Consider the following 144,179-nt stretch of genomic DNA (forward strand, 5'->3'; position numbering starts at 1 on the left):
ACCTTTTTTTATTATTTATTTATTTATTAATTTATTTAGTGAACTCTGCTTGCAAAGTGACATTGGAAATGACCCCAAAGCTCAGAATCACATAACAGTTTGGGTTGGAAGGGACCTTAAAGACCACCCAGTTCCACCCCCTGCCATGGGCAGGGACATCTCCCACCACACCAGGTTGCCCAAAGCCCCATCCAGCCTGGCCTTGAGCACCTCCAGGGATGGGGCATCCACAGCTTCTCTGGGCAGCCTGTGCCAGGGCCTCGCCACCCTCACAGTAAAGAATTTCTTCCTAATATCTAATCTAAATGTATCCTCTTTTAGTTTAAAGCCCTTACTCACTCCTTGTCCTATCCCTACACCCTCTGACAAGGAGTCCCTCTCCAGCTTTCCTGTAGGCCCCCTTTAGGCACTGGAAGGCCACTCTAAGGTCTCCCTGTGCCTTCTCTTCTCCAAGCTGAACAATCCCGACTCCCTCAGCCTGTCTTTGTAGGGGAGGTGCTCCAGCCCTCTGAACATCCTCATGACCCTCCTCTGGGCTCATTCTAATATGTCCACATCCTTTTTGTGCTGGGGTCCCCAGAGCTGAACTCCAGCAGTACTGCAGGTGTGGCCTCACCAGAGCAGAGTACAGGGGGACGATCACCTCCCCACTCCTGCTACCCACACTATTCTTGATACAAGCCAGGATACCATTGCCCTTCTTGGCCACCTGAGCACACACTGCCGGCTCATATTCACCCAAAAGTCCACCAATACCCCCAGTTCCCGTTTCAACTGGCAGCTTTCTAGCCAACCCCTCCTTTAAGCTGTGCTTAAACATTCATAAGTTACACACATAACCTCATGCTTGTTTTTTTAGGCTCTTTGTTGGCAACAGTTATTCCCCACCTGTGAGGGAAAGGCTGCCACAAAAAGCCCAGCTGTGACAGCCACAGTCCCATCACACAACAGAGCCCAAAGCTGGGACTGGGTTTGTTCAGCCTGGAGAAAAGGAGGCTCAGGGGCGACCTTATCCCTCTTTATAAGTACCTTAAAGGAGGCTGTGGAGAGGTGGGAGTTGGTCTATTCTCCCACGTGCCTGGTGACAGGACGAGGGGGAATGGGCTAAAGTTGCACCAGGGGAGTTTTAGGTTGGATATTAAGAAGAACTTCTTTACTGAGAGGGTTGTTAGGCATTGGAATGGGCTACCCAGGGAAGTGGTGGAGTCACCATTCCTGGAGGTCTTTAAAAGACGTTTAGATGTAGAGCTTAGGGATATGGTTTAGTGGAGGACTGGTTAGTGTTAGGTCAGAGGTTGGACTCGATGATCTTGAGATCTCTTCCAACCTAGACAATTCCGTGATTCTGTGCTAACAGCGACTTGTTTGCCAGAAAGAGAGGCGAATACAATTCAGGAAGCAGCCCCTCACACCCCACACAGACACAGCCCTGCCTTCCCTCACCCTTCACTCCCCAGCCCCATCTCTGCTCCTTCCCGCCCTTTCCCCCTCTGCCAGTCCCGCGCTGAGGGCAGCCAGCCTCACTCCGCTACTGCGCATGCGCCGGCGGCGCTGTGCGCATGGGCGGCAGGCGACGGCGGGAGCTGGCGGCCGGGGGGGCGGGCTGAGGAGGGGGGGGCTGTGGCCGGGCTGTGAGGAAGCGGCGTGAGGTGAGGGGCTCCTGAGCCCCCCTGAGCCCGGCGGTGTCCCCTCAGGGGGAGCGCGGAGCCTGAGGGGAAGCCGGGCGCTGTGAGTCTCCTCACGGCTTTCTCCTTTTTTCCGCGATAAAGCGCCGGGAGCCGTGCCGGGTGTCGGTGGTCCAGCGGCGGGGAGCTGAGGGGCGTCCTCCTGAGGCGGCGGATCCAGCCGCGGCGCCTGGCTTGTGCCCGAGGTGCGCTGCCGGGGGAGTAAGTAGGGGCTGCTCCGAGTCCGGCCTCCACACAGCCCCGTAATTACCTCCTAACTGCCTCCCAGCCCTGCTCAGGAGCACCCTGATTCCACCCTGGGCTGCTGCTAGGCCGTTTATTAACCAAAAGTAATTGTTTCTTGAAAATATCGCCCTTAACACCCTTTTTCTAGGACGGTATCTTGCTGGAGAACAAGACACCCGCATGCAGTCAGTGGTGATCTGAGTTTGTCATTCAGCAGCTTAAATGCGTTTGGTGGAGGTTAGCCTGGCTGCGAAACATCTTCACGGGGCAGGCAGGTACAGTGCGGTTAGCAGGAGATCCCTGCTTCTCTGGACTACAGTTAGGCAGCAGGATAGAGGGGCTGAGACACCTAACGTGGCTTTACGTGTGCTCAGGGAACTGTGCCAAGCCCTAGAGAGCGCAGCCAGGGGAGAAGAGAGCTGTCCTGAAATCCACGTGAGCCTTTCAACTGTTCCTGAAACTTTCTGACTTTGCTTGTCCCGTTTTGGAGGCTGTCTGGCTGTTTTCCTTCCTTCCTTGATAATTATTTGTAGTTAATTTACAGAGAGAAGCTGTAAGGTATCCATTTCTTAAAAATTTTCATTATGTTTTTAAAGATAACTTGAATAGATACTGTTTGCCACAATGTCTCTAATCTCATTCTGCTAGCCTAATAATTTATCATGTGGCATTGTATTTATGCCCAGCAAAGCATATTTGTAAATACTGTGGAGTGCTTTATTTACTGTCTTGATAACTTACAGATACACTTGTCTGCTGATGAGGTATCTATTGCACTACCAAAACTTACAAATTTACTTTTTGGCTGTGTTAGGTTTGACAAGTCAGATTCCAGCTTTTGAGGTTATTTTGGTTCTCTCACTACAATAAATGTACCATCTTTACCTCAATTTTAGAAAGTTGACACAAAGTTTTATCTTTAACTGAGGTGTTTCTCTGTGTTTTGTAACTAAAATCCAGCCTTTCCAGTGAGTGGGCAATCAAACCAGGGTGAGGCCCTGGCACAGGCTGCCCAGAGAAGCTGTGGCTGCCCCATCCCTGGAGGTGACCAAGGCCAGGCTGGATGGGGCTTTGGGCAGCCTGGGCTGATGGGAGGTGTCCCTGCCCATGGCAGGGGGTGGAACTAGATGATCCTTAATGTCCCTTCCAACCCAAACCAGTCTATGATGAACCTTTAGTCTTTTGTGAATAGTCCTAGTCTAAAATTTTACTGTAATTTAATGTTGCAGTTTTACCTGACTGGTCTGGTAATTGGGCTCCTACTATTTTTTTCAGCAGTATTTCTGGACTTTATCATCAGCTGGATTTTCTTCGTATGACTCTGCTGCTTTAAGCTTGGGTTTTTATGCCGTTGTATTAACATCCAGAGAACTATTATTTTGTCTTCCTCATCTTTCCTTATGCCCCACCTGTTTGCTGCTACATGTAAATCCTAATTTATTGGTTGTCCAGGGAGGTGAGGATCTGTGACTAATCTGCTTTCCCCATGTTATTCCCTTGCTACTTCTAAATGTATATGAAAGTAGACCAAAATACATGTTTCTCCAGTCGACTGAACTGTGACTATTCTTTGGCATATTCATTTGCAGATACACTATATACCTTTCTCTGTTTATTTTGGTTTTTGAATTCTGCCTGGTGTGAAAACATCTGTGTAATGCCTTAATGTAGTAAAAACCTATTTTGCTGTGGTCTTTAGCTTAATAATGCCATTATCCCAAGCTAGAAAGTCTCTTTAGATTTTACATCAATTCTTGCTGCTGCTTCTTTATGTATACAACAAAAGATGATAATTAAAATCTTTGTTTTCCAGATTGCTTGATTTCTGGTCTCCACACCTCAAGAGGGACGTGCATGTTTAGGTGGCTAACTGCAGGAACATCAAAATGCCTAATCTTGAACATTCGGCGTATCCGGCAGCTACACTGCTTCACTTGGAAAGTTTGGTGCCTTGTCGAGAATCCCAAGTGTCCATGTTGCTGTCCATATTTGGAGAGGTAGTGCTTTCTATACTGTATGTTTGAGTAGAACAAATATGTTTTACTATCTCAGAGGGAGCAGTAGAAGTTGTGGAAGCTTTTGTGATGTCATTTTTTTTATTTATTTTTTTGTTACCCATCTTTAACATCAGTGTTTGGAAGATAGATTCTAATAAGTTCTGGGTACTTTTTTTTTTTTTTTTCAGTGTCACTGTAGAATTTCTGTTTGTTTTTTACCTGTAAGTCTATTACCTGTGCGTCTAAGCTCTAGGTACCTGAAATTGATGTAGTTGGTAGTTCTGTTGCAGGCTGTAAGGTTTTGAAATCACTGGGTTGTTCACTGATTCTGCTGCTGGTTGGCAAAGCTGTGGTAGAAAAGTAACAGAGGTTTTTATCTGCAAACTTAAAAGCAGTTGATTTAATTTACATTCCTTTAACAAAATGGAAATTAGTATCTGCTTCTACCTTTAATTATAGATAATAAGTATGTAAAACTTAAATGCTGTATTTATTACAAGTGTAGTGGCAACAAGCCTTCTAAAAAAAATTCTTAAATTCTTCTTAAATATGCAGGTCAGGTTATCCTCATATCTTGCACAAGAATGCATTCATCTTGGGATAATTGATTATCATTGTTACTCATAAATAATGTTTGTCAAATTTATTTTTGTTTTCCGTTTTTAAGTTGGTATACAAGATTCTTAAAAACGACAGCACAAGAATAAATGCTTGTTCAGAACGAAATAAAAAAAATAATAGGTTAATGTCCTTGTATTGTAGAAAAAAATATGGAATGCACTGCATCGGTACCATTAATTAAATAGTGATATTATATCAAATATTTCTTCATGAGGGAAAAGCAAACTTCTTTACCATCTCCTCAGCCCATTTAATTCTTTTCTGTGTAGTACTGATGAAAAGAAAAGCATCTTTGTAGCATTTGTAGAAGTTAGAACATTGAAAAATTTACCAATTTGCCCTTGCCAGGATTTGGACTGTTAGATAACTAATTTGAATTAAGAGCCAACTGTTTTTGTTATTTATTGAGACTTTAATTTTTTTTTTTATTATTTTTTTTAATGAAAAACTCTCCTCACGTTGTAGCAGTTTCACTGGTAGCTTCATGTGTTTCATTGAAACTTCATTGAGCTTCACTCAATTCTTTGGTCTTATTTTCCCAACATTTCAATGGTCACAGTATTGATGTGATCAAATTTTGTGTTTCATCTTATTTGGCGTGTTTTATATTTAATGTCTCGACTTTAAAGGTATTTTTCTTTTGGAGGAAAAATTCATTGATAAATCCTCTATCTGTTGAACAAAATAGAAGAAGTATTGAAACAGCAATAACTTTACTGATTTTTTTGTTGTTGTTCCCTTCCTCCTTCCTCCCACCTAGCGTCAGCAGTTGAGTTTTCCATCCATCTTTATCTACGGACATACATCCAGTGGAAAGACCTACGTGATGCAAACTCTTCTAAACACATTACAGGTAAGTTTGTTTGCAATCAATACTGAATTTAGAACTGTTTAATGGAGGGGTGATAAAAATATATTCCCTCAGGCTAGTTTCTGCTTTGCCAGGACAGTTTCTTTCCTCAGCCATTTCTGCCTTTTTGATCCTTTTCCTCTAATTAGTGTGTAGTGAACACATCATACTTTTTGCTCACTGGTACGCTTAGGATAATATGAAATAGTACGTGATAAGATATAATATATACCATCATAACTTTTCTCAGGAAAAAAATGAAAATGAAAAAAGCAGCCCAACTTTGTTCAGCTCACTGAAAGGGACTTAGCCTCCAATGATAAGCGAGTACTTTTACGATTGTTTCAGTTCGATCTGAAAGTCACCCGTAGTGTACCTTTTTCTCCTGTAATTCTCCTTTAAAATAATTTTATTTGGATGTGGGGAAAAAAAAAGACTATGAAAGTTTCACAAACGGAATTTTGGTGATACAAATGTCCCAGTGATCTTTAACATGTGTTGCAAAGATCTATACAGAGTAAAGGGAATCTTAACACACTTAGCTTGTTCCTAGCTTAAAATGATAGGGGCCAAATTCAGGAGCAGTTGTGAGAGAAGATGAGTGACAGCGAGGAGAGTTTACCAAAGTGGAATTTTATTTATGTATTTATTTTATTAACAAACTAATTTCAATTATATTCAGTTGGGTGTATATAATCTCCTTACATATAATCCTAAAAGCTTGAATTTAGTGAAGTCATTGAAAGCATTCTAAGCAAACGTGCAGGCAATGTGTTTGCTGAAAAATTAAAAACAAACAAAACCACCCACAAATAAGTGAGTCAGTGAAATGATGAAAATCACTGTCTGGATACAAGGCTACTGCCACTTGTTCTGATACTTCTGCAGATTCAAGGAGAACGTTGTATTCATTGTAACATGTTCAGTTGGTTCCAGTCAGTGCACTTGTAGACACAGGAAAATCTTTTTCTTATTTTGAAGAAGGTTTAACACTCAAGATCTAAGATCTTGAAGCGGTGTTGCATAGGATGAGTTGTTTTGGTTCAAACAATAATTCGTTATTCTTTTGCATAATGAATCAGTTCTAAATGGAAAAAATGTACTGAAAACCATTTTTATTATATTTTCAGAGCCTGTTTGAAAACATGAAATTTTCATTTTTTTTCTAGATCATCCAAACACAGCTTGATGCGCACCATATGTTAAAAATCCCATTTAAACAGTATGCCACTTGCTGTTTGTAATGTAATAAAATCAGTTATTTAGATTTTTTTCAAAAATTTTGAGCTATTGAATGCCTTGAACAAATATTTGTAGATAGCGTTGTGGCTAGATGGTTAGCAACAAGTGAATTATATCAATTAATTGGAATCAAGGATTTTTTTGGGATAAGGAGAATATAAATGTGAAACAAAATAAACATCAAAGATTCCTGCTTTCAGTAAAAGTAAAATCATCTTGATTGTAAGTCAGTTCATGTCATACAGATGATCACAGAAAATAAATATATGCACAGTTTTCAAACTAAGAAATTTAAAAAGAACATCTAAATTTTTGTATTAAATCTATGAACTTTGAATTTAACTTTTTAACATTAATTTTTTGTCTATCCTATAGACTTATTTTTCTCCTTTTTTGTGTGGATGTACCCATTTCATAGTTATGTTTTTTTACTGTATTAGTAGTGTGCTTAAATGGTCTGGGACTTAAGACCTTTGGCTTAAGTGTGTCCAAAATCCAAACAGTATATTTGTTATGATGTATAAAATACATTTTCCCTCCTTCTCTTGTGACTAGAGGGCCTGTGACTTCTGTTTTTACTGATTTCGTACTGCACGTCCTGTTTTTCTTAGCTCTCCTCCTTATTTTGGGACAGTGGGACCTTCCCCTTATCTTCTTACTGTACTCCCCACTGCTAGGCCACTGTCATGCCTGCACAATCAGTTTTGAATATGCAAGGCTAGTGGGATTTTACACTGCAAAAACACCTTCTATTGCAAAAACATAACTTTCTCATACAGTTCCTGTGTGTTACTAACCAGAATAACTTTGTCAGGAATGGACTTATTTCAGTTCCAAGGTCCGTAGGCAGATAAACCTGTTCTTTAAGCATTGTATGCACTGTTAGCTCTGAGGATCTGAACTAGGTAGCAGTAGGTCATTGTGGCTGAATGTGTGCTTCTCACAAAAATACTTGTCTTGAATCATGTAGAGAGGTATGGCCTTAAGTCCACTTCAGTCCCTATCTGGTCAGTGCTGTCAGAATTAGAAGTACTCGGTCCTTGCCACTTCTGTGACCTTTCTTTTTCTTTTAGCATGTGTGTATATGTAGCTTTACTCGTTCTTCTAATCTTTCCTAAAACAAGTTTCAAAGTCCTCCCATGTTGAAGGGTGTTATCACAGAAATTTCCTAATCCTGTTAGCACCTATGCTTTTATCAGTCAAGTTCTTCAGGGATTTAAATCCAGTGACCTCATGTCCAAACCGTATCTGAGTTCATAAATTTCTTATCTGTTCTCATAGTCATGAGAACAGATAGGCTTGTTTGGAGTATATACACATCACAGACCTGCAGGGCTGTTTTTATTTTTGTTTTTGTCTGCAAAACACAGTGATCTCACCTCTGTCATCAAAAACTCTGTAGAGAATTTTTCTACACAGAAAAGTGGGAGACAATGGCCATGATCTTCTTTTGTGTAGTTTCTAATGCTGTGTCAGCCAGTTGCAACGTAACCAGAGGCAGCTAGGTACTGGAAGGAGTAGGATTTAAGCAGCAACTCATTCTACAGAACTTGTTGCCAAGTATAAGTATCTGGTGAAGGCTTTTCTGGTGCTGAAGGCTTTCCTTCTGCTATGGAGGTGCAGCATTTTGAGTAAGTGATTGTAGTGACATAGCCCCTTTCTTTTAATAGTGATAGAAATTGTAAGAATGCTATTTATATGTCGTTTGAGTGGCTTGCCAGAACATACTCTTACTTTCCCACATCTGTTGAATCATATACCATATATTGTACTTTAAGCAGAAAGTCTGGAACAAAGTGCTTATATATATATACATACATATATATATATATACACATATATATATATATACACATATATATATATATATGTAATATAAAAATAGTCTTCATACACACCCGTGCTAGGAGTTTAATTTTGCAAATAACGCGTATATATATCAGTGACTAATGCTTCCCAGAGGTTTTAATGTTCAGTGTAAAAACAGCATATGCTTTACTGAAGAGTATGAAACTGTAAAATTATCTATTTTCTAAACATTTGTTGCTAGAACATTGCCAGTTTTCCTTATATAGGCTTGAATGCTACTACTGTTAGAATCACAGAATATTGGACTTGGAAGGGGCCCGCAAGGATCATGGCTCCACGCAGAACCACCCCAAAATCAAACCCTGTGTCTGAGAGCGCTGTCCAAACACTGCTTGAACTCCAGCAGCTCGGTGCTGTGCCCACTGCCCTGGGGAGCCTGTCCCAGTGCCCGACCACCCTCTGGGTGCAGAACCTTTCCCTCACCCCCAGCCTGACCCTCCCCTGACCCAGCTCCATGCCGTTCCCTCGGGTCCTGTCGCTGTCCCCAGAGAGCAGAGCTCAGCGCCTGCCCCTCCGCTCCCCTCGTGAGGGAGCTGCAGGCCGCCATGAGGCCTCCCCTCAGCCTGCTCTGCTCTGGGCTGAGCAAACCCAGGGACCTCAGCCATCCTCATGTCATCTCCTCTAGACCCTTCACCATCTTTGTAGCTCTTCTTTGGACACTCTCTAATAGTTTTATGTCTTATACTCTGGCACTCAAACCTGCACATAGTACTTAAGGTGAGGCTGTACCAGTGTGGCACAGAGTGGGACAATCCCTTCCCTTGACCACCTAGCAACAGTGTGCCTGATACACTCCAGGGTACTGTCGGCCCTCCTGGCTCCCAGGGCACACTGCTGGCTTATGTTCAGCTTGCCATTGACCAAACCCCCCAAATCATTTTCTGTAGGGCTGTGCTGTTTTGCAGTCCTTAGCATCTTCTGTTTCTAGACGAATGACTGTAAGTTTTCAATATTACTGAATTGGTGCTTACAAGTACATTTTGTGAAATGTATGTCATACTCTGTATTTTCACGTGCTCTTTGCTCTGAAAAGATATGGTTTTCTGAAAATGTTCTGCACTAGCAGGCTGATCACGTGCCTGATATAGATGCTTACACTTCATCTTGGGGTCATTTATATGGAATGAATGCCAAAAACTTACAGAGCGATTTTGAACTGCGTGCTCCTAGATCATTTTCTTTGTAATATGTTTGAGAAATTCATGTTATCCAGACACTGTAATTTGTAATTGATTATTTTATGAGATTGTAATGTGTTATGGTAGTTCAGCTTTTCTTTGATCAAAATGCTATTTGGCTTTCTTTCCGTGTATTGCTCTCAAAAGAGAATTTTTTAAACACAATTAGAAGATAAACTACATGTTTCATAAGAGGACTTGTCAGTTCTCTTCACTTTGTGATATGTAATATTTTGACTAGATATATAAGTAATCATTCTTGTTTGGCAGGGTTTTGGTTTATGCTCTCTATTCTGTTGGCAGGGTCTGGTTCCTTTCAGTGTCTCATCTGGAAGGAAAAGTTGATTTTCTAGTATTTATAGTGCTTTTTCAGTATAAATACAGTATAGCAGTAAAATTGTGTATCTTCTGTTCTCTTCAGCTTCCTCATGTGTTTGTGAACTGTGTGGAACACTTTACTTCACGGCTTCTCTTAGAAGAAATTCTCATCCAGTTGCAAAACCGTTCTTCTGAAACAAAAGAGGCTGCTCATGTGCCTTGTGATACTTTCAATGACTTCGTCCGTCTGTTTAAGCAAGCCATCGTGAGTCAAGATCTTCAAGATGAAACGTTCTACATTGTAAGTAATTTAATTTTAGTGTGCAGGTTTCATTTCAGTTGTGAGGGTGTGACTAACTGTCAATCATTTGTATGTATTAGATCAGTTTTCACAGAATTCCTTTGTGGTTTTTGCTGAGAATCTGTTGATACTGTAGATTTTTTTTCAGTTGGTTTGCTGGCTCTAGATGAGCCAGATGAGGGTCTGTATTCTTCCTGGATTTAGTTTTTTTATACGCAAACCGTGTATAACTAGTAATGACCATAAATTATACTATATAGTTAATTTCAGTTTGTAATAAGCATATTTAAACAGACCTTATATTTAAATAAACATTTAATAAGGCCTGTCTATATATGTTTATATTTCCATTAAAAATACCTAGTATGAGGTTCTTTAACTTAGTAGCTATATTTAGGGAAAACAGTACTATCTCATAGTTGCCTACAGCTCGTGAAGTTAGTAAAATTTACTCTTTGAAAAGTGGAAAAAAAAAATGAACTGATACTTTCAAAATATAATAAGCTATTCACAGATAATTCAATTTAATATACAGCCACAAAAGTGGTATTAGCATCCTTCAACAATTCCATGAGAACAAAATTTAGCACTAAAATGAGTAGAAGGAAATTTGAGTAGAAGGAAATTTCACAAAATACGTTATATAATAACATTTATTTTTTAAACTTTTTAAGTGAATATTTGAATTAAGAAAACTGTTCTCCATCAGTAAAGAATGCTTCAAGTGTTGTATTAAAATGAGCGTCACTTAGAAAGTTCTTGAGAGATGGTTGTAGAAAGCAAAGCATTCAATATCTTGAAAGGTTCAATTGTATCAGGTAGATAGTTGCTGAATCAGAATAATTAAGTATTAAATTAGTATTTCAGTTCTGTTCTGCATGGGAACAGACAGGAATGGAAGAAATCGATTCATGTATATTAACCTGTGTCATCTGGATTTATGTTAAAGTGCTTTAAATTGAGACTGATGGAAGACCAGCATGCTGGTAACATAAACTGGCAAAACTAATTCTGTTTCATTTTGTTACTAAATAATGTAATATCTCGGCCAAATTAATTCAGAGTAAATGAAGATAAATGTTTACTCTCAAGCGAAGGATTCTAAATGTTTCTCCTAACCCGAGCATGGGTGCTGAATGCTTGTGATTAGTTGCAAAAAATGAATTTATTCATTCTACCTACCCGAAAAATTGGAGCAGATAAAACTTTTATTCATTTGTACATCTACAATATTTAGCACTTCACAGAAGTAAGAAGCTGCTATTTTTAATGTTACTTAGCAGTCAGTTGTACAAGGTACTTTTAAAACAAAAATAGGTTAAGCATCATATTAAGGTAAAACGAAATAATAAGGTGGGTGCAGATTTATAGGTCTGTGTGTAGGCTGTTCCTTTGAACCACTTGACACATTGCACAATCCAGTGTCATGTATATTTTATATGCTGTAAATACAAACTCAACTTTCTTTCCCACTTAAAAGTAAAATCTACTTAAGTTAAGACCCTAAAGCCTGGTGTACAGCAAGTGCATGTTACCAGATCTTTATAATCAGTATTTTGTTAATAAAAATATGTAGACACAATTTTCAAACAATTCAGGGTAAACCTGGTCAGTAGCATAAAACAGAAGATGATAAAGGGACTGGAGCACCTCTCCTGTGAGGGAAGCTGAGGGGGCTGGGGCTGCTCAGCCTGCAGCAGAGGAGGCTGCGGGGTCTCCTCAGTGTCCATAAACACCTGCAGGGAAGGTGCGGAGCGGAGGGAGCCAGGCTCAGGGTGGTAGCGTGGCCGAGCGGTCTAAGGCGCTGGATTAAGGCTCCAGTCTCTTCGGGGGCGTGGGTTCGAATCCCACCGCTGCCAGCAGACATTTTAGGGAACAGTCATCTTGAATGCAGTCCTGCAGCATCTATGGAACCACCTGGGGAAATTAGGCTCCGTCAAGTCATCATGGGCTCAGAGCTGTGCAGAGGAAAAGGCTCTGGGGGTGCTGAGTAATGCTTGCCTGAATATGAGCAGGCAGTGTGGGCAAGATCAGGAATAGTGTGGTTGGCATGAACAAGGAGGTGACTGCTCTGGTGAGGCTGCACCTGGAGTGCTGTGTTCAGCTTTGGGCCCCTTGCTACAAGAAGGGCATCAAGGCCCTGGAACGTGTCCCCAGAGAAGGGCTGCAAAGCTGGTGAAGGGCCTGGAGCACAAGTCCTGTGAGGAGCGGCTGAGGGCACTGGGTCTGGAGAACTGTGTCTAGAGAACTGGAGGCTCAGGGCAGACCTCACTGCTCTCTACAGCTACCTGAAAGGAAGGTGTGGGGAGCTGGGGGTCGGCCTCTTCTCACAGGGAACTGGTGACAGGACCAGAGGGAATGGCCTCGAGTTGTGCCAGGGGAGGTTCAGGCTGGCAATGAGGAGCCATTTCTGCTCAGAAGGAGCAGTCAGGCACTGGGACGGGTTGCCCAGGGAGGTGGTGGAGTCACCGTCCCTGGGGGTGTTCAAGGAGAGGTTGGACGTGGTGCTTGGGGACATGGGTTAGTGGTGGCATTGGTGGCAGGGGGTGGTTGGACCAGGTGATCTGGGAGGGCTTTCCAAACCTGAATAATTCTGTGATTCTATCTGAAGGTGACTGTTACATGAACCAAACACAAATGTCAATATAAAACTACATGTTTTATGCAGTTTTAAGTAAATACCAAGACACTTGAACTGTTATCTCAGAGATAATACTTTCTTTTTTTCTGTTTAGTATGCTTTTGAAATATCCTTTTCATAATATTTTCCTTGGTTGTCCACAAAGTTATTTTTCTTACTGTGAAGAACAGAAATGATAGATGTCTTAATATTTTGGTGTGGTAAGAGGATAGGCATATAATTTTCTAGGGACCTATACTTTGTCTTTCAACAGCAGTAATTCAAAAAAAGTGATGAAGTTCAAAATTTAGATTTATATTGTAAGCAGTAAATAAAATACAATGAAATACAAAGAAATGTTTCTCTTACTTTTTTCATTCCTGTCAAGATTCTAAGTGTACTGGGAATAATGATTTTTTTTTTGGTTTGCTTGTTTGTTTTTGTTTGGTCAAAGGTTTGACATTTATGTTTCTGTGCTCCAGATTTTTTCCTGTAGGCTTAAATGTTCAGTTTGGTATTCCTTGTGTAAGCTAGATGTATGTAACAGATCCGTTAATACTACACAAAGCTTGCATAAAATACAATAAATTCTGTAAACTTCGGGGCTGCAAACTATGGCAAGAAATATTTCTCTCAAAATTCAGTTGTGTGAATTCCAGGTGGTAGCTAATTGTTTGAAGATATTAAGTTGTGCCTTGTATTTCTGAGACATAATTTCATAGAGGGGAAAAGACAGCTTTCCTACTGTAGGCAAGTTGATTTAGTGTTACAGTAATAACTTTTAATAGAATAATAATTTTGGACCAAATTTAGGTTTCAGTGGTTGTAAATGATATTACAGTTTTCTCATTAAGATTCTTGACTGATGTATTTACTTTTAATCCTTACTGCCATAGGACATAAGAATTTAGCTTTTCTGAGGATTGTATTCTTTTGGTTTTGGATATCAGAGCTGCTTCGACTTTTAGGAAGTACCTCAGAAGCAATAATCTCTCTGAAGTTGCTTATTTAAGTTATCTTGCTGCAAAGATAGTTTCCTATTCTGAGAGCTATCTGTGAGATGTGTCTACAGCAGCTACGAATTTGTTTCAGGTCCACATAAGAATGCTAGTTAACATTATCTATATCATTATTTTGTTAAAAGGTACTGGATCGAGCAGAGCAGCTGAGGGAAATGGAAGCAAATGTCTTGCCAGCATTTCTTAGGCTTCAAGAATTGGTAAGTATCTGAGGAAAAAAAATAGCGTGTGTTTCCTGCACACTGAAGGTAACTGAATATGAGATATCTGTCCAGGCTCACTTACCATGAAAGGTAATTCTTTAGATGAGAAGTTGCTTTTTTTAATTATTATTTTTCTGGAAAGTAAGCAACTGGCAGCGGTCAAAACCAGAAAAAACAAAAACAGACAAACACAGAAATTAAATGTTGATGTGTTTTTCTTACATTCCTCCTTTTCTTTAAAATACTTCTTTAGTTCTTTTTACTAATATCTTCTTTTAGCACATCTGATCATTTATAGATTTTTTTTTTTTTTGAGGCTGATGGTCAGATACGCATCTGTCTTTTCTAGAATATTTTCAAGAAGAATGTGAAATTTTTCTACACTTCTGCTGTAGTTCCACCACAGTATGTTCCTGCTTTGGAGTTAAACACTGTCTTGTCCTCTCTCACTTCTGAAGTGTGTAGGCTTATGCCTTGGAAGAATTAAAAATGGTTTGTTCTCTGAAAATACACGGAAAACAAAACCAGAAGATGGTGGCACTTTGAAATGTCTGAACAACTAAATAGAGGAAATTACTTTTTGTACCTCAGGACTTGTGTGTGGTAGTCAGTAATTTCATGGTGACACTGATATCACTATTTAGTGAATGAAGACTGATTCACAGCTGTGCTCTTAATCCTGGCAGCAGACGCATTTTCCTGTCTCTTTTTGTCTGTTGTGTCCGTGTTGTGGAGTTTGCTGCCCTTGAAGCAGTAACGTCTGTCTGAGACTTAAATATGCTAAAGCAGTCCCCTCAAGTTCAGAAATAGTATACAAATAAGTTTGTCAGCTTTCGTCTATGCTGAGGTTCCAGTGGTTTAAATTCTGGATTCTGAGGTGCTGTAACACTGTGTGCAGCTGATGTTGCAGAGGAATGAACGTCGTAGGGGGAAATCTACTGCATTGCTTAGTTTCATGTTTGGGAGACGAGAAATTTCACTGGTGATTTTTTTGAGGAGGAGCCCAGTAGTCATTTTTCTCACTGGTGTTATAACATCTGATGTTTCCTTCTGCTCATCTGTTATACTTTTTATTTTCCTCCTTGTAGACTGCCAGAAATGTGACAGTTGTCTTGCTCAGTGAAATAGTATGGGAACTGTTCCGTCCCAATACTGGATGCTTCGAGCCATTCACCTTGTATTTTCCTGATTACAGCATAGGTAATCTAATTCTTTAATTTGCTTTCTGGAGATTGAGTAATACATTATTTAAAAAAGAAAACATGCAAATGTGTTTTTTGCCATGTTTACCATGATGCCTTTTACAGAATCTGAAATAAGTAATAGGTGCTGGGATGTAGAAATCTGTATTCACACAAAGTCTAAAACACTCATCTTTCTTCTCTTGCCAAAACATCTAAAAATAACATTTTGGTTCCATTTATACTTTCTAGTTCTTTGCATCAGTGTGATTTTTTTTTTGTAATTGTTTTCTTAATGAAAATTATTTTTCCGCTTGTCAAATGTGTTCAGTTTATTAAGTTAGTTTTAGATAAGCAAAACTTACTTATGTTTAAACAGGACACCTGCAGAAGATCTTGTGTCAGAATCATCCCCCTGAATATTCTGCGGATTTCTATGCTGCATATATCAATATTCTGCTTGGTGTCTTCTACATGGTCTGTAGGGACCTGAAAGAACTTCAGCATCTGGTGAGATGAGATCCTTTTAATTTTTTTTTGTTGGTTTTCCAGATAAGCTATGAAAAGTCTAGATTTATTGTTGAATATGGACAAAGAGAAAATGTGTTAGCTCAAAATTCAGTTTTTCTGAAGATCCATGACAAAGGTTGCAATTGTTCTGGTGGCTGTAAAGGGTTTCCTGAGCTACATAGTGTTCCAGTCAGGGAGGCAACAAAAGCTGCACTAAGGGGATATCAGTCTGTATATGATTCACTCAGCTTGGAAATTCTCTTGGTGTGTGGGTTTTTTTGTTGTCGTTTTGTGTTTTTTTTTTTTCTTTTTTTCCTTTTTTTTTCCTTTTTTTACTCAAGCCATTCCACAATATCAGAGACTGAGAGGACTAGAATAAATATTTTCACCTATTGGGATAAGAGGATAAATCTGATAAAACTCTTTATGGCTACTGTAAGTGTAGCAGAAGCAATTGTTGCGACCTCAGCAGTTTTTGAAGAGCAGCTCCATTACAGACTCTGTTAGTAGTTAGACTCTGTTTAGTAATAGTTACGATTTTACTCTTTCAAGCAACAGTAGCCCTCGCTGTACTTTTTCTTTTTTTTTTTTACTCTTCAGATTCCTTTTATACATCATTATGTGGATTTGTACTTTGCACACTGCCATCTGCTTGCTTTTATGGACTTCTGTAACACCTAATAGACGCTTGCATTTGTTTCCTGGACTATTCAGTGTATTCAGTAGAACAGCAGACAGCTGCTTTCAATATGTGAAGGAATAACTTCAAGTAAATGGTTTTAGATACCCATTACATGTCCAACCACAAGCTTTATGGTTTCTTATGTTTATTAAACATAACATCTCACCCAACATTCTTTATACTTCAACATTATGGGAAATTTAACTTGAAATTTGAAACAATTTATTATTTAGTAGCATAAAATTTCCCCTTGATTTGCTTCCTACAGAGGATTTCAAGGTACCCAAGCTGCTGAGTCAGAGCAGCAACAAGCCAGAGCTGTTACACAATTTTAGAGAAATTTAGCATATTAATTTGAATAAAGGTCTAGAGAAGTTAGGATTAGCAGGAATATTTTGATGACTGTTCTCTTGGAATTAAAAATTGGTAAGTCAAATGTTTTTGCAAAACAATGACTGAGGGAACAAAATTGCATTGAAGATACTTGGTGAAAGGAGTTTTAGGCAGATATCAATTGAAGAAAGTGACAGCAAACAGTTAAAAAAATTAAACACACACTTTGCTGACGTTTGCATAGGAAAAGTTGAATAGCAATGCCAGGTATTAGCTCAGGTGATTGTTTAAATAAATATAAATACAACATACTTATATAATTATATAAAACAAAGTACTTATATAATTATGCACTTATAATGTAATTATATAAGTCCAATGAGATTTTTCTTGTGGGGAGAATGTGATGAAATTTTTAACCACTGCCAACCGTACGGTTTTATGACCAATGAATGAGTTGTGCCAATGAGATGATCCGAACGTTCTGCCTGCATTTCCAACAGGAAACGTGTCTAAACTTCAGCTGAACTTATGTATCAAGTACAAAGGCTTTATAATTAGGTGAGATTAGCTTCTGTTTGTGTTTCTTTGAGCACAGACACGGCTCTGGCAGGGCCAGCAGCAGCGCCGCTGGTGTAGTGGTATCATGCAAGACTCCCATTCTTGCGACCCGGGTTCAATTCCCGGGCGGCGCAGGAAGCTTTTTCTCCTCAGGAGTAGCAGCATGGATTCACCAAGGGGAAGTCCAATTGTCATACTGTTTTCCCAGGCTTCAGTAAGGCCTTTCATACTGTCCCCCATGAGACCCTCATTGACAAGCTGTGGGATGTATTGCCTGGATGAGCAGACAGTGAGGTGGATCAAAAACCGGCAGAGTGACTCGGGCTTAAAGAGTGGGAATAGGTGGTGCAAAATCTAGAGGCACCCAGGAGTCAGTACAGGGTCCAGCCCTGTCTTACATCTTCATTAATGGTCAAGATGATGGGGCAGAGGTTACCATCAGCAAGTTTGCAGATGACACAGAATTGGGAGGACTGGCTGATTTCACCAGAGGGTTGTGCTGCAGAGGGACCTGGGTAGGCTGGAGAAATGGACTGCCAGGAACCTCACAAAGTTCAGCAAGGAGAAGCGCAGAGTCTCGCACCTGAGAAGGAACAACCCCATGTTCCTGCTCAGTATTGGCAGTGGATCGAGAAGGGTGATCGTTTCCCTCTAGTCAGTGTTGGTGAGGTCTCATCCGGAATGCTACATACAGCTCAGGGCTCCCCAGTACAAGAGAGACATAAAACTGCTGGAGAGAAGTCCAACCAAGGGCCATGAAAATGATGAAGGGACTGGAGCTCCTCTTCCTGTGAGGGAAGCTGAGGGGGCTGGGGCTGCTCAGCCTGCAGCAGAGGAGGCTGCGGGGTCTCCTCAGTGTCCATAAACACCTGCAGGGAAGGTGCGGAGCGGAGGGAGCCAGGCTCAGGGCGGTAGCGTGGCCGAGCGGTCTAAGGCGCTGGATTAAGGCTCCAGTCTCTTCGGGGGCGTGGGTTCGAATCCCACCGCTGCCAGCAGACATTTTAGGGAATAGGCATCTTGAATGCAATCCCACAGCATCTATGAAACCAACTGGGGGAATCAGGCTCCGTCAAGTCTGCATGGGCTCAAAGCTGTGCAGAGGAAAAGGCTCTGGGGGTGCTGAGTGATGCTTGAATATGAGCTTGCAGTGTGCCCAGGTGGCCAAGAAGCCCAGATGGCATCCTGGCTTGTATCAGGAGTAGTGTAGTAGTGTAGCCAGCAGGACCAGGGAAATGATTGTCCCCTTGTACTGTGCTCTGGTGAGGCCATACCTCAAGTACTGCGTTCAGTTTTGGGCCCCTCACTACAGGAAGGGCATCGAGGCCCTGGAACGCATCCAGAGAATGGCTATAAAGCTGGTGAGGGGCCTGGAGCACAAGTCCTGTGAGGAGTGGCTGAGGGGAACTGGGGTTGTTGTGTCTGGAGAATTGGAGGCTCAGGGCAGACCTTACTGCTCTCTGCAGCTACCTGAAGGGAAGGTGTGGGGAGCTGGGGGTCGCCCTCTTCTCACAGGGAACTGGTGACAGGACCAGAGGGAATGGCCTCGAGTTGTGCCAGGGGAGGTTCAGGCTGGCAATGAGGAGCCATTTCTGCTCAGAAAGAGCAGTCAGGCACTGGGACGGGTTGCCCAGGGAGGTGGTGGAGTCCCCGTCCCTGGGGGTGTTCAAGGAGAGGTTGGACGTGGTGCTTGGGGACACGGGTTAGTGGGTGATGATTATTTTCAGTGCCAGGACAAGAGGCAGTTGGCACAAATGGGAGCACAGGAGGTGCTGCCTGAACACCAGGAGCACTTCTGTGCTCTGCGGGTGACTGAGCACTGGCACAGGCTGCCCACAGAGGCTGTGGGGTCTCCTTGGAGCCCTTCAGAAACTGCCTGGATGTGGTCCTGAGCAGCCTGCTCTGGGTGGCCCTGCTTGGGCAGGGTTTGGAGCAGCTGGCCTCCAGAGGGCTGTGCCAGCCTCAGCTGCTCTGGTATTCTGTAGACATACACTTGAGTAGCCCTGCTTATCAGAATAATTCTTTGCTTGAGGTGCACTGTGTATAATACTAAAGTTATGAAAAGATTTGTGTAATTGGACCCTAAATTCTTTTTGTGCATGACAAGTGTTTTCTGCAGAGCACAATGGCAGGCAAATGCAAGTATCTTAGGAATGACTCCGTAGTGCCTAATATAAACCCTAAGTGTGTATGTTGTTATGCGTGATTAATAATACATTAAGAAATTAGATTAAATTTATATGTGGAAGTTACTGCCTTGAGTTTTCTCTATGATGCCGCAGAGATTTAATAAGATGTGGTAGGACAAAAGGGGAATGAATCATGAGGATTGCTATTGTACAGCATTCTGTGTGTTATTTACTTAACTGTTAAAGAAAAGATCTAGATTAAATCATTGTCAAAGATCCCACAATCTTTTTTTAGTCAAAAAGAGTTGGTTTGAATATGGAATGTGTTAGGGATTTTATCTATCATTTCTTCTTGTTTCTTTTAAGTACATGTTGCTTACTTCTGAACATGCTGAACTGCATCTGAACTACTGTAATCTGAAAATGGGTGGTTGAAGGTAGTTTAAAAAAACAAAACAAAACAAAACACAACCTTTTTTATTCCATTTATGTTTAGTAGTTTTAAAAAAAAAATTATAGCCCTTGAGTACAGTAAACAGATTTTGCTGTCATCCAAGCTGAGTAAACTAGGACAGATTACTTCTGTTTATATTTAACCTACAGGAATGTTGTGACATTTTAGAGTAGAATGTTTGGAATTAAAACAGTGTAATTATTGACTGAAAAATAATTCATCAGTTTTGTAAACCAGTGAATTATACTGTGTGCTTATTCTTGTAGCTAGATCAAATGTATAGTACCTTCTTAATAGGTTGTACTTCTTATTTTCTGTAGGCGGCACTCAATTTTTCAAAATACTGTGAACCAGTGGTCAGAGGAGAAGGTAAGCTTCTGTCCTTAATTTGAGCAATTGTGTTTTTGGTGGTGGTGTTTTAAGGAAATGAGAAGGAAGTACCGTGAAAACTTCGTTCTCCCTGTAAAATTTATCCTCACTCAAGCACCAGTGAGTTACCACATTTCTCTGTCAAGGCTAAGAGGAGAAAATGAGAGCAGAAGTCCTGTCAAGCAGTCCCAGGGTATCTCAGAATAACCACAGAGAACCAGCAGTTTGTGCACGCAAATGCGTGATGCTGGTGCATAATTGTAACACAGCATTCTAGAGTAGGGGTGTTAGACATTTAACAGAGCTGATTTTTGCTTGGTGCAGCAAATGAACGTGACACCCGCAAACTCTGGAAAAATATCGAACCTCATTTGAAGAAGGCAATGCAGACAGTTTACCTCCGGGAAATATCCAGGTAACTTTCTGTGGTTTCTCTTGTTTTTGATTTTAGCAAGATCCCTTCCTAAATATTTACTTTGTCTCAATTATGTTTCATGGGTAGTGTTTCTTTTGCTCTTTAACATTCATTTCTTTTTTGGCACATGGTGTTACAAATAAGATCTCTCAGGAGGAAGCTTTTAAGTAAAACAGTATTTGTAGGAGATAAAATACATAGTAAATAAATAAACAAGTAGAAAAGGGGTTGTGGGTTGTATCTTCACTGATGGTAATGGAAACAGATCAGTTTTGTCGTGGATGGAGAGCTGTCAAGCATCGGAATCCATCACCAGAATGTACAGTCGCAGTTACTGGTATATATCTTGAACACTGGTAAGAACTTCGTGTACTAAACAGGTTTGTATGATTGCTGTACTTTTCAACCCTTGTTTTCTTGTCCAAGGGCAAAATTATCCTTCTTAGAAGAATTACCACTTTTGACAGCATTAAAAGTCGGAGTACTGCTGGGCTGAGTAATGGGCTGAACTTCTGTTGGCTCTGGATTCCTTTGTTTACTTTTTAATTTGCCAAAGTGCTAGGAAAGGGATGGCACTGTTCATTTTTAAATGGCAGCTGTTAGCTCAGACTTAACGTCTTCTTTGTGCTTCAGGCTTGTGATTCTGATGTTATACCATGGAAGTAGAGAGATTTAGTAGTTCTTGACTTCTTTATACTGATACAAACACAATTTCTTCGTGTCACTGAGGCAATGGAGTATTCTGATACCTGAACCTGGATGAGTAGTAGAAGGCTTTGCTAAACGTCTTGGAAAAGTGATCATTTCTTCAAAAAGAAAATTGATTTTCCTCTATATGAGCTAGACTTAGCTGCACAATGAGGCATTATTCTGTTTGCTTCAGATGTGTATTTGTACTCAATATTGGTGTTTGTTACACAGTCAGCTCAGGATCTTCCCAACTTTTTATATTCTATGATTGTCTATTCTAATGATAATGTAATATAACACTGTGATATAGCTTATGAATTTCTTCCAAATAACTAGTTTTCCCTCTTTACCATGTTCTTTGATTATTTTTGAGCTTTACTGTTTTTTTTTATTATAACTTTCATCTTTTTTGCACAATAGTTCTAGGATTTACTTCTGTGTGTCTGTAAATGCTTGAGGAATTAAAATAACCATATTAGTTTGTCTGGCCACAGAACTGTAATTACTCTGGGGGGTTCTTTTAGTTTTAAGTTATGGAAGTATAACTGTTATAAGCTTCTTCTCTACCTGAATCAAGATGAAAATGAAACTTTTTTCTGCCTATGAAGTAGACAGTGGATGAAATACTGGGTTGATAATTTGATTGAACATTCATTATAATTTGGGTATTACATCAGCTCTCAATAAACTGTTTTATGGCTTATGGATGATAAACCTGAATATGTGATAGATAAATCAGAGACAGGATTTCAGCTGAGGGACTGTTTGTGAAGATCTTTAAAAATAATTGTTCGTTCGTAGTAAACTAAGTGGTAATCTAAAATCATGACATTTCTAATGATGTTGTTCTCTAAGGGAAGTATTAAAGTGAAATTTTTTGCTATTTAGCAAAATACCAAACTACCCATAGTTCCTTTTCTCTGACAAAATGTTCATTTTGATTTCACCAAAGCTATTCAGTGAAGAATAAATATTGCTTTCTTTTTAAAGCAGATTTCAGAATTGTATTATGAAGTAATAACAGTATTGTTCTCATTAGGATAAACAAAGCTAATAAATAAATAAATAAATAAAACTAAAAAACTATCAGCATTTTTACTTTTATTCTATTTTGCTTTGTTTTGAAACTTAAAATGTTATTGGTAGTTGCTTACTGGTAGTAGTTAGATAGGAATGAATTGATAATCAGCTTGAACTCAGTTTTAATTTTAATATAACATTATTGTATGTATTTTTAATTACTGAAATATATGCAATATGGTGAGATTTGATATTTTTAATTATTCTCTTACTATATCCCAGTTAGAGTCATGAAGTTAAAATACCTGTTTGGTATATGTTTATTTTTCACCAAAAGAAGATTTTATATGGGAGTAACAAATACTTCTTTATGTACTTCTACTATCTGTCTTTTAGCTCACAGTGGGAGCGCTTACAGCATGATGAAGGAGAAGCCGGGCAGTTGAAAGGTAACTTACAACTCACCACATACGCTCAGAGGCTTGTAAGGTAAAATGCATACTGCTACCACTGATTTGGTAACTGTTCCCTGATAATATGAGAAAGGAATTAATATGGACAAGGATACCTAGTATTCAGTTACAGTTCAGGGATATTATATTTTTTTTTTGAGAAGGCCTTCTAGAAAAGACTGTTACTATTTTTCTCCTGTGGCAAATATCCTAGGAGTAATATTTCCTAAGGTCCTTTGGGGGTAAAAACAAGTTTAATTTCTCCATGTAACAATGGATGAGGAAAGGGCTGACCCGACTCAAACCTCAGAGTTCCAACTGGCAGAATTGTCTGTGGGAGCAAGTCAACATTAATAATAAAACAAAACAAAACACCACAGGTATAAAGTGGTTTATCCCATTCCTAAACAAAACAGGTGTCTATGCCCTTATTTCTTGAATAAACAGAAATATCAGGATTACAATTTTAGTCTAATCTTAGTATTTTTGTTAGTGTTCATTTACAGTTTGAGAAGAATTACTAAAGCATTTTCCTGATGATATCAGTTGGTCATGGTCTTCTGATCAGTTCTTAGTCTGGGGACGCTTTTCCATATTACCCATCATGACAAATTTCTTCTTTAGGTAGAGATAAAATAGCTACTTTTTAAAAGTTAGCTGTAATGTAATTGCAATAATCAGACTGTTTCCTATATTTGCTTTATAATCGGTATTTTTTCTACATTGTTGACCAAAGGAGTTTGATTCAGAGTGTTCTTATTAAATTTCTCTTTCCATGCCCAGATGGCCATGAAATACTTTAGCACTTGACAAACCCAGAAAAAGGGACTTCATTCAAAATACATTTGTGGTGAACTTTAGGCATAGGTAGTAGAAGAGTATTCTGTTGGTAAATAGCATTTGCGTATAACATGCTTAAAACATAAATTGAGTTTCACTGTGGATGTAATTAAGCAAATAGATCAGTGCATGTTGCAGGGTTGGCAGATCAGAAGTAGAAACATCCTTCTGTATTAAGCTGAATTGTCTGTAAGTACTTTTTTTTTTTTATTTGGTGTTCCATTATATAATTAACATGCAATACAAAACAATCTCACGAGTGTGAATTCAAGCTAACACTGCTTTCCTTTTGTGACTACCTGAAAGGAAATTATCACTAGCTATTACCTAGGGTGCTTCTCATCACACTGAGGGCTCTGAATCTTAACTTTTAAACGTCTTTAATTCCTTGATCTTTATGTGCTGATGTTTGTGGATTAAAACCTACAGGTACTAGCACTTTACAGAACAAGAAACAATTGAAGCGAAAACTTGTAAGAGAAGAGGGCATGAGAGAGATCCTTTAGTTGTTTCCATAGTCAGATAACTCATGAAGTAAGGTGGTTTGATCATCCTGCATGAGCTAGGTGAAAGAAGCAGCTACAGTGATAAGGGTGAGGGTTTGTAAAGGAAAAATTATGAAGTAAATAAAACAAGGTAAGGGGAAATACTCAGTAGACTGTGTAGTACTGTGCTTGTAATACATGAGATTTTTATATTAGTGAATTATTGATGTAGCACACCAGTTCAGCTGGATCAAGTTTGAAATTGTAAGAACATTTTACTTTTTGAAGGAAATGAAACAGTGGCTAGAAACTGTAGGATGCTGAACTGTTGCTTAGAAATGCAGCACTGTTTTGTTCTCCATCATGAAAGCTGGGGTCTTTTTCTTTCTCTTGCTGAGCTGTGTCTGGCTGAGTCTGGAACAGTCTTGGAGAAAGGCTTTGCAATTGTATTTAAATGTCTATTCATCTGGCCCATTTGCTGTTAAAGTTACTTTAAATTAAAGTATCCCAGTATTTTTTTATTTTTTTTTTTTAGGGAGATGGCACTTCAGTGGTTTTTGAATTGCTGATAGCTTCTGGGAAAAGTCCATGAAGAGTTAGGAATGTGCATCATGTTTAGCTTCATGCCACCACTCCTTGCCCTCCACTGATTTTTATCTCTGATAACAAGTTTGTCCGAAGAAGCCATACTCATGAGTATGAGTACTCATACAGGAGTAGAGCTGGAGGGAAGGAAGAGAACATAGAGTCTACATTATTGAAACATGTCTATAGAGGTGTATGCATGGCTAAAACTTGCTCTCAATTGTTTATTTTGTAGGACTTTCTGCACATGCCCATGTGGAACTTCCTTATTACTCCAAATTTCTTCTAATTGCTGCATACCTTGCCTCCTACAATCCTGTTAGGACAGATAAGAGGTTCTTTCTTAAGGTAATGGATTTTTTTTCAGTGCTGTATATTGGGTTCCTTTGTAGTGGTTCTCCTGGTTTAAAATTCTTTAACTGTTCCTTTTCAGCTATCTTTCTGTGTGTAGTTCATCCAAAGTTTTTTGGTGGATCACATCATTGTTGATAACAATCACTTAATAATACTTAAAGGACAAGTGTCCTCTTTATCTTGGAACATGTAACACTGATATAGTACAAGTGTTGTGCTTTGTATTTGTAAGTTGATACAGCTCATGGGCCAAACCTCATTTTCTGTTAATAAGTAAATTAAAAAATTGTCATTTGACAAAATACAGGCTTGAAGATGTATCTCAGAAAGGTGAGCAGTTATTTTTTTAAGCATTTTTACCAACTGCAAGGTTTTAGGCATTATTACAGTACATATCAATACGTGTCTATATATAAATATATGGTATTCATGGCAGATGGGGTGAGTGAATAAAATAAAAAGAGATTTTTTTTTTAAGGATATGCTTTTTTTTTTTTTTTCCTTGAAGAAAACTTGTAAATGCATGTTTTGCTTATTAGTATAAATAAATTTCATGCTTCTGGTCTGATCCTACAGTGAAAGCTGTAGATGTTTCGCCTTTCTGTCTGGTCCTTTCTTTAGAAGGGTGGAGGATTACTTGTAATAAGTGCTGATTGACAAATTTTCCTTATGGGCAACTTTTGTTCTTTCCAAGCAATTTCTTGGTAAGAGATGTGTTTGCTAAACAAACGTTTTTGGCCAGATTTTTTCACATCAGCCTTGGAACTTAGACAGGAAAGCCTACAAGTTAAGTGAAGCGTGTTATCAAAAGTGCTGCATCTTGCTTGCTTGTGTTCACTGAAAAACATTCTCAATTTAATTTTTCCCATCTCCTTTTTTAGCATCTCTGAAGTTGATTTCCACTCTTGCAAATGAACTCTCCTGAACTTATGTACGTTTGTGTACAGCAAATGCGACGTGAACTTCTAAAGTTTTTGAAGTGGGGACTGTGTAGGCATTTCAAGCACTGATATTAAATATTTTTCCCAAGAATTGGTAAAACAGGAGAAGCGACCGTTCCTGCCACATGTATCATCTGATAGCAATTAGCACTTCATCAGGTGCTGAGGCAAAGTTCAGAAATAGCTGCATCTCAAAGTGCAACAAATAACACTTCAGGGGAAGTCTTCAAGTTGAGTGTTCTTGAGTCATGCAGGCTGTGAAAATAGAATAGGGTTTTGTGTCAGGGTTGTAATGAGATTGCAAGTAGATTACAGAAACATATCTTCTGGAGTAGTTAATTAAGGACTGCCAGAAAGCAAAAGGGATGCAAACAAAAGGATGGTCATTGAGCTGCTAACCTGCTCTGCTTGTATAGGTGCTAGGATATATGACGGCTAAAGACAGAGTTATGATTTGTTGCAGTCTGGAATAATAACAGCATGATAAAGCAGGGAAGTAGTAATTGGCAAGGATGGCATTAGTATTGTGAAGATTCAAAAGCTGTGTGCAGATTAAATGAAAAGTAAGTTGTTTTTAAAATATCCTGTAAAAAAAAAAAAAAGCAATATAAACAGATTATTTTATCGATTTAATAGAAAACAGGACTAAAAATTAACTGAAAATCAGCTTTGAGTTTCATGTTTTGTTGTCCTTGCACAGGGTACCTGCTCAGTTGGTTTGAAACACCTGTGCTATAACTTAAGTGTACCATATGGAGATCCCAGCATAACCTTTAAAATGAATGAATTGTATGATGTGATCCTTCACTAGCATGTCATGTAACCTCAGGCTTGATCGCTTTTCTCTGACATCTCTCTGTTATCACAGCAGCCCTTTTCAAAGGCGTGGTAATTTCTTTTTTTATAAGCAAAATGTAATATGTATTATTTGGATGAGCCAGTATTTTTTTCTTGACATGAACAAGTGCTGAGGTCTATAAATAGGAAGTATGAGATTTTAAACACTAAAATTGAAAAAAAAAAAAAAAAAAGGAGACGTCTTTTTCCTGATTGATTGGGTATTCTAATAAGGTATACTTACTCATACTTATCGAGGTAATAGGTAAGACTAGTACATAAACTTCTCAGGTGATCTTTGGGAAGTAGTGCTTAAATATGTTATAGAACTGTAACTGCAAGTCTCCACTAACTTTACAACATTTATCCATGTCATCCTTTATTGCCCTGTTTCTCTCTCTCTTTTTTTTTTTTTTTACCCATCCATTTTATAACATCTTGTTTACTACTTGTTTACTGTCCTTGTTTTGCTCTCACATTTCATCCAAGAACACTTTGTATTATCTTTGGGCAGTCTTTCCTTTAAGGATGCTCCTTTTAAATTGTTTTCTGATTCTTTTTTTCCCCTCTGTTATATTTTCTGTTTGTCCTTTTGCTTCTCTGCCTTGAACTCTTTGTATTGTATCAATTTACTTCCTGGTTTTCATTCTGCTAGCTTGCATGCCAACGATATTCTAAAATGGAGGAAATAAAAGATGGAAATTAAAATGAATGTATTTTAGAAATGAAGTGGGCAATGAAAAGGCCATCATTTTTCATTTTTCTCTTTCCAGGAAAGTTTAAATCTGCCTTTTCATGAGATGATTGAGGGATGGAGGGGGGAGGTAGCATATAAAGTAACATTAAAAATAAATTTTCATTTACCCTTCTCACCAGTCCTAGGTTAGATCAGAAAAAAAAAAAAAAAAGCATTTCACCCACAAATATTAGTGTGTTGTTTTTGTACCACCTGGGGACATGATGAAGCAAATGGTAAGGCAAGTGTGATTTTTTTTTAGGGCTTCTGGTAAGAAGGATTACTGAGTAACACAGGAGAGGTGTAATACAGAAGCTGAACCAGACTAGCAGGCTACCATATGTAGTGCACAACTTTTTGTTTACTCTTTTGATTCTGTCATTGCTGTAGAAGAAATAGAAAATCTGCATATCATGTTTTCTCTTTTTTTTTTTTTTACAGCATCATGGGAAAATCAAGAAGACCAACTTTATGAAGAAACATGAAAAGGTATGTATCTTATCTTTCTATGCTGAGTTTGGGAACAAAGATTTTCTTTCTGCTGTACTGCTGCTTTTATATTTTGTTTCACCTCATATCCTTTGCTGTAGGAACAACTGTTGCCTAACATAACTTAGAGGTGTAATTGTTTTATATGATATAAATTATGATGCACAAGTTTTTATTTCATTGGAATCTACTGGAGCAAAAATTTGTCCTCCGTAGTTTTATGTGTAACTAAATGTCCTCAATAAAGGTATTTAAAGTGCATTATACATGGAGGAGCCAGATAGCAGAATTGTTCTAAAGGATATTAGAGTAATTGATGATTAGCAGTTTTGAAAATCAAGTCACTTCAATTCCTAGTGATGCAGTAAGATAGAAGGGCTTAAATCTATGTGTTGAGGCTTGGGGACTTTGCACTCCTCTCTGTTGTTTAGATAGAAAGAATCAAAAAAGTCATTATTCCTTCAGACTATTAACTAAACTTTCCTTGTAGGTAATTACTGTACTTAAATCAATGATGTTTAGTTATTTAGTTAAGCTGCACCAGTCTTTACTGAGAGAGATATGATGTACTAAGAAAGCAAGTACCTGTATTTGTATTTATAAATGTAATATAAAAAAGAAAAGTCAAAATTGAGCACTTGTAAAGTGTTCTTTTTAGACAAATCCCCAAATCAAGAGCAGTGCAGACAGCACTAAATCCATGCAGAAGCTATTGTTACATCCTTTTCTTCTCTATGCTATGTGGAGTTTGGGTGAAAAATTTCAAACTTTCTTAGCTTAATAATCACATGTTTCTGAAGCTGCCTATAGCCTCTTTCTGCCCCTGTGGGAGACCAGAGTCCTTGGCTATCCAAAGACTTTTTTTTTTAATTAAGTTTTCCTGTTTCTGTAGGGGTGCAATTTATACATGTGAAAGCATGAGTTGAAGTAAAGTTAAATCATATGTCGTAGATATTTATGTATATTTAAGAATTCTTAAGTCTTTGAATACCCATCTTGCACGTGTACACCTTGTGTGTCTTTTCTCTGGCACGTTGACTTCAGAGGACTTTTAGAGCATTTAATTAATTTAAGGATTATTATCTTCTTGAAATACAACCACATCTTAATTAGTTGATAAATCACTTTCAGGAGAGGGGTAGGAGGAATAATTACTATATCTTAGACCAAGATGTTCTTCCTGCAGCCTCTGCAGGAAAAGTGTTTTGTTTTATTCTCTCTCAGCAACAGGATTTCCAACTTGGATGCTGAGATGGTAACAACTAAGGAGATGGGGACATCTAGGAATTTAAAGAAAGGGGAAAATAGAGTTTTACTGAAGGAATACTGAGGTCATGATCACCTTAACTGTACCGTAGAGCTTGTTCTCTTGTGTAGTTGTACATTAAATGCACCTGAACTATACTGTAGAGCTTGTTCTCTTGTATAATTGTTTAAATGCACTTGTATCTGAATTTACTTCTTAGCGCTCAGAAGCTCTTGCATTAATGATGAATTAATTTTCATTTTATTAATGTTCCTGTGGCATCAGAATATGCAGACACAGTCTGTGCCCTGTAGTCTGTTTACATTCTCATGTAAACCTGAGGAAAGAAAGGTAAATGAGGGTAACTGACAGGATCGTATAGTTATATAAACAAGATTAAGTCAAAAGGATCAGATTTCAAAGACAGCAGATGATCTAATTCTTGCACCCCTTGTATTAAAAATTATTATTACTTTGAAGAGAATTATGACTTTGTAATCCCAGTAAATCAAATGTATTTAACAGAAAGTAGCTGTTGAGTTGACTCTGTTATTTTAAACTTAATTAAACTGCATTAATGTGCAAGAAACAGGAATGCGTCATAGGGATTAACCAACAGGACAGAACTTGGTAGCATTTCAGGAGGACTTGGAAGAGCACTGGTTCTGTTTGTGTCTCTTTGTAGTTGACAGGTAAGGACCCTTTCACCATAACAGTTGATGGCAGAAAATGTGATTAGGTCAGAGGACAGTCTGGTTTTGAAAAATGTTGAGACATCGTACCTGTGATGATAGAGAACAGGATTGCAGGTCCCACAGGGATCTTCTAGACCTATGTTCCTTTTACTGTCCTCAAACTTTTATAAATGTTGCACAGAGACACGTTCACACAGATGTATAATCTTGTATATTTTGGTACTATGACTTTACAGTGAAGAGAATTGAAATACACGAATAAAGAACTACATATGCAGTGCTACAAGTACATGCTCATTTGCTTGTATCTGTCACACCAGCTGTGCGGGTGCTAACAAACTTTTGCACAGAGAAACTTGTCTAAAGTCAGATTTACAGATCAAATTCACCTAACTCCAAGTGGGTGCTGCACCTAAGCTATCCCTCCATAGACAGTGCAGAACTAGTTGATGTGGGCAGTGGTGGAAGTGTGATTCACCTCATGCTAAAGTAGGTTCTATGTTCAGTCAGATGAATGGCATCATAAACAATATCGATTAGATTTCTACTGATTATAGTAGGAGCTTAGGAAACCAGTTTGGCTATACATATATGCTTGGCAGGAAGTTAATATTAGGTGAGATAAATCCTTCATTAAAAGTTTAGGTACAGCCAGACTGAAAACCTTTCTTGATTCTTAACTCTGTTCAGTCTAGAGACTGTACTTTCTGATTAGAAAAAGTAAATCTTCTGAATTCCCCAGGAGGGGAAAAAATACCTTTTCCTTGTTGCAGACAACGGCATATTTTTATTTTATTTTTTTTGCATGGATGGTATGTAACAATGTTTTTCCAGTTTAGTGACAGGTGAGAAATCTTCCTGTTGAAGCTGCTTTTACAGGTGTCAGTGTGGCAGAAGATCAGATGTATTGGTGTTTTTTTTCTGTTGGTGAAGAATTTGTCTATTGTTTTTCTACCTTAACTTTAAACTGGAATTTGCTTTTTTGTCAGAATTCCTATTTTACAGCCTAAGATACTTGTGTAACACTTGTATAGTACTTTTACATGTATAATATGTAAAATCATGTGTAATTCAGAAATACTTCTTGCTCAGGAAAGTGAGAAGTGTAGTTCCATTTTTAAGTATATGATAAAAAGGTTGACCACTCAGCCAACTGAGGTTAAGGACTTTCACCTTTCTGTGCAGGAAATTTAGTTTGGGTTAAGCTTCTGCTTTTTAGGGAATACTTTTGATTCATTTTTGTTCGTGATATTTTGGTGTACGAATATGTGGCTTGGAGTTATAGATCTGTGAAAGGCTTAGTTCAGTTAAACAGTGGGAGCGCGAAACTGCACAAGTAACACATGGTGGAATCTATAGGAAAGCCTTTTTAAAAATTAGGCAACTGTATTGCCAAAGATGAAAAGAAGAGAGGGCAGACGGAACTGATTAGATTTCATTGCTGTAATACTTCTTGAAGAGCTTTTCTGAATGTGGAAAGTATCTTTGTTGTGAAGTGATACAAGGGTTCCCTGGGATTTTTGTAAGTACTATTTTATGCAGTGATTTACCTTAGCATCTTGCAGAAGATTTTTACAAATCTAATTCTTCACTGTGTTCTGTTTGGAGGAATTTCTGAACCATTCCTACAGGAATTTATTGCTGCCAAAGAATTCTAATAAAGTGTAGCTTCTAGAAGAAACATTTAATTTTTATCTAACTCTGACTTTCAGAAGCAGGTTTTTTAAATCTGAAAATACAGAAGGTAATTGTGTCAAAGCAGAGAGCTGATAATACTAAGAGCAAAAAATCTGGTGAAGCAACTGCATACTAAGTGCAGCTTCAGGAATTACTACATGCTGGTTGTGCCTGCTAGATGGTTGGAGAAGTGTACGCATTTTAATTATTGTATGTTTGACATTTTCTTGTTGATATTGCAGAATATGCTTTGTAGAACTGCGATGTTTAGGAGCATAAGGGGGAGGGGATTGTGCAGTTTGTAACTTCAGCCCTGCCCGCATCCTGACTCAGGGTGCTTTGTTCAAGTGAATCGGTCTTATCTGTCTACATGGTTTCAAGTAAAGTTTTGGTGGTTTGTCTTACTGCTTTCTTTGTTAGCCCAGATAGCTTTGGGGACACCTCCTGGATTTTAAAAGCTAAAACATGCATTGGAAATGCTTTTTTGTTTTGTTTTTGAGTGGCTGTGTTTTCCTGATAGCTAATGCCCTGGAAGTGCTGGTGGTATATTTGAGGTGTCCTATTCTAGAAGAAGTTTTAAGCAAGCTATCACTTGAAATAAATCTTTAATCTTGGCTGCTTTGCCAGTAAGAATAAATCACCGCACACAACAAGAATGGAAGCTGAATGGCAAAGTGGAAAGAGTGAAAATAGCAGAGTGGAGAACGGTGGATATACTCTGGGCACTCAGCACTCTGTGGGCCGTATCTAAAATCCTTTGTCTGGTTTTGCCCACTCCAGTACAAGACAAACTGGAGCAAGTTCAGGGGCTGGAGCACTCGCTCTGTGAGGAGAGGCTGAGGAAAGTGTGGTCCTTCGAGCTGGAGAAGGGGACTTGAAAGCAACCTGCAAGGAGAACATCCAGAAAATACAACACAGCAGTGAATGGCAAGGGAAACGAGAAATATTTGGCATAACCTGAAACAAGATATTTGTGCTAGGTATAAGGAAAACATTTTTCCCTATGAGGACAGTCAAATGAGACTGGTTTTCTGGAGAGGTTGTGCAGTCTGTGTCCTTTAAGGCTTTCAAAACGGGACTAGTGAAGTCCTGATTACCATAGCCATACCCCAAAGCTACCCCTGCTCTGAGCAGGAGGGGTTTGAATCAAGACCTCCCAAGGCCCCATCCAACTGGAATTATCTTATGGGTAAGTGTCTTGAGAACATAGTGTACACTAAGAAATTAGAGAAATTAGTGTACACTAAGAAATTTCCTAGGTAAAACAGTTCAACTTACTGTTTCTAATTTCCTGAACAAAAAAATGTTTTCTTTGGTTTTGGTAACAAAATGGTAATACTTTCATTGTGGTATAAAGAAAAATAAATACTAAAATGTTGAAATTAGACAAACATAGATATTTTAAAAGTAGCATTTAAAAAAAAAAGAAAGAATAGTTAATGCACCACAGGTGCCTTGCATCCTCAACCATTCTGTGATTCTGTAGGTTAGTATGAATGGGGTGGAACTCAAGAAGAAATTATTTATTCTGTATTTTCATAGCACTACTGCATGGTCTGTTGGTATAGATTAAAAGAAGTACTCCATGTGGAGCAGAGAAAAGGGAAAACCAAGTTTTAAAACTTTGCTATTTTTTTCATATGGTTTACTTGGTCACTGACTCTTTCAAAGCAGATTTTAAAATGAGTAAATATTCATCCTAAACTCTACTTTCTGGCAGCAGAATGCCCTCCTCTGTTCCTTTAGTTATCAGTAAGCATCACAGAATCTCTTGCTCTAGCCGTATTTTTCATATGTGAACTTATTACGTTGTTAGCCTTAACTCTTTTATGTTAATAGCAATGAGGTTTCTTTTCCTTACATCCCTGCACATACTTGCTATCACCACTGTTACTGTACTGACAGTGATTCTGAATCCATTAGGTTAAAAATCTGTGACTATTATTGATTTTTAGATAGGTTCTTACTTTTAGGAAATCTTAAATAACTTCAGTCTTCTGACACTTGTTTATGGCAAAATTGTACCAGTGATTTCAGCATAGTATTCAGAGGAACAAGTGCATTTCCTGATCCTGCAGCTAATCTCACTCCCTTTTAGAGGGAGCAAGCTTTAGGTGGAACATAGGGCAAGCAATTGTAATGCCCTTGTGACTACACATTACTTTTCTTTACTGGAAGGAACTAAAGTAGAAGCTATGATTCAAACCCATGAAAATGAGATCAGTCTTGATAGTAGGAAATCAGGTGAGCTCAGTTAAACTGGAAGAGACCTAATCTGTCAAGTACTGTATGTACCGTTATCTTCTTGATGACAAGTCTGTCTATCAAAGGAGTATAATATGGCATTCAAGACGAGGAGCTCTTGTTCTGCACCTGCTGCTTTTTCTATAAAGTCATTTAACCAATATTTTTTGTTTTGTTTTTGACAAAAATATGATTAGAATTAGTAGTAAAGCACCTCACGTACTATTATGTCTGACGTGAAATTAATGTAATGTGGCCTATTTTGTTTTATAGTATGAGGATTTCTGATTTCCAGCTAGAGTTTATAAGAACCTTGTTAACTACCATCAGAACACACAGAAACTAGTCTTTTCTCTTCCTGCCTCTTCAGCTAAAATGAGTCAAAGCAGATAAGGTGATTCTTAAGCAAAATATTTTCATTATATACTTTTTCAAAATGCAAATGCTAGTAAAACATTTGTCTTCTGTAGAGAAATCACACAAGAATATACTTAAAAGATGCTTGGTTTTATTTTTAGATCTGCTGTTAGGTGCAATTCTTTGTAGGTGATTATGGATTAGAGACACTAGACAATAGAATAAACCTAAACCTTTACGTTTTTTCACTAGCTAGAAATTGTGAGCTTTTAAGAAGTCTTAACACGTATTCCTGTTGATAAACTGAAGAAAATTTGCACCTTGAGAGTGTCATAAAATCTAGTCTTTCCTCTTTAATCCTTAGATTGGACACAGTAATTTAATAGGATGAGTAAATCTATAAATCCAATGACAAGAAATTTGGCATTAGATCCTCTGGTAAAGCTCAAGAATGTTCCCATTTATTGTGCAGTTTGAACTCTTGCCATGTTAAATAGAGCCCTATGTCTGTATATTTATATTGATTGATAAACATGTATTCAGCATTTGCCATAATACATGCAAAGGCTCCTGTGAATTATAGTGCCTCCCCAGAGAATGAAATGATATAGGAATAACATCTTGTGGTACTCCAGGAAGGATGTATTGGATTAAAAACGCTTGTTTATTTTGCAGACCAGCAATCACCTCCTTGGACCAAAGCCATTTCCCCTGGACAGATTGTTGGCGATATTGTATAGTATTGTGGACAACAGAGTTGCTCCAACTGCAAATATATTTTCCCAGGTGAGTATGTACATACTTGCTTTTATTTCCTTTATATGGTGTGGAATTCTGGAAGAGGTTTGTCATTGGTGTGTGGAGGTTTTTTTGTGTTTTTTGTGTGTGTTTTTTTTTGTCACCATTCTAATGAAATATAATGAGAAAACACATCATTATGTTGTCAAAGGCTGAGGGTAATATTTATCTGTATTAGTAGCTATGAATTTGTGGTTTTATCTGTGTAATGGTCTGAAACCTTCAAATAGCTAACATTTTTCTTGATCGTGGAATATGATCTGTGTTGATTAGTTTGGATTCTCATTGAAGTCTGTTAGCTTGCTTACATTACATTTCAATTTAAGTATATAAATGTTCATTACCCTATGTACAAAATTGGTCACCTAATGCATCTTATAGAAGTGTAGTACTCAAGAGAAAGCAGAGGGATGAATAAGGTATTTGAAGGTGAAAGGTGTTTGCTGTGATATATGTATCTTCAGGATGATGTTTTTTTATTTGGACCAAATTTAACTGTCTTGCAGAGGAGAGTCGGTATCACATTTCACTAGATGGCAGTGTAACTGTAGTGTTGAGTGAAATGAGGTAAACCTAGGGTTCTCTTTAAAGCTCTAGGTTTATCAAGTGCGAGTACCAGTTCAGCATAAATAGTTTCCTACTGTCAACTTGATTCTTAGATCTTTTGTCTGCTTTGGATCTCCCTTTCTATTGCTTTCTTGCTTTCCATTTGTGGTTAACTTTTATTTATAAAAATATTTTCTACCTCTGCTTGTTAAGGCTCAAATTTAACTAAGGATTACTTAAATCTGATGTCTGTTTTCATGTAAAGTTCTGGGAAATACATTCAAGATACCTAAATAAGTTTGCTACTATTTTAATCATCAGTGTTCACACACATTTAAGTTGGCAAAATTCATCTCCCATATTTGTAGAATCAAGAAATAAAGGACCTAGTAAAGTATAGTACTGTATTTAAATAATCAGTAGTATGTGAGTATCTGTTGTTAATAGGACTCTAGGTAATGCAGTAGGCAGCTACATTTTCATGTAATGTTTTCTCTCACTTCTTTATTTAAAGGTTATTAATGATTATAAGGCCTGCAAAATTATTAGACATCAGCCTCAAAATCTGTTAATAAAAACATTTAAGTTTAAAGGAGAGAATTTCAGTTTGGGTATGTGGTTTATGCAGGGAATATGAAAGGAAACGATATCGACTGGGAACAATAAATAGTAAAATTTACATGCAGGATATTACATGTAAGTTAACTTACTTTTGGCTATCAAAATCATCTGAATGTGTTAGTGTTATTTTATGGTATATTGTGAAAAATTAATACGTCTGTATATTTAACATGCAATCCGAATGAGAAAAGAAATGTCATTATTCTAACATACAGTTAAACGCTACAGGGGATGTGCAGTTTGTGCTTGGCATATAATTCCCTCTCCTGTCCCTGTACACATAGTTGCAGAATGAAAATTTAAAATAAATGCGTTATGCTGACTTACAGTGTACGCTAGATGGCAGTGTTATCAAAGAATAATTGTACGTCTTTATTCTTCTGGGTATATGCAGATTAAACTGTGAAGATGTAATAGAAAGGTTGTATTAAACTGTAGCCAGGTTAGGGCAAACAAATTGAAATTAAATTGTTTCTATCATAATAAAATATTGTAGATTACTTGTTTTTTTTTCTGTTCTAAAATCATTTTTTGTGCTAAATCAGTTAAAAATTCGTAATGTCTAATGTCAAATAACATAGAGTAGAATTTAAAATAGATTTCAGAAGTAGCTGAATGTAGGCATAATATTAAACAGCACTTTTTCTTGAATATTTGAAAACAATTTATATTCCACTGATTTTTGCTGCTGTTCTGTAAATAATTTCCAAATAATTTAAATATTTGAGTTGTATTATCCTTCCAGTATCAATATATTTTGCTGTTATATACAAGATTTTCTTTTCTTGTTTCTGTATCAAATATGGAAATCATTCTTGAAATTGTACAGAAGTTTAAAATGTAAATCCAATATTAGGCTTTTTAACTGATTCAGCTCTTTTTTATGCTCTTTTTAAATTTGTGCGTTTTTTTTTTTTTTTTGAGACTAAAAGGCTGTGCATAAACTAAATACTTACTAATTTTCCTCATGTACTGTTGGAAAATAGCATGTCTCAGCTTTAAAGTTGATTTGCCATCTCAGTCAAGATTCAAGAAGGACTGGCAGCTGCTTTAAGATCTGCCATGCTCCTGATTTCTTGATGTTTCTTAATCCTTCTTGTCCTTACATAATTTCTATTCATACAAAAATTCTGGTTATTAGCTTTTCAAAATGAAGCTTTCCTGCTAATAAGCAGTAAAAAAAAAAAAAAGCTACATTTTATTAAAAATGCTTCATTTTTACTAAAAAATTTCAACAGAATATTTGAATCTTAATCCAACTTTTGCCTTTTAACATAAATTAGTTGTTAAAATGGCCTCATGCTTTTTTCAAACGAAAAGTTAATGTGTGGCTTAGAATTATGATCTCTGCAGTTGATATAAATATTGCCTGCTGTAATTGGGTTAAATAAGAAAAAATTTGACTTGCTCATTTTTTCCCTCACTAATTAGTACAGGAGAAGCAGCAGCAGGATAAAAAATGCAAATTTCCACTTCTGCATGTAAAAATTATTTGTTACCACTTAAAAAATGGAAAATTCTTCAATTCTTGTGCCTTTTTTTCTTAACATTTTCACACATTTAGTGAGGAATTGTTAAGGTGAGATTTTTAGACTATTGATGTCAGTACGTATGTGAATATAGGTCTCTATATTCACTTGAAATTTTCAGTGTTCCTTCTCCTCCAGATTATTCATTGTTTCATTCGTGTTTTCATTCATGAATTTGTCGCGATTCTGTTTTTAACACATTGTGTGTTACTGTTAGATGTCACCAACTTTATTTGAATTTGCTTGGTTTCTAACCAAAAAATAAGGGAAGTTAAGTCGCTATTGATTTCCGTAGTCGTTTCAGAGAATATCTTTCAAATGATTTTTTTCAGATACACTTCTGTGTGACAATTTAATAGGTTGAAGATGATATTACCCCCACATCATGTGTGCATGGGACAGAACTTGCACAGCTGATGCTCTTGTTGGATGTATGGGTAGGTCAAGGATGTAGTTAAAATATTTTAGAAGATTAAATGTTAAAAAAAAAAAAAAAAACGAAATGTACTTTCACACAATGCTAAAAACAATGCAACTACGTGGTATGCAGTCTGCATCCTACAACAGCAGCAGCAAAGTCAGGGCTTTCTTACCAAGGTACCGCAGCTGACATTTCCTAGCAGCTTGCTTTTTCAACCCCAGGGAGCAACCAGGAGTATGATTTGTGTCTCCACACGTACCCACTGTGCAGATTATTGTGTGCTGTGTCCAAGTGCAATTGCTACAGAATGAATGGATACAGGGAAACTTTAAAATAGCTAATGCAAGTGCATATTGCAAAGGTTCTGACAGTCTGTTCTGGTCTGTAGGTGGGTAGTGTTTCATTTTAGGTGTCTCCCATTGAGACAGAAATACAATATTATTGTCTTTATAGAAATGGACCTTAGTATATAGGACAGAGGCAAATATATGCACAGAACATCATGTGGGAATTTATCAGCATTGATTTACGTTAAATGAGCTCGTTTTACTCCAAAGTAGACAAGTGCTGTTCGTTTATTATCACAACCAGTAGGTGAGCAGACATTTTTGTTCTGATGGCTTACGTTGTGGTTTGCAAGCCCAAATCCGCCGATACTTTTTCCTCTACCAAAATGATTTTTCAACTGCTTCCTCATATCTAAATTCTCCTAAATGTTTTTCATGTGTCCTGTTTTTTGGACCTTTTATTTTGTTTCTGCTCTCTTGTGAAGTGTGCTTTTCATAAAGTAGATTGCCTAGAACTAGTTATCTTTGAGCCACCTTTACCTTTATTAGGTAAAATGGAATTATCTCCTTTGTTTTGCATTCTTTTGTGTACTTCATACCTGTTAATACATCCCAGAATGTTTCAAGAGAGGTTTATGCAGGGAGGCGTGATAACTCATTTCAGAATATACTGATAGCTGGAACTTGCTGAATAGGTAACTAATAGGTAATGTCACTTCTGTCTGTATTTTTATTACAATGCATTGAAGTTAGAAGTAAGACTGTTAGCTTATTTCAAAATAGGTTGTGTTTATATATAAATAAAAACTATATATAAAAAATATAGAGGAATATATATTATTTCCTTATATATATGTAGTTAAGATTAATTTCTGATTATAGTGTACTTGGAAAATAAAATTTCCATAAAGGCTCTTTATATCTGTAGGTACACAGTGAAATATCAGTTATCTTGTACATCATAGCCTGCAGCTCATTGAGTAGGCGTTTCTGTTCCTTTTAATATGGGATCAAAGAAAATATCTGAATTTCCAAAGGAAAACCTAGTTATTCCTAAAACTAATGTAGTTATAAATGAAAATTTGGAAGAAAGGTTAAAATTTAAAACTTCCTAATCTAGCAAACTGATAAAACTCCATTCCAATTGATGTTGGCTACAAAGCAAGAGCTTTTTATCTGAAGATGGAATAAGTCTACAGCTGTAAGATTTCAAGCAGTGTGTTAAGCTCCAATATGATATAGGGCTATTAGAAATACATGAAACCCCTGATGTATGTAGCAGGCTTCCAGCTGGAGGGAGCCAGAGGAATGTAATTTCCTTTGATTAAAAAAACAACCCTTTCCTGGAACATAAAAAGCTGACAGGTTTGTTCTCCCTCCACCTGATTTCTTGTTTGCTTCACATGGACTAGGTTAAGGAATATCTAATATTATATAGGTAAACTGGAACAGTGTGTGGCAAGATTTTTCACATGCAAGATTTTTGTCCATCTTTTGTTAGAAGCGTATTTTTTCTTTTTCAGATGAAAATTTGATATTTAAACTACCTTTTCTGTTGTTTTTTGCAAATTTCCTATTATGGTAAAATTCAGATTTCGAGATTGGAAAGAAGTCTGCTTTTGTTACCTACTTTTTTGATAGGGAATTTGCTTTTATTTTGGCATAGCCTGTCTGAGACCCCTATCCTGACCGTAGTGCTACCTGTGTTAATGTACTATGTTGGATTCTCTTGATGAAGCAGCTTTGATAAAGAGTACTGTCAACTTAGTGTTTTCCACTTGAAAAAAAATGTAATTGTTTCTATGAGCTCAGATTGTGTTAATGTTTGAAAATACTCTGTTTCCCATTCTGCTCTTGACAACTCTTGGCAGAAGGAGAATTACTCTTTTCTGCTCAATCAGCTGTTCCTGTGTTGTGTTCCAGCTTTCCTTGCTCTTGTGGGGACTGTTCCTACGAAACTAATGTGAGTGACTAAAGTGTTTACCACCAATAGAAAAATTGTGTTGAAAAGGGAGCAAATAGGTGGGTTTCCAGACTAAAAGGTCTGGCTAAAAATGCACGTTGTGCGAAGATGTGCCTAAGGAGGCGTTATTATGAAGCCGAATGAGGAGGTAAGAGGAGCTGTTTGTATTTTAGAGGGTGTGAAAAATACAGAACATGCTCTTGCACTAACTATATGACCAGAAGTATATAATTTTTTTGCCGACAGTTTCTCTAAAAACAAGCAAAATATTGAAAAAATAAGGTTCCTGCTGATTCTGTTTTTCTTCTCCAAAACTACTTACTTTCACTGGCCCTTTACTTTGAAGGTCAAAACACTGTATTTGCCTTTTTTTCTGGATAACCAGGTGGAGTTGGTGCTAAAATTTTACCCGAGATAATTGAAAATTTTGTAGGAAGTGTTAGCTAAGTAAAGGCGTGGTACTTCATTCTTGGTGGAATGTATTTGTCGTCTTCTCAGATGAGCTGAGCGTCCAAAACTTCATGATTGATGTTTCTGTTGTGGAGAGATTTGTTTTCTTGTTGAATAATTTAAAAAGTTTTTAATCTCATGGTATTGCAAGCTAACTGAAGACTTAATTACAGTGTATCGTGCATCTGAATTTGGCGAGTGCCTTATCGTGCTTTCTACACCTGTTAGGCGATGCTAGATCGTAGTACCTCAAAATTAGGTAGTAATAGTAATAGTTGTCTATATCATGTGGATATATTTGAGGAATAAACTTAAATGGTGTTGAGAAGGTTAACCTCCATTGAAAATTAAGTAGTGAGCATTCAGGAGTGAGAAGATTGTGAAAGTTAAAGTGGCTCTTGGAGTTGATTAATTGTGTGTGTAGGTTGCTTTTTTTAATTTTGTTTCTGGGATGTAAACAAGCATACTGTCGTGTATTTCCCTCTTTTTATCACCTCTTAAATTACAAGAGAGGATACAATCAGCCTGTGTGCCATATTGATTTAATCTACAAATTTCACCGTTGTCCTCTTGTTTCAGAGGAAAGTAAAGAGAAGTACACAGCTTAATCCAATCTGGCCACAGGCATTGGTTTGCCCAGGATGGTCCTGCTAGGATTTCATGCAGGGTGCAGGGAGAAGCATTTATGTTTACAAAACAAAAAACAGGTGGAAAAGGTCTTAAGGTTTTTGTTTATTTAGTTTTTTGTTGTTGTTCTCTTGAGAATTACCAAGATTGATGGTACACCTCTCTGTCTAATCAGTCAGAAGACCTTTGCTTCCCAACCTCCCAAAGAAAGGGTGCTCAAACACAAACCGCAGACTCTGGAGTAATTCTCATTACTGGTGCAAATAAACTTCCCTTCCTCTTTCAGTGCTAGTGAAGGTACACAACCATTTTTACAGCTCAAAATATTGGTCCTACATAATGTCACGTACAGCATTCATGCACCATAAGTCTCATGCGGTTTGTACATCCTTCAGTTCTCCTGCCCGTATGGGGCTGTGTTGTAGCCTTTTGATCCAGTGACTCAATGGTTGCCTGTACCTAACAGACCTTTTAGACTGTTAGAACAGCTTGCCTGGTTGTTGGCAAATTTGCAGCTATTTTCTCTAACTCTATAATATTATGGTTGCACTCGGTCCTACCACATATATTCTTCTACAGGTGCATTATGCATCAGATGCTTTATTTTGCTAGATCTGCCCGTTGGTTAGAAAGTAGTAATGTATTGATCGGCGCTGTTAATTTTCAGTAGGTTTGGGAAGAAGGTGACAAGAGGTAAATAACTCAGTTTTCTTTTTTCATTTTCTGTTACTGGTCACTGAAGTAATCTGACAAATTTATGAGCTGTGATGGGAACTTAATGCGATGCACAGCATGGGAATATAGGTTAGCACTTTAGCACTGACTGTGGCAGCTCGAGAAAGCCTGCTTTTATGCACAAGAAAAGGAGAAAACTTACCAAAGAGCTGACTGTTTTTTAAGTCTCAGGATGGATTTGAATAGAAGTATTCCTAGATCTCAGTTTAGGTAGTATTTGGTAATTAAAATTGTGGAGGGAGAGAGAGAGGCAGACGAATATACTCAATTCCTTCTAGTTTTAGTTGATGCAGAAAAGACCTAGAAAGACTTACATTTGAGCTATTCTATATTGTTTGAGCTACTTAGATCATGTTTGACTTCGGGGTGATACGTTGCTAATGCAGCTTTACACTCTTGTTGGAAGCTTTCTTAACGTAAGAATATTTTCTTAACCAAATTCTGCGCTATTTGAATTCTCTTCACTAATTCAGGTATTCTTTGCTTTTCTTCATTCTAATTTTTTTCCCCAAGGAGCTTCAAGTAACAGTGCTCATCTTGGCACTTAAGTTATTTTTGAGGCACGGATTAATGTATTTAGAAAGACAAATTGTTGTGAATCATTTAAGAGTTTTATGGAAGCAACTTTGCTATTGAGGAGGGGAGAGGACTTCAGATATGGTTAAGTTTGAGAAAGATGGACGGAATTTATAAATTTATTCACCAAGGCTTTCAGCTAGGGAAAAAAAAAAAGGCTAATTTCAAAATCCTTTTTGCTATCTCCCTTCTTTTATTATTTTAGCAAATTGTTAGACGTTACCTACTCTCATAAGCCAGTAAATAGCTATATGCTAATGCTTTTTAAAAATGATTTGCAATCAATTTGTGCTTTTCAAATATAATCAAATAAAATGTGATTTTTGAAGTAGATATACAAAGTTCCTAAAACAGTGATGAAGAATTCTTCATATTCTGAAATATTCTCTGTGATTCTGTTAACAATGTTCACAAACAGTTCTTGTGGCCTTGTGATCATAGAATCGTAGAATATCCTGAGTTGGAAGGGACCCTTAAGGATCATCAAGTCCAACTCTTGACACCGCACAGGTCTACCCAAAAGTTCAGACCATGTGACTAAGTGCACAGTCCAATCTCTTCTTAAATTCAGACAGGCTCGGTGCAGTGACCACTTCCCTGGGGAGCCTGTTCCAGTGTGCAACCACTCTCTCTGTGAAGAACCCCCTCCTGATGTCAAGCCTAAACTTCCCCTGCCTCAGCTTAACCCCGTTCCCGCGGGTCCTGTCGCTGGTGTTAATGGAGAAAAGGTCTCCTGCCTCTCGACACCCCCTTACGAGGAAGTTGTAGACTGCGATGAGGTCTCCCCTCAGCCTCCTCTTCTCCAGGCTGAACAGGCCCAGTGCCCTCAGCCGTTCCTCATACGTCTTCCCCTCCAGGCCTTTCACCATCTTCGTAGCCCTCCTCTGGACACTCTCCAACAGTTTCATGTCCTTTTTATACTGTGGTGCCCAGAACTGCACACAGTACTCGAGGTGAGGCCGCACCAGCGCAGAGTAGAGCGGGACAATCACCTCCCTCGACCTACTAGCGATGCCGTGCTTGATGCACCCCAGGACACGGTTGGCCCTCCTGGCTGCCAGGGCACACTGCTGGCTCATATTCAACTTGCTGTCTATGACGACCCCCAGATCCCTCTCTTCTAGGCTGCTCTCCAGCGTCTCATCGCCCAGTCTGTACGTGCAGCCAGGGTTTCCCCGTCCCAGGTGCAGGACCCGGCACTTGCTCTTATTGAACTTCATGCGGTTGGTGATCGCCCAGCTCTCCAACCTATCCAGATCCCTCTGCAATCTTTATATACTCCTGTGTGCCCCGACATCTTATATTGTATGGTGAATCCCATAGGGGTTTATTACATCTACCAATGGTTTCTTTAAGTTCTGCTCTCTATGTTATTTGTAAATGGTATTTGGAGCTTCAAATTTTAACTTGTCTCTGAAAATGTGTTAGTGTATAAGAGAAGGAAATACGACTGCATGTAAGACAAAACAGTTCTCCTCCCAAGCTCTGTCCTTTCCATCTCTTTCTTTACATGCTTATTTAGAAATTGGTTTCATGTACTTAATGGAAGGAACATCATTTAATACTCCAGGAACAAATTCACACTGTGTTTACATCAAGCAGTTGCAGCTGAAGCTTGTTAGTGATTGCCTCCCAGATTAAAAAAAAAATCTTCACTGTGGTACATGAACTCCTATTGTTTGGAGATAAATAATCGGCTCATCCCCTCTTTAGGGAAGAACAAAGAACATAATAGTACATCTGGTTCATCTGTTAAGACAGCAAAGATTAATTAAGCAAGTACTGCACAACCTCTCTTGATAACGTATATATCTAAAAACAGCCTGTATATGATAAGTTTTTTAATCACTTTCCTTTAACTGTTTAGTGTGTGCACATAATCCCTTCCAGCATTGCCAGCTCTTCATCAAGATGAGTTAGGATACAATATTAAGATGAACTAAATTGGAGAGTTAGGGTAGAGGTTTTTTTACGACTTTTGCAAGTCCCTTTTATGATGTAAGACTAGAAGGAACCTGTTGAGCACCCAGGTGACGTCATTAACACAGTTCACAAATTTTACCATTCCCTTAAAAACAACTTAGATGGTTTTCCTGACAACTTGGATCACAAACTGCTTAGGGAAAGAAACCATCTCTTTACTGAGACTCTGTGTAGGACCTGGTTCAGTGAAATACAGTTTCAAGCCTGGAAGTGGGCTCTGGTTGGATGGTCATACTCAATGTCCCAGTTTCTCCACTGCCTCAGTGACTAGCATTAATTTCAAATTCCAGGTTTAAGATTACTCGAGGCCAATTTTACCTCTTTTACCTTGTGTTGCCGTTGTCTTTTAGCCTAAATAGCCTCATTTCCCCCTTGGCATTAGCTCAGCAGAGTTGTGAGACCCTGACAACGTCTTCATTTTTCAGGCCTTCACTTACAAATGGGGTTTGTACTTCCCTGCACATACAGTAATGAATATAATTGCCACTGTGATAATGGCATGAAAAATGATTCGCAGCCGCTAGTGGAAGAGTTGGCTATAATCATTTTGCTGACACTCCTTAGAATAGGATAAAGTCTCTGTCCTCCTCTCCCTTCCTAATGTGCTATTACATCTCCCTGTCTCGGCTATGTTCTTTTTAGGCGCCTATCCCCCATCTGTAATTTCAGTACGGATTTTGTTGTATCACATGTGAAGTCAGTCTGTAGCATTGTGTCTGTACCAGGAGACCCCTTACAGTTTTTGAAGGGCTGGGAAAGCACCAAGGCTGTGGCCGTGTACCATTGTACATGTTAGAGTACGAGTTAGCAAAATGGTGCATTAAAGAATATGTTGGATCACTTCAGTGAATACTTGTACTGTTTCTGCCCTGCCAACTGCAGTCACTTCGAGCCACTGACTTTCTACTTGACATCCCTCCTCCCCCAAAGACCCTCTGCTGCTTTCTATTCATCTGATAGGGAATAGCAGGGCTTGCCACAGCATCTTGGACAAAAGAAGCAGCTGCATTACAGTTAATTTGAAAGGCAGGATTTCAAAATATGAAGCTTGTTGACAAAAGAATGCCTCTTGATAGATGAGGAATAGTTAAGAATTGACATAATCTCTCTTCTCCATCTATGGAAATGAAAATTGGCAAATATCGGGGGGAGAGTAATGTGGAAGACTGACAGCAGGATATGTGTAAATATAAAAAAAATAAAAGTTTATATTCCCAGTAAACATAACAAATACTACTTATTTAAATCATTGAAGAGTGATAGAATAAGAAGTTAAAACCATATCATAGATCAGGGTTGGAAAAGCTTAATTTATAAAAGTTTGTTTTTTTAGAAAAAGTCATTGTGATTTGGCTAATGAACAGGTGAATCCGCTGTGAAAATTATTTATTATTATAAAAGCTGTTAATGGTGCTGAGTATCAAAAGGTACATTAGGTACTGCACAAGGTCTCTGTCCTTGCTACCTTCATTTCTCACATGAGCTGAAGGAGGGCAAAAGGCAGAAGGAAAAATGAGCTTTTTTTCGATGGGATGGGTCTTGGCTATGCTTTTACTGTGTGCACACATATCTAAGCTAGTCAGTAGTGTGTTTTTGTAGTTAATGGAGAGAAGCATATGGAGAACATCATCCCATGCCCCCTGATGCAGATATGATCATCTGAAACTATTGTTTATGACAAGTTTCTGCATCTCTATTAGGTTGCAGTGACACACGTTCTGAAAGTACCTATATTGTTTTCTTTGCTTTAACTAGAAATGGATCCAAGACATAGCCTTGAATGCAAATACTTACATTGTAGCTGTTTAAAGCTATTCCACTGGTGAGGACTAAGAAGTTTTCTGCCTATTGACTATAAAAGGTGCTTTCTCTGTAATTGTCCTGAATTGCATGTAAAACAATGACAAATCCTGCCAACAAATACACCTTCTTGGTTGCCGTGTTCCCTGTCAAAACTTGCACAGAGCAGGGCAAGCACCTGGTTTATGCAGCCTACCTCTCATTCCATCACTCCTGTGGATTAAGTTGACCAGTTATACTATACTTGGCTGGCAAGCTAGTGTCAACCTTCCCTCTGTGCAGGACTGGTTTTGGTTTATTGCAGAGAACCAGTGCTGAAACGGTCTTTTCAATAACAGGGGTTTCCTGGTAGACATTTATTCTACAGAATTTTGTGATGGTAATCTGGCATTTTACATCCTTGAAATTGTAGTGTAAACCATACATCTTTGAACCACGCTTCAGTAACAGCAGCTATGGAACAGCTTAGTGTCTTTTGTGGAAAACATTGAGGAAGATTTTTTTTTCATGTGAGTGCAAAATACAACAAGAAAGGTAAGATTTCTGCTTTCATTTTGAAATATGAAGAGGCTTGGTATAACCTCTACAAGTGGAGCTCAGAAAAATTATGAAAAACAACCAAAAAAAACCACTCATGTATTTGAGGTTCAGAAGGTGTTTTAGAGGTAACATTTCAAAGCATGACTTACCTTATTCGGAGTGGATTTTTGGGCACAGCTCAACAGCTGAAATTAAAATTGAAATATTTGAAGACATCTGTTTTGGATTATCAGAATGTAGATGCTGATCAGCAAGTGTGTGTCACTAACATGTGACTGGGCAACTGTAACTTTGGTCAGATGAACTTGCAGTAGTACCCTGCTGTTAGCCATACAGAGAAAGGAAAAAAAAATCACAGTACAAAAAATTTTGCATTTTAATCTTCCAATTATTATGTCTTATTTCATAACTAATATTTAATTCTGAATATGATTATAAGCTTGTGCTTCCATTTCTAACAGGACATGAGTCTAGTTCGTCATAACAATTCACATAGAACATTGACAGGTATATTTCAGTGTGCTGTACATATGTATCTTTCCTACCTGTTCACATTCTGTATCTGATTCTTGAATTTGAATACAAATGAAGTGTGGGAAATTCATCATACCTTAGTGAATTTATTAAAGCTACAAGGAGCAGAATACACAGATGGAACATCTGTGCTTTCTGAAAGGTTCTGAATTCAAAAACTTACTGCTAACAGAGATTTTTTGTTCTTATTTAAAGAATAGGAGGGGTGGTAGCTGGAGTATTTATTAAAAGGCATAGAGAAGATGAAGACCCAAATTGATCTAGTTTAATAATTGAGGAGGGCTGGGTATGTTGTATACCATCTGTGACCTACATAAAATAGACAAAAGGGCACTCCACATTCTAGATATCTAGGCAAGAAATATGAAAGAGAAAGGCAAAAGATGAACTGATTAATAATATACATTAAAAAAAAAAAAAAGCAATACTTGATACAGAGGATAAACAGATTGACTTAAGGAATTACCACAGAGACATGAGAAGAAAACTGAAGATTGTTGATACAAAATGATCTTTTCCAGCCTTTTTTTATTTATTACTAGCATATGGCCTAGGAAGTCTTTTTGCAACAGATATTTTCTAGCCTGGAGTGGCCTCTAATGGATGTATAACACTGATGGTGTAGAGAAAAGCTTTTTAATAATTTGTGTGACTGTAGTGCTTGTGAAAGATGCTAGACTGACAGTCGAGAAGGCTGGGAGACTGAAGTAATCTGTTCTGATTCACTGAGCAGGTATAGCTGTGGCATCAGCACTGTAATCTCTCTCTACTGCTTTTTAATTGTAACCTGTTTTTTTTTTTTTTCTTTGTTGACTTACTCTTAGTGACAGAAGGGCTGCTGTTCATCTTCATCCTGGATGAAGCGCTGAGCTCTTACAAGCTTTTGACGTAGCTGAGCTTTTTGTTTGTATCATAAAATGTATTGGGCAACCAACAGGAGTAGTAAGGAGGGAAGGATGAAAGCACAACGTGGCTGACTGGGGCTGTTGCATGGTTGGCTGCTCTGTTGGTCAACACATCCTTGACCTGATTTTTTCCTTTCCTCCTAGACAAAGCAAAAAGCACTGAGACCTCAGTGGTTTTAGCCTTTCTGTAGGCTAAACTAACTGCTATTTCACCACTTAATTTAGCATATTTACTGTGTGGCCATGACCAGGCTTAGGACACATCTTCATGACTGGGAACAATAAAGAGATACGCATGGAGAATTACATGGCAGCTTCTCCTTAGGAGCAAAAAAATCTTTTCTATCATTAGCTTAACACACATTCAAACCAATATCTTATTCTCATCACTGATACAAAAAATATCCTAAATTTTAAATTCCACTCAGTGGCTGGAACTTACTTCATCGGGGCAGACTTCAGCCAGATGAGAGCGCATCTCTCTGAGTCAGGTGAACCCTTTGTAACTTTTGTGTTGTGCTCAGGCACTGGGGATATAACTCAGTATTTGGAGTAGTTGTAAGGAAAGATAGCAAACATGATAGGAATCACAAATATCATAGGAGATGAAAGAAATAGTCCTTGAAGTCTTTAGTTAGTTTTCTTTTTAGCTAAAATGTCATGCAGATACTGAGAGGCAAATGCAAAGAAAAAACTTTAATTATCTATATTCCAAAACCCAAAGGTGTTTCAGAACAATTACCCACAGCTGGTGGTGCCTAAAACATAGGAAAGTGAAGCCTGGAAAATAAGATGCAAAGACAAACATGAGTAACGTAAACAGTTTGAATTTATAAGGCACTTATGCTTATAATATTTTTATAAGCTAAAATGCTAGCCTTTAGTGCAGGTAATTTTATTTTATTTTTCCTGTGGTTGCTTGTTGCAAACAGAGAAATTTGAGCCTGATGTTTTATTTAAAACAAAACACAACACACCTACATGCATCAGTGGAAAAAAAAATCAGGATAAACCGGTAAACTCAAGCAAGTGTACATCAGTGGAAATGACCTGATATAAAGCTGTTCAGAGAAAGGAAAATAATTGGAAAGTAGTAACACTTAAAAGAAGATGTAGGCATGAAGAGTGGTAAAAATTAAAGGCTAGAAGGGGATGACTTGTGAGGAAAGATTAAAGGAAGTGAACATGAGTAATTATTACTTATACTTATCTGTGTGCTTGGTGATGTTCAGATGAAGAGAGATGATCCCTATACTAATTTGGCTAAATAGCTACCGGGGGATGATGAAAATGTCTAAAAGTATTTATAGCTTTCAAGTACCACGAAAGGATTCATTTCGGAGTCCAAAGGAGGTCTAAGTAAGAGTAATGAAATAAGCTGAGGGAAATCTCAGCTGTGAGTACCATAAAAAGCCACCCTATATACTGGAGATTTTAAAGCGGGTAATAGTCTATCCTGAAGTTTTAATGCAATGCCCCACTGCTTGAGCTATTTGAAATGACAGTGAACAAAGCACTCGGAAATAAACTTGAGGAAAGAATTCTGTGTTGGAGGGAGGAGAGAGGAAGATGGCTTAATAGATATTCTCCATCTCTAATTTCTATGATCTCACATGTTATAAATTGACAAAATAAGCCTCCTAGTATACTGGTGGAACATAATTTATGTAAATGCTCGTTAGAATAGGCATTAACCTTCATCCTTGCTTCAATTCTGCATTAAGTCTTGCCTTTGATACAGAAATCTTAATTAAAACTGAATATTTCATGATTTAACTCCCTCCGCATCACAAGCGGAACAATGCTTTTATCTGCATTACCTGTAAAAGTGCTATCTGTATAAAGGATCTATTGCATCGGTTGGTGGATTTGCTTAAGGTCATACTCATATGAATAAAAACACCGAAACTCCAGGGTTTAATTTGTTTTAAATTAATCAACTCTTTATTTTACAGCCACATATTAAAAAGCTAGTTCTACAACTTTTCTTCAAGTTGTATTAGGAAATGACATACCAGTAAGTATTGGGGGGGGGGGAGGAGGAGGAAGCAACACCAAAAGAAAAACCCACACCATTGCATAAATGAAAAAAATAAGGTAGTTGGAGATGTGATATGTGTCAAGTGTGTCATCACGCAACTGTCAGTCCAATGCAACTGTCAGTCATCTCCGCAGTACTTTTAACTGGATTTGCTTAGGTAGTAAGAGAAAAGCTGCTCATCTTGCTGATAAATCCTAATACGTTTTAAATAGAAGGGACTAGGAATCAGAAACAATGCGCATAATAAAATTGTGCTCGTGTGCTCTTCCATCTATTTCTTTTTGTTTTTGTTGTTGTGCTTTTTATCATTTCTTTTGTAGTGAGCACTGTTCTAGAGAAATATTGGTAGTAGCCCCAGACTCCAAACACGTGCTCAAACACGTACATCCAAGACATATCCTTAGTACAGAGGCACTGTGTACCTGAAGTCACTGATAAATGTTTGGGCATCTTTAGATTGTTCACAGCTCCTAAGCAGAGACCTTTGAAAAATAACATTTTCCTGTTTTGGGGATGTGCAGTGTGCAAATGTGCAATGAATTGTCTTAATTTTGTGGTGCTTTACAACAGAAAAGATTTTTTTATCTTTAGGTTGGTTACTGAATAATCATAGTTGAGTACGTTTTATAAAATTATACAGTTATCAACCTGATCAACTTCATAAACGCCTGATGTGCCAGGAAACTTCGATCCCTGTAGGAATGTATAGTAAGGGCTCAAGGAAAAAGCATGTGATATTAAGTGACAATACTTAGAAAAAAATATACAACTTAATATTAAACTGTAGAAGGCAAATGAGTATCCATCTGGAAAATCATTTAGTTTGTTCTGAATATGCCATCATTTTCTGAAGTTATTTAATTCCTTGTTGACGTTAAGGTGACAGACTGAATGTTTCACATGAAACTACAGCAGTGATAAATCCTAACATCTGGACTATGTCTTTATGAGTAGCTGACTTTAGATTAGTGATAGTTCACATTGGTGCTGCTCAAATATTTGGATATGTCAAGGATTTGAGTGACCCAATATTGGTCGTGTTGTCGATGTAAGCATAAATCTAACCTTTTGATTAAGTGTAAGATTTGCCTGTCATTCTCATCAGTACTTGAGATTTTCTCCTTTGTTTCATTTTTCTTCTTTGTCAGATCTAAATACTCAGTTGCAGTTGCGGTAATCTGGACATCCTTAAACATATCCTATTGTTACTTTCTTCCCATTCTGAGCACAAGAAATGTAGCAGTGTGTATTTACTCAGAATAATGGTGATATAATTGCAGCAGTAAAAATATATATTTTGAGTCATGCCTACTTACATGTCAGTCTGTTACATTATTGGATTTTCCTGTTACAGAGAACCTGGGGAGTGAGTTTTGGGAGCTGAGTACATCTGTTTGGTGGAGGAAAAACCAGAACGTGAATAGTTAATAACAACATATTACAGCTCTAGTCCTGCCACTAGATCTTTACAGGAAAATGGTAACACCTGGTCTCACTGAAAGAAAAGAAACTGTTTCACAGCACCGCTTTCAAGCTGGGTGTCTCTCTCTTTTGTGGTATTTCCAAGGGCACATGGAGCAGTTAGGACCAACGGGGGAATTACGGGTGCTGTACGCAGCTCTGGCTCAGAGGATATCGTGTGGCTGGTTCCAGGGAGCCCTAAGGGTTAAATTCAGCTAAGCCTTTCCCCAGCTTTCTGGGAACCTGGCAGTGGCTTTCTTTCAGTTGCTTTCTGATGGGAGGAACAATACCTGAATTCAGCCTTGGGTTGTGGTGGAGAGGGGGAAGGCACCAGGTTATGGTGTCAGCGGCAGCAGCGCGGTGGGCAGTGCCCAGGGAGTGCTTCGCTCGCCCCGTGTCTGAAACAAGTGGAATGTTAACAAGGCAAGTCTGAGATAAGACCATATGTATGTAGGGTTTTGTTGTTCTTTAATCCAGTTCTCTCTGCTTGTGGCTTTCTTTCTGGTTAAGTTAATCGTGCTGCTTTGAATAGGCTGCATTCTGCCACTGGGAGCCTGCTCAGGCTGTGCTTGGGGATGGGCCAGCCTCCGAGCAGGGGATTCCCCTCAGGCAGTGCCACGCTCCCTTGGCTTGCCACTTAGAGCCATTAGAGACTGAATCCAAGCCCCGAAACTGGATAATGATTATAACCTAGCCTCTGAAAAAATCTTACAGTCGGGTATTATTTCATTAGCCAACTGAATGGAAGTTACACTTCTGAATGAGTAACTAACAGTTAATTTGTGGAGCAGACGATGCTGCATCCATTAGCAGCTCTTGCCTGTGTGTCATCAGTGATTCCTTCAACATGCCACTCTTGTAAAGACCACCAGGAAGGTGGGTTGGAGGAGGCTGCTTGAGAATCTCATACTTGTTTCTGTTTTCCTTTCTTTTTTTTTTCTTTTAAAGAAGGATTTGGTTTATAACTGAATTTATCTATTAAATAAAAGGTACGCGTATTTAGCTAGTGAGGTGCTATACTTTCATTTCCAACAGTTTTTGTTTTATCTGGAGCATTGAAGTACTTCCCAAGGTGTTAGATAATCTCTGACCAGGCTTCCCTTTCCACCCTCACCCCAAGTCCTTGGTATGTTTGAACACGACTATCACTAGCATGTGGCATACATGTATATTCACTGTATCTGCTTTTCAGAGGGCTGCTTCATTTCCTGACCATCTTCCAGCCTGGTTTCCCAAAGAGAGTGAGTCCATCACATGTCTGTCAGGTCTTTCACCTTACATACATCCTCAATGTGTTTTTTAGTTTATCCAGTTCTTGCTGAAATTGCTGGAAAGGCAAAAGTTCCAGAGTTTTAAAATCTTAAGGATTTAATGAGGGTTGATATCAACTTCCATCTCCTCTGTTCAGTGTTTTTCCTAACCAGTGTTTGGCCTAACCAAGACCCAGCCACAGGGTGTGGAGCACCCTTGCCTGTGTGCAGGTGGGGGAGCAGGAGGAACAGAAGGTGTGTGGTCTGCCCAGGGGTGTAACGAGAAACTGGAAGGTGTTGTGGGGGGATCAAGGTAGCTGAAGTTGTAAGAGACATGGGCAGAAGTGTGTGTGTGAATATTTTGCATTGGTGAAGATTTATGGATGTAAGTTTTTTCTTCACAAAAGTTTATTTAATTCATGCTGCTGCAGTGTTTCTGTACAGTTAGGTAGCAATGTTTTATCTTCTAATGGCAGTAGTTTATTAGGAAGTAACGGCTTCATCACCAGCTGCAAGCAAGAAGTGTGGATATTATTCCTTTCTTTGAGGATGCAGTCACCACAGCATCTGTGTGAATTATTCTTGAGCTGGAAAATGTGCCCACACAAGAAGTACCATTAAAGGCAAAAACTACGTTATTGTAAAATGTGACATTTGTACCTCTTCTCAAGTTATAACACTCCTGGGATTTAACTGTTAACAGTATCACTTTATGTGCAGAACATGCATATCTGGTGTTCTTGTTTTAATGACTCTTAAGATGGAAAGCACCTACTCGCCTTATTCATGCAGGTGAATTCCTGGTATTGGTTCTTGGAGGCTTTCGGGGAAGAGAGGAGGCATTCATCTGCAGCTGAGAGTAGCCTTTTTTAATAGAGAATTGGAAGTTCTACTGCTTGAACTACTGAAATTGCATTTTTCATTTTCTGTAGCAACTTCATAGGGAGTATTGAGCATATTTAGGTGTGTGTGTGTATTTACAAAGGTTATGTTGTACCCTTACAATATACTTTTCATTGTATCAAAGTAAATTGTATTTGGATGGTTTGGAGAGTTCTAGCCCCACAAAGACAATATACTGAATTAAGATTTTAAGCATCCTGTATTGTACGCATACATGAGTGTGCACAGACTTAAATTGTTCCTCTCAACTAAAGAAATCTACTACAGAAGAGACAAAATTAGTTGTATTCTTTGTTGTTGAAGTTGGCTGAGAGTAGTTTTTGTTTCTACTCTGTTAAGTTGGTTGGGAAGGTAAATAAACCAAAAAAAAAAAAGTGAGGAAGGTACGTGGCAAACAAGATCATCTTTTTAAACAGCACTTTCAAGTCTTCTTTATGGCGACGTTTAAAAACCTAAGTTTTATATACCCAAAACACTTTGATTTGGCTACCCTCTAATTGTGAGCACAAGATTAAATTAATTCCTGAACATTTCGTATCAGACAGGCAGATCCGTTGCAAATGAAATCAAAAGATCAAAACTGGAGGTAAAGTAAGAATAATTTATCCAACTCATGCATACGTGTGATTAATTTTATCTCACAGACTGCAGGATAATACTGTTATTTTTGGTGAAATCAAGTTTGGTGGGAATCATTGCTTGCTTTGCTAGGACTCTGGTTTTCTTGACAATCACATAAAATATTTGTTGATGTCTGTATGTATCTGCATGCTATTTTATTTCTCTTTTGAGGAAAAGTGAGTTTTGTATAATACATTCACTCCTTGTAAAACCTCCCCCACTGTTTCCAAAATGTCAAAGCCAAGCCCAGGGATTTAGCCATACAACTTCTATTGAGATTAATTGGATTTGTATGGCTAAATCCATGCAGTTCTTCTGAAAATATTAAGGTCCCTTATATATAACACAGAACAACATGTTCACAAACATACTGTCACAAAGAATTTTTGGATGGAACAGCAAAATCAGGTTTAATTTATGTTTAGAGATGAATAACTTTTGGTTTACTATAAATGTAAGGGTTCTCGTTTCAGTATACTGAGTGAATACTAAGCATGTGCTGTGCTTGCCTTAGGGCTTCATTTTTTCTTAAATGCGTGAAGCATTTACATAGGAGTCTTCTGTACTTAACTCAGGAGGGGGAAGAGCATTTCTGATTCATTAATCCCTTTTTCTTTTTGTAAGTAACTGGGTCCTTCACATTATGCACTCAAGAGGTGTAAAATATACAAAGAAGTGGGAGGGACAAGCAAAATGGTGTGTGGCTTACTATAATGTACAAATTCAAAATCTATCTCTGCAAGAGGAAAAAGAGCAAGGGGGAAAAGGGCAGCACTAAATTTACTGCGTGTGCTTGCATGACGTGCAGGTTTGGGATAATTATTTTCTCTCTTGTTCAATAAAGTGAGTTGTTACCATGGCAGCATTCATATTGCACGATTTCTCTGTTATAAAATAAATTGAGAACAGTTTCAGAGACAGAAAAGTCGTCTTTGTATGAACATTCATTCTGTTCTTTTTATTTTTTAGTGCAAAACTGTCTTAGAAATGCAGTTCCCGAGGTTGATATCTTAACATTATTCTTGAGACGAGGAAGTCTTAGTACACTTCCCAGATAAAATCTGTCAAGTCACAACGATGTGTGGTTCTTCTGCAGGACCAGATATGCAAGGACAGATGTTTTGGGGGGGGTGTCATTTTGATCACTTGTTAACCTGGAGATCTTCACTTTTCAGGGTGTTGCTTCTGGTAGTAAAATTAAATACAGCCATTAAGAGGGAGGGTGCAGGCTGCCAGACCTAGCAGGAATGGTCTGGGCATCCTGCTGCAGTAACTAACTCCTGGCAGCAATCACCTTGCCTACAGTTTGGTTTTAGTGTGTCTTCTTGGACAAGATGCGTCAAGAGCTTCTTGCAAAGCTCATCTGGGTTTTCAGTGGCAGAGAAGGAAAGGTCTCCTGGATAGGTGTTTTCAAACCCTAGACAACATTTTTGTCTCTGCTGCTTGAGTTTCTCTTACTATGGAGCAGCAGACTGATACCAATACTTCCTCATCCGTGGATTCTTTGATAACATTTTTGTTATTTATTTAATTACTGCATTTATTGAATGCAATACAAGTTCTGGTATGGATAGGTTAAAATATGCTTGAAGAATAGTTCTGATTCTGCTTACGAGAGAGATTCCGGAAGATAGTCTTGGGACCTGTTTATCCATTATGTAAAGCTTATGTAAAAGGCCTCCCAGGAGATGGAGAAGTGTAGAGGATGTAGCATAGTCAATTGGAATGACAAGTAGCATTTCATCAGGCCATAATAGTGTCTTTTCCATATCATAACTGCTTCCATTCTGCTTCTCCAGTTTCATTTTTTTCCTATTTTCTCACTACAGCAGTCACGATGGAGGGAGGGTGACTATCTTTCATCCATAAGATTGGAAAAAATTTGATTCTTTCCTGCTTTTTTTTTTTTTTTCATCTTTTCATTGATCTTTTGTATGGATTTTTACAGTTTGGTGATCTACATAGTACTTCCTGGGGGGATTAAGCCTTTTTATGGTGATTTAATAAATTTGATTTTTCTGAATGTTAAAATCATCGCTGAATATTACAGAAAAGTCTCAACACAGTTATTATTAAAAATACAGCAGGTAGCACAGCCATCAAGTGCAAAACGATGTATGTTAGTTAGGCATGGAAACCTGAGATTTGTTTCTTGATTATGTTGTATTCCTCTGAAACTAAAATAGGACATCTGCTGTTGGTTCTTTTACACTTTTAATCCATTCCTGGCCTACATACAGAAATTGCATTGTGCAGCACATCACTATTTCGGAGCCTATTGCTCCATAAATGATTTGTGATGACGTAGGAGCCATATAGTCAATGGTTACTAACCACACAAATTTTAATTCAATCTATATAGAAGGATGTTTTTAAGAGTCTATGGGGGTTGTGTCTTTGAGTGTTTCTATCAGTCTAAATAGTATTATCCTTTCGTGCCATAGGGCCAGGACATGGGCTGACAAGCTGCATACTGTTCATCCACAATACTTTCCTCTTCCAGGATTTTAAACGGAACACATGCATAGTCACTGCTCCAAAGAGTACCACAATCCCAATAGAATGCTTGATGTGTAATAGCACTTAATACAAAATTTTTCTTCCCCTACTCCAACCTGGACGTTCCCTTCCTGTGTATTACTTGTCTACAGATAAAACAGAGTGAAATTCATTGCCCTATGGAGTTGACAGGTATGATAGCACACTGGTTCACGAGTTCATTGGTTGTCTTAGATGACTGTGAACTTCTCTACCCAACACGTGCGCGTGCCAAATGCATTAGAAAATGCTTTTTTCCCCACATTAGAAAACCTAAGTGATACACGGTATAGCTAACAGAATTTAACAGTTGTGGTAAATGGTGACAGCAATTGCATACGAAAGCAGTCTTGTGTTTGAAGAACGGGGCTTTTTCCATTCAAATTAATTGCTGACAGATGATGATTTGTGCTCTTTATCAGATAAAACAAAGTATAACTGAATAAAAGATGGAAAGCTGGTAGTTATGATTTTTTCAGGATCATCTATGCAAGAGATTTAAAGATATAGCTGTATTTTGTAATTGTATCTAACATATTTAATGGGTCAATGAAGTTAAATTTTTAATATTTAATGACTTATCAATTCATGGATGGCTGAAAGCTTTACTTTCTGTAGAATGACTAATATGGATGGATATTACAAATTTATAGTCTGTATTGAAGTGTACCTAAACTTGAAGTGTAGTTATAGATACCTTTTTTAAAAGAAAAACAATATTTCTTATTGTTGGCTACAGCCATTAGTTTCTGTGCTGTTACTGTAAGGTTTCATAGTTTTTCAAGCAACTAGAGGTGTGGATTAACTTCTTGTGGATTGAGAAATGGTCTTCATCCTAGTGTATGCAACCTCATAATAAATTCCGTCTCCCGTGTGTTGATTAGTTGAATTAACTTCCCAGTTCAATAAGCTTTTTAGTGCCAGTTTTACAATGCAAGAACAAAATGAAAGGTCGTATTTCAGCAGGTCAGATCTGTATGTGTGAACATTTTAATACTTAATTGCATAAGTCACTGAAATGCAGGCTACTAGGAGCCAAGAGTGTATGCTGGAGAATTCCTCTTGCTTAAAATTTTATTGTACTATTTCCTAAGCATCCATTGCTGGCTGCTCCTTTCAAGAGACAGGAGGCATCTTTAGTTTTTACCAGGATGATGTGCTTATGTACTTTAGTGATAATAGCTGTTTCTATTTTTGTTTCTCTTACTATCTATTTCTATTACGGGACCAGTAAAATGCGTATAGTTTTATGTAGTCAATGAATGACAGACAATGAATGTAGTGATTTGAGTCTTCTGCAGTGCTTCTCTTGAGTAGCTAGGATGCTGTATGTTACTGTGGACAGTCTTTAAAGAAACTGAGCTCTAGCACAGGGTAGGTACTTGAGGGCAGGTTGCAAACCATGGACATTTATTAGTGACAAACCATATATGAGAAAGAACACGATAAACTGCAGAAACTTTTTAAAATGAAGGATACCCAGGGAGAAATGTTTTTGCCAGAAAACAGCATATTAGGTTTGATTTAGTAAGCTGAAGATACAGAATAAATATATCTTTAAATTGTTATTTTTCAGAGCAAATTCCTACCTCTACTGATATATTTCACCATTTGTCTAACCTTCTGGAGAAAATGTCTAACTTCTGTAGTTCAGAAGTATTTGGGTCAAATCTTCCTGGAGTGGTTGTTTTAATTAAAAATTCTTAATATCTTGTTTCCTTACATAAGCTTTGGATCAATATTCTTTCAACACTTAATTATCATAATCATCCAAAAATAGACTGCAGTTAACACGCTTTGAAAATCTTTTTATTTCTTGAGAAAGCAAGGTAATTTTGCTTCAGAAGATACTCCCAAACGTCTTATTGTATGAAATATCCTTTAATTTCACAATTTTTTTCACAGCTTATGCAGAGTACTGATTTTTGTCTTCAGGACAAGTTAGAAATCATAATTGCTTTAGTTATTTTTGAATACAAAATTGTATTTGCAAGCGATGACAAAAAACTCCTTTTTGTAGCAGGAGATGGCTAGTTCTTCATACAGTTCTGTATTTTACTGAGATAGTATTAAAAATTTATGGGCTTTCTACAAACGTATCTAGTTCTGTCACTACGACGCAGTGTATTTTAAAGTTACTGTTTTCTGTTCTGGATGCAACTTCTTGCAGGATCTAGAAATGCTGCCGTTGTCGGACAGAAGCATTATAAATGAAAGACATTAACTACCAGGTGAAAATTTTCTAGATTTTTGTATTTAAGTTTATATGCTTGGTCCATTGCATATCTGCCTTTTTCATTTAGAGGTTTACTTCAGGGAAGCAGTCTTCATTCCACTTTCTAAATACTCCTAAAATGCACTTGGCACATGGCACCTCTGCAGAAGTGGATCTGTGATGGTGAGGGGTGGAGGGGGGAAAGATACTTCCCTATTGAAGTACTTTTGAATACTTCGTCTACAATTTGCATCTGAAGTCCATGTGCTTAGGAGTGCTTTTCCCAGGTCATTATGGAATAATTTAGATGAATGCATTACCCAGCAGATTTCAAGTATGTTCAACTTTTCTTTGTCAATGTTTTGAAGGATCAAAATAAACTAACCCACGATTAGTTTCAGGTCTAACAAATTTCTGGGAAAAAAAATAATTCTAAATATATATTCAGGTACAGAAGCTAATTTGATCTCAAGGTATGTTAAGCAAGTTTCAGGGTGTACTCTAAGTGAGGGAACTGACTTAGAAATACAGATTTATCCATGTATCACTGTAGTTTTTTAACTTTTTTAAAATGACAAGCAGAGTGCATCAAAGGTTGATGTGAATTGCCTTTTATGGTTCTTTTTCTCACATTGAATTAATGCTAAAGTAAATGAGCTGAGAGAAGAAAGGGTCTTCCAGTTTGTAGGTTAAATAAAAATAATGGAGAGAGTAAATTCATTTATTATTTGAAACATTCATGAAATTAAACTTCCAAAATTAATAAATTATTGAACTACTTCTTCAAAGTTATGTTATTGTGACAATTAGAGAGGGCAGGGCTAATGTGTGCACTGTACAAATGCTTTTGAGATACTTAGAAGTTTTCCAGAGAAGGCTGACAGGGAGATATGAAGTGATAGGATGTAGAAGATACAGATAATATCTCTCTTTTGTTTGTTTGTTTAGCCTTTGGTAAACGCATTGTAACAGCCACGTTGCTAGACAACAAGAGGTTTTACCTGTTGTTTTATTTGTTATAAGACAGTAAAGCTGTCTGACTACTGGTGATGAATATCAGACATACAGGCAAAAAAAAAAAAAAAAAAATATATATATATATATATATATATATATATATATATAAGAATGGCAAACACAGGATGAATTTAGTCTGATATACATTATACAGAGTACTAATTGAAGAGAGCTGATTCTAAAAAAAATATGAATTCTAGGGCAAAGTGAGGACGTGTCGTCTTGAAGGAAATAAATACCTTTGCTTCACTTGAGATTGAAGCGAAAAGCCATCAAGCAAGCTGATTACAGGAAAATGTGCTAGAAATAGGCAGCTTCTGGTATGCTACAAGGTGTTGTGGGGTCTGAAAGATGATCTGCAGGAAGGGAGGAGGGGAAAAGAAAAAAGCAGAAAATTCACACTTACGCCTTGAATGAGTCTATGAAATTGGCAACGCATTTTGTCAATTATTTAGTGTAAATGGGACACAAAGACTGAATAGAATAAGAAGTGATAAACATTGTTTATACAGTGGGAAAAATGCCATGTGAGAATGACGGTTATGACCTATATAGTAGAAGCTGAAGGAATTTTGTAATGTAAAATTCAGGGTTGCATGCCGTGGGCTTAGTAAACTTTTCTGCTATGAAAACGTGCATGAAATACATTGAAGGTGGTGAGTATGATGTAAACTGAGAGGCTTTAACAGCATGAAATTCAAGGTCATATACAAAGGGTAAATAAATGTTTCTTCTGAAGCAGAAGGATCACCTCATAGAAATTCAAGGAACAGGAGCAAGTTTTTGTGCTGTGGCATAATGGTTTCACTATCTAGGAGTGATCTTGATCCAGGAAATTCTTTACTTCAGGCTGAAAGTAGAATTGTAGAGACATTGTGATAAACAAACATCTTAAAATTCTTAAGTGGGTATTAAAATAAAATAGTGGTAATAATAAACAGTAAGGCTAAGCAATACCAATTCTAAAAGGACAAATTATATGGAAGTAGTCAGTTGTTTTCTTCCTGTTGCTGCTGTAGTTTCACATTTAGTGACTATGGTGCTATAGTGTCGGGAACTTGACAACACATTTGTGTCCTGAAAGTTTGTTCAGGTTAGTGATCAGTGCTAAATTCTGCTTGACTCCAGCTGAGGAAGTCCTTAGGTAAAGTGTTATCACTGATGAAATGTGCAGAAATGACTTACAATTTGTGAGGTGTGCTGTATACAACTATGGCCGAAGAAATACAGGGTGCAAGGTCCTGGAGATTTAATACAAAATAATGAAGAGGAATGCAAAAAGTAGCTAGTACAGGGAAAAAAGTCATTAAACAGGTATTCGGTCTCTTACTGCATTTGCCCTGCACTGTCACATTTTACAGAGCCACTCAGCTAAGTGAGGAAGAGTTCTGTCTGTGGAGCAGCACCAAGCCTGTGGCTGGAATACCTCTTTCTGCTTGGGCTCTCTGAATGGCAACAACATTTGGACTTCATTCAGAAGATGGTTTAAAAAGAGTAGGAATAATTTAAGCTGAGAGAAAGATAAAATAAACAGCTGAAGCATAGAGTAACGAGCACTTTAGCTGCATACTTAGAGGCCATCAGCAGTTTGGCAGGGTGTAGGATAAGGCAAGAATGATATGATACAGTTAGAAATCTTGGAGTGCTACTGGCAGATGGAAAAGTTGACCAAGAAAAAAAATGTTTCAGAAAGGGATTTAGCATTTAAGACCTGATAAAACGTTGGGTCATATTACCTTCTACAGTCTCATCTGTTGTGATTTTTGCATGCATTAAAAACCTTGTACAGACCATAATTCAGGATCAAAAACAAGTTATTAAAATCTAAGTATTCAGAAAGATCTTGATTTAATTTCTATAAAAAATCAATTTTGATCAATTGCTGGCTTAAATATGTATAACTGTGATTTCTGTTGTTAACTTCCACTTTGTGAGCTTCTCTAAGAGGGCTGGCATACAGAGCAGACCCTGGATATAATTTTGATTGAAACAATTTTGAGCCGCTTTTTCTTCTGCTCACATAATTTGTACTTGGGTCATTGAATTTATCTCTAGGAGACTAGTTCTGTGGTCATTTTGACTGAAATGTTTTTTCTAAATGGCATCTGATTTTTAGACTGCCTTGTTGCATATCACTGGGTTTAACACATGCCCAAGTTTGACCATGGGCAGCAGTAGGCCTCAAAGCAAGTTGCCTTTGTGCTCTGAGAACTAAGTGATGAATAAATTTTAATAACTGTGAAAGAATATAGTACTATTGTCTGAGTATGTTATAACTTAAATAATGGAAGCTCTTCATGTCTTGGTAGGTTTGAGGTTCAGAATCATAACACAGGTTAAAGCTGTGGTTTTCTGCAGGTAGGCCAGGCTTGAGAGTTGCAGTTAGCATTACGTCAAGGTAAATGGAAATTGTGGACTGTAGAGATGAAAAATACCTCACGGATCATCTAGTGTGTGTCTGCTGGTTTGAGATTGTTCCTGCTAGTATCTTTCATTAGGATTTTGTGGTGTAAAGTACACCACTTGGTGATGTTTCAGTCACATCCCTGAGAAAACAGCTTCTTGCTGACAGCCTGCATCGCTTGCTCTGCCTGGCTTTTTTTTCCAGATGTCCGACACGATTAGTCCAAACTTTTTCCTGTGGTACTCTGTTGTTACTTAACCAAACCAAACACCAAACGTGTGTGTGCCTGTGTCTCTGGCGTGAGCTTACTTGTGTTCTGCACCTCTGCGAATGGTTTTGGCATGGGTGAGAAGAGCCTGGCCTTCCTCTGAGGGCAGCCCTCACTTCTGGGCTGCTTCTTGCCCCCTCACAGCAGCGTGCTGACAAAGCTCGCCTTTGTCTCTGCCACGGGAATGATGCAAGGCCTGTCTGTTAGCGCAGGCTGATAGGAAAAAAGCAGCCTTTAAGGATGGCTTGTGGGTTATTTTATTATTTTTTTTTCCAGAGGTTTAAATGCCCGTATTTGACAGGGAATCTTCAGAAGCATTTGGAGAGGTCATTAACTGACAGCAACTTTCAGCCATGCTTTTATGATTATTCTCACCTTGCATCCAAGCTTCCAGCAGCAGATTTCTCACATAAATACATTTCAAAGAAATCTCAGTCCTGGCTTATTTTAAAATGTATCAATGACACCTCTTCCTTCATGTCTTTCAGTAATTTTTCTTTAGATTTTCTTGTTATTCTTGTAGAAAATTCCATTTGCTCATTAGCTTCTGCTGGTGTTAAACCATTACCACATCTAACTTGAATTTTATGAATAGCTTCAGCATATTTCTTCCAACTGTAATTTCTTTTGTTCAGAAGATTCTCAATAAGTATTCTCTCTTTTTGTCACCCACACAGTTCTGGCTAGTTGCTCGTTGGTTCATGCCAGATGTTTTTTGCCAGCTTTTGGGACAATGAAATGCAGCCACTGTACCCATGGTATTTAAAAAAAAAAAAAAATGCACTTTGAAAACTTATTTTTGTTAAGTGTAACTAGTTTGATACTGCATTCATGTTTTTTTTTTCCAACTGTGCTGACGTACCTTCATTTAAGAATAGATTACCTCCAAAGTTATACAACACCTGAGCTTCTGAAGTGGTGACATTTTTCAGTCCTTACATTAAAAGTGACATTGGACCTTAAAAGTTAATAGAGCATGACATTTTATACTGGGGGAGCTTTTTTATTTAGCTACAAATACGCTGTGTTAAACCCAGTTCATTCTACTTTACCAGGTGAGTGCCCTAACTAGGCAGAGAGGTAGTTCATATAAAGGCAGTTTTGTGCAAAACAGCTCAGCTCCAGAAGCAGGTTCCCCATAACTTTTCCTTCTTCCCTCCACTGCCCCTGCCAGTTGCCAGATGTTTGGATAAGAGGTGCTCAAATCCCTCGTGTTAGAAGGGAATTGAACCTAGAAAATGTCCGAATTATGTGGTGAAGAAAATAATGTTTTATTATGGTCAGGTCTAGAAAAGTAGCTTCAGCACAAAATGCTCAAGGAACTTCATTCCACATCTAGCAAAACAGAACCTTTTTGATAAAACAACTTATTGCAAAAGGTAGGTGTCACCCAATTCCCTGGCTGACCTGTCAGTGGAAGTGTCCCACTGTATTCATGTAAAGCAGGAAAAATTACAAGTCATTGCTGTGGGGTGACAGAACTCTTGCTGGTTTGGGTTTTGCTTGAACCTGTTGAAGAAGGTGTGCCAACAGAGCTCCGGGCTGCTGCCTGCTCAGCATGCAGGCTCTAGGATTTGTCATCCCGAGATCCTGCCTGTCTGCAGGTATAGGACAGACATGGAGGATTTCTGAAAGAAATGAGGAAAATGTTGTTTGCTGAGTAACTCTATTGTGATCAAAGACTTCATACATAATATTGAGTCTTAAACATTAATGAAACTTCATCTCCAGTCTGACGCCATTTCCGATGTATAGTGTCAGCCTTTAGTGAGGATTTTTACAATGTTGACCTGATGTTGTATATATGGCATTTGGTGATATTGGAAAAATATCAGTTATGATTCGTTGTTAAAGTTGCTGGAGCATATATGCAGCAGCAGCAAGTTTAGTTTTGTATCCCTCAAAATTGAGATGGGTCCAGCTCCAAACTAGCGGGGTTTTGCTGTGCTCATCGGAAGCTTTTAGGAGCCTCGTGCAATTCCTTCCTTCACTGGTAATTTCTGAACATGGAGCCAGCTGCAAGTGTATATTGCAGAAGTGATTAGGCAGTAATGGTGCACTGGGGTGTAAAATAGCAACTGCAATAGCAAATTACTCCGTAATGCTTCCTTACAAGCTGAATAAAGATGATGTTGGATGAAGAACGTAGAAAAACGCTCTCAAATTCATGTCTGTTTTAGGAAAATAAACACCTTACAAATTTGAGGTTGATTACAATCCAGTGACAAGTACAAAGTGATTTAATGAACTGGATTTTTAGTCATTTACCTGTACTAAGTTCAGTTTGCTTAAATGCTGTCAACACTAACAATCGGTAAATCATTTGTATAGAGCTGACTTAAGTGAATGGTATTTGTCCTTGTGAGCAGAGGGAGGCCAGTATTCCTTAACCGAGTTTCAAATGCTTTGCAGAACTCTGACATCCAAAGGGTTGTTGCCTAATGCCATGTAAAAGGAAGTTAAGCACAGGCTGTTATGAAAATTACCTCATTCTTGGTGATCATCTTTTTTCAGTTCTGCTCAAGGAGGTGTCTTTTTTCATATATCTTGTCCGCTTGAGGAAGAAGTATTCCTACCTCCCGCAAGCACTGTCACAAACTTGAAGGCGAAGTTCACTATCAGCAAAAGAAGAGTTATTACTGAAGGTTTTTTTTTTTTTTTTTTTTAACTGAAAAGAACTTGCTGCTTTTTATAGCAGCAAGCTTCCTTGAAGGTTTGAATTGACACTCTCTTTATGTTTATTCTTCAGATATTCCTTACTGTATTCTTATCTTTGCACAGATGTAGGTCATGGCTGGATGGTTTTTTTTTTTTTTTTTTTTTTTTTTTTTTAAAGTAGGGGCTGTGGTCAGATACTGGTTCTTCATAGAATATAACCTTGTTGCACTAAATTATCAATAGTGCTTATAACAAAGGCCAGGGGGAAAAAAAGTCACGTTTTCTGCTTTTACCTATTTCCTTCTCATGTGTGGAGATAGGGCAGCAGTAGAATCACTATGTTAATCACTCCTAGCTGAGACAGGACGGCCTGGTGGCACTTGGTGCTGACATCCCATGACTGCACTTCAGTGGTACCACACACAGCCATCACTGGGAAGAAGGAAGACTGAGAAATATGCTGGTGCATTGCTATACTGGTAGAATAATCAGCAGCTCTGTCACGACACTGTTTTGTAGGCAAATTTCTGTTTTTTCAGGCACGTTTTAAGGACACCATCTTCAGGCCATTCCTTTCCAACCTTCAAATTCCTTTCTTTTAGCTGGAGTAGAGTGATACTCTGCATCTCTTCAAAATGTAGTATGAACTGACACAAGAAAATCCAACTTTGAGTGTGAAAATTCAAGAGGAGGTCCTGAGATGAAAGAGAAACAAAGTGTGTCCTGGCTGTCATGAAGAGATTCAGAAGATGTTCAGCTCATGCCTGTTATCTATCCCTCCCAACACTTTTCTCGCTCTGATCACAACTCCAGGATAACTCTTGATATGAAGGATAAAGGGGTTAGCCTGTGTGCCTCACTGACTCTGCTGGAAATGTAACAGCAAAAATGTACACGCATTCCTGGGTTTGCTAGCTGCAGGGCTATGTGAAAATCAGTGAGAAACTAGTGGTGATTTTCCAAAGAAATATGGGAGTATTGTAATTTGGGACTAAGTGTTGATGATGAATAGGAAAAAAAAATGCTCACTGCTATTCTTGTTAACAAAAATGACTGATATTGCTGATGTTTCTTGTCCATAGATCACCTCCCTTGTGACTCTCCAGCTGCTGTCCATGGTTGGCAATAACGACCAGCTTGATGGACCCCGGTACAAATGCACTGTATCACTGGACTTCATCAGAGCTATTGCCCGGTGAGTCTACTGAAAAACATTTGGTGTTACATGTACTCATTTAAATGAGGCTTCAAAACCTGTATTTTCCATCTTTATATTGGCTCTCTGCAGACCAGAATGGAAATCTGTGGATGTTTTCTAAGAATGACTAAATGAGTCTTTGCTATAAGAAAAGTTGAACTTAAGTTTAGTGCAATAGTGTTTTGAAAAAAAAAAAATCTTAAAAGTGGCGGAGGTAGGCCAAGGAACTGCTTTAGTATGTTACAGTAAAATACTGTCTGTGAACTTAATAGAAGTCAGGAATTTCATGTGAAAATACTGCTCTAAAATGGCAGTCCATGTCAGTACTGAAAGGCATGTTACGATATTGGAATCCAAACTGATATTTAGTTCTTGGTGGTGTTTGTGGTACAGGTGATGTAAAAACTGCATAGGTTATGAGAAGTTTTTCACATAGTTTGCCTTCTGTGATTTGTAGTTGATAAAAACTAATTCAAAAAACCAATGTAGGTACCTCAAAAGTATCAATTACTTATTCATCCCAAGCCTTCAGTCTGGGAGTCCAAGAGCAGTTCCAGATGCATCAGGAGAGATGGTGATAAATGACAGAAACGCATGCAGTACATAGGCAACAATCAGAACTGTCTCATTTATGCCAAATCTGAACAGCATTACTTCACGCACGCTGCTGCAGCCAGCTTATTAGCAGATCTTGGACAAAGAGCATGTGGCTAGAGCAGAGCCCAGAAATGACATGTGGCTAAAAAGAGAAACATTGTACAGGCCAGCTCTCCTCTGTAATGTGGAGCTTCAGAGGAATCTGAGTTTCAAACTCTTTTCCAATATCCTCGCTGCACAAGTTGCTCTCCTGAGCTGTTAAACGTCCCCTCGCCCAGTCACTAAGCTGCACAGACACACGCGTTTCAATTTGGACAGGCCGCAGAGTGAAACTTCATCGGGCTCAGACCTGGCTGGACAGTACCAGCAGCATCTCCAGGGCTTTGCTGTGTCAGCTTGCTATTCTCAGCAATAAAGTCACATGTGAATGATGCCTTGTAAAGTCTCCTACTGGTACCAAGTACATCAGACCATCTGTTTAGCAACGTGGATCACTGTGTACGGATATCCCCGTGCTCTTGCCTCTGCTCTAACTCTTACCGTGAGTACAGAGACCAGTTCACAAACTCCAATCTGGCTATGAGGTTCCTTGAATTAAGACACCTGAAATAATGGCCCTTCACCTACAATTTTAACATCCTTTGAAGTTTGTGGACTCTGTTAAAACTGCCAGAAGGTACAGGTGGACAGAAAACAGGACCAAACCTTGTGCTATACAGCTCATGCTTAGCAGAGAAAGTAGTTTTTAGAGCTGTCCCTTCAAACCTCAGTGCACAGTGTAGTGCTTTGGCTTGCCTGCCTTTAGGTCAGATGTGCGTACATATATCCTGTCTGACTTTTCCTATGCAGTATGAAAAAGGTAACTTTTTCTCCCCACGTAGTTCAAAAGTGTTTATAGGCTGCACAGATTGGGCTATTTTATCTGATATCTTAAAGTTGGCCTATTTTTTTCTCCTGTTCTTCTTTTTTTCTTCTTGTTTGTTTGTTACAGTTTTTTTCCAACCCACTGTTTGTCAAATCCTTAAGGACATAGATAAGACGCAAAGTTTCATGAACCCATGATAAATGAGTTTCCCCTTGTCTTAATGAGGCTGGCTAAAAGGTGAATGTATGCTCACAGGACAGTTGTGCTACAACATTGCAGCGGCCTGTAGTTTTTAACCACAAATGAGAGGGGTTATACTTATCACAGAGAAGAACTACTTTGGCATTTCATCACGATACACTTCAAGTAAGCAGACCATCTCCTGATTCTTTAGCCTCTGTTCTTGCACTAGTGCTAAAATAAGGCTAGGCACCAAAATCCTCAGGTGCCTGAGTCTTGTTACCACCTCAGCCTCGCTGCCAGGTGAACTTACTACTGCAGGGCCGGAGAGTGCAGGAGTAGGACAGGAAAACTCTGCTCTCTCTCTCTCTCCCCTCCCCACCCCCTTCAAGCTGTTCAGCTTGCTATTTTGTTTTCCTTTATTTTAAAATAAAGAATTAAATCTGCATTTTTATTTTTTAAGCAAAAAACACCGGGTTTTTTTGGTAAAAGGGTAGAAAAGTGAAGTATTTATAGTGACTTTTAGTGTGGTAACCTCTGCCCATGCCCAGTCTTTGTTTATTACCACAGAACTTCACATCTATCTCTGTTCAGCCTTTGCAGAGATATTTCCATGCCTTTTACTATGTAATTTTTTACATTTCCATTTAAGTTGGTTTAGGTGTTTCTTTTTTAGTAACTTTTAATTTCTGTTAAAAGGATTTCAGACTGAAGTTCATAAATTTTTTATAGTTGAAGTAGGGATCTCTTAATGTTTGTGGAACATAATGGATCTTTTTATCTAGAGTCAAGTAATGCCAGTTGTTATGGCAGAGTGACTGTTTCATTCAGTTGATAAGGTCAGTTTTTGTTAGTGTGTTTTTGTTTCTGCGGAAAGCCTTATAACTAAAGCACTTTCTTAAGTGACACAATGTAATATGAAACTAACAGTGGCATTTAATTTCCTCTAATTTTGTCATTGGATTATTAGGTAGGCTCCAACACAGTATCTCTTGTTATGCATCATGGGGATTTCTGAACTTTTTCTCAATTCAACACGATGTTTTATAGAAACTTTTTGGAAAGTGGGTTAGAGAAGGAGGCATGAACAGAGAATATTAAATGATTGCAGCCTAACAAATAAGACATTCAGACAGTTAATCTCACTTAGTATTGTGAGCGGTTATTTTTGCATCATTAAATACTTTTTAAAACCAAAAAACTTTGAATTTTATACTTGTCATTATATGCAGTAATTTGTGCTATTTATTCAAACAGTAAATCCCGAAGTCTGAGTGTTAGATTGCATAGCAGAATGAGTTTGGAGACAAAAAAAAATAATTATATGTTTTATTTTACTGCTGTTCATTCTGCCTGCCATTGAAGTACAAAAGTATACATTAAAATCTTCTATCTTATTGAGTGGCATTCTTGGGTTCTTCAAATTTAGCTATGAACATGGGTCAACTAGTGTCAAAACTGAAGGAACGCAGACTACAAATGAGTACAGATGAAGGAGTTACGTAGTACGTGCTAAAACAGGTGGTTTGCAAGATGAAAAAAACATTTAATAACAAAAGATTGCAGTTTTGTATCACCAACTGGAATATTGTATTTACCATATGAAAAATATATTGGCTTTTGTTTTTTTACTGCTTAATGTTTGGAATAAGAAAAATTTCGATTGTTGCTAGAAATCTGCTTTATTTTTTTTTTGAAATCTTACAAAGTTGAATCAGAAGATAAGAACTATATGTTAAATACAATCAAGAATGAGTTTTTTTAACTTCCTTTCGGGGATATTTCTTGATTTCAGTTGTGCAGAATGTCCCACGTGTTGTCTCCAAACAGGTTAAAGTCTTAGCACTGTTAGGATGATTGCTCTAATATGCTGTGTTTTTGTTTATAGGACCGTGAACTTCGACATAATAAAGTACTTGTACGATTTCTTGTGAAAACAAGCTTCACAGCCATATGGACACTGTGACAATGACTAAGGCAAGCTGTGTTCATCTCTCTACTTAGCTGGCCAGAAAGAAGAGTATTTTGGCTCTTTTGGATTTGTCCAAACAGGTGCTGGCCCAGCATGGAATCTGATGAAAATACTCTGATTGGTCTGGGTAGATCTGAGCAGAGGACCATTTACCAGGGACCCTGGAGTATTTGGAAGCAATGTGTTAATTATAAACAGCAGGGTTTGAGCACAATCTGTTCTACTCTTAATGATGTTATCTTAACACTGAAATTGCCTGAAACCCATTTACTTAGGACTGCATTTTGCTCTATGAACTCTCCCCAGTGCTTTGAACATGGCAGCAGCCCTTGTTTGTATGCCCAGTCTTTTCACTTCCTCTCCACAGGAATCTTCGCAATTGCCTGCCAAAGCAGCTTTTCCTGAGGCCACCATTTTAGGAGAGTGGAGTAGCAAAATATAATAAATATAAAAACATCTTTAAAATCAAGCTGGTATAAATCCTTCTTTCTGTTCAGTCATATGTATGCAGACTGTTACACTGTTATATGTAGATCATGATGGTAAACTCCCAATTAATCATCATACTGTACTTTTTTGCCATTCATTCATAACTGTTAACTGAATATTTTTATGATGCTTCCTTTAAAAAAAAAAACTTGGTTCCTGAAATTCTAACCTGATGTTGAACTTGAAAAGCTTTTTACTTCAACATTTTTTTATTCCTTTGAGGTTTCAAGCTCATCCATTTCTGTTGAGTGCTAATTGTAATGCTGTTTTGAATGAATGTGATTTAAGATATGCACTGTGTGATATTTTTTTGTTATAGTATCTGTCCTGTAGAGAAGTACGGCACAGCTGCCTTTCCATTAGAAAAGGGGAGATTCAACAGGTGACAGAGTATTCCTGCAGCAGTTGCCCAAATGAGCAGTTGTTGTAGCATAAAACTTTGACTTTGGATATGAATATTGAAATGCACTGCAACTGTATTTGTCTCCAGTTTACAAGCAGAGGAGTCCCAACTTCTGCTACCTTTGCAGGGTATTGAAATCACCTTGTGCACTAAAGGATTGTTGTCTTCACAAAGCAGAAGTTTTGTCACTCGTGAAAACTCAGGGTCCCACATCCTGTTCCTCAGATGACTTATTTCCAAATGCTGCCCTTTGTTTGACAATACAAGAAAGTGCTATATCATATGTTGACTGTTACAGATTTTTAAAATGAAAAACGCACCTCTGATGCTGGAGGTGGTCAGATACTCTGAATATGTGTAGCTCCTTTATTTTCTCCCACTTGTGTTCGTGTAGCCAGGCTTCTGCTTCTGGATTCAGACCCAAATGAATGAGTTCCAGGTGAGTCTAAGTGACAAAAGCATCTTTCTGGCCAAGCTGTCGTTTCCCTTTTCAGTAGACTGTGAAAGGGCAGAAATGAGTCATCTCCGAGATCCCTTTTCCTTCCGACCGCTGTGCTACATCAAACCGCGCACCTGTCCATGAGGTGGCAACATTTGTCGCGCTTGCTGAAATACTTGGATGCAAATACGTGACCTGTTTCAAAATGTTTATTGCTTACTTTTGTTTTTTACTAATAAAAATGTACAGAAGGTGTGCTTTGGACTAAACTTTACAGTTTCTTTCCCTTTTGGAGCTCATCATGAGGTGAGGTCAGCACTTGTGCATCTCCTGTATGACTACCCAGGGCTGAAAATGGGAGAAGAAAGGAGGTTTGAGCTGTTATACGTTAAATTAATCTCTGCTAAGCAACAGCAACACATCATAGCTTTTTCAGATACCTGGTCTAGATTAGAATCTGATATATGAAACACAATGGGATTTGCACTAACTTATGAAGTCCTACAACTCTTCAATCAAAAAAATAAAATAAAATTCTGCAGCTTAGCTTGTTTGAAACTTTCAACAGAGCTGGGCCAGGGCTGTACCGCTGAGGAGGGAGAATGCCAGTTTGTGAAGTTCCTGCTCAGTAATTGTCAGCATGGCTGAAAAGTGTAGCAACTACCAAGCAGAGACTGTAAGAAGCTCCTCTTTGGAAAACTTTACTACCTTTACTACTTTTATGAGGAAAGAAATGGGTAGGAATTTTACCAGTTGGATTAGTAACTGACATATTTCAGGAATGTTTTTAATTCTGTTTATGTTGTGTATAGATGAGATGCAAGGTCAAAGATTTCAAACAAACAAAAAAAAAGAACCAAGAACCAATGGTCTTTCGCTCTAGGACAATATCAAAATGACCTACTCTGTGTTATATGATTAAATTAATTCCACAATCTTCGTTTTTCCAACAGTATGGATCCATGAGCACACCTAGTCACTGGTAACAGTACTTGATGAAATGTTATTTTTTATAACATTTATTACTTACTTTATTACTTGTTTTAATGTTAAAATTCAACGGGTTATTAGAAATGAGCCCATAAGTATGGATAAGTGATGTTTCTTTTCACTGTTGTCATAGTTTATCATGGTTTTTCTAAAAAGAGATCAAGAACAGAACCAGTTCAAGACTTAATTTCTTACAGCTGCTAGGCAATATACATGAAAAAGACTGAGTATGCTGTATTTCAGAACTGATGTTTCGTATATGCCAAACATTTGCAGATGTTTGAGTATAGAACAAAACCAGCCATGATATGTTCTGGTTTGGGTTGCGGTTGGAAAGGCGTACCTCTTGCGTTGCAGCAACTGTGTTCATTTGGCTGGTCCAACCTTTTCCTAACACCATTAATCCCACACAGCACACCAGACTCTCAAAACTAGCAAGCCCCAGTTTTGGGGCACAGAGAAGACATTAAATAAGGGTCTAAGAAAATAAGCATTGAGGAAAACCTCTTGCTGCAGATTTTTTTTTTTTCCCCCACGTAATTCCTTCTCCACTGCCCTGCTGATCGTTTCCACTATAAATCCAAAGGATGAGGCTACAGCTCGCTGTGGAACATTATTCATTTGACCAAAATCAGGTTACCTGGAGGAGAAGTTACTGAGGATCCATTGCACAGAACTGCTGTCCTTACACTGAATGCACTTCAGTGACCTTTCTGAAAGACTCCTATCCGTGATATAAAACTTAAAGCTGAATCAGCAGAGTGGGAATGAGCAAGGTGACTGAGGTGTAGATGATGGATGTAGGCTATAACTATGCTGATGATGGATAGTGGGATTTATTCGGACAAACTCAAAATACTTCTATATATCCCTATCAATGAGTTTATAAACTACTGCTGAGTGTCCTGTTACGTACCCTAGCAATATTCCATTTTGAGACCCCGTTTTTGTGGATGAAGTTTTGGGCTTTGGGCTCCTCGGGGCCGGAATTTCACCCATCCTACGGGCGGTGTTGAGAATTGTGCAAAAGATGCAGAGCAAGAGAAGAACTCTTTAGTACTTCAGTGCAGGAGGGAGTATTTTAAAAAAACATCAGATATTTTTTTCATAGATTCTGCATAGTATATGTATATTATAATGCTTTAAAATTTATAAATATATTGTACTTGCCTTCAGTGGCTGATCTGAACATCCACAGGAGCTGGGGCTTGTTCTTATATGGAGAAAGTAATGGGGAAAAATTCAGCTATCATAAAGTTGCAGAGAAATGAGTGCCCTTGAATAGCTTTGATTTCATCAACAGCTGCATTTTCATACCTAGAGCCTAGAGATTTTCTTTTTAAAAGAGGCTTGTAAGAGTACATCCACATGTAGCACAAGAGGATTTTTATTTTTTTTTGACAGTGATTTACCTGACTCTCCTTTTCCCAGAGCCTGCTGTTTTTACCATAATAATCCCTGTAGCTATTATCTGTAATTTTGGGGGAGTTAAAAGAAATACAGCAGTTATTTGAGCATTTTCTAAGTTCTGATGCAGCTCTACACCTGGATTTACCTACATGAAAATACATCCATTTTTACCATGGGTTCAATTTTTCCGGCATCCAAGCAGCTTTGCCAAGGCCATTCAGGCGCTCCCTGCTTACCTCTTAACTGGAACAGACAGCTCTGCCAGGAAAATAGTGTGAGGGACAGGGATCCCAGCAGGGACGCAGGGGATATTACACGTCTGTGACCTGTAAGCAAAATGCAGACAGTGGAGTATCCCAGGATTAGATGTTCCTTCTGCACCTCTGCTGGCACAGGGAGCAGGACGAGCGAGGACCAGCAGGTTCTTAGGGGCTGCCTGGAGGTAGGCGTACTGCACATACTGCATGCTCCAGTTTGCTTGGCAATTGGGAAAGAGAAGATTTACTCTATCCAGGAGGAAATGTTACCTGAAGTGACAGTAACTCCTGGTTTTCTCAACATCAGAACAGCACTGCTTACAAACGCTCTGGGTCATTGCTAGTAAATATGTGTTGGGGTAAAGATACATCTTGATTAGCAAGCCTAATCATACAGGATACCAAATGTCTATGTATTTGTAGATGTTGGAATGGCTCCACTGCAATATTTATTGGAAGATTGAGTAAGAACTCTTTTTTTTTTTTTTTTTTTGAACAAGCAGATTCATATAAACTGTGTACAACACTGTTTGTTAGGGGTATATATGGATTAAGTTGTTTTACTTTTTGATTATTTACCACTGTGTTTGTTAAAACCATTAAAAAAGGAAGGCTGAAAACTAGAGAAATAGTGCATGCCAGCACAGTTGAAAGTGCAAGTACAACCTTTATGAAGACAACCTAAAAATTATAGGTAGGGATGTCTTTAAAAAGCAACAACCTGGTGACAGTTTCTGCTGGAACAAGAAGTTGAACATCATCATTCTGCTTGCTATTTGACGCTGGCAATATATCAGCCATATATTTGACTAGGTATTTGTAAATACCTCAGTTTCATGTACCAAGAAGCTTAGAAGTAAGATCAAGATGGTTTGTTGATCACCCTGTGCCCTTTGGTGTTTCATTGCTTCTTGAGTCCGTGAGCATGGTGATCCTGGAGTAAGAATGTGATGTACAAAGTATCATGGATGGGTTTAATGTTTGGAGTACTGTAGTGGATTGTACTTACAGTGCTACCTCCTCTATAAACAGCTAATGAGCCCTCTATAAACCGCTAATAACCCATCTTCTCCCTCAAGCTGAGCAAGGAGGAGCTTTCTTCGACCTGAACAGACGGATCCAGGGAAGAGTAGAACAAAGAAATGGGCAATCCAAAGCAGCAGAAAGCATCCCTAACTCTTCTTCCATTTGGCTCAAAGCCTTCAATGAGCTAGCAAATTGTTGGAGCATCCTATCACCCCATAGTGTCCCTGTCCTGCCAGCGCTGCTTTGGGTGCTCGTGGGACATCATCGTGAAGGTGTTCAGCTACAGCAAGGTTTTTTTCCAAATCCTGGTTAAATACATTGGACCACAGAGGCTGTATAGCCAGGTGTCTTGTTTGGGGTGTTTGGTTTTCTGGTTTGTTTGATTATGATGAAATGCTGATGAAAAGTGAATGGCAATGACAGAGCCAATGTAGCAGGAGGTGATTTTTCACAAGCCACACAGCAAAGGTGCACTTTGCCTAAATTCATTCAGTACGTGCGCTCTGTTTTCCTGGCACATGCAGATTTTCAGTAGAGCAGGATTTTTAGTTAACAAATATTTTCCTTTCAGCATTTGATTCTTGATATGTGCTGCTTGTTATTTCATATACGTCCAGATACTTGAATTCAGATGAAGGTGTTGGGAATAAGATAGGACCATAGGTGGCTTTTTTGATATTCATGCATTGGGAGTTCAATAGCTGAGCACTTCTGTCTTCAGGTAGGCAATGAAGACTTTCACACAGATCCCCCCTACATCCTGGCAGCCAGAGAACAGTTGAAAGAGAGCTTAGCAAAGAATAAGGTACGTAACCTCTCTCATTAAGGCATCCTTGGCAGAAGACAGAGCATAATTCTATAAAATTCAGCAGAAGATGGAAGTACCCAAGAGAGAGTGATGGAGAGAGAAGTTGCTTGCCAACTTCTTGCAGCGAGCAGCTCATCCCCCCATGTGGGCTGCAGGATCTGAAAGATGTGAACACAAACAACATCTACAGGAGGGGCAAATGATGTTCCTGCCATGCAGTTAGGCAGTTCCCGAAGTGCAGGTGCCTGGAGGAATCCCCGTCCTGTCCTCACAGCAAGATTTCCTGTGCAATGTTTTGTTATTCCCGAAGGGTGCAAAGCATTAGAAACAACAAATAGCTGGTGACCCTGCTGGGACTTGTGAGAGCAGCGTGATGTTAGGGTTGGGGAATTTCAGAGAAAAAGAGCTGAAGCCAAGCACATGGTTTGTCTGCCAAAACAAACCTGTGGCTCCCGGAAAGGAAGGGAGCTGCCCCTTAAAGCAGAAGAGCCCACGTCACTGGACTTAGCCCGGGCTGCAGGCACGTGTGCTTACCTGAAACTACTTCTTCAGTGTCACTCGTTGCTTCAGGCAAGCCAGGTGTATTTGGATCTATCGTTAAAGGCATGTTGATGTGTCCTGAGCATGTTGTTTTCTAATGTCTTAGATGTCTTTATGCAAAGGCTCACCCAGTTTCAATAGTGGGGTTTTGGGCTGAGTATATGAGCAATAAATATGATGTTTTTGCAAACAGTCACAGTTAGTTTCTGCAAGGTTTCACCCACAGCAGTACCTCCATTGCTCACCATCTACATTTAAAATTAAAGGCTAGTTTTGTGTCTTTGATTAAATTGTCTGCATGCATAACCTGGCTCCAGACTCAACTCTACTTTTCCTCTCTCCTCCTCCCCATCTAATCTCAATCCCTCCCAAAACCACAGAAGTGACAGAACTTTTCATTCATCACAACATTTTTTGCACTGACATCAAAAGTTAAAACGCTAGCTTTAGTTTTCGACCGTACAATTAACCAAATGTTGCCAAAATTGCTTTGCCCTCAAAATGGGAAGTGTGCTAAGGCTGACACACCCTTTAGAGGAAAAACTGTGCTGAAATTGTTAACCTTTGGCAAAATTGTGAGTAGCTAACTGGAGTTTTTATCATGGAAAAAGTCAAATCACCTTTATTGTAGTTGCTGATGCTCATGCCAGCTAAAACAGTGGACAGCAAGTGTTTTAAATCGGCTGTTAGCTTGTATCTAAGTACTCTTGTGTACAGTTTTTCATGCATAATAAATACTTCTGGTGGCAGCCTTTTACTTTCTCCTCTGCGCCTTCTTCTTTGATAAATCAGACCCCTGAAGAGACTGAAGCCAATTCCTCTGGCTCAGTTGGGAAGTATTTGCAGAAATCCATTACTCTCTTCACTAAAATAAAAAGTGAGGAAGTGGAGATTGGGCTGGGATTTGAAACTCCTCTGCATTGAGGTCTGTGACAACCACCTACCCTCCACTGACTTGGGAGCCTTTGCGCTGGAAGAGCTCAAAGTCCCGATTTCAGAAAGCTCCAGAAGTATGTGGCTGGTTTGTATTTTCCTTGTGCGGCACGACTTCATGAATCTTTGGTGCTGAAGGCAATGAAGTGTCTGAGTACGGACAGCTGTTTTCCATCAGTAGCTGTAGAGCAGCTCATCCATCAGCAAAGAGCACTATCGCTGCACATTGACGGCCAAAAAGATGGTGAGATACTGGAGGAAGTCGGGTGAGGCCGAGTTCGGTGTGCTATTTCCTTTGCAATATCCTTTTCTGGGAAACGGGATGCTGATAGAGCACAGCAAGATCACGAATATCAAATGATACCCTTGGTAAGGCTGCTTGGCTTTCTTATCCGAGGTTGTGACCACAGGCTGCTCTCAGAGCCGTTGCAGTCTCCTTCAGGATATCGCCTCTGATGCTCTCCGAAATACTGTATCAGTCGGAGGAGAGGGAGAGGACACCTCTTCCTTCCTCATCACGGTGCTGCTGTGCTTTAGCTGAGAAGGATGAGAAGTGTGTGCAGCAGAAGACCTGGCTGTATGAGTTCACGGGGATCTGGAACGGCTACACGGACCTGTCTCTGTACACAACAGCCGAGCTCTTCATTCAGCTTGTTCAAATCACAGGAGAAAATCTGCCTCAACGGGGACTTGGATAATCCTTTTTACTGTTTGTGTCTAACAGCCCTTGCTCATTAAAAATGGGAATTTCTTTTTGCATGAAATGAGGAAGTCAGTGTAGGCTGCTTTGGGCTCCAACTTCGGCTGCTGAGAAAGTAATTCTTTCATTTTATTTTTAGTAGGTTAAGGAACATCATTTCTATGCTAACCTTTTCTCTTTTGAGTTCTTTTCTACAGATGCCTTCCAGAAATCTTTGGATGTTCGATATGTTACTATAGATATATAGTAAAATTCTGACAGTTTTCTTGCTGCTCAAAACCTGCGGTTCCCTGCAGAGACCTTTTCTTCACTGCAGCCTTATTGCCAAGTTGTCAGAGCATTAATTAAACTAGAAGAATAAGGCATTGCATGTCATTTCCTATACTGGATGCCTGCATGTCAGGGACATATCTCCATGGCAAGAACCTGTATATAAACAAAAAATAAGCCTGGCAACAATACAAAAGCTCATGCAGGCTTTTAAGTGAAATATGTGGCAAAGGAAAATATGGAATTTAAAGCAAAGTATTTCCAGGGAAAATGAAGAGTTTGCCGAATACTTATTTTCTCAGGCACAAATGTGATGATTCCATTTGGATGCTATGTGCATTCCAGTGTTATTTTTAATCTCCATATTTTAGATGTTTTCGATATTTATTGGCTCAAACCTTAAAAGGTTTCTCATTTTAAACCGCCTCATTCATTACAGGTAGACTGACTGTTCCTTAGTGGGATTACAGATTCTCCGTGCGAGCCCATAAAGTCACGTGGAATAAAACTTTATTCCAAATAAACTACCAATAATTTGCATATGCTTCATTTTGCTGCATGAATCAAAATGCCTTCATTTCATGTATTATACATCACCTCTCAATTTTATGTACATTTACTCCGCTGTTTAGAAGCCGAAAAATACAGCACACATGTTGATGCTTTCCCTGCAATAAAATGAATAGATGCTTAAGCTGTAATTGCAATCTACTGCTTGCTAACACCGCCGGCAGAGCCACGGCATTAGGGAAACGGGAGCATTTTTCATTTTTTGTCACTTTTTTGGGGATGGGTTCTTACAGTAGTGGACTTGGTGACTCTTCAAAAACCAAACTTGATTATTCACAGCCAAGTTAATGTAAGTGTATATTTAAGGAGTTAAGAGCAAAATGTGTTATGAGGGCTGTAGGATGAAGAGGTACTTGGAGGGTACACCCTCAAAACTCTCATGTGCACACAGGGCTTTTCCCCATGTTCTTGCCCTGCACAGCTCCTGGAAGCTACCTTGCAAAGACCCCACAAAGGAGGAACTTTTAAACTGGTTGTACCCAGGCTTGGGACAAGAAGAGGGACAGAGGCAGCATCCATCAATTGCAGATTTTGTCCCACCGTGGGCAGAGCCCTTGAGCATCTGCAGCCGCATGGTGGCTCTCCCTCAGCAGGAGCTCAGCCTCCAGCCTTCCTTTGGGTGCTGTTCGACGTGGCCAGGCACTGCTAAGAGGAGATTTGGGCCCCTGCAGCGTGCCAGCGTTGCTGCAGGCGGTCAGGTGCCAGGGCTGGGCTGCCGGGAGCTGCCTGTGGCAGCATACGCACCGCGCTCCCCTTCTCTCGCTGCCTTGCCCGCCTGTTGCCGCTATTTCAGCTGCGTGTGCAGAAACACCGTGCGGGTGCCAGTCGCAGAGTTACACTTCAGCAGAGCATCTTCACACCTCCCTTGCTGCCGATCCCGTACGAACCCTTCACCGACAGCTCTCGTGATGTCTGGCTCGCTGCTTGCTGTGCAGCCCGAGCTAAGGCGTCTGAGACCGTACCTGGGAGCTGAGCGGTGATGAGACGTACCCCAGGGCTTCAGAATGATGCTGTGGGCTGAAGAGACCATATTCCAGCAAATCTCCTACCCAGGGGCCAGTGTCTTCGTGCAGAGGACTGCAAGGGGACCTTGCCATGTTCCTGCCCAGGGCCATCTCCCGTGACCACGGTGAGACTTAATGCCTTCCCCATCACCACCCCTTGCAGCATCCTCACCATCAGTCAAGCTATAGGATTCCTTCTCCTATTTTTTTTTCTTATTTTTTTCGTAAAGGACTCTAAAAAATTAGTCTTAAAAAAAATCTGATGAATAGCATTAATCCCCTACAAGAGGAACACTCTAGATTGCTTAGCTGCAAACATCTTTTATTCATGAGCAGCATGCGCCATACATTCATTCCCTCACTCAAGGCTCAGGCATTATTTCAGGAAGAAGAAAGCACATCTTTAGCATTGTAGGCTTTTGAACAATCAAAAAATGTATAATGAAGCAGCAACACCTCTCTGAGGCAATAATCTACTGAAATATTATAAGCCTTTATAGTCAGGAGGCATTTTAAAGCCTTAACTTGCAACCAACATAACTTTGTTATTAAATGATTATTATAATTATTTTTTTGTACACCTTCAGAGCTCTCTGTGATTTTCCTAAGGATGATAAAGTGCCTTCCTTCTAGTTTAGGTACTGGAGATCTTTCTTCCTTCTCCCTTTGTGTATAGGGTGAATCCTAAATGATAAACTCTGCCAATTTACGGTTGCTTTTTCTTACAAACTGCATGTTTTTTAACTTTCAGTGCCCTTAATGTTATTCTCCCCAGTGCTCCCCCTCCCTTTGTTTGCTGGGAGTCCCAAAGAGAAGCAGAGGCAGGGATGCTAAGCTTTCAAGTTGGCTGCAAGGTTATAACCTGCTATTTCCCCTCTCAAGCCCATTTTGGAAAACACAGGTGGAAAAGAAAGCCTCAAGGGGGTGCAGAAGTTGGCCTCTTCCATTAACTTAACACCATTTCTTGGTGAAGAAATGAAGCAGCAGCACAGGTTAAAAATGTGCAGAAAACCTTGCTGCTTCAGCCCGACTTCCTGGGGGCAGCTACTAAGCCTGTCTGGCCATCGTACAAATTGGTTCGTTGTCGCTGGGATTTTAGCTTTGATTCCTCATTATAAGTTTTTAAAATGGTGAGGATTAACAGCACTTGAGGGGCAGCTCCAAAGACTTTGTCTGACTCCAGTGGTGCTGGAGGGGCCATAGATGCACCGAAGGTTAATGATCTGAGGGCCCCCCCTCTGCATCTTGATCCCCAGGAATGGAATTGACCTTTTCACGGCTTAATTAGGGATAAGTTTATAAAAATATGTCTTCGTGTTTGACCCCAATCTCCTTTGCATGCCCTGGTTCGGTTGGCCTGTGAGTAATACGGCCTCCTGTCAGCAAAAGCAGACAAGATATTTGTTCAAATGCTCATCGTCAGCAGCCCAGCAGAGATGGCTCCAGCTAAAGCTCTAACTGGGGCACAGTGGAAAGCTCCGATTAGCTGTGCAAAGCTTTCTGTTTTACAACTTTAGTATTCAGTTGTCATTACTCCTACTTTTAAATGTAGTTTAACAGCTCAAGGCGGCACTTCTCTTCCTGCTACTATTGCTCCACCAAGGTAAGCCAGCCGTCTTGTGCCCCGTGAATGCAGTAGTCACTCTTGCTGGTGAAGGAAGACAAGAAAAGAGCTCAGACAAGAGCCACCCTGATAAATATGCAGAGCCTGGGGAGGACCAGATCTTTTGGGCACCCACAGACTCAGCACTCCTGGTCCGCATGGGCTATGCAAAGCTGGAGAGTGAGGCTCCAGCTGAGCATTTCCAAGCCTCCACCATTCCCCCACCAAGAAAGAGCTCAGCCCCATGAGGTTTGGTGAGTTATCTCCTCTTGCCAATGGGTCTTGCCCCCTCACCCTGTGCTGTGTGCTTCCACCCTTTTCTTCCCATCACTTTTGGAGCTGGCATCTGGGAACCAAAAGCTAGCTCAGCCAAAGATCTGGAGAGTTTTTTGCCTTCCTGAAAGCAAGAAGGGCTGGTGAGCACCATAGCTGACAAAAGGAGGAGAGGAGGTGTGCCCAGGTCTGCCTCCAAGTGTGGGCAGGAGAGTGGGGTGAGTAGGAATGGAAGGGTGTGCTTTGTTACCCACGAGCCATTAGATCCCCAAACCACATCCTAAATACATGCAGCCCCTTGTAGACTGACATTCCTTGCATTTGGCCAGTGCCATGGCTTCTAGACAGTGTCAGTAGATGGAAATGCTGTTTTTAAAGGCTTGGGGTACCTTTTTTAAAGAGCTGTGGAGAAGCTTATGCTGTAACAAACAGTGCTATACATGTAACACTGCTAAACAGTGAAAGCCAATATTATTAAACCTGTCCTTTTTGTGAGCGTTAAATTAATTGACAACATTTTTTATTTTTTATTTTTTTAAATCACACTCTAATCTTTTGGAGAACAGAGCCTCTCCTCAGAGACACTGTTCCAAGGAGAACCAGCCACCATCCGAGGCATCCTCTTGATTTATAGCAGCAGCAGCATGAATTTCATATAACATGATAATATCCTATAAAGTCTCAGAGCTCTACACCGAGTCCTGCATAGATAACAGGTTGAGCAGTACACGAAGTCAGGATGCGATAATAATGTCTTTCCTTCAGCATGAAACGATGCTATTTGGGATGCCATGCTTCTCGGATGTGGGAGCAGTAATCCTATTATCAGTCATCAACAATAAACGACACCGCTGTAGATACCCGCTTGCTGGAGGTGATGCACAGAAGCTATTAGGAAGCCGCCTAGCCGGCATGCTGAGCTTTCACCCGCTATTTCCTTGCAGATTTTCTCTGCAGATACCTGCCCATCTGCAGATATTTTTTATCACTGCAAATAAGAGGGACCCTTGCTTCGCAGTGGCTTTGTGGTTATCTTGAGCCATGGGTTGTACGTCAGTACTGATTTGGGGTGTCCCCTGCCGGGTCTTGGGGCCACCGCCCCCAGGGTGCTGGGCCCAGCTCCAGGACCCTTCAGACTCAGAAGAGGAGCCCAGTGTTGCAGAAACATTAATGCCTGCACCTATGGGGAGGGGTGGCAAAGAAGAGCAGCAAAAGCTGTCATAAATTACCAGACATCTCTAGAAAGGTAGATGTGTGATGCTTGACTGAAAGTGCCAAGCAAACAGATGAGTTTTCATCATCTACACACCTAACCCACCCTTTCTACTTATGGAATACTTTTTCATTACACTATGTTATTATACAAATAGCAGGAAATATTTAGGGCTTTAAATTTACACAGTCATAAGACATGTCCCTGTGCAGTGCCTCTTACAATGCAAATACAGGAGCCATGTAATTACATACTTGCACAAAATTTTATCACTGGGGTAATGTAATTTTATTCCTACACATTGTTGGAAATTATTCCTATAATGAAAATATAGAAATAATTTCTCTAGTAGGTACAATTGTAACGGAATGAACCACCCAGACCACATGTGCTGGGTCTGCAGCTGTGCTGAGCCAGGGCGTTTGCCTCCCTGGGCTCTGAGCATGGGTTAACGCAGCACAGCAAAACAGGCTGTGAGGGAACCCATTGATTCTGCTGCTCATTCTTCTGCCCATACATGCATTACGTTTATCCATACCTGCTCACTTCAGTCCTCAACAGCAACCTAAAGGGAACAGCCACAGCTGATTTTTGTCTCAGTGAGAAGTTATTGTGCTGTGAATGTGAGCTTTCCCCATGGCAGGAGGGCTCTTGAACTTTGCTCTTTTTCCCTAGATTTCCCCCCGTTCACATGCGTATGAGCACAAATATCTACACACATGCTCCAGGTCCTGAGGAGTGACTTGAAGAATTGGTGAGCTTATTGTTAATAGTTTTGCACAGGGAGCTCAGGATGTAGTTCTTAGCAGCAGTTCAATGAGGAAACAATTTCCCAGTCTTCTGGCTCCAGCAACACACCTCAGTGGACCAAGAGAAGGAAATAAGGCAAGGAGAAGTCTTTTGCAAATGGAAACAGAAATGGGTTACATTTCTGTGCTACGTTTCTGTGCAAAGGCTCTTTTTGGTTATGTTTTTGTTTTGTTTGTTTTTCTAACATCACTTTAAATGAAGCCACTGAAGTCAAGATGGTCTGGAGGTCACAGCGAGTCACCCTGTGCTGGGTGACTGCTCAGTCTACATTGCTCTTAGACTTAGGTGTCCTCTCTGGCATTTTCCATTTCCCCTTATTTCCTACACAGTGTCCCACTGCCAAGGAGAAGCTGGGGTGTCCTGACCCCATACTGGTGTCCACCTAAACCCCACCCACTGAGCTGGACCTTTGGGGTTGAGTGCCTCTCCTACATGTCTCACAGACACCAGAATGGCTACGTTTCCTTCAGCCATGTCCCATAAAAAACTGTTCTGCTGAGGTCTGCAAGATATCAGCAATAACTGCTCACCTTCAGAAGATAAACTCCATGGGGAATTTGTTTTGGGTACTTACAGGATGGTTTGAGAGCACTGCCCGCTCAATGCATGTGCTCTGCGCTGCCCTCCAGCAGCAGCTGGTGCTTCCCAGGCTCTCCATGAGCATCCAGCACCTGACTCCCTTCATGGGCTTTGTTTTGGGGTTCAACACCTGGGAGAAATGTCAGCACCCATCCAGTAGGTGCCCACCTCTTTCACTGGGCACTGCAGTGCCTTCACCATGTAGGAAGGGATGCGGCAGAGGGGGATGGATGGTATTGGCCAATATGAAGCTGAACTTGTAGAAGACCACGGAGAGATACCCAAGGCGGCCTTCACATGACCAAAGGGGGAGTGGAAAGAATATTTTTTAAAAGAGAAAGACAGGTCTTGCTGCACTATTAGCAATGTATGTTTTTCTTTTTACACATTGACTTTTTCCCTTGACCACATCTGCCTTTCCTCACTAGGCAGTAGCACTGATATTGAGTGGATTTCTTTTGGGAAATGAATGTTTCACGTTCCTCCTGGCTGGGCATCAGAGGAGACCCCACAGCCCCTGCTACAGTGCCCTACACCATCACCCTTCCTGTGGACTAGTTTACTTTTCTAAACCTTGCACCGGACACCTTCTATGTTGACACAATGAATTCCTATTGAGAATGGCTTTTTAAGTGACATTTTTGTAAAATCTCTAGCTGCCAATCGTTTAAAAATACAGATGGTATCAAAGTTCTGTTTGCCACAGGTTTAATAATTATTTCAGTGATGTGAAGCTGAGCCCAGTGACACAAAAGCCTTTCCTGTCCCATTTGCCACAGTGTGTGTTTAGATGACATTGACTCATGGCTTCAGTCACTGTTTACAAATATTGGCCCCAGAGGTCATTATAGATCAAAATATATAATGTTATCACAAAAGGGAAGATGGAGGAATCCCACAAAACTGTGCATCAGACATGAAAATGCCCATTAAGTTAAACAGGTGGAGGAATTAAGCATCTCCTGCAGTCTTTTGCTCCTTTGTGGTCTATCAAGGGAAGGATTTACATTTATCTGAGCCTGCAGTTTCACTACTGTACAATTCTTGAGTGCAACCTACAAAGCACTAACAAGAGGTGAAACCAGGGTCACTATTTAACTCACAGATCAATAAATCTTTTCCATCCTTGAACTGTAATGTCAAATGTGATTGCCTAAAAATTCGTCACACAATGCACCAATATATATCCATTATGGTTGTATTCTCCTCTCAGGGTGCAAATTGCATGCACGTAACCTCGACTAGACTTAGCAGCTGTGTGTCCAAATTCTTTTACTGGCAGGTAACAACATATTCTGATTACAGTGCATATAAATAAATATGTTCTGCTTCATTTTAAACATCCACAAGTTTCTTATTGCTGTCGCAATAATTATTCTCCAAATCTTTCGTTTCTTAATCAAAATAAAATCTTTCCCTAAACTCCTTATTCACAGTGACAACACAACATTAACATCTTTGTAATTCAAATAAGCGTGATCTTCTATAAGAAATTCAGGGGGAAAATATGCAACCTGACAGAACAGCATGAAGCTCCCGTATGAAAATCCTAGGAGGAAGTGTCTACATATCTCAGAGTAAAATCAAAGGAAACCATTAAAAAGGAGCACGTTGTCTAAAATGTGTTGAAATGAGACATGTATTTATTCTCTCCCTGAGGTAAAAACCTGTACAACTTTGGGTTTACAACCCATAAATTATCAAGTCATTTCGCACTTGTGGAATAAATAGCATCCATAAGCGTCTGCATCCGCACATCAGCTGAAGCTGGAGAGAGCTAAATTTACAAAACATTGAATCGGGAGGTACGTAAGACTTAGTAAACAGCACAAAATCCAGGGCCCCCAACGAGGAACATTATGGCTAATCAGCTGTTATTCAACTTTTCAAGAAGTTTCTGCCAGAGACCTCCATGGTCATGAGTGGATGCACCCCAAGGAGGTTGGTACAAGGGTGCCAACCACAGCAGAGGAGCCCAGCAGACCACTGAGACCCGGTCTGGGCAATGAGCTCTTGGCATGGCCACACTGTGTGGAGGTGTAGAACTTGGTGTTTTGGGGGCCTCCATATGAGGGTTCCAGGACCAGGTTACCTCTAATTCCCCTCCTCATGTCTATCCACCCTGACAGCTCCCTCTAAGGGGGTTTAGATCAATATTCAGGAAAGGCCAGCGAAGCTGGAGCTCTCCCTCCCACTCCATGTTTCAGCGGTGTGGTGGGTGCCCAGTGCCCATGGAGCTGCAGGGTGAAAGCCTTGATGGGAACTCATGTATTTCAGCACAGCATATCTAGGAGCCTTATCCCATCTTCCTTTTGGTTATACACCTTAATATGACCATCCAGACACATTTGGGCAGAGGTTTCAGGGTGTGTTGGAAAGGTTGGTGAACATCCCTGCCACCCAGCCTGCAGGTCAAGAAGGAAAGTGCTTGTGGCTGAGCATGTCCATGCTCAACCTTCAGGTCATCCATAGCAGCCAGACTTTGTGAGAGCACTTAACGGGGGCTTCTGGCTCCTGTGGAAACACGACCTAGCATGGTGGTGGTCTGCAATAATGTTTTGTCCTAGTGCAGCTTGGGGTTGCAGCCGGGATGGACCCTGGGCCAGGGATATTCCAGACCCTGCAGTGAGGTACAGCTGTAGCATGGGGTGTGGATGCACTAAGCATGTCTTCAGAGCTTCTGGCAATTATCTGCTGTCTTCTTGACTAATGAACTCCTGATCTGATTGTTCATTTTTAGGGCAGATATCCGGAGTCTGTGCCACAAGGTGCTGGCCTGCTCTGGAGGAACCAGGCGCAGTTCTGCCCAGGGAGACTGCAGCCAGACCTCGTCCCGTGGTGTCCTCAGGGCCAGTGCTGGGCCTCCGAGGAGGCATGAAATGGGCCGAGAGCATCAGCCATAAAGGTTAACGTGAGTGTGGGCAAGCGGCTTGCAGGGGGGGAAAGAAACCGACAAAGATAAATGTGCCAGATGAAATGTAACCAAGTGTGTTAACGCAGGGTCAGGCACAGATTTAAGAAATCTTGTACTCAGGATATTAAAATTGCACTCCCTGGTGTGTACCTACCTGCACCTCTTTTCTAAACATTATTTCTGCTACATTTGCCTTGAATTAAGAAAGAGGCTTTTCATCTTAGAAGCAGTCAGACCTGCAATTACACAAACCCAAGTTTTGCATGAAGTAATATTTTTTTCCTGCCTTAAACACATTTTGTGCTCAAAATGAACTTGTTAAATAGTCTGTCATCTCGCATTTCCTTCTCTAAAGACACAGACAACACCTGAATTGTTAATGAGCTGCAGTGCAGTTTAATCAGAGTGGGAAAAAATAGGATTTCAAACAAAGAACAAAGTCAGCAGCTCCAGTTTCTCCCACAGCCCCCAGTCCCCTGTGCCAGTCCCTGTGCCGCTGGCTCACCCTGCATGTGGCACCTGTTGAGAGCACCTGTGAACCCCAGAGGCTGTACACAACTTTATGGGGGCTGATGCTGCCCATCCCCTTTCCACACACCCATATATTTAGGCCAATGCAAAGTGAGAAGGAAAAGCCACCATGCTGCTGCAAGCCATGCCCGACATGTGCAGTCCTGCTCCAGGTGTGCAGTCCCAGCGTTTCAGCCTAGGCTGGGGTTTACAAGGGCTGAATGCCTTACACAGTGAATAATTTTTCTCAGACATGGCCATACATTGTACAAGAGTGATGATGTGTCTGCAGTCATGCTTCTGAACCCAGAAATTCTGCTCACAGCAGGTGTCACCCATGCACCCTTCCTGCCCGCAGCAACAAAGAGCTTTGGAGCCACATATCTGAGTGCACGGTACAGAACTGTGCCAAGTGCAATATTATTAAAATAGGTTTTGTTCCAATACATTGTGCACATAGAAGGAAAAATATTATCTATTAGTTGGATTCTATGTTCCCCTTTGTATAAAATATGACTGGCATTTCTTACCCACGTTTGCAAAATGCTTTGTCCCTGGATACAGAGTCTGTACACAGCCACAACATTTCTATTATTTATTACTTTTCTTAAGCACCTGGAGTTATGAAAATGCACTCTTACTTTGATCCTTCACACACCTAGTAGCCTGCAGGAAAAAGACAATTTATCAATGGTTTCTTTATGTGTCACTGTAACAGAGGGCAGAAATGAAATAGAGTGCTCCTCTGCCACCTGGGAGCATCCTTTACCCAGCAGCATGAAGGCAGCTAGGTAACATCCTCAGAGTGGGTGAAATGCATGAAAACATGATGAAATAAAGTCACGGTTGTGGCTGGAAAGTAGCCATTAAGGGGCTTTGACTCTGCTGACTGGTGAGTAAAGATACCGTCGATAGTTCCTGTTACTGACTGGTGAATTATTGCATATGTGTTCGCCAAAATCCAGTTCCCTTAGCACATTGCTGTATTAAATCTGTTGTTGCTTTCTTCGCTTTATCCCCAAAGAATAAGGGAAAGGTGAATTACTGACTTTCCTGAGCTTGCTATGGTTGCAAATGGAGCTGCAGCTCCTCAGGGCTTCAGCTCGTGAAGTGAAGAGCAGCGGCGGTTTCAGATGGAGCTGTCTCCCACCTGCCTGCCAGAGGTTACTGCTGCCCTAATGGAGTCAGCAACAGAAAGTCAGCTCGAGCTGAGGCACAGGGTGGAGCAGGGAAGACATAGGCACTGAATTATTTCTGCTTCAGACGTTGGGTGGATGTCGGAGCAGCGACGCATGGATGGGGCAGGGCAGGAGCCAGTTGAGAGGCTTCTGCTGGGTTTGTGTAAGCTGCTCTGAAAGAGGCCAGAGGCAATTTTTACACTTCTTGCCCCAAGATTATATTTTGTTGCTCAATAATCTTCAAAACAGGGAGAAAATTAACATTGTATCTTTCCAGTTACCCACGCAAAAGGTCAAATCTTTCTGAGCCTGGTGCTAATTCCATTAGTGATGGGGCTTGGCTTTAGTAAACACAAACTGATACTAAATCAAACAGAGGCTTCTTGCTTAAAAGCTCTTACTGTACTCCAAAGAATCTAAATATCAAAGCTGGCTAAGTGAAAACAGCACAATGACCGAGCCATCGTCCCTGCGGTTCTGTCCTTGTTGCATGGGCTGAATGTCAGAAATCATATACTTGAAAGTCGACTTTCTATGTGGGGGAAGAAAACATAATAGACAATAGGGTGCCATGGGACATAATAACACAGACAGGCAGGGTCCTTATGACTCATGTCAAGAAGATCTTTCCTCAGGAGTGGGAGTAATAATCTACAACAAACTATTGTAACCCGATGAATGTTGCAAGTGTCTCTGAGTCTGCGCTAACTTCCCACAGCAGTGACTTCTCTAAATATGTGATATCACATGTTATTTCGCTCTGTGCCACGTACATTTAAAAGCACCACCTTGACTCCCCTGTACGAGGTTCGTTCGAACCGTTCATTTTGCTCCCCCCTCGCCTCCTGCCCCCTCCCCAGGACTCAGTGACGCCATCTTCACTTCCACAAGAAATGACAGCAGCATTTTGCTTCTTGGAACAATGTTCGGCTTTATCTCCAGGAGACAACAGTAGGTGGTTTACTTTTTGGCATTTCAGTCTCTTTTTGTTACTTTTCTAGGCCATTTGCCAAGGAAAAAAAAAAAAAAAAAAAAAAAAAAGAATACAGTGCTTTGCATTTCTATATCTTCTTCCACTCGGGGCTCCCAGAACGCTGGACAAACATCCTTTGATTGCAGGCCAGGCTGCTGACAGGCTGACATGGCCTTTTGGGCCCTGTGGAGCAACTGCTCCTGTGCCTTCTCCCGGGATCACCGGGAGGTAGAGGTAGCACAGGCTTGCAGGTGGTGTCTGGGCTGTTCCCCTGCAAAGCACAAAGCCTGAAGCAAGGAGCAAGGCGAGGAGCACAGGCAGGGCCTGTGGCCTGCCTGGAGACCCAGGATTTCCAGATCCACAGCAAGCAATCGAATCTGTGTGCACAGCTAATGGAGATAACACCCGTCCTGCTATCTCATCAGAAGGACGAGTGAGGGGAAGGCCAAGAAATCAGCCAGATGATAGCGTTGCCAGGCATGGTGACCTGAGCCCCCTGCATCAGCTGATAAAGGCCCAGGTCACTGGAGGCATCACCACATCCCACTCAGGAACAGGAGCTGATGGTCATGTATTTTTATTGCAGAGGGAACTACCATGGAAAAATCAATGAGCGCCATGAGCAATGGGGCTGAACTGAAGCTACTGAGACATCCTGTGGGGGATTTATATGAACTCCGACAAAATGGAAGAAATACCCTGACCAGCAGACGTGAGTAGGGATTTGCAGGTACACCCTAGTATTTGTTCATACTCTATAAACACCCATCAGAAATCTTCAAACCTGTTATGGGTCAATACATGATGACCCAGCAAGATATTTTGAGGCGCCAGTTTCTCAGGTTCATCCCTTTCTCTCCATGGCAGCTCTCCAAGAGCCTGTTCAGTTATACAAGTGTGACATCTTTTTGCACCATTGTGCATAATGTCGTGCAAGAACCAGCAAGACCCTGGGGAGTGCTTCTCAAGTGGGAGCCACCACCATGCGGGGTACTTACAGAAGCTGATCTACTCGGCACATCGAAAAGATGGGTGAGAGGAAACTTGATAGCTGATGTTCCTTCAGAGGGAGTTTTCCTCTGCTATCACTGTGTTCTGATATCTAGCAGTGATGGAGCAAAATCCAATACAGTGAATGGGAGCACAATTGTATGAAAAATTAAAATATTTTATATGGGTTAAATAATTAAAAAAAAAATCCAGTTTGCATCATGCCGAAAAAAGAGCAATGGCTTTTTGAAATCTTTAAGACCTTGTAAGATGAGGTTGTAGTTCGGCTGAAAGATTTGAGCTGCAGCAAAACTTCCCTGGTGGAGCCCTACAATCCATGGTAACAGATACTGGGATGCCAAAATCACCTTTTGGCTTAAAAGCTGACATAGACTCAATGCTTTACTAAGAGCTCTTAAGAGAGTCACTGTAAAGGGAGTTTAGAAGCACTGCAATCAATATCTAACCTAACAGAATTGTACCCTGAACCTGCTGCCCATCATGGGACAGTTGTTACAGTCTCATGCTAAAACTGATGACACTGGGATGTGGAAGGACTGATTTCCTTAAGAGAAACAAGGGGCAGAGATGGGAACCCAACACTTTTCTCCATTTGCTCCTCAGCTGAATAACCATGATTACTCTCAAGGAAAAAATCATGTTGTCTCATTTCTACTTCATGTTATACAGGGGATTCTCACTGCCAACCACTCTGAGCAACTTCTCAGTGACCTTCTTAAAGGGATCTGGGAGGAATATTTGACTCATAAGTGATGAATTTTAGACTTCTAGTGAAAGATTTGGAATAATGAAAAAATATCTGCTTATTCTATAATATTCTGACTTATCCTAATGCTTTGCTTTACTGCTAATAAAAACTAAGATTTAATTTATTTTTTATTTTTTTTAAATAACATCTAAGTCTGATTTTCCAGGCGGTCAAAAAAAAAAAGTCATTCTGTGGGTCAAAATTGAAGTGGAGATACCATTCCCAATATCTTTACTGCATTCATGTGGTCACTATGTGCTGGCTCCATATTTTATGGTCTGGCCATGTTTCTTGGATACAGCTTGCTCTGAAAAACAAGAAAGGTTACAATTTACAAGAAGGTGAAATTAAATGAAAGCAATGTTACTGTGCAGCTCTTGCAAGATTTTTTTTCAGTAAGCGGAGAGTGCTGGGAAAATGAAGGAAGTTAGTGCTGGGTTATTTTCTATTCCCATTTCATCACCAGTTCAGCCTTTTCACTTTCCATGTGTTGCTACACCCAAGTATTGTGATCTTTGGGCATGGGCCCATGTGTGCCTGGTCTTCAGGGTCCCTGAAGCTGTGGCAGTGGCTGCCTTTCACCCAGTGTGCCCATTCATGGGTCAGGCTTGTTGCTGGTGATGCTCAGATGCCCTGAGGTCCTCAGCCATTCAGCAGGGATGTCCCCTAGCCCAGATGGCAGTTTGTAGCTCCCCTGCCTTTATCCCATCTCATCACCAAAACATGCACTTTAACCAAAACCAGGGATGGTGTTCAGTGCATAATGCAGTGGCTCAATCACCGAGAATGACCAGCATACTAAACCCTCTGAAGCTTTCTTGCACACACTGCCTCTGTGTTGATGAGCTGAAAAAAAAAAATAAAAATGTGAGCACTTAGTGGCCCTGGGGGCAAGGGAGTGTGGAGGCAGCAGGAGGCATCCTGGAAGCCCAGACTGCTACCTGGGAGCACCTTTCTCCTGAACATCCCCATCAATAGGGGGTCCTTGATTATTCTCAGGTTTTCTCTAAGTATGTGGGCATTTTAAATGGCTTCGATGTAAACACAGTTCAGATTTTGCTCAGATTGCATTTGCACCTGCAGCCTAGAAAGTTTTTGTGGTAGACACTTGACAAACAAAAAGCATCTTCTCAACGTGCCTCTGGCCTCGCAGGCTGCAGTTGTGTGCCATAGATAAACGTGTTGGATGTTGGATCACCATGCACAGGTTCACTGACATTTAATCTTGTTCATTGTGTATTTTAGATATGTCTTAAATGATAAGAGAAAATCCTCAAAACCCACAGTTAAATGTATTGGCTGTTTCCAGGTCTCTGCAAGTTTGGTAATCATTAGATAAAACAGAAGGAATATCTTTATAGACTTCCTCAGGATTTACATTCTGCTTTCCTTTGTAAAGTAAACAGTTAAATTTGTCCTAGCACGTTAGCCTTATGTACCTTGGGTCCTTAGGGTTATTCAGGTTAGAATAGTGAAGTGGAGAGATAAATCAGGCTGTAAAATGGACTAAGGGTTTCTTTTGTGGCCACTGACATTTAAAAAATTCTTCAGATAAAGGCTACCCACGATAAATATTTGCAAGTTAATGAAAGCCTTGGAAACTTCAGTATGCACATGTAACGTGTAAATATCCAGCATTTCTTCACAGAAATGCAGAGCAGTGAATGTATAGCAGGAAACAATAACCATGGACATGAATGTTTGCTGAGGGAGATGCCTCTTTATATAAAACATGTTTATTTAAAATACATCAAAAATCAGATTTCCAAAGCAAGATTGAACATTAGAATTGTAAATAACTAGAGTCAAATCAAGTTTCCTTAAATATATTTATACACTCCTCATGCATTGTTATTAAGGCACATTGGCACAGTGAATCAGAAACAGAAACAACAAAAAAAGTATATTTTATGCTTTTGTTGCGCCCAAAATCATTCATTAAGGGAAATTACATCCAAATTAGGAGTATATAATAATGAAGACCTGTAATGACTGTTGAGTTTTTATCTTAAGCAATTTTTATTTTTATGCATTACATACTCAGAATAATTCTAAGCTCAAAATCTGTCACAGTACCTTGTTATCTAAGCTTGAACATTATGTATTTGTTATAAGAGATTTAAATCTTTAAAGCAATTTTGCAGAAATAACCAAAATACATAAGGTATTGGCTCATAAACACTTCCTACACTTTAAATAGACTCTTGTTTAAATTCTGTTATTAAGCCAGGCAACAGAAAGTCATTAATACTAGTTTGCCTGATTTTAAGTTTTTGTTTTGTTTTGTTTTGTTGTTGAGTTCTTTTTTAATTTTATATTCTTTCTTAATGGCTAGAGGATCAAAAATAAATTTAAGGTTTTAGACTCACCTATTTGATAACATCAACAACATTTGTAAAGAAATGCCTTTTTGAAAAAGAAAACCCTTTAAATATTCTCTTTTATATTCATACCTCATTAAAGTTAATAAGCAGTAAAGAAATACAAGTTTAAAAACATTTGAATGAAATGCAATAAAACAGAGATTAAAGTGTATACAGTTAAATATTCTATTTTCAGATGAAATCATGAGATGTCAGTTTACAGAAGCTGCATATTGTACCCATGCCTTGGAAAATAAAGCAGCCAAACAGTTGCTATTGTTCCTACCCTAGAAAAATTAAAATCTCGTAATAACATAGGCATGGAAGTTGCCTGTAATTTCACATTTAGGCCTTTGTTTCGAAATGACTTGGGCTCTACGTAAGAGCAAAGTTCATGCAACTGGCAAGGCAAGGCTTCATTATTACATGACTATGACAAGCTGTGCGCACAAAAAAGGGATTCATCCCAACGGGTTGCTTGGCATGGCCAAGGCCACTCCAGAGCTCCAGACCCTTCTGGTAAGTCGCTGCGGCAGCGCCTGCATAAATAAGAGCAGAAAATGAGAAGACTTCATGAACAGAAGACTTTGTTTTGAAAGTAGAGGCGAGATCGATTAGTTACTAATTACTTCTAACTTTCCTGCCCAGCATTCACGAGGCAGATGCCTCAGTGTTGCTGAAGCCAAACTTCTGAGAGGCTTCAGCTCTCCTGGCAGCCAGAAGAGACGAGGTCTTTGTCTTCCTGCGGCAAGGGCAGGCCCACCCGCCCCGCTCATTTCCCTCAACCAGAGCATGGGATGGCTGGGGAAGAACTTCCCAGCCTGGAGCTGAAGTGTGTTGAAGATCTCTATTTTGTGTTTGCAAGAGGCCTACCTCAACAATTTCTGTTTTACCAGCCCATGTCAGAGACTGGCTCGGCCTGGCTGCATGCAGCAGCTCTGGTGCAAGCATTTGTTGAACATGTTATATTCCCCATCTCCAGAGGACCATCTGCTGCACATCAAAGCTCATCCCTTGTGTCTCTGGAGGACAAGAACATGCCCAGGATGCAGTGCCTGCAGGCCCAGGGTACCATTGCCTTCGGTAAGGCGTCAGTACTTCTTCAAGGGTGAAGTGCTCACAAGCAATTCACTGATGGTATCGGCTGCAAGGTTGTTTCTTCTGCACATCCATCACATCACTCTCCTTCAGCCATGGGTATCTCTTTCTTTAGCAAACCCTCCCAGGCAGCAAAAAGAGCAGGTCAACTCTCTGTGTCTGTCTGATGGCCCAGAGGAAAGGCATCGAGAAAACACCACCTGCTCGCATGGATGAGTGGAAAATAGAAATGTTTGGTGGAGATATCTTGCTTTGAGAATTACACCTTAAAGTCTTTGTTAGCATAAGAAAGTCAAAAGTGCCTCAACTTGCTGTCCAGTTTTTAGAAGTTACATGCTGTAGTGCAGTGAACAAGTGGTACTCGCAACCAGGTGGTCTGTATTTCTGTTGTTTGCGGCTGATTACGGAAAAAGCTTTGGCAGTTTCCTTATTTTTTTGTCATAGAAAGTAGCTTACAAGGTGTGCATCAGGATTCTCCGTGTGGTAGCAGTGACAAGAGTGTTTTTCCATATTCTCCCATGAAAGCCTTCATCCAGAACCAGAGAGCTCTGGCAAAGGTCTTCATTGCTCAGTGTTGCTTAATTGTTCCTCAGCCTACCCTGGCCCTTGCAGAATGATGTGCTGTGGCCATGTTAAAAAAAGCAGCTCCTCTCTCATCAACATGCTTTGCTGTTCTGCTTTTGGGGTGCGAGCTCTCTCCCTGAATGAAGTGAGCAGCTCCACTGCCTGAATAATCACTTTCATAAATTAATATGGACCACAGCCACGTCCATCTGTGCTGTGATTTCCCCCCGCCGCACATGCCTGGAAGGGCCCTGTACCTCCCGAGTAATTATTTACATTCCACCTATTGCATTCCCCATTGCAGACAACCGTCTTTACTCATTTCTCAACTCGATTTACTCCCCGTTGTTTTCTGTGCTAAAAAAAATACTACTTGATGGGTGAAAGCCCATGGCAACCCCTGTCTTGCAGCAGTAGGTACTTTCTGCTTTTAACAGTAAATAGTCATAACTCACACAAGAATCTTGGATCAGAGACGTGTGAAAATAGAGATTATTATGGTTTTACAAGCTTTTGTTTTGTTACGGGCAGGTTGGTCCTGGTTGTTTTTCTTAAATAAACTATGCTATTGTTATTATTAATAATAATATCTTAATCTTGCTGTCAATAGGAGAAGGATGAATGGTAAGTTATGGTCTATGACATTGCATCAATGTCTCATCTTCATCAGACAGTTTCCACTATTATAGGAATTCACATAACCACGGCTTAGTGGTTTTTGCAATACCCCAGGTCCCCCTGTTTTGTTGGTGGGCATCATTGGCATCGCTCTTCCATGCAAAGATGAGCCTGAAATCTGCAGGATAGTTTTAGGAAGCACTTTTTGACCTGGGTGATGAGGAGCCAGGAAGGCAGGTATCTTCTCTGGTGTAAGGGTCTGTTACACTGCTGCTAGTGGTGGAAGGACCCAAACAGTCCCCTTGTGTCCCTCGAGATTAGTGGCCCAGGGCTTCTGCAGATTTCAGCCCCAGGTACAGTCAAGATGCAGGCTGTGATCCGGGGCTTCCCTTCCCTTCAAGGAAGAGGTGAGAGATGCTATGAAACAGTAAAAACAAAGGAGAAAAGAGAGAGAGAGGCAAAAAATACAGAAATGGAGGAAGGAGATGGCTAAGGCTAGGCATGGGACTTCCAAGTGGAGATGTTGCCCTTTTTATACTCCTTTGCTGGATTTTCCCTCGCTGCTAAGTAACACAGGTGGCTCTTAGAGGAGAGGGATGCACCAGCCACACTGACAGTCCAGGCTACTCTGCGTGCTAAACAACTGGAAACAAAGAAAATTGCCTAAAATTCATCAGCACGGGGCCTATCCAAATCCCAACGACTTCAGTGAGAATGAGACTGAGCCCCAGAATCCCCTGGCAGATTAGATACTCCCATGCTCCCAAGCTTATTTAGAGAATTATCTCTTGGTAGAAAAATAAATAAAGGCATTGCTGGCAGCTCATATGGAGCTGGGGACCAACTCCTGCAGCAGTGGGCACAAATTGCCCCCTTCCCCTGCCACTTTCTTCTTTAGGGAATAACTGCTGGCTGCTCCAGGCAGCCCCCAAGCTCCCATGGATGCTGACCAAGGAAGATGTGAGTCCACATGTTTTTGGGCACTGCAAGCCCCTCATGAACTCTGGCACAGCCCGAGTCGATGGTGAGAGCCAGGCAGAAGGAAGCGGGAGCACGCCGGGGCCAACGCATCCCAGGGGCAGCAGTTTTGGAGTGAGCCTGCACAGCCTATGCCTGCATGAGACTTTGGCACAAGGAAATGATGCGAGCCCATAACTTTTACAAGCAGTGAAATTTATGGAAGAGGCACAGATGTTAAAAAAAAAATCCAAAACAAACAAATACCCATAGCTGAAAAATAAATAAGCCAGCAAAAAAGGAAGACTGGGAGCCAGAGTGACGAGGAGCTCAGTTTCCAAGGCAGTGGCCCGGGACGGCCGCCAGCTGGAGCGGCGGGGAGAGCTGGATGTCCCCTGCACTGGAGCCTCTTCTGGTGCCTTCATGGAGGAGCGTGTCACCGTGCCTCTCCCCATCCACGCCAATGAGGGACATGGCCTGGCTCCATCCACGATGTGAGATGAGACGGGAAAACCACAGCAAAGTTTTTGCTGGTGGCGGTGAACTCGGGCTCGGTGAGGAGCCAGCGGTAGAGGCAGGTCTGGCAGATGGCGAGGATGTCCCCCGGGCCACTGTGCGGGCTCTCCATCAGCTGCGTGGGAGGTGGGCCAGCCCAGCAGCCTGCACGGGCGTGGGGCAGCTGCCATGTGGCTCGCGCCTCCGTGGAGGGAGCCTTTCCCTCTGGCACCGAAACAAATCCAGGAGGGAGCCCCTAGCCCGTGCCAGTTTTGCACTTCAAAAAATGCTGGCAGGTAGGCTCTCCTTTCTGGTTATATCATGTCACCAACGCTCACCCGCGCTGTCTCTGGGCACCGGTGGGGATCCAGCAGCAGTGTGGTGGATGCTTTATACACTGGGAGGTTTGCTCCCATCTCCTGATGCTGCGGTCCCTCTGCCAGCCCCGCTCTGTTAAAAATGTATGTTTCTATGAATTATTCTCACCAGTGTTTCGTGTTCAGCTGCTCTTTCCCTGTGTGGCCCCTGCTGGGTTTGCTCCTCTTCCTGGGCACACACTCCTGGGGGGCTGATGTCCCCCTGCGTGGGTGTAACTTTGGAGATGGGGAGAAGGTTTAAGGTTTAATTATTTTCCTCAGCATTGGGTGCAGCAGTGGGAAGGGCTGTGGCAGAAGGGCAGGGGCTGGGGAGGAGGTGTAGGAGAAGAAGAGCTGGGGTGAGCACACAGGGACTGGGACAGGGACAGAGGGATGGGGCGAAAGGACAGGGGCTGGAGCAGAGGGACAGGGAGCGGGGCTGAAGGACGGGGCTGGAGGCAGAGAGACAAGGGCTGGGGCAGCGGGACAGGGACACGGGAGCAGGGGCAGGGACTCAGGTGCTGGGGAGGGGAGCAGGGGCAGGGACCGGGGCGGGGACCCAGGGGCAGGGACCCGGAGCAGACAAAGGGCGGGCGGCAGAGCCCTGCTCGCATCCCGCAGCCCCGCACCCGAGCGAGGAGCGGGAGGCGGAGGAGGAAAAAAAAAAAAAAAAAAAAAAAAAAGAGGAGGAGGAGGAGAAGGAGGAGGTGGAGGAGGAGGAGGGACCTTCCCCTCCCTCCCACCCCGCCACCGGGGGAAATAAATTATTCCCAGCCCTCTCGCTCCCAGCTCCGTGCCCCGCACCCCGGCAGCGGCAGGCGGGGACAGCGGGGCCAGCGCAGCCTTCGGCGGGCGCGGAGGGGCCGCCCTTGGCCGCGGACAGCCGCGGGGCCACCCCGTCCATCCCACCCCGTCCCGTCCCGTCCCGTGCCACCTTCTCCCGTGCCGTCCCGTGCCGTCCGTCCCGTGCCGTCCCCGCGGAGCGGCGCGGAGCAGCGCGGTGGCCCCGCCGCGCCCTGGATGCCCGAGCGGCGCCGGCGGCAGCAGCATGGAGCGGCGGCGGGGGGTCCCCGGGGGCTGGCCCTGCCTGCTGCTGGCCGCCCTGGGCACCCTGCTGGCGGCCGGCCGGGCTGCCGCCCCCCCCCGGGCCCGCTTCTCGCCCTTCTTCTTCCTCTGCACCCACCACGGCGAGCTGGAGGGGGACGGCGAGCAGGGCGAGGTGCTCATCGCCCTCCACATCGCCGGCAACCCCGCCGCCTACGTGCCCGGCCACGAGTACCACGGTAGGTGGTGGGGAAGCCCCCCACTGTGGGGTAGGGGTGGGAGGGGGGGCGTCCCGGCTGCGGACACGAGTTTAGGGGGAGGATAACAACAACAAAAAAAAATATCCAGCTGGCTTTTTGCAAGCGGGAGAGGAGGGTCCGTGGGGTGTGCGGGGCTGGAGGCGCAAGGATGCTCCCCCCGGGCAGCCTCGCGTGGGCGAGCAGGGGGCTGCGCCGCTCGCAGCTTTCTCGCCAGCTCCCCGTGCGGAAAACTTTGTGGCAAAGGGGTTTGGTTCAGGGGAGAGTGCTCCGAGGTGCAGTCCTGCTTCTTCTTCCCCCCCTGCGCCTGCTTTAGGGTTTGCGGCGCTGCACAATGAGCGCGAACTCGCGGTGAGCATTCAGAAGTCAGGAAAAAGAAATGTAGGTCTGTATTTCAGGCGCCTCGCTCGGAAAAAGATGCCGTGTGCTAGCCCCTGGTTAAAGCTGGATTAAAACTCCCGAACTGTGACATATTCCAGCCCAGAACTGAAGTCCTAAGTAAATCGCAGGACTTCAGAGTTACGTGGCCGCTCCGACGGGTTTCTTTTTGTTGCGCACTGAGCACCACCACCAAACGTTCATTTGCACAAGACCTGAAGTTTTTCCCTCTGCACAGCCTTTAACAACGCACTTCTTCCTAAACCCATGCGAAACTTTGGCTTTTAAAGTACTGGTGCCCTTTTTACCTCCCCGCATACATCAATTACATCATGCTCGGTTTTTTCTTTGGCGCCCCGCATCTTCCAGCCCGTAACACGCCCTCGGACCGCTTCAATTGCATTCAACCTGCTGAGCCTTAATTCTACTGGGGTGGGGGGTGGGAAGAAAAAAAAAAAAAAAAAGAGGCTAGAATTTCCCTCTTGACAATGCCAGACTCTGGAGGTTTTGCAGCGCGGCTCAGGCTCCTGAATAACGCTTTTTGCAGCGGTTTGCAAGCGAGGAGCACCCTGGGGGACCCGGGGGGCGTGGGGGGGGGGCGCGGTGCCGCTGCGGGGAGGCTCCCGCTGGGACTGCGGGCGGCGGTGGCGGGGAGCGGGGTTTGGTGGTGAGACGGCCCCGAGGAGCGCCGGCTCCTGCAGGTGGGCAGGGGAGGGTTTTCCCCCGCTGGTTTGCATCGGAGCCACCTCCTCGGCTCCTTTTTCAGCCGCTCCCGGCTGTGGCGGGGTGTCCCGAGCAGTGCGGGAGCTGCTGCTACTGCTGCTGCTGATGGTTGTGGTGGTGATGGTGTTGATGAAGATGATGATGATGATGCCGGGTCGTGCGTGCCCAGAAGAAAGTGCAGAGGCTGAACTTGGCAGCTAACTTGTGCCTACAAGTTGAAGCTATGCCCCGACGTGAGCCAGCCTCACTCCCTGCTCATAGCTTGCAATGCTATATATATTTTTTTTCCTATTCTGTGCATCGATTAAACACCTAAGTGTGCCAAAGCAAGGCAAGAAGCACCCCTTGCTTGCTGTGCTCGGCGCAATAGACATATCCTTCAGCCAAGCGCCCTTAGTTAGATATTTTGAAATATCTCGTTTGAGTATTTCAAAATTAAAAAATTCTCAGTGTTAAATACAGCACGAGGAAAAGAAGTTTACGACCTGAAGAAATAATTTGAAGCAATCTGGGCTTTTATGTAGTTCAGTTTAATGATAATGGCAAGTGCCAGTGCGCATGGCAGCATTTATCATCTAAAAATCAAACTTTAAAGGTGGTCTTGTGCAAACAGAGAGGTGGAGTTTTGAATGCAGTACAGAAGCACAGGGCAAAGCCGGATTTGTAAATGTGCAAATGCCAATTCACCTGTGCAGAGAGGACATTGAGACACAGTGCTCTGACTCTTTGCAAGGTCCAGGGAGGCTCTGGTTTGCACACTGCCTCTGCTCTGCAGTCCCAGTGGCAGGGGACAGCAGCACCCAGGAGCATCAAATTCAAAGATGAGTGAATCGGGTGAAGCCATATGTCAAGGGCTGGAAGAGGAGAAATAGTGACAAACAAACAAACCAAAAAACCACCCACCCACCCGAAAAAAAAAAAAAAAAAAAAAAAAGAAAAGGCAGCTAACAACTTTCTGCTAATTTGTTTACACGCTCCTTTGGGTCCTCAGGGTGGGAGTGAAGCCACCGTGCAGCCAGCAGAGCTGTGACACTGGCTCACATCCATCTGCCCAACTGTCCCTTGTGCTGCCTGTGCCCTGGGAGAGGAAAGGGCTCTGCTGGGGAGGATGGGGCATCAGGCAAGCACCAGGGCTTCTGCAAGTGATTTATCTGACACACTGGATCCAGCACTTTATTTCTCCATGCCTCTGAACTTCACAATTAAAATTAAGGCAATGATATTCCCTACTTTGCATAGGTAAATTGGATACTTTGGTGTTCAGTGCTTCATCCCCAGCCCTTAAAAAGGCTCCCAATTTGGCCCTATTCCTGCAATCAGTAAATATTTAAAAATGCATTGACTGATTGAATAGGAACAGAACTACGCCACACATAAATACGCTCTTTTGTATACAGGGCTGATTTGATAAATTGGTAAACAGTTTTATTACCTTTGGCAGACTTTTATTCCTTGAATTAGCTTATATTAAATTTAATTAAGTCCTTGAGCTAGCAAAGCACTTATGCACTTGCTCAAATCCAAACTGACAAAGTGTGCACTTGTTTAACATAGGCACCTGCTCAGCTTCCTTCAAGCCAAGTGTGCTTAAGAGCTGGGCTGTATCAAGGCTTGCTCGGAGATTTGCTGTTAAATAGCAGTGCTCCTGTTTTCTTTCCCCCCTGGGTTTTCCACGGTAATCTACAAAGCAGAATACAATTTCTTCAAGATTTTTTTTTAAAAAAAAGTACAAATTGAAAATTTTTATACAAGTTCTTTTGGGTTTATTTCCAATATGTGGTCAATTTTGATCATTCATGTCAGTTTGCCAACAGTGCTGGGAGTGTGTCCTATGATTTGCAGGCAGATAAGTACATTGGAATTGCATAAAGAAAATAAAGCATGACTGAACATTGAATCTTCACTATCCTTAATCCCAGAAACTTAAAAAATGAATGCTCAGATTTGTAGTATTAAAAAAAAAAAAAAAAAGGGAGAGGGGGAGGGGATCCTTTACACATTATTTTTTCTTATCCCTCAAAAAAAAAAAAAAAAAAAAAAAAAAAAGGCTTTGTTGTCACTCCAAACAGTGCCCTTTTCCCAAGGTTTCATATTTAGAACTTTTAGGAACAACTTTGAACTGGCTTCCCATGATTGCTGTTAAAACTCATAATTCTACCCTTAAAATAGTTTCCTTTAATGAGACTTGAGTTTCTATTTCACTCTCCATTGTTCCTTTTTTTTTTTTTTTTCCCAGAACTGATTAACCTTCAGTCCCCAAATGTTATCAGTTTCCATCAATGACTGTTACTATTCTTAGATATACTGTATATTGTCTGGAACCATTGCTTTGATAGGTTGTAAAAAAATGTTTTCAACTATTTTAAGTGGTAGTTATGCACTCTTTCAGCACTGATAAAAAAGTTGTTCAAAGTCTGTCCAAGTCCACCTTTGTTACTTAGCCACTGTATTTAAACAGAGATTGTGACTTAGTACCTGTTTTCATAAGGGTTACTTACATTTTTGGTACCAGGCTGATCTGTTGGATATTTTTATTGTTGATTCTGATTGTTCAGATTAATAAAAAATAAAAAACCTGTGTTGGAATCTGAGATGAAGGAGGGGGTAAGAGAAAAAATGACTGGGGAGTAAGAAGTGATACTGCTTGAGGTATGGAGAAACAGGGTTATAAGAGAGTTGCTGAGACTTGGTGATGGCATCTTCTCTGTCAGTTATGCCAAAGTGTAGAGAGGTTTTTGTGAGAGAGCAGAAGTTAAAAGTGCAGAGAATGTGATGTTAATGATGGTGCATGGGTATGAGAAGAGCAGGTTTTTATCCATGTTTTCCAGCATCATTCTGAGAACTATGACAGCTTTTTGAATCTTTTGCAGGATATTCTCTCAAAAGCATTTTTCTCATCTACTTATACTCTGCTCAGGTATTTGGAAGAATGGAGACAGGTATATTTTTTTTGTTTTAAATTGCAGGAACATGTAGAAAGTTTTGCTCATGGGAGTCCAATTAGCTCCTGGGATTTATTCTGTAACTCTTAAAGGACTTTTAAATTAAAAACATGATGATGGCAATAAGTAACAATGGCAAGAGATTTATTAAGAGTGGGGGATACCCTTGATCTTCATGACTCTTCTTTCCTGTCAGGTCTTTAGCAGCATCCTGCAGCAACATAAATGTTTCATAGCACATTGACATTTTCTTCTGGGGCCAGCATTTACACAAAGTCCTCATCCACCAGTGCCCACAGAGCTTGTCCTGGCTATGCTACGTTGTGGTTGGGATTTTTGTGCATAAAACAAAGTTCACAAAAACACAACAGATTTCTAAATATTTTGGTTTGTTCTTTACGTGGTCTGCGGTTTGAGTGTATCGGATCTGAGCCTTACTTAGTGTGGTTTTGAGTGAATTTTCTTATATCTTTACCTTGGCTAACAGATTATCTCTACTTCTGAAGCTCTTGTTTGGTCCCAGAGTTCATGTGATGTATGTTTACAAATTTTAAAAAGTTCTGCTTTGAAGATCTCTTGACCAGAACCTTGAAAGAAAAAGATAGACAGGGTCATGATGTTTCGCTAGGGAAGAAGTTAAAATGTAATGAGTTCAGCTGTCATCATTCTCATTCCTGGGCCAAATAAGCAGCCAGCAGATGGCTCAGCCATAGATACGGTCAGACATGGGATTTATAAAAGGAGGTAGGAAGTCCACAAAGGCTTCCATGAGCTCTTTCTTGCAAATTTGCAAGAGAGATGTAATCTCTGCTTAAATCCTTTCTCCCCCCATCAGGGGGTTGCTCCCCCCTGCAAAGGAGCGTTGATTGCCCCAAATAACAGAAATCATGGTCAGCACAGCGTGCCAGCCTGACCCACATTTGGCAGGTGGCATCTGACTGTAGGACAGAAATGATATGGTTGGACTTACTGGTCTGCATGGGGCTGGGTGTGCTCGGCATGTCTGTGCGTTAGAAATTGCTCTTCCTCACTGGGCTGTCCCCACAGCACATCCCCCTGGACAAAAGGACTCCCACAGTGGTGAAAGGATGCAAAAGTGCTCCCTCAGTGAGGGAATTGCATGTGTTTTCTTATTTTTGAGTTTAAAGAACATATTTTTAAACACGTATCAATGGAATTGTTGAAACCTGTCCATGGTAACAGCTTTTAGGTAGATTTTTTTTTAAGTTACTTTTCTTATAAATAACTAAAAGTTGTAATTTTATATACAGATATGTATCAAGATATTGTGCTCCTGTGTGCATATATAGATAGATAGATATAAGCCTTCTACTTCAGACCTAGGTTGACCAGTAAACATCTTGGAAGTAGACTGCTGTGTCACGCCGGCATGCAGTGCAACTCCCTAATGTTTTTGCATTGACTATTCCACTAAAATTGTGTTGCTTCCTTGGGTAGAACACAGGTGAGACTGTAGGCTGTCAACACTTCTAATTTTCCTCATTGTTCTGTTGATCTGAGTTTTTAAAGACCACTGCTTTTGAAATACTCTTGCCCTTTAATAAGCGCAATAACGCAGTATTTGCACATTGACTGATCAAGGTATGATTTTCCACCTGATGACAGACCTGACGATACGACTGAGATGTATTCAGATGCAAGCTCTATTAGCTGTGTGTGTCTCATGCCCTACAGCTGTGGTTTAGATTTGCCATGAGTGTTTGCTGCGTGAAGAGGGAAGGAAGTGGCACTGTCTTACCTCTGAGAACAAGGAACCTTTCCGACCAGTCCTTGGTGTGAGAATTTCAATAGTCTCTGATGAAAGTTTCAGTCTTTTTAACATGCTTCCTTTCTTTGTGTTAACATTTCCTGACTTTTCATCAGGCATAAAAGGTGCATAGAGTGCAAATGTGTGTCTGGAATATTTGTGTCATTCATGCTTTTTTTTTTTTTTTTCCCAGTTGTGACTGGCCACCGGTATAAACATAGTGCACGCTCTTACAATGCAACTTTTACCATTGACCAAAGTCCAAGAATAGATTGCTTGTGGAAAAGACCTTCCCAAGTTCTTAGGTGATTCCTTCTTGCAAAGCCCGCTGCCTTTTCTGTTCACCCTTCCCTGGGGTCAGACCTGGAAAATTACATCCTTAGGGTGGACCACAAGGTCAGCGTGGTGTGGGCTGTGTCGAGGTAATGGCATTACAGAGGTAGAAATCCCTCAGAGGCATGCTGAAGTGAACTTCTCCCAGGTCTCCCTCCACCGTGCTCAGGTCCCATCCACAGGGGACATTCCATTTTGGGAGCCTGGTATGTGGGATTTATGTGCAGGTAGCAACCTCCATGGAGACACTGGGACCCTTGGCTCCTCTCCCTCCTCCCCTTTGGGATCCTTCATCTTCCCAGGGAATCAAGATGTCCGTGACTGGCCTGGTAGTGTTCCTTCACCAGATGCTGTAGGCAATGCTCTCTGCACTAACACTGGAGCCTGGAAAGTAGGAGGTGTCTGGAAGAGCTGGACGTGAAGGGTCTGCAGAAGCTGTAGAGGAGCAGATGAGAAACTCATCTGCTTCCAGTGACTTTTATTGCAAAGCAGTAGCTGTTTTCCTGAGGTCTTTGTAAAGTCCCTATTGCCATATTTCTTCATCCTGGTGGGGACCTGGGAACAAAGCAGGCTGTTCCCAGCTTCTGTCTAGACACTTTGATATTAATATTGGTTGTGAGAGCTTCACAAGTGTCTCCTCAGGGGGTGAAATCAATGGAGCTTTCCAGCCCAAGTCTGTTGCCTGTGAGAGCCTGGCGTGACAGCAGGCAACAAATCCATCTCTCTTCAGGTGCAGGCTTTACCCTGCATTATAAGTTTCAAAAACTTCTGGTAGCATATTTATAAGTGAGTTAGCAAGGACATGATTAGCTGGCTCATGTTGAAAGCCATTTTTCCTGTGTATGTTGGCCATGCTCTTGAAGAGGACTAGTTCACAGGTTTGCCGTATGGGTCCTGCCCCTGAGAGCTCTCTCTGCATGATAAATGCAAGTGATGAGCAGGTGATTGACCTTTTAACATCCAAAAACAGCAGCACAACCCTCTGCGACCTCTCCCTGTGTCAGGCCCCGGGATGTGAGAAGTCATTCATCACGTCACTGGGCTCGGCGAGGTCACTGCCACTTGGTTCCACTTTTCCCACTGCTCTCCAGGACAATACAATAGATAGGAAAGAACAAGAAATATAGATAAAATTTATCTTTCTGGCTAGAAAAACTGTGGTTTCCAGGCCAGAACAACCTTCCAGTGTTCCTGTCTCACAGGGGAAATATGCTGGTAGAGGAAACAAGCCTCCTTCCAGAATTAGACACATTCATCTGGACATGGGGTGAAATGATTATCAATACCACAAACTGCAGAAAGAAACCAAACAGCACCACTGACCCAGACAAAGATCTGGGTCTGACAAAGAGCTGCCCAGCCGTGTACTGCAGCAAGCAGGCTCGTTTGTGGGGTGCCAGGTCTTAAAATTAAAGTTTCCCTGCTATCAAGTGCTGTAAAAAACTCTTCCTAGTATGTTTGAAATAAGGGACTTCTGGTTAAACTCCAAAGATAAACATTTTTGTAGACCAATTGCTCTGACTCTGGCCCCAAAAGACTGTAGCCTTAACATCGCTCTGGATGGCACAAAGATCAAAAACCTCTGGCAAATATTTTTATACTTTCCAATTATTACAAGTTGACTTGTTGATAACTGATATCCCGTCAGATGGGTTTTCAAGCTGATAGTATTCTTGTGTGAGACACAGAACTTTATAACTGGTTCATCTAGAATTGCTGTGTTTGTAAGGAGTAATAAATTCATTTAAAATTTCATTTTGAGGAGGATGAAAACTGATTGTGTAACAGTGTAAAATTTGGTGTATGTTGTACTGGAACATGGAGGGAAAGTGAAGCATTTGAAATACTTTGTTGACATTTTCAATACAAGTTTTGAATTCTGTTTTGGAAAAGTATCTTTAATGAAAAACTATGAAAAAGAAAAGAAAAAAAAAGTTAACCACATAATCAGAAAATGAAATGAGACTTTTCTGCTTGAACAAAATTCTTTATCCCATTTTTTTGGGTTCATTGAAGATTTTCATATTGACCTAACTGATATTTTAATTTATTTTTTTGTGTTAAGCCCCTCAGTACTTCTTCTTTTATGTTAACCCAAGCTGATCTCTTTTTCTTTCTTTTTCTTTTCATTTTGGTCACTGAACCAAAAATCAAACAATTCTACTTCTGACAAGTTGACCATTTAATTTCCGGCCACTGAACAGACCTGATTCAAATAAGTAACCCTCACGACTCCCCTCGCATTTGTTCCCAAAATAAATTACAGAATAATAATTTGCTCTTTAAGGCACTGAAGTGCAGCTGGTAGCAATACTGCCATTACCAAGGTAACAAACTCGTGTTTTCTATAATGATACCTGCGGTTGCTATGTGCCTTCTGATGTATACATTGACCACATTTTCCTTTACATCTAGTCATTGTTCAGTTTTTTTCCTCAGCAGATTTTTTTCCCCCAATTCAGTCTTTCAGTAAAAAAGCCTTAGAGGAGATCTATCACTTTTCTCCTTCTGGATGTCTACATTTAGAGGACATTTCTGCTTCCAAACTTGAAAACCTGTTATAGTGCATTTATAGAATTGGCAGCTATTTAACTAGATAAATAGGTCTTCATTTCTCTAAAATTATCCTTGTTTTATTTTTATATATCTATATATTTCTCCCTCCACCCCCCAGAATAATATTTACAGAGCTGCTCGCCTCAAATAGAAGCAAACTGTTCAGAGCAGACTTAGAATTGGCATTGAGAGATGCAGGTTTATCTCATTAAGAGAAATCATCCCCAATGTTCTTCATCGCTGTGCTTTTCCTTCAGCATGTTGTCAACATGGAGTGAAAATTACAGAATTATAATGGGGCTGTGATGGTTGTGGAGTTTGCCTCAGCCAGAGGAGATGAAAAGATGGGGGCTTGGCCAGGTCTCTCCCAAGCCTCTGGCAGCCCAGATTACTCCTATAAGCCTCTGTGGACCTTTCTACTCAAAGAGAAGGAAGTTTTGTTTCATCAAGTGGTAGCAGATGTTAGGGAGCTTTCACACCATTCATCACTGAGAGAAAGCCAGTGCTATGGCATCTGGCTGTTTTCTTAGTACAAATCGTTTCTTTTTTTTTTTTTTTTTTTAAAACAAAACAAAACAAAACAAAAACACCTCTAAACTGTCTTTGAGCAAAGATGCTGCTGTGCTATACACTGGTTACTGTTCTTTTGGGTCTTTATCTAAAAACCCAATGTACAAGTCCCCCCAGGACCCCCTTTCCCAGTTGGTGATATTAAGAGAACAAATTCTCCTGGTATGTGCAGCAATTTCCTTCTGGGGAAAAACAAAACAAACAAAAAAAAAACACCACCAACAAAACACACATTGAAAAATTAATTGCAGTACAATATTTCTCCTGAATGGACATCACTGACTGCTAAGAAACACTGCTGGGTACTCATTAGTGACTTGTGCCACATCTATTAGCCTTTCATTCCAGATTTGCAAAGCTTGCACTTGTTGCACTTACCAAGTATTCTCTAGCTGCAAGCAGTCAGAAATAGGGAAGATAGACAGACAGATAGATAGACAGGCAGACAGACAGACAGTTTCTCTAGAGCATGTTGATTTTTCATAATACACAGCACTCATATAGTAACTATTAAGCACAGTACATCACACCTTTAGACTGGTCAAATCCCTGACAAATAAAAATCAGACATTATGTCTGACATGTTGGCAAAATTTATGAATCTATTCCTCTAAATGAACTCGTGGATTGTAGTTTCTATCTCTGCCGGGGCAGTGCTGCCTCACGGTGAGGCTGACCCCTGGTTTCTGGTGCCAAGAGGTGGATGGAGAAGGGATGAGCCAGCCTGAGGGAGTAGGCAGGGTCCTGAAGGAAACACACAAGCTCAGTGCACATGGTGCAGCACAACATCGTGTTTTCACTGGTGCTCATCTAGTCTCTGATTCTATTTCACCACCTGTATCACCCCCAACCTCCGCAACCTGTATGGAAATTTTTCCTTCCCTGCAGTTGTCCATGGCAAATGAAACAGGGACACTCCTGATTTTCTGGGGAAAATGCATGGCTTTTAGAATAGCAGCTCTGGTTTTACCCCATTCCAGGCAAGTTAGTTTGGCCCCTTCAATGCTGAAAAATAATATAATGTTTATATAATATAATAAATAATATATAATATATATATAAAATAACATTTAAAGTTTTCAGCTAACTCTGTTAAGCAAGGCATAAAAACAACAATTTATTGAGTTTGCCCCAAGAAGCCTAGGCAAGGTAGTGGAATTAGAAGAAAGCCTGGATTAGGGAAAGGGTGTTGACATATTTCAGAGACATTGCAGAGAATAAGATCGGACATAGCTCCAGAAGGAAATATTTCTAACACAAATCTCATATCAAATACAAGTTCCTTTTGTGCTGGGGTGGTTTAGCTCATATCCTGTCTGTCTGGATAAAGAGGACTTCACTAACATAGGTATGGTATCTACAGATTGAGTGAAAAGGGACTGGGCCCTGGTTTAAAGATGCACAACATGCAGATTTTAGTGAGGTTTGATTCTTCTCCTCTTCTGTCTCTTTTGGAAAAAGCTGAGCTCATTGCTCACAGAACATAGCTGGATTGACAACTTCCAGCTATTGACCCTCCCCCCAGACTGCTAGATGGATGTATCAGTAAGAAACCTGGTCAAAAGATCTGGATTAAGTTCCAGCTGTACACCACTTTGGTTCTCATCTGTTCTGCTGAATTTAACATGTGTTTATGGTGTTCATCACGCAAAGTACTTGTAATGAATGTAAATCAGAGGGGAATCATCTTTTTTTGTGTCTTTTTTTTTTTTTTTCCCTAATGTCAAGAGCACTGTACTTTAGTATAAAAAGAGATCAGTGCCTTTGTAATTAGCTAGACCAGAATGTGATGGCCTTTTTACTTTTGGGTGTAACTTGCTGGTACCTTCTATAGGTATTTACAGCCAGGGCAAAGTAAGAATGAATGATAAAACCACATTGAGGAACACATTCCTGTGTTCCTCCAGAACAATATGGAAACTTTTACATGTGATGAAAGTATAACAGCAGGATAATAAGCTGCTTGACCTTTCTTTTAGTTACGCATTTAAGAGCATATTCCATGATACCCTTTGTTACATATCTGGATGCTTTGTTGCTTCTTCAGTCTTTCTGTTGCAGGCAATCTGATCGCTGCTGGGATAAATAGTTATGCGTGTTGGGTGACTAATGATTTAATGTTCTCTTCAGAATAGGAAGAAGAGGCAAACAAGGAAATATATGTGAGTGGGGTGGCAGAGATTTTAATATATATTTCGGGATCCTGGGTACTTATTAACTATTTATTATGCTGATTGACTCTGTGATGGCAAGGCCTACCATAATTCCTGTCACATGCCAAAACACAGCCCAACTGCCTGGTATCTGGAAAATCCCCCTTCAGTATCTCCCAGGAAGAGTCCATTCCTGTGGCTTAGTTCTGGCTTAGTTTTTGTATTGGTGAGGGAGCCTTTTAAGTGTCACTTAACTGTTAATATCATGTGGGGAAATTAGGAATCGCTGGGAGAACTCCCAATTCCACTTACAGAAAAAGGATCCCTGTGATATGCCTAAATATAAACTTCCTTAAAGGAAGTGAAGCTCATTTTTACTTTCCAAGAACACAATGCTGTTGAAGGATACAGACATAATTTAAGTTTCTGTGACTTGTTCAGGATGCGAATACCTTTTGTTGAATTTGTAGCCTGCAAAATCCTGTGTCATCCAAAAATCTACAAGACATGGAGGAAGAAAAGCATTTCTCAAAATTACAGCAGGATTTTTACATACTAACTATAAATATCTTGCAACTGTACGATTTGCTTTTAAATAAAATAAAGCTGCTTGGTGTTCCTGCAAAAAATGAATTGGGAAAAGGGATTTATCTAGGGTAATTCAGTTAGATGAATGGAGAGATATGTCCATCACCACTAACATGATGGTTATTCCTTCTAAATATAAACTTACAATATTACATATTAGAGGCTTGATTATAACGTTAAGAAGATTAGACCATTTAAACAGAAACTAAATGCTTATGTGCCCTAAATATAAAACCAAAAGGAAAGGTTTTATATACAGCAATATCACATTATTCAGTACTTCTGAACAAGGTATTTTCCCCATGAAAATACCTGTAAGGAGTAATCAATGCATGCTGCCTCTGGGGATAGATGAGGTGCTTGAAATCTAATCTCTTTCAAAGTGGTAATTTAAACATATACAGGTATTAATTTTATTATATTTGGGTGTGTTTGTTGGAGCAGGCATAATGATTATATACAGTCATGTCCACAAGGGCAGTTTTGTGGATTATCCATTTTCTATAAACTATTTGGGCCATCTTCTAATTGTAGAAAATGTGGCACATCTATTAAAAAATGTGACAGAAAGGAAAAACGGCTGATGATGCTTCTGTGATATTTCTGTGAATTGGATCTATGAATTTAAAATATTTAACATATATTAAAGATTTTAGTGTCTTTTAATATTGTGCTTGACTTACACAGTGCCGTCTCTAAGGACGTAGTAGCTGAATCTTTTGATGGTATTGAATTTATGACATTGAATTTAAGACTTTTGTGCTCATGTCATGAAGCTTGTTAGGTAGTGTTTAACACGTCTCCTTTTTCTTTTTTTTTCTTTTTTTTTTTTTTTTTAAATTCTTGTTCTTTATATCCCATTCGTTCTCCTCAGTGAAAGATTTATAGTGAGGATGGGGGAAAACTTGATCTTTTTCCAGTTATCTTCCTGATGGATAGCACTCCTTGATTTCTTTTTATGCACCTCTCACATTAGATATTCTGCACCTTAATCACAACACCATCTTACTTCCTTGATCTTTTAAGAGCAAAATCATTATGATTATAAATTAACTTAGAAATATTATCAGATATTCTGCCTCAGGGCTTGTCTTTGTTTCCCACTCAAGTCTCGCTCCCTGGACAAGCCCTGGATGGAGGAAAAAAAGCCCTTTAATTGAATCCAGTGAGGGATGCTGGACTGAAGTGTTTGAAATGGCTGGTCTGTCCCAGAAGGAGCTGGTCTTAACTAACCCTCAACCCTGTTCCCCACATGGCCTGGACATGGTCTTACTGTGCTCCAGCCTGCAGCCATGCCAGTGGTGCACCATACCATTCAGGCTTCAAAACTGTGGTGTGTTAATAGTTATATGCCTACAGTTAGGAGGGAAAATCAAGAAGATATGGATGCCCAGGGATTTGGTGTGCTGAGTTTTCTGCCCAATGTTTTCTCAGGACAACTTGGGTGCCGGCTGTTCCTAAGCTTGGTTGGCCATCAGTAGTGTGTCCACCGCTGGTGCTTCCACTGGTGCTGCTTGCTGCTTGGGCTGACAGTGGCTCTTGGAGAGGAGGCTGGGTCTGACCTGAGCTAAGATGCTCTGAAATTGCCTCCCAGCTTCCCCCAAAAGCTGGGTGGTGCTCCTTGGCCTCTCCCGGGGCTGTTTATGCTTTTTGTTCTACCCATCGAAATTCTTCAAAGTTACATCCTCTAAAATCTATTAAAGAAATTAACCTTGCTAGCTTGCACACATCTTCAAGAGCTGCTATAATTTGGAACCTAAACTTCCCTCTATTTGTGTGATTAGGTCCACTGCATTATAATGTCCATAATATTAAAATGTCTATGTATGTGCTTATTGCTTCTGCCGCTTTACAGCTGTTCCCATTGGCAGAGTAGGACATTGTAGTAAGATTGATATGCTAAATAAATGTTCTTCACATTTCTGTGGTGTGGTTGCATTTTCTGCATGCTTATGCTTGAAAATAAATGTATTTTCCCCTGAAGCAAATTTAGGTGAACGAGCTCTTTTCGAAGGCATTCCAACTACACTGCCTGTTCTCCTCCCTTTTGAATGTATTGGTTAATTTCAATCAAATCTAAAGTAGAGTTCCAGGTTGTAAAGACAGCAAATACCTGAAAGCTTGATGGAAGTCATTAGGTAGAAACCATCAGAAGTCAATGGCTTTTAAGCCAAAGGCTGATCTAGTGGTGTGCTGTGCTTTGCAACAGTGCATTTAAAAATTAAATGATTTATTTCTATATTTTCACTTGTCCTTTGTGGGAATTATAAGAATTTTAATGTAGCACAGAAAATCCTTTGAGATCTTCAAATTAGAAAAGTTCTGTTGAAGAAGAGAGTGCTTTTTTTTTTTTTTTTTTTTTAACACACAAAACAATTTGTGACTATAATTGATGATATGCATATGAATCCCTTGAGTTAAATAAAGTGAATCAAGTAAACAAAGTAGTTTGTCTTGCTCATATGCATTGTCACAATAAAAATAATAAAACACGTATGTAAAGTAATTTATTTGCATTAGTTTCACACACATACAAACAAAGAAACACCTGAGTGGCAATATTTAAATTTGCATATCATCCTGGGATCACTTTACACTTAATTTAGTTTTTGTATGAAATTTACATTTGGATACAAATGGGATTGTGACTCCAGTGGGTGAAATTTTGTCAAAGTGGTCCTTGGCCTTTAGATAAGTCTTTACAGTATCAAGCAAACTCAGGGTCTAATGCAATTGTAAGGAGTGTTTTTAGGCAAAAGCAGTGATACCACAGAAGCACTCTGGCTTAGGTAATGTTTAATACTTTCAAGTCCAATGCTGATCAAGACACCACTTACCAATTTCTCTTCCTGCAATCTGCCTGCCCTCTGCCAACCACTGGTGTGTGATTAATTGACTGACATGAAGTCTGTTATTTACATTGCAGATATATTGTAAGTAGACTCCAGGTGAAGCTCACAGCATGCTGCATATTTACCACCATATGTTCAGGAGGTGGTGAACAGAAAAAAGTAAGTCTAAAGCCAGAGGAGGTATTAGAGGACACAATAGAAAAGCTAATTATAAAAGCCTTCAAAAGCAGTCCCTGCTTCACCGTTTGATGTCCCAGTACGTAATTACAGAGAACTAGGAAATAGGGAAGATAATAAAAGGAAGATAATAAAGGGAAGATATAAAAAACAGGGCATGGTAGTTTGTGACAGAAGAAAGCAGAGCTCCTAAGCCATTTCTCCTTTAGCTGTTGGAGGGAAGGGAAGGCTGGGAGAGGAAGGAGGGGGCAGCTGTCCTGGACAGTGCAGCAAGGGGAGGTAGAAGCTCGGGGAGCGGGCAAACTTTGTTGGTGCCTGTTTGCTGGTGCAAACTGGCATTTGGCCCTCCTGCAGAGGCTCTGCACCAGGCTGTATGCCCAGAAAGGGAGCCCTGAAGGTGGCAGCCATGTTGCCCTTATGGATATTGATTTGTTCTCTTCAAGCAAGGACAGCATGGGATGAAGTCGCCCCACAGCATGCCACCCTTATTTTAAATCCCACTGTGGGCTGCCTGTGCAAGTACAAACCCTCTCTCTGCACCTGTATTATGCCACACTAGCCCACACTAATATATATTCTTCCTTGCTTTTTATATCGCTTTGAGCTAGGCACCCTCTCTGAGGATCACAGTGTGTCTTCTGTTGTTTTGTACAGTGGCCAATGAGAGGAATTCAGTGTTACAATTTTAGATAAAGCAGAAGAAAAATGCATAACTAAAGCTTAGCTTCAAACCTACAAGTATGTTAAATCAGTATTTTTTAGAAAAATAGAGTCAGTCTGATTCCATTAGCTATATATGCAGCAGAGAGTAGGGGTTTTGGGCAGGCAGACCGTGGCCCTGGAAATGCCAGCTCACATTTCCCTGCAGCGCCTGCAGCAATGAAGTCTTCGCTTGTGCCTCAAAGGGCCTTCTCCAACACACGGCTCAATTATTTGGACAGTAAGCTGATTAGAGGATTTGAAACCAATCAGCCAAAAATGGTTGATGCAAACCTCCGAATGACATGTCAACTTATTCTCAATGAGGGCTGAGTGCAAAGAGGAGATACATTTCAAATAACAGTTCTATAAAAGTATTTAAGGATGTCTTCAGAAGGTGTTTCAGAGCAAACGGGTGAGCAGTTGTCAAATTGCTCTTTAATATACCTCTACTTCCACTCAGGCTGATGCTGGGGGCTCACGTGGGTGCAGAGGTGCTCACACACTATCCTGCCTGCCTCCCAGGGGAGGTGTGAAAGGTCTTAGGTTGAGAAGAGAAAGCAGGAAAAGAGCAATATGTTGGTTCAAAGAGAGAAAAGCTTGGAAAAGGTACCAAGAAAATTAGATGCTTAGTGTCTACTCACCTACTCTTCATTTTCCTTTAAAGAACACCCCAAAATTATCAACTGAAAAAAAAAATCCAAATTCCCTGTTCAAAAATGTCTTTGCAAATTTCATCTCTTACTGGATTTTAAGTATGATGTTGTGATAGTTATTTAAACAAGTATGGGGTTTACTGGAACAACTTGGGTCAATGATCATGACAGGAACAGAATTCCACAGAACTTAAACCATAAAAAATCCAGAAAAAAAAAATCGTATTTTGCTGTGAGTTGTTATGGGATGACTATGTATGTATTTGTCCATGGTACAGGGACAAGCTAATGTTAATGGCATAAATGTACATTTCCGTACATTTATAATTACATTCTGGATGGCAAATGTTCATCGATGAAATAACCTTGCATCAAATTTATCTAACATTGCTGAAATTAATATACACAGTATTATATTAAGATAAATATCATCCATTAAACTTCAAAGGTCTTCTTCTATTGTTAAAAAAGTCTTGTTAAAGAAAGAGCACACAACGGTAAAGAATATCAAGAGGTTCCTATGAGGAGGGGAGGCACCTGCTTGGAAGCACAGCCTCTGCCTGCTGTTCCACACCTCTGTCACCACTGGACTGCTGGAAATAGCAAATGTAGGATGAGGGCTTTGTTGGTGTGTTTAATATAGTTAAATGCTGAAAGCTAGCACTGGGATTTCTGGTTGGGTTGGGGAGGTAGAGAGCTTCTTTGCATAGCATTCGCATAATTTTAGATTCTCACTGTGTGCGCTGATGCCACATTCAGGGCTTTCTAGCACAGAGAAGTGCAGATGAAGTTAATGGGATTCCTGATGCTCAAAGTCATTGAAAAATCAGATTCTAAAAATTTCTAGGTGGAGAATCAGAAATGTACACCTCTGAAGTTAGCAAACAGCTTAAAAAAGGTTTCTCACACCTTTTAATAAAGCAAAAGAGTTTGTATAAGGCCCCTTCTTGTGTAAAGCCATTTCTAACTACTGTTGTATTTTGGTCTGACAATGATTACTGAGTGCACCTTAAACTCAGCTTCCATGAGACATACTGTCATCTGTAATGACAGTAGTTCTACATTCACCTCAAAGAAATTTTCCTGTCTCAGACGTTTCATAAGGACACGGAGTCTATTTCACAATGTCAAGTTTAGTGCAGAAAGAGGTGCAACATGATGAAATTCAGGTGCCTTAGAAACATTACAAAGTCAAGCAGAAGAAAACGAACTCACCTTAAGCCTGTAGAGACTTTATTGCCAATACAAAATGAAAACAGCGCACAGTATACCACCATTTAAAAATTGAAGAAATTAAGCCAAAGCCAGTGAGACAAACCCTGTGTAGTAAGACATGCTACAGCGCTTATTTCTGCACCCAGAAATTGTGCCTATTGTGGCAGAACTTGAATATAAACAGTAAATAAAATAAATTCTCAAAAGCTTTATTTCACTAAGTAAGTCTCTGTGCTTTTCTTTCAAATGCACTGCAGTCTGCGGGGTGCCTCCTAATCTGCCTTGTAGGATGGAGTTTTTATAGGAATGGGATATGATCTAGAACTCAATGCACAAGAAAACAGCAAAGCATCTTGATGTAAGAAAGGGGCACAAGTCTTCTGCCATAGTACCAGGTGCTTACTCTTCCTTGTCAGATCATGAGCTAAGAAGGGATTTTATCCAGTGATGGGCACAGTACCAGCAGTGTCTGATCTGACACAGCTGGCAGTGTGAATCTGGGAGGGAGTCCCCAGGGGGTCTTGTTTTCTTTATATTCACATACAGCCAGGAACCTTCTGTTTACATCAAAAAGCTTTTTTGAGTTTTCTTCTGAGAGACCTCCCCTGCTGCTTGGAGTTCTTCCACCCATCTGAAGGAGGAGAAAAGCAGATTAATATCATGTGAATCTCATAAAGTTTCCTTAAATGCTTATAAGTGGGATGAAAATCAGATGACATTTACATCAGAATAATTCCTCTGCTCCGGAGAAGTGTCAACGTACACTCAAGACCTGTATGGGTCTTACCTGCTCCAGGTGCCCTCTTGCAACACAAGGCACTTTCCCACACCTGCTTTTTCTTTTACTCCTGTCCCTCTCTCCTTGAGAAAATAAATGAGTTTTACCTGCTTCTAATCACAGTATTATTCTTATTACTTTGAAAGTATAGTCCGTGCTTGCTTTGATAGTTTCATGTATGGTTTTGCATAGGATAGCAAGTTCTTAAGTGGTTATGTCAAGGTAAAAGAAATTGGTGTTATTATGTCTTAGGTTTTGGGTTGTTACAATGAAGCCCCTTCACTTTCCAAAAGCACTGCTTACACTAAGAGGAGATCTCTTCTAACATCTCAGTTACAGGTGTGCCCTGCACACACTGGACTGGAGGAATTCTTTGAAGGTTTCTGTTGACAATAAATTGATGTATTTTATCACAATGTGAAACATGGTAAAAAATGAAACTTGCCAGCCCCATTTGTGAGGCCATCTGCATTTCCAAATATATATATTTTTATATATACACATATAAAAATAAATAAAAGAAGCTACTAATTATAGCAAAGGGTTGTCCTTTACTAACAGAAAGAAAAATCACTTCCATCTCAGAAATTATGAGCTTGGCTACACGTGGCTTTATGTCTTGAACTGGGATTATTTCTCATCTATTATGGTGCAAGTTATGAACAGTGCTTTTCCTGCAGCTGGAACACGGATGTGAATTCTCTGGTGTCTACTGATGTGGCTGTGTCAGTCTTCTCCACCTGGGGATTGAATGGGTCCTCATGTCTGTCCCACGTCAGTGATTTTTGAGATGGAAATGGATTAATGGAAATGCAGTAGTTTTAGATGTTTACCCTTTTGTCATATTTAGTTGAAATAAGCAAATGGGATCAGTCAGGGAAATATGTGTACTAAGTAACGTGTTAGGCTGCTTTCTGTATGGAAGCCAGATGTGTCCAGCATGGGGTGTTCCTGGTTTATCTGCCTCCTCTTAAATGAAGGGGAGCTGAGTACACATAGAAAAAAAGTCATGTTCAGATTTAAAAGGAAACTACAATCACAGAATCATTTAGGTTGGAAAAGACTTCTAAGATCATCAAGTCCAACCATTTACCTAGTTCTTCCATGTCTACCACTAAACAAGCACCACATCTACATGTCTTTCATCTTATAGATGAAGTTGGGTAAAAAAACTCTGCAGATTTCAAATGTGAATCTGTTCTGATGGGACATACAGAAAGGTAAGTTAGGACAAGGAAACAGGCAGAAAATCATGTGATCTACAAACTACCTCCAAGCCAATTAATACACATAGAAAGATGCTATGAACCTTGATGAAAGTCTGTGTCCAAAAGTGGAACTTTACACTTTTGTGATACTGGTGTTTCTCATGAGAGGACACTGACATAATTTGCCAATATTACCAAGTATTCAGTTGTCAGGTAAGAGACAATAGAAGAGCAAGGTCATTCTATCAAAATTGCCATGAAAACTTGCTAGCTCAGAGATAAAATCTACCCTCCCTGTCCTTTGCCATGATGACTTATTTTAATGAAAAAACTAATAATACTTTACTCAGCTGACAAATGGCCCCAGGCATGTGGCTGAAAAGAGTTTTACAGCCACTGTAAGGTGGGTGAGGAATACAGGAGAAGAACAGCTTTTTTATAAGAAGCAATACTGTGATCATCAGGAGAGAGAGAGAGTGAGCCAGGGACAGAACCTGGCCACACAGAATGTCTGTATGCATTTAAATGCATTCTCTGAGGTGCCTGGGTTGAATGTATTGTGATGGATATACTCAGTAATAAGAAAATGTGGTTGTAATAATTGTCCTTCATAGAGTAGAGACTGAGCTACCTTTATTTTAAGACTCATTCAGGCCATTTTAGGACACTTTTTTACTTTTTGGAGAATCATTTTCTGAGCACTATTATCAGAGTGAAAATAATTCCACACCATCTGAAATATTTTTTCCATCAACATATACACGAAACTTTTAAAGTGCATTTTAGTTCTAGCAATATAATGAAAAACATTAACTTGTCTGATTTTAAAGGCATTTCATCCTTAGAAGTAGCTCAACTGGTAAACCAGTTGACTGCAGGTGGTTACATTTGCTAATCAGATGGATAATTATTATACATTGGTAAAAGAAAGACAGCTGCAATTGCTATAGAAGATTGTGAGGAGTTTTTTAGCATAACAATGAACAGCAGCACCTGCCTTTCCAATATGCTTTACAATTATGCTACTGGTATTATTCCCTTGACCCCCCATAGCACAGAAGGATCTAGGCAGTGCTCTAGCTATAGCTAAGAAGACAATTTCATTTCAAATAGCCCTTTGAGTTTGCTTATAACTTTCCAATAATCTTATATTTTTTGATCAATGTTTTTTAAAAGTTTGCTTTCATTAAAATGTTTTGCAGATGTTTGGCAGACTTGTGCATGGCTGTTTTTTAATTACTGGTTCTTGTGGAAAAGATTGTCACTTGCTGAAAGAAAACCAGGTTCCAAATCAGTATTTTCAACTTGATCGGTTTTAAGCTCAGTCTTGAATGTGTGTAACTCACAGAGTGCCCATGGGCACCTGCAGGTTTCTTCACTTTTGTGATTAGATCCGTGATAAGTTTGAAGGAATCTGATTTGCAAGAAAGAAGCTTAGATATGTGTAAGTCACTCGAAAGACATAGGTATGTCTTTATTGTGCTACATGTGTGGTATTTATTTCCATATTAACTTATAAATGTACACACCATTTATTTCCCATTCTCCCTTAATTTAATATCTCCCAGTCCCTACTTTAGAATATCACCTAGGTAAATTGAACTGGCCAAGGAAGGCTGCTTGTGCTGCCCCCAACATGGCAGGTGTAAATCAACATGCGTCAATGCAAATTGCTGAGGAAATGTGTAATTGTGGAAGCTGTGCTTTCCTTGTCTTTGTAGCTACTTGCACTAGACGTTAACCATTCTTCAGGCCTGTGAGGGGAAGGCACACTGAACCTGCTATGATATCCAGAGTACTTACCTGTGTTAAGAGGAAGGAAGCCTTGAAAATGACTTCTTTTTAGCATTCTCTGTTTCACAGAAAAGCTGCTTTTCCATACTTCCCCTCTAGTGCTTATCAGTGTGGTGTCACCAGCTGCAATATTATTTCTTACATGTAATTATTGGTTTGAAAAGCGAATCCTGATTTCTCACAAAGAACTATCTGCTTCTTTTTGCTGAAAGATAAGACCACTGGGCTGGAACAATTGTATGAGTGGTCTTAGAGTTTTTCCACACTAGCATTTTCTATGTCTGCTGTTTCACTTTTGCAGCTACAGTTCCCATCTTTTTTTTTTTTTTTTTTTTTATCTGTATCTTTTCAGAATAGTTTGCAAATGGCCAGACTGATGTCTTAAGTGCACCGAAATTGTAGCAGCTACAATTCCCCTGAGGTCCTGAGCCTTAAAAGAGGCTTGCCATTCTCCTTTTACCTTTGTGTTTTCGCCCGTGGAGGCACAAGACCATTGCTCACAACAAGCAATTGCTTGCTGATCTTGAAGAGCTACATCTCAATGCACTTCATTTTTAATACATTTGGCTTTTATTGCTGCAGGGGGGTTGTTTGTTTGTTTTGCCGTTATTAAATCTGGCCTGGCTATTAGATGGTGCCTTTCTTAACTGGATGAATATTTTTCTCAAAGTCCTCTTAGTTCCAGTCAAATCCTTTTTTTTCCCCACATTCAAGGGGACAAAGTTATCTCCCCAGCATTGTCAGCAACATATGCAGCAAATTAAAGGGTCTCTTTGGTTTTCTTTCCATCCTTTTTCTTGTGTCTGATGAAAAAATATAGTGATGTTAGAGCCAGTTTCCATTGTTCTTTCATCTGTAGTCCACTTTACATACTGAAAAACTTCCTTTTTCTGATACCGATTTGAAAGTTCAAGTTCACCTGTGCAGACACAAGTTTTGTTCCCTAATAGTTTAGGTTTTGACCCCATGCTTTTGTTCTATACACCAAGAAAATAAATTTCTTCAGGCCTTCTCTAATACAGAATAACTCTTTCTTCCCCTCTCCTCCCACTGCTGGGCTGTGCCTGACACACTCAGACTGGTGTCTTCTCCAGGGTTTATGTGGGGGCCTTGTACCACCTGTAGATGTGAATACCATTGTCCAAAAGAATTTGTACCTAGATGAAATAAAATGATATTCATAGAGATATTTTTTTTCCCTAAAAACAAAGCAAAGCAAAACAAACAAACAAACAAACAAAAAAAACCACGAACAAACAAACAAACAAACCTGTGGGTTCTAGAAGCTTTGGAATGTTTTTTCTGTTTATCTTTGCACCCTTTATACGTGATTTTTAATTGATTCAAGTTGGTCTGTGCTCATGGGCAACCCTCTAAAAATTATTCCATCGCTCATATGGAACACACTGGGATATGGGAGCTTAGGGATATGGTTATAGTGTTAGGTTAGAGGTTGGACTCGATGATCCTGAGGTCTCTTCCAACCTAGAAATTCTGTGATTCTGTGATTCTGTGAGTTTACCATGCTGGGACAACTACATATGTGGTCAGGGAAGAAAAATGTGTTGGATGTTTGCTGTTGGAGTAATCTCGTCATTGATCCAGTTCAACATCCAGGTGGCCTGTGTTCCTGTGGTTTGTAACCCTATAATCTATTTCTCAAAGTAATTTTATATCTCTTTGGGTACAGGTCAGAGTTTCTCTTTCTCACCATGTTACAGGTTAGTCCAAAGTGATATGAAAATGAGTATATATTGCTAACCCAAGCTATACACTTTTTGATATCCTGCAATTTCTGAACAACTTCAACATTTTTTTTTCCCCCTTCTCTTTTATCTAGGGATTTTGTAATGAATTTTTACTTTATTAATTTGAAATAGAGAATCTCAAAAATATGTTTATAATCAAAACATGGATCTTATTAACGGAATCAGCATCTTATATATCTCAGCCTTTTCTAAAGAGGCTTTTCTAAATTTCCACATTTTCAATTTAAATGTTTCTAAGCACTTTATTTTTAAAACTACTGGTGATTAGCTAGAACAATTCTTTTATTGTTTTTAAAATTACTATTATTGCTAGAAATGTAGCCAGATATCACGTTTGCTTTTTACAGTGAGGGAATTTGTGGATGGATAAATATCTGTATATATTTTTGCTTACCACAGCTGGTGTTTTGGAGAAGATTTACTATACTAACACACTAACACTAATACTCTGCAATATCTAAAATGCCTTTAGCATGCCATTTATACTCATCTGAGTGATTTTATGAAAGTATGATATTAGTAAGCCTTCATGAGTAATCCATCATGCCTAGGAGACTTAATCAGATTCCAGATGTACTTACCCCTGGCTTAATAATTGTTATTTTCATTATTACTGTCCTTATTCCTGTTTCATATGTGGTGAAAGTGTTGAGAATTCCAGTTACATTTCAATACATTATAATCTTGGTTCTCCACAAAACGCAGCCCAGCACAAAACTTATAACCACAATTCAGATGTTATGTGTGGTAAAAGCTCTTGTTATTCCTTTTAAAAGACTGTACAAAAGTTTAATATTTCTGCAGGACTGTTGAGGTAGTGGCATTAAATATTAAAACTTTTAAATGTGCAGAACTGATTAATTCAGAATATATCAGAGCTGCTCATAAATATTTAATATCTGCATTTTGCCTGATTGGATATAATTTAAGCTATGTGGTTCTTCCAGCACTGCAGGACCAGGTACTCATCTTTTATTTCTAGGAATGGTTTAAACATCGTTCCTTTTATTACAGGTTAATATTAATGACTGGACCTTCCGCTGTTATTGTTCATTCTTTCATAAAGCCTACTTCAGAACTAATCACTTCAAGTCTTAGCATAGTTGTCAAAGGTCTTTTTAAGAGTACCTTTTGCAAAAAAAAAAAAAAAAAAAAAAAAAAAAAGCTCTCATTTTGAAATTTTCACAAACTCAGGAGACTGAAAGTAGTAATTTTGTCTTTCCAAGATTTATGTATGTCCATAGAAATGCAAAAATACTTTGAGGAAGGACTGGGACTAAGCCAGTCCTGGAGTTAGGCTCAGGTTTAACTTGCACTAGCTTGAAGTTGCGTTATTTCACAATGAGCAAATTAAATTAAAACAGTTCAAGAACAAGTGTTAGTATCTTTGGGGAAGGTAAGATAGATCTGACAGGCCTATTGCTGTGTGGCTGATGAACCCCAAATAGATTCTGAAAAATAGCTGTAGTGATAAGCAAGCCAAACAAATGACAGTGGAGAAAGATTCTTTCTTTAAGACTTTGAAAAAGTCCAGAACTTTCTAAAAAGTTGTTCTTCGTGAAGTTTGCGTATGCCTCTAGTTTTTGGTAGATTAGAAAAACTCTCCTATTGTGTTCCACAAAACTCGTACGTGAGAACAGTCTGTGATCACAAACAAAACAGGTTTGCCATGTCCAGAGACCAGGGAAATGCATCCAAAGTGCAGTGTTGCCAGCTGGTGGGGCTGAAAGACTCATCAATCAGGTTGGGCTTCACTTTATAAAGCTGTAAATTGTTTACTACTTAATTTCTGTAGAAGTTTCCACCTGGCTGGTTTGTTCTTTGGCAGAATGAACAGCAGTGGGAGTCAGCAGGGGGATGCAAAGAAGATGCTCCCCTTTTGCTGGTCCTGGGCTTGAGCATCCTTGGCCTTCATGGCCTACAAGTGCCTGGTGTTGTTAACTTCTTCCCAATGCTTTGCTCTCTGTCGGCAGCGTTCCGTGTTGTACAGTTCCATGTGCCACCCCAGAGACTTCTCTTCGGTAATGCAGCAGCTCAGCCAGCCTCATGAGTTTCTCCATAGTGTATAGAATGTAAAGATGTGAAGGCAATAGATCCATTCAAAGTTAGCTCTAAGCCAGATCTCATCCCACTTCTACCTCTCACCAATGTCCATACTATTTATCTTCCAATTTTCTTTGCCAGTGCTGTTAAAACTCAGAGCAAACAAATTAGTAGATCTTATACAAACTCTAGGCTACATGTTTTGTTTGTTTGTTGGTGTGTATTTTATTTTACTTTATTTTATTTTACTTTATTTTATTTTATTATTTTATTTTATTTTATTTTATTTTATTTTATTTTATTTTATTTTATTTTATTTTATTTTATTTTATTTTATTTTATTTTATTCTTTCTTCCAAAGCTCCTCTCTGCAGTAATGTTCTGCCTAGAAATGCTTCCTTCCCTGTGACTGGTGCAATGAGGAAGGAGAGTTGGAGCTCACCATTTAGCTATGTGTTCTGCCATAGCAAGGCAAGGCCCTGCCAGAGCCGTGTCCCACCAGGCTGGAAGAAAAGCAAAAACCTGTAGGAGGGTCTGTCCCAATGCGTACAAGATCTTTCAGCACTCAACAGGAAGCATGCTTAGCATACAGCATTAGCAATGCTCTATACCATTTCATTTTCTTGCTTAACATGCTTTAAATGATCTTCATTGCATTTAGTGCTTTATCCTGCTCTCTCTGAAGTTAATGGCTAAAGCTCCGTTGTCTATAATGAGGCCCAGCTGTCTGAGAATGCCTCGAGTATAATAACAGGCTAGCTGAGCAATTTGCTGTAGTCCAAGGTAGAAATCTTGCTTTGATGCAGGTTTTTTTTTTCCTTCTTCTTCTTCATCTTTCTTCTCCTTTTAATAGTGCCTCTTTCCTGCACAGTGCATAGTTCTGGTGGCTGCAAAAAGCAAACTTGAAGCTTAGCAGAGAAGAGAATGAGCTCAAAAAATGCTACAGGTTGGTAAGCTCGTCAGCATCCATAAACACCAAGATTCTTAGCTTTAATTACATCCTTGGAATTTTTTGCTGGCTTACTTTCTGAAGCAGTTAGACGTAATGTAGCTTTGTAGCATGTATTTCTCTTTACCATTGGAGAACTGTATGGGACTGTAAAAGATAAGAAGTTGCATGCTCTCCATCTTATGCTAAGGACAAGGGACAAGGTTCACACCCTTGTCTCTGTAGGACAGGAGGAGATGGACTCAATTTGTGCTAGGGGAGGTTTAGGTTGGATATTAGGAACAATTTCCTCAATTAAAGGGTTGTGAAGGTATTAAAAAAGGTATTTAAAAGAGATGTAGATGTAGTGCTTAGGGACACGGTTTAGTGTTGGACCTGACAGTGCTAGGTTAGTGGCTGAACTTGATGTTCTTAGAGGTCTTTTCCAACCTAAATGATTCTAGTCTATGATTAAGTAGTCCTTGGGTGAGAAAGTAGAAATCTAAAGAATGTTGTAAAACATGTGACATAACATTTTGCCAGGGGTTTTGGAGGGAGACTGCATCTTGAGCTCTGAGGTAAGTCCTGCAGTTCTAAGCCAGTCTGCTCAGTGATGTTGCTCAGCAACACTGCAGCTCACTTTCATTTTGACTTTATTCTTCTGGACTTGAGAAAGTGCCAAGTCCTCATGGTTTTCAACAGGATAATATAAACAGCAAAATGAGTATATTGCCTGAGCTACTTTTGCATGTGGGCTCACAGGAAAACTGTGTTTAGTCATGCTTATTTCAGTGTTGGCAATAAGGAAAAATGTCAGATATGAAAGAGAAAAGACATTTTGTAAAGAGTTATTACAGTACAGTAGAGGTAAAGTGTACATTTGCCCTCTAAGAAATGGAATAAAAACAGTTCCAGCAGGAATGATTTATATTAGAAAATGCAGCTTTTGCAGAATGAAAACTTTTATTGGAAAAAATCCTTTTTCTTACCTTTTTTTTTTTTTAATTTGGAAAACAAATTTTTTCAAAGGGAGAATTTGACTCTGGTAAAAAAAAAAAAAGTGTATTTAAGTAAAATAATTAAATGTATTTTGTTCTTTGAAGCCTCAAGATTAAACATTATCTTGTTTTGGCATATGGTATCACAAAAGCTCGGGTTAGGATCTTGCTGCTTTTACTCTTTCAGTAGTTTGGACCTATTAACTAGACTGTAAAGTGTGAGAGATAGGCACTCAGTGCAAAGTGTTTGGAAAGGACAGTTAAATGCCTATGTAAATAAAACCTGAAGTTTTTGTATCAGTTCAACAAAATGAACTGGAATTTTCAATTACAAGATGAAATGACACTTGAGTAGATCAAAGTATTTCATTTCTGAGGAGAGAAAAAAACGCATAGTAAAAACTTTTCATCACTTATGAATTTCTAAGTATTTCAGTCTTTTAAAAATGCTTCAGTATTTCAAATTTCCTTATCAACGATAAATGTTGAAATAATATTAGCATTTACATAATTATTGCTAATAGATATAGATGAGTCTTATTTAGCAAAAGTTCAAAGTCCAAGTTTCTTAGGAAGCTTAAGCAGAAGGATGTGCATTTGTCGTTGGGGTAGATTACTAGAATATGTGTGCTTTGTTTGTTTGTTTGTTTGGTTGTTTTTTTTTAATATTTCTGTGCACTCTTGTTGACTTCTATCTATTACCTATTGTGCTTGTATGGTATAGAGGACATCCCAACTGTTCTGTAGACCACACCATATCCAGATATCTGTTTCTATACCAACCTCTACTTATCTGATTCTCCTTCTTCCTTGTGCAACACTGTGAAGATTAGACAGATGCCAGAGTTGTTACTTGAATCAACCATAGAGTTTCAAAGACAGAAGTGGAAGAAAGTATTGAATATGTGATTTTTGAGATGCAGGGTACTTATATGTACCTAATTCAACTATAAATAGCTCTTTTAAATGTATGGCGTGATATGACTACTCTGTGTGCTTTAGTTATTGAATTAGAAGGATGCATTGAAGATGTTCCAGAGACTTCTGCCATTTTTTCCCAAAACACAACTTCTCTAATGGTCCAAACTCAGGCATCTGTAGTAAAACTAGAGTATAGTCTTCACATAAGTAGGTTTCTCTGGTTTTACACAAGGTAGTCGTTTCTCTTCCATATTCAGGCACATTTCTTCTAACCAGTTGGTTGGAATTTGCTTCCAAGTATGGGTATCTGCTGGTGAAGTCAAAACAGGGTATTTTTTCCTCTTAGTTGTTTTGTGGGAAGGGATATAGGGGTTTAAACCCATCACAACATATTGGTGATGCTTCTGCCTGGACCTTAATAATCCAAGGGGATGCTTCTTGTGATGTCTTTCTTTATTTTCATACTGGAATGGGAGTTTTGACAAAGAACGTCAACATTTAGCTAAGATGTGAACCAACTAGTATGTCTGCATTAGCACTGGTCTTATTATGGGAAGCTCCCTGAGAGCTTATTTGCTCACTCATTTTATTCAGTGGAGCAAAGAGTTGTCACATAATGGGACATGGAACAACCAGTTAGGATCTGTGGATGTAAGTACATTCCCAGTACTATGTTGCATTTATCCATCAGTGATGTTTGCATCAAATACACTCGATTAACTTTGTCACTTCTGAAGAAGAATGGTGCCTCTTATTTAAGCCCATTAGTTTTGTTTTACTTATGACAATTCTAGTGGTTAACTGAAGAAGACAATCTAGGAAGGTAAAAAGCTCTTCATGGATTTTCTGGCACAACTCTGTTAGCTCTTGTGGCTCTTGGCTAGCTCGTGTCCTTGTTTAGGAGACCAGTACAAGTTATTTTGGCAATTCAGTGATTCCTGTTACTATCTACCTCTCCTCTAGGAGAGTGGCTGCAGTAGTCATACATCTTAGTTTGCCAGGTAGCTGACTTTCCCACAGCATAGCTGAGCTTATGGATCCTTATCAAATTGGGATGAAAGAATGAAGTTTTTAATCTCAGATAAGCATTGGTCAACATAGTAACAGAAGATGCCATGTGATATGCCACCCATTTACCACATTTGTTGCAGCCAACCATCCTCAAACCCTCTACTGCCAAAGAGCAAGTTTTATACCAACCCTTCCAACCCCAAAGCCCTTAAATACAAGGTACGTCATAGCTCCGTTCAAACTCACTGACTCATGTCTCCCACTAAGGTGAGCCTGCTCTGAGCAATATCACTACGACATTAAGTTGCTCTGCTGATTTCTTGCATGAAAACATATCAAGGCTATGTTGAAACGCTAGGGTTGGCATATTTACGGTTTTAGCCCTTGCTGTCCTGTAATAATATGCAGAGCATCACTTATTCTGGAGGTGCTTCTTAGTAATTGTCTCCTGTGGGACACAAAGATCTCAGTGACACAACAGCGCACAACGCGGGGAGCTGCAGGCTTGCAGCAGACCAAACCAGGCGGCTGTGGGATTTTTTTTTTTTCCACAGAGCCAAGAGCATGTTTCTGTTCTAACAAGATATGAGTCATAACAGGGACATGGCTGTGAATACTTATCTCTTTCACTGGGATGTTTGGAGCAGAAAGAATTTCAGCATGGAAAGAGGACATGAACTGATTAGTTAAAAATCTGTTAATGGCTTGGGGAATTTGTACTGGTATTATCTGGGATGGTTGTGTACAGCAGGGACAAGAACCATCCTGTTACTTTGTTTTTCTTCCTCCTTATTTTTTTTAAGAATTTAAAGTGACCATTTGGGAATTTGCTGTGTATAAAAAGTGTCTAAAAATAAGTAATATTGACAAATTAATCCAACAGAAGTCATTGTGCTGAACTTTATTTTTTTCTGTGTGTGCATGGCTTGACTTGGTTGCTTTTTCAGAGTGCCACACTCAGGTTGTTGTGAGTATTTAAAGGTGGTAAAACACCTGTTACAAAGTGTCTAGAAACAGGAGTCTGGAAGGGACCTCTTTTATCTTCAGATCCAATCCTTTGCCCAAGCAAAGTGGAGAAATCCACTTTGTGGATTTTTTCCCCCAGAGCCCTGCCAAATGTTTCTTAATCACAGCCTGCCACAGTCCTGCTGCTCTAGACCTTGGTCTTTCTTGCTCAGTAGTTGACCATTATAACAAACCTAACACAAAGAACAAACCACCCACCATAAAATGACAAACCTACAATCCTACCATTTGTGGGGTAGTCATCAATTACTTGGCATGCCCAGCTTTTGCAAACAGCACTGTAAAGACTTATATTGTGAAGGATAAACATATGTATTGTATTACTGTGTTCATCTCTGCCTCTGACCCATTAAGCCAAATATCCATAAAGATAAGAGAAACAGATGCCACTGAGCTTTAGTAGTGCTCTTATTTTAGGCATTTTTTTTCGTAAGCACATTATTTCCATTACTTTGACCCAATTTTCATTTAGATATGTTCTTAAGTGTCAAGGGGACTGATGATCTTTTGTTATTTTTTAGATTCTTTTCAACATTGTTCTGGCTTGAACTTTTAGAAATAAATATTTTTAATTTATTAGACCTCACAATATTAATGTGCCATATACAGTCAAAGGATTATATAACCATTTGTCACAGTCCAGTCATCATTCGTATGCCAAAATTCAGTATAAATACTACTGTATATTTAGTATAAGCCACACTAGAGCTTTTCCCTTATGAATCCCCATTTGCTCCAGTGTGTCTACTTTAACTTAAAATGTCAATCAACCTCTAGGCTATTTTATAGTGTTGTTCCATTTTATAGAGGGAGATGATGTTGTCCAACTTTTTTTTGTCCTCCTCAAATAACATTCTGCACCTACTAAATGGAGGACTGAGCTTAAACAGAATTATTTTGTTTCATGAATCATACATACAAAATTAAATCACATTTTTAAACTCTTGTGTCCTGTTCCCATAATCAGCATCATATATTTTGGTCCCACTCCTTCTGCTCATGGTTCTCAGCAAATCTCAGTGTGATTCAGTCTTTACTCTGTTTTAAGGAAGATAAGCACACATAAATTAAAGATAAATGGAGTCAGAAACATTATCGCTCACTCTTGTTGACAATCTAATTATAACAGTATGCCAGCCTTCGCTTGAATTATTTCACGCAAGGAATCCAGTGTGGGGAGGGAGGAATGAGGCTGATGAGAAAGAACTGTCATTGTCATGGCCTGATGTTTGGAGTTAAACATGGTCAAAGTGATTGTGGGGCTTTAGTAGCAAGGTACAAACATTATATACCACACTCTCCAGGGTAGACAAATATAAGGCTCACTGATATTGTTAAAATGGGGAGGTCACAGAGAAAATTAATGATAAACATTTGGGATGGGATCTTGGAAGTGGGTGTCCAAACATACCACCTCAGTACCGAGCACAAGATTAAAAAAAATAAAAAAAATAAAGTCATATCAAACCTTAGGAATTATGAGCAAAGAAATAAAGCGAAAACCAACCAGCATCATTTCACCACTTTGTGTGCAATGCAATGATACTCCTAGATTTTGATGGTATGGGCATATCTGTTTGCCTCTGCCTGGAAAACCCAAAGTAAAATTACATGATGAGAGAGGGGACAGCTTCCTGTGTAATGGGAATGTAATGAAGTGAGTTTAATCAAGTTGGGAAAAGAGATGGTTAAGGAAGATGTGGAAGATCTGTTAAAGTTCATCGGTCTATTAAGATAAATGTTAAATGCTAATATTAAAAAACATTTTGTTCTTACTGGAAAAATGTAAAGAACAGAGACCTTAAAAAATTAAGGGAAAACATCTGATAGAATCATATAATCATTTAGGTTGGAAAAGACTTCTAAGATTATCTAGTTCAACTTTCAATATAGCATTGCCAAGTCCACCATTAAACCATGTCCCTCAGCACCACATCTGCATGTCTTTTGAAGACCTCCAGGGATGGTGACTCAACCACTTCCCTGGGCAGCCTGTTCCAATGCCTCAGCTCTCTCAGGGAAGAAATTTTTCCCAATATCAACCTAAACTTACCCTGGTGTAAGATAAGGCCTTTTCCCCTCATTTTATCACTTGGTGCTTGGGAGAAGACACCGACACCCACCTTACTGCAGACTCCTTTGAGGTAATTGTACAGTACAATGAGGTCCCCACCGAGCCTCCTTTTCTCCAGGCTAAGCAACACCAGTTCCCTCAGCCACTCCTCAAAGACTTGTTTTGTAGACCCTTTGCCAGCTTCACTGCCCTTCTCTGGACAATATCCAGCACCTTGATGTCCTTCTGGTAGTGAGGGGCCCCAAACTGAACACAATACTTGAGGTGCAGCCTCACCAGAGCTGAGTACCCGGGGATAAATACTACCCTGGTCCTGCTGGACACACTATTTCTGATACAAGCCAGGATACTGGTGGCCTTCTTGGTCACCTGAGCACACCTCTGCCTCATATTCAGCCAGCTATTCACCAATATTCCCAGGTCCCTTTTTTTATCTGTGTGATGCATGGAAATGAATTACTAACCATGGAGATATTTGCCACCTGAAGCTGTAAAAGTACAAATATAGTTATTTAAATGGATTATTCAACAGTTCCTTGGCAACTATTACATGTTGCAAGACAGCATACCTACGGGTGGGAGTACATGTGGAAAGGATGCAGGGCTAGTTCTCTGTTTGTCCAGGTTCTTGTATTCCTTCCAAAGCATATGCAGCTGGCTGAGGTCAGGACAACTTGGCTGGATGGGACTTTTGGCCAGCCCATTGAGACAATTCAGTTCCCTAAATACATGTGTAGTGCCTTTTGTGATAGTGCAGGGTGTCCCCTGGCCCTTGCCTGCCAGTCCACCAGGGCAGAGCTTGCCACATGGCCTGCGTTATACTTGCTACCTTTCTGTGTTTTCCTCAGGGTGCCTCAAAGGAACCTGAAGCTGAAGTGAATTTTAGCATCCCAGCTTTTGTACGTCACATCAGCTAAAGATGCTCTGCAATTCCGAACTTCTGCTCTTTGGAGTGTTTTCCAAAAACTAGTGTTGGATGAATTTGAAACTTGTCAAAAGTGTTCTTGTAGATTTGCAATCACTGTCACATTTGCACTGATACTAGACAACAGGTATTAAATATTATAAAGAGCCATTATAATTTTGTAGTATATTAAGACTTGGATAAATATCATTTACACACTTTAAGAGTAGCAAGAGGGCCTTAAGCAGGCTGTTTCTAACATGCCAGTATGCTTCTGGAGTAAGTTAAAGAAGTCCTAAGGCAATGAAGAAGCTGTTCTACTATTTTTAAATCTATAAAAACATATAATTGGAGAAGACAATCTATAGAGAATTTCTTTCAGGGTGCTTAGGAAAGGATAGAGCTATTGTCTTGTATTTATCTAGGGCTATATTTTATATTACAGATGAGTATGAAAGAAGACTGCATGTGTATATTTTAGTCTGAGGATGTTTCCTAATTAGCCAGAATCACTCAAACTCATGCCCTTCACTATATTTGCTTATCATAATTAATGTGTCTATAAGAGGATTTGTATTCTTTCAGCCTGAGGTGAACTTGTTCAACAGCTTTGTTTTTGTTGGTATGTCTCCTTAGCTAAAATTCAGACAAAAATTCTTGCAAATTTTTAGATACGAAGTTATAATAAATTCCCAAAGCAAAGAATACTCACTTTCTTCCAAGCAAGAATTTGTTTTATTTTTTTTTTTTTAATTCAAATGTTAGTTGTGTTTTGAGTAGTTGTTTCTCTTTTGAGGACACTAGAATAAAGGGATTTACTAAACTCTTCTGAAAATCTGAACACTGCAGTAATATTCAGACCTTTTTAATAATTTATTGAGAGCACAGCCAACAATATGAAATTTTCATGTGTGAGTATCAAACAGGCAACCTCACATAAACTTGAAAGGCATGAAAAATAAGGTTAGACTTCAAAACAGAGGTCAATATTCTCAAGCTTAGAGTAAAAAAAAAAAAAAAAAAAAAAGATAATCACAATAATGTTTAATCTTTTTAAGAGAAACCTTATGTTGGCACATTTCATCAAATCATGACAAAATGTGAATTCAAAATTCAATAAGGAGATTGGTGGTTGCTGAATAAAGGCACAATAGTGTTCCAACATAGTTATTTGCTATGCACAAGGTATTATCATCTCCACAAGATTTATCTTGATTAGGATATTTGATTGGTGTTTGCCTACACCAGCATCATTTGAAATCTTGTGTTACTATTCCCATGGACATTATTAGGTGTTCATTACTCCGTCAGTGAGGAATTGTCCTTCTGTTCCCTTAATTCCACTGGAAAAATAGTTTTAGGTTGAAAGTTGTCTTTGGTAAAGGATAATATTTTAAAAACAAATTTATATTTTAAAATTATCATGCTGTTTTCAAAATTTGAGACAAATGAATCTTTTTTTTCATTTGCAGCTCCACAGAGGCTGCTGGCAGGGTGGTCACAGGGTGTATGGGGTGGCCAGTGGCAGGGATGATGCAGTGCCTCCGTCCACCCCTCCCCTGGGAGCAGCTCATGCTCAGCCTCAGGCCAGGCTCACCCCTGGGAGATAGTGAGGTCTAGGAATGACCCTGGCACTCCTCCCAGTCACTCATGGTGCTTTGGATAAGAGAAATAATATATTATGACTTGTGAAATATCTATCACAATTGTTTAAGTCTAACCACCATGTACATACTGTTAAAATGTATGTGGTTGGCTCTTATGTTATGATACTAACTTTCCTATTAACAATAGTTTGTTTCACAGAGATGCATTTTTACAAATAATATGGTTTGTTTTGTATTTCACAAACTAAAATTATAAGTGGCCATCCTCAGTAGTTGCTACAGTGAATAGTATTGAGATGATCATTCTTGTTTTGGCTATGGGATGCAGTATCGTTCAGTAGTTGAATTTTGACTGTTGGTAACTTCTGCCAGACACCATTTTTTAAAGTCACAGCTGATGTATGTTTTTGTGAAATGGGTTTTGTTTCACATCCAGATTACTGTTTTTACTGCTCAGACTTCATTAATGCTGGGCTCTGTGAGTTATCAGATGGAGTAACAGGCATTTGCTGATATGCTTTGGATCTTCTCAGTACTACAACAGTGTTTGCTAAGTTGCTAAGCATTACTGGTATATTTGGAATTGTACAGGAAAGAAGATAAAGATAGTCATTGACAGTAGTCAATGTAGTGTCCTCGGGCAAGCTCTGGGTGCTGGGATGCTTCATTCCAAGTCAGGCTGCTCAGCTCCTACTCATGTGGGCAATACTTGGACAAAGAAATAGACATTGGGTAAATAAGTTACTCTCTATGTGTGGCTCTGGGTGGGATTCATCTCAGTTTGGACATCTTCATTGATGACATCTGTAGCTGAGCTTTACAGACGAGGCTCCCTTTGCAGTCGTTGAGAGAGGAACAGGCATTTCTCAAGTGTGATTCATCTGGCCTGTTTTAGACATCTACATTAGGGTGAGATTTACAGGCTAAATGGGGTGACATAAATAGATGTGATGTTCTCAGGAGCTTTATATAGCAGTAGCACATATTCACTGGTCCACTGACTGAAATCTCAATCTCTTCCTTCCAAGAAAGCTGTCCCAAATGTGGGAATAAAGAGCAAGCCTTTCTCTGTGCCAGTCAATATTCAGTTTTCCCATACAAAATGCAACGCTTGCAGCTGAGGGTCAGTGGCTGAGCCACACAAACAGTGAAGTTTAAAATATTTTAGGATATTCAGGTGGGAAATCCAGGCTTGAATCCTCTCACCTAGATGAGAGCTTTAATTGCCCATTTGCTGGTTAGAAAGCAGGCTGCTATGGCAGTGGCCAGTCTGATCCCTCCTCTGTCAGGTCTCTGAGCTATGGCACTGTGTTTGCTTTTTCCATGACAGATGAATGAATTACCTTGCTGCTCAGCCTGGTCGCTCTGGCTATGGTCAGAAAGTTTCTGGTAGCTCTGGCTATGGTCAGAAACAGATCTTTAATACCTATTGCAACACAAATTTAAGTTAGGGATTTTGATGCATGAGAAATCAGGCTCCTGTGTCTGATTTTGTAAGGCTCTTCACAGGCCTAGCCATTGAACTCTTCACTTTTAGTGAGATGCAGTCTCTGTAGCATCTCAGATGTTTTAAAAAAATGACCAATCCTTCGTAGTTTAGGCATATAAGAATAAACTCTGCTTATATTTCTGCTGATGTCATTAGAACTGTCTTGTTAGGAACTTTCAAAAAGATGTTATAAGTAGTGTCTCTGCAAATAGTTCTTTCACAAGGCTGATAGGCTTCTCCTTGCATCATTGACAAATGATGTCTCTGTATATCATGTTACTGACATCTTGCCACACATCTGCAATCTATTTTCAGTTCTCTGTTGCTTATTACCAATTTAGGAAAGGAATCGAGACAAAGAGATTTGATGGAGCACTGGGCAGAACCATTGAAACCAGTAACATAATGCAAAGCAATACTTAGTTTGAAGATAAGCTGTCTAGGATAAAGTCCAAAACCTCTGTAATTTTCTTCCCTCCTCCCAAAACCTATTGGTAAGTGTAGCTGTTGATGAAGGCATTGCAGGTTAGTGATGGTGCTGTTCAATGTGCCATCAGTCCACCTTCAAGGAAAGTTCACTGGTGTGAGCTTACTATGTTGGTAGGGCCTTGGAAAACCACTTAAATGAGAACATTTTCATTTGTAAGAATGCCATCCCTCACCTACGCTTGTGTATTAAACCATGCCAAAATAACTTTCTTTTTTTCCCCTCCTCCCTGGTGAAAATCAAAACCAGTCTGAGTAAGAATCCCATGGCTTTATTCTGCTTTTGTTTTTGCTGGATGAGGTATAAATCTGTGACTCACACAGCTCTTAGGTATCTGTCTGGCATTTGTATTTGAAATCGTTGCATAATTGTGAGTTCCTAGATTTTGCTTTCTTTCAAAAGAAAAGTATTTCTGTGAAGTAAAGGTTAGTATGATGTCAACATATCTGTCACTCTTTCTTCAAATTTTCTCCTTTTCTACTAATACAGTTCTGTGTGCAATTAAGTGCATATACTTTCTGAATTCACATAACAATGGATGCTCCACTATTAATTTACAAATGTATTTATCCACACATTCTTTTGAATGCATACCACTAAAACTACCTGTGTAGATTTATACCTTTATAGATTACTTGTCATGGCGGTGTCTAAACAGTGTGCATTTGAATAAGGCATCAGAGCTTATTGTCTTCTTCCTAGCCACTTCATCTGTAGTTGACATTTCAGAGAGTGGTCTGGCATTTTAAGGAATGGGCTTGGTAGTTTTTATGCCCTCTACATTGTGGAATGGGTTTACACTTGAGCCTGTGTTTGGTATCTCGTATTTACTTTCAGACCCATGGTGAGCAAACCAGAAAGGCAAAATTCAGAACAGAGGGGGCACAGTGCAGGCTTTCAAGAGGCTTGTGTTGACGTGGAATTGCCCAGAGGTGGCAAGAGGCAGGTAGCCAGCAGCACACACCCCAGCCAGAGCACACTGTGCCCTCTGGGCTGCTGTTCCCATGCCAGGGACAGCCCTACTGCCTGACCATGGGCCAGTCCTGGTGCTGTGGTGGGAATGTGTCCATGGCAGAGATGTCTCCACTCTGCTTACTGCAATGAGCTGGTGCTTTTCTCATCTGTGAGGAGAACATGCAGCAGTAGGTGACAATCCTGGCATGAGGTGGTAGCACACACTATACCAGGTGTTTTTAAGGAAGTGTGACAATGACTTACTCTAAATGCTTGACAGAGAGATGTTGTTTGGGAGTGGTGACTGGAGAAGGTGTGTTAGCTTTGGTGTCCTCGTTGTCATTCTCCTGGCATGTTGTCTGCCTTGATCCTGTAGGATCGATAGGGTTGAACCACACGTGTTATCTGCAGATGAGGAAGTAGAAAATGAGATTTGGAGGATGGAGTGTCTCTGCTGGTCTCCTAGGTGACTCCTCCAATTTGCTCATGAGTTGGTTGTTCTTCATCTTTTGAGGTGAAAAAGTGAGTCACTGTGTTTGCATGCAAGCGTGCGAGCTGGGGTAATCCCATGTACACTGTTTCCAGATTGCACTCCCACTGCTGAATGCTTTAGGGAGTGTTAATCTCTGCTTGGTGCTAAACACAGTGTGACATTGACAGACTTTGCTGGATTTGCTGTCAGTCTCCATTTCTGTTGTAGTTGCCTGTGAAAGTCATGGCATTGTAGAGGAAGGGCAGCCTCTCTGACCGGTGCCATTGCACAACTGATATATTTTTGGGGGAGTGAAGGAAAAAAAAAAAAAAAGGAAAAAGAAGAAAAGAATGGCCTTACTATAAGTAATTTATTGTCTAAGAGGAAAGTTTCCAACCATGGCCCAGGTGTGCTGTGATGCAGTATTGCAGTACTATAAGGAACTGGCTTTGACCTTTAGAAGAACCTTAAAAACTGCCTGTCCTTGCTTTAATGCAAGAAAGTCTCATTTTCAGAGGTTTGCTGTCTGCAGTGATCCCATTTCTCATTTCAAACTTCTTTTCTGTTTTCTTCATGGTCTAGAAAATTGCAGTTTTACACTGAGGCTATGTGACTTGACTTACATAAACAGTTATGGGGCTTCAAAGATTCTTGTCTTTATTAATACTTTCTTGAACTCTGTTAAGTCTCCACTCCTGCTGTTTCCCACGTCATATCTGCATCTCTATATCTAGTCCTTTTTAAACTTACTGTCAACAATAGCAGCTGCAAGTTCAGTAGAATTTCTGCATGTATCAGCCCTCTTACTGACATTTAGCCGATGCTAAAGAGCAAACATTCAGTAAGACCCGTCAGTGCCATGTATCTCCTGGGATGATCTGCTTTGTCCATCGAGCAGTTTTTATGTCTTTAGAGCTTAGATACATTGTCTGTATTTTAAGCATTTTGAGTATCAATCATAACACAGCTACATTTTAGGAGAGTAAATTGGTCCCTCAGGAGAACATAAGGCAAATTTTATGCAAGTACTTAAACAGATTAATAGATTTCTATGGCAGTAAATGTCATGTGTAGCATGTAACACTGAAAAGGCATTGAATATGATGTTCATAGGCCAAGCTTCTCAGAAATATCTGAAAATGACTGCAGTTCAAAGCCTGCTGTTACGCTGCTATCTCCACCTGTGGTACACGTGCAGCAGCAGCTTTGCCAGCCTCCTTCCTCCTGACCTGCTTCCTCCTCGAGATGTGTCAGCCCCCGGCATTGCTGGAGGTGCCGCTGCACCTTGTCCCACAGGAGGCACCAAGGCCAGGGCTTGGCAGAAACCTGCTGTGTGAAGCGTGAGGCATCTTTGGCTGCCTCATCCCCCTGGCTCTCAATGAAGTAGCACCTCACCACTCCCTGGAGGATCAGGCCAGCCTGCCCGCATGGCTGGTCTCTGTGATTACTCTAGGAGAGCACAGCAGCGTGCATGTGCTGAGCATTCAGGGAGTTGCATTCAGCAGTTTTCTACAATTGTGAGTGTGTGTCTGTGTGTGAAAAAATTGAGGTGTGGGCTTCACGCCTCACGATTTCCAGAAATGCCATTGTCTGAAAAAGTTATATGACAGCAACCATTGTACGGAAAAAAGAGTAGGGCAAGGTGGCACTGGTGGATATTTCTGTGTTGTTTCTCTAGATATACTGCTGTTTTCGTGGATGTTTTTGCAAAAGAAACTGAAATTTTCCACCTAACCCATATGTTCCTATCCGCATAATTCAAGACCTGAAATTTTTCTAGAATCATAGAATACCTTGAGCTGGAAGGGACCCACAAGTATCATCAAGTTCAACTCTTGGTTCCACACAAAACCACCCAAAAATCAGACCATGTGTCTAAGAGCATTGTCGAAACGCTTCTTGAACTCCAGCAGGCCCACTGCTGTGCCCACTGCTCTGGGGAGCCTGTCCTGTTTGAGTCCCTTGTACTAAACATCTCCAGTGTTCCCAGCCCACTTCTACAGATGCAATTTCCTCTTTTCCATCACCTTCTCACTGCTGCTTTGCCTGGCCATTGTCTCTTCTTGTCCATCACTCCCCAGTTCTTCTCCAAAAAGTCTCTCTTCTCCTATTCACTGCATTTATCCCAGTGTCACTACCTTCCCCATCCCACTTCACTCACTGTTCTCCTGTGAGATCCTGCAAAAAAGATTTGCTTTTATGTCTCCTGACATTAAGTTATTGGGATGGTGCTGGTCCAACTTTAGGGGTAACTTCATTCTTGTGACACTTTGCACATTTTTGAGCTTTTTGAGAAATGATATTCTGCTGAATTTTTTTTCACAAGGCTTAGACTTTTGTTTAAGATCCCTCATTTTTGCCCTTTCTTTCCAACCAGCTGACATCACTTTCTGCTTTAAAACACTGAGACACTTCCCAGATAAAAAAGATCATTGGAACTGAAATCTCCACCAAGCACTTCTGCTCCTACAAAGCAGAGTAGCCAGACCGAAATACATTTCACAGAATTTTTTTCAACAAGCTCTGAGTCAGTACCCAAATCACCAAGCACTCTGAGAGTGTTAAGCGAGGACAGAATCTCCAGAAATATTTAGATGCTAAAAAAGAAAATGCCTTCATTGAACGTGTGTGAACTCTGAATTTTTCCATGTGTTTATAATTTGTCCAAGCTTGGAGAATATCTCTTACACCAAAGCCATACCCTTTTGAAATTTCAGTTCCTTTGGAGAGAAGGAACTGATGAAAGTGAAGAACACTGGAAAATTTTAGCTGGGGCAATGCAATCTTTCCCTCTAACCTCATCTCAGAAATGAATGAAGTGTTTGAATGAATTTTCTTCTTCAAATAATTCAATCAGCATGAAGCAGACACTTATAATGAAAAATAAAATAATTAAAAAAAAAAAAAGCCCAAGAGAGTAAAACTTGGCAAAGATCTAAGGATCTGAAAATAGAGGCTTACAATGGGAAATATTGGGCAACTGTTAAAGTAGCAGTTACCAACATTGCCTCTAATATTTGCAGTATGCAAATGATCAGAGCCTTGAGTATGTCATTCCCAGAAATATATTCTCAGTTCTTGTCGCTGGGTTATTTCGGGGCAGCCGAGGGCTCCCTACATATATCTGCGTCATGGGTACCCTGCTCTCTCGCAAGCTGCCTTCCCCTTCCAAGACCACTGGGTGAGAGAAATGAGCCAGGGCTCTCCACTCGCCCCAGGGCAGCAGCCAGGATGGGGTGGAAAGGCTGATGTCCCCGTTGCTCAGCTGGGCAATCCTCGGGGTTAGGGAGGGCTCCTCACATCTGTGCTCACCCAAATTCTCTTCCTAAGGAAGGTGTTGTGGAGGATGGCACAGGGACTCCTCGTTCTCCTTTCTGCCATCCCCTTTCAAAGTGCTACTTCATGCAATTGTTTCAGGAGTCCCGTTTGGTGTTGTGGAAGCTGTGTGGCCCACCAGGTGCTACAAGGTGGGTGCTGGGTCTGCACCAGGCCCCCCTTGCCACCAAGTGCCAGGTGCCTGGTGCAGCTGTGCCCCTCCAGGTGTTGTCTGTGGTCCAGGTGGGCCTCAGCATCATTCTGTGCTCTTGAAGAGCCAGATATTTGGCATCAACTGCACACAGCATGAGCCAAGGTAGAGGTAGAAACAAAGCCTGATGGAGGGGATCTCAGAAGAATATTTTTGTTGATCTTGGAAGGGGAAGCTGAGAGCCCTCAGGAACAAGCCCTAGCCCAAAATAAAGCCACGGTCCTGTTGCTGGTCTTGGTCTTTAGCACTTGGCATGGTGTGTCTTTTCTTTCATTTTATGTGAATCTGATATATTTCACCACTGGATAGAGAAAAAAGTCATCACTGAGAATGTCATGATTAATTTTTTTCCTCTTGAAGAACTATGAAATTATTCTGAAATGTATGACACGTGTATAATAACAGCCTAGTGCTCTGTTTTTAAAAAACGTGCTAGAGGCGTTGTGCAGTTTCCCAGAGGCTTAATGAGGGAGCCATACTGTGTTGGAAATTTTTCAACAATAAAAATTGACCTATTACATGCTCGTGTAAAATGAGGGTTGACAATCACACAAATATGTCCAAAATCAAATACAGGCATTGTAAAATATCACTTCTTTCCCAGAGAGAAACTGGTCACCTGTTCACAGTAGGGTTTTGCATTATATCCTATTCAGTACAGAATAAGATGCTTCCCCACAGGGAAACAAAATGGCAGTGAAGTACTGGCCCAGTGCCCTTCTATGAATGCTTTTCGCTGACTGTTTTGCCAAGTCTTCAAAAATAACGCATAGGCATATTTTTTCAACATATGTTTTGCCTTTTTGTTGCTATAAAAGCACAAAGGGAAGAAAAGGTTCTGCGTTATTCACCAGTTCATCATCAAAAGAAGAAGAATTCATTATTTGCTTGTTTGATTTTCTCCTTCCCTCTATAATACTTCTTTTATTTTCTAAAAGTCTAGGCCCTTTTGCCGTTCTTTTAAGACATATCTTAGAAGTGGCCACTTCTTAAAAATTGAGTATATAGCTCTGAACCTGCAGTCTGCATTCAGGGGAAATGTCTATTGTAAAACACAGAGATTTGGAGTTTTGGGAGCAGAAAAGTTGGATGCAGTATATTGAGTATACTATCAAATAATCAAGAAAGGAAGTTAATTAAATACTAAGTGTTGAAGAATAAATTAAATATGGTATATATTGCCCCTCAGAGCAAATTAAGCCACTGTCAATGTTTGCATGTTCTTTAGATATTTCTTAGTGAGTTTTAGCCAATGTAGCCTGAATGACACATTAAATGACTGTTTGGATTTAAAAAATAAAAAATTAATGTTACATCGCTGCATGTACCTCACCAGTAAATGTACTTGGAGTTATCTCACAGCACTGTGCTTCAGTTCCTTGGCCAGTCATGACGTTCCAGCAAGATAAAACAATTTGGGGAGGAGGAACGTGAAGTAAAGAGAGGTCAGACTTTATCAGCAATCTTGTCAAGTACTGATCTCTTTGTGTTAAGGGATTAAAGTATAAAAGCAGAACCAGGGTGGTAACTCAGTATACCAAACTACAAATTATTGGACTCTTCTTCAGCAGGGAAATGTTTTTGTGTTTTTGTTTTGATCTCCTTTCAGGTTCTTTGCCCTTGTTAATTTATACAGTTAAAAAATATATATATATCCTATTTGGTAGGACATAGATTTGCAATGTAGTTTGTAGTTTTGTCCACATTTAAATAAATACAGGTAAAGATTTACAACAAATAACATTGAAAAGGATGAAAAAGGTTAGGGGAGAAAGAGAATAAAATTTACCTAATTGTAAAGCTAACTACTTTTTTTTTTTTTTTTTTTTTGGAGGGGAGGGTGAGAGAGGGGAGCATTTCCTTGTTCTGATTTTCAGTTCAGAGGTATATGGATAGGATATTATGAAGCAAGAAAGGTTGCGTGCTGCTGAAGAGAAGTCAGAGAAGTCATTCTGGCTATAAAGGATATTGCATTTATATAATGGGAAAAACCTATCACTGAATAATTTAGGTCTTTCCAAGACAGAACCACTGAAGCTGATAACGTGTGTAGAGGGATACAATCTGAAGGATGCCAAAATAAAAATGTGAGAATTAGTGTTTATAAGAAGTAAATAGGTATTGTGAACAGTCAGTTTTAACAAAAAATACCTAGATTCTATTGTTACTTGTAGAAGTTATTTGATTACTGTTAATATCTAAGAATCTCTTAAAAATGTATTGAGTTATTTAAATTTATGTAATCTGTAATGACAGATTACATATCT

General features: G+C 39.9%; 2 protein-coding genes and 3 non-coding genes across 15 annotated transcripts in view; all 5 read left to right on the forward strand.

Annotated features, from left to right (window-relative positions):
- The first annotated feature begins 1,540 nt into the window (after positions 1-1,540).
- Positions 1,541-72,510, forward strand: ORC5 (origin recognition complex subunit 5). 9 transcript variants are annotated; one of them, XM_068669838.1, is made up of 17 exons: positions 1,541-1,649; positions 1,770-1,870; positions 2,059-2,185; positions 3,724-3,907; positions 5,289-5,381; positions 10,089-10,286; positions 14,051-14,125; positions 15,217-15,328; positions 15,689-15,819; positions 20,296-20,344; positions 20,669-20,759; positions 22,866-22,918; positions 25,067-25,179; positions 28,141-28,188; positions 35,083-35,193; positions 67,181-67,293; positions 70,827-72,510. In XM_068669838.1, exons 4-17 carry the CDS (start codon positions 3,797-3,799, stop codon positions 70,870-70,872), a joined length of 1,344 nt encoding a protein of 447 aa, XP_068525939.1. In that variant the 5' UTR covers positions 1,541-1,649; positions 1,770-1,870; positions 2,059-2,185; positions 3,724-3,796; the 3' UTR covers positions 70,873-72,510. The 9 variants fall into 9 exon arrangements, with proteins under 9 accessions (XP_068525939.1, XP_068525945.1, XP_068525941.1 ...); XM_068669840.1 differs by lacking the exon at positions 1,541-1,649 and adding an exon at positions 2,285-2,468 and having other exon boundaries at positions 1,674-1,870; XM_068669841.1 differs by lacking the exon at positions 1,541-1,649 and adding an exon at positions 2,285-2,345 and having other exon boundaries at positions 1,674-1,870.
- Positions 12,064-12,145, forward strand: TRNAL-AAG (transfer RNA leucine (anticodon AAG)). The gene has a single exon. It is a non-coding gene; the product is annotated as a tRNA-Leu (tRNA).
- TRNAG-CCC (transfer RNA glycine (anticodon CCC)) lies at positions 17,459-17,529 on the forward strand. The gene has a single exon. It is a non-coding gene; the product is annotated as a tRNA-Gly (tRNA).
- TRNAL-AAG (transfer RNA leucine (anticodon AAG)) lies at positions 18,306-18,387 on the forward strand. Its single transcript has one exon. It is a non-coding gene; the product is annotated as a tRNA-Leu (tRNA).
- A 27,298-nt stretch (positions 72,511-99,808) lies between the features above and the next one.
- The window catches only part of RELN (reelin), a 285,956-nt gene continuing 241,585 nt past the window's right edge, over positions 99,809-144,179 (forward strand). The window contains exon 1 of one of the 3 annotated variants that reach the window (XM_068669848.1): positions 99,809-100,295. In XM_068669848.1, the coding sequence (XP_068525949.1) occupies positions 100,061-100,295 (235 nt within the window). In that variant the 5' untranslated portion in view covers positions 99,809-100,060. The remainder of the gene's footprint in view (positions 100,296-144,179) is intronic. The other 2 variants (XM_068669849.1, XM_068669846.1) reach the window with 2 other exon arrangements.

This window comes from Anas acuta, chromosome 1 (assembly GCF_963932015.1).
Source record: "Anas acuta chromosome 1, bAnaAcu1.1, whole genome shotgun sequence".
NCBI lineage: Eukaryota > Metazoa > Chordata > Aves > Anseriformes > Anatidae > Anas > Anas acuta.

Excerpts from the sequence above, each read along its gene's own strand:
- ORC5 (XM_068669838.1), top strand. The coding sequence starts at position 3,797 with ATGCCTAATCTTGAACATTCGGCGTATCCGGCAGCTACACTGCTTCAC. Across the intron at positions 5,382-10,088 it reads CTCTTCTAAACACATTACAG|CTTCCTCATGTGTTTGTGAA; the intron begins GTAAGTTTGTTT and ends TGTTCTCTTCAG. Across the intron at positions 20,760-22,865 it reads TACCTCCGGGAAATATCCAG|CTCACAGTGGGAGCGCTTAC; the intron begins GTAACTTTCTGT and ends TCTGTCTTTTAG.